Source organism: Sciurus vulgaris (genome assembly GCF_902686455.1).
Source record: "Sciurus vulgaris genome assembly, chromosome: 7".
Lineage (NCBI taxonomy): Eukaryota > Metazoa > Chordata > Mammalia > Rodentia > Sciuridae > Sciurus > Sciurus vulgaris.
In genome coordinates this window covers 56,680,321-56,819,965 of record NC_136467.1, presented here as the reverse complement: position 1 = coordinate 56,819,965, position 139,645 = coordinate 56,680,321, and the positions used below count along the sequence as shown (strand labels likewise).

Sequence of the window (139,645 nt, the reverse complement as noted above, 5' to 3'; positions counted from 1 at the left end):
TTATCAAAAAAAAAAAAAAATCATTATTTGTCACAATTGAAAGGAAGGCTTCTGAACTGGGAATGTGGCTCAGTGGTAGAGTGCTTGCCTGATAGGAAGACTTCTTTTTACTCTCTCTCTCCTCCATGAGCTATTAAAATGCTATCTTCTTGTGATCCCTTCTGCTTTGAATTGTGTTTCTTTGAAACAAATGAGCTTCTCTTCAAGATGCATACAGGTTATTTACAAGTGCTTGTGCTCACGTGTGCAAGTGCATGCACGGAGCACGCATGCACATGTGCAATGCTGGAAATAGACCCCAGGGTCTCGTGCATACCAGGCAAATGCTCTACTGCTGAGCAGCATCCTCAGTCCTCAAAGCACTTTTGACTATTATATCGGTTTTCGTTTTCCTCCCAAGATTTTTTCCCCAAGTTAGACATGTGAAACAAACCCTAGAGTGCTGAGAAACTTCTGGAAGGGGAGAATGAAAGCCTCAGACAAATCTCTACGTGTACTCCGAAGAAGCAGAAAGATTCAAATAAAGTAACGGTATATGTAATTTCAGCTGATAAAAATTACCACTTCTGGGCTGAGTTTCTAAGAAAGGTGATAGGGGCACATGTGTGTGTGTGTGTGTGTGTATTGTGTGTGGAGAGAGAGAGAGAGAGAGAGAGAGAGAGAGAGAGAGAGAGAGCGCGAGCGCAAGACTCTACATTTTTAAATTTTTCATTTAGAAAACTGCCTTTTCGGGTTTCCTGTAGTTTCTAAAATAAAGTCATGGATCACCTGAGGCTCCATTTCTATTTGAGGAACCTCTCCAAGATGGGCCCCTCTGTTACCAAACACACCCTTGTCCTAGGAACAAAGCTTGAACCTGAATGCAGACCATGTAGTCTGAAATTTTTATTCTCTAATAAAAAGCAGCTGGTTGGTGAATGAAAAGCAGCTGATTAATAAATCCCTCTTACAGACAACCAACTTCAGTGTGGACCCTTTCTCTAATAAACCCAATGAGGTAAAAGCGGGGCACAGAGACCGGGTCTGGGGAAAAGAAATGTCCGAGAGAAGAAGGAAGGAAGGTTGCAAGTAAACAAAAACAACTCAGACTGGCTTTTAAAATACAGAGCATTTACCAGCAGGGTAAATGCTGGTGATTTCGGGTGAGGCTGATTCAAGAGTTCAGTGATCCTCTCTGGAGGCTGAGGCAGGAGAATCAAAGGTTCAAGGCCAGCCTCAGCAACTTATTGAGACCCTGTCTCAATATAAAAAAATAAAAAGTGCTGAGGATGTTGCTCAGTGGTTAAGAACCCCTGGGTTCAATCCCCTCGTGCCAAAAAAATTTAAAAATAAATTTAAAAAAAAGAAAAAGAAAAAGAAAGAAAAGAAAAGCTCTCAATGATGTCAGCGAAGATCTGATCCAAATTATCTTGTGCCTGGATACCCACAAGGCCACAAATGGTTGCCAGTAGTTTCCAGGTCTCGTGCTTCCCCATTCCCCATTCCCTCCCATCCACACAGGAGCAAACTAACTTCTTCCTTAGAACATACTCGTGACACCCCTCTCATTTCATTGACTGTAATTGGGCCGCGTCCCATCCCTGAAGTAATGACTGGCACCAGAATATCCTGATCGGCTCCTAACCTCCTTTAAAACGCGGGTTTGGGGTGGGGGTTGCTCTGCTCTCCGCCCGCCCCTACTGGAGCTTCCTGGGGTGGGGGGATGGGAACGTGAATGAGAACTGAGTTGCTCTTCCTTAGCAATTAATGCTAAGGGGCCAAAATCAGCAAGAAGGGACTGACTAGGAGGTGGGGCGGGAGCGACCTGGGAGACGAGGAGCGCACGCAGCGGGAGAATGTTGGGGTGCCCTGCGCCGCACTCGTGACCCCGGCTCCTGCCGCCTTCTCAGACACCGATCTTCAGGAAAGACCACAGAAATGATGAAATGCTTGATGTGGTTGAATTTCTTGGTAGAAACTGATGAAGACTCTGAGTTTTGCATCCTGGGTCACCGCAGGTGAAACCAAGATAACTCGTGAGAATCCGGAGGCCCGTCCCGGGATTGTGAAACGTCAGCCTGGGGAAGCAGGCTGCCCTGCAGGGAGGACCCTGCGAAACCCAGAATGTATGGGGCAGAAGGGCCGCCACTGCCAAAGGAGCCACAGGCCGCTAAGCGGCAGTGTTGAGTTGAACGGCAGCTTTATTTTCTCCGGTGCTGGGAATCGAACCCGGTCCGAACATGCTGGAATGGGAAGATGAAAGCCTCAGACAAATCTCAGACAAAAAAAAAAAGATTTCAAGTCAGGTAAGAGCGCATGCAATTTCAGCTGATTGAAAAAACCACCGCCAGGCAAGCCCTGACCACTGCGCCGCATCCCCAGCCCTGAACCAAGGCTTTTAACAGACTGGCCTGGTCTTCGGAAGAGGAGGGCTGGACTGTACTCTCCAGCGGGTTGAGTCTCAATCTTACGCTTTGGGATAAGTGCTGTGGCTGCTGGGATTGCCTGGCATGTGAGTTTGGGGGCGGAGGCTAAGAGCAGCCCCCGTAGGAAGGGAATTGGTGAAGAGCTGATCTGTCCTCTTGAACCTAGTGGAAGCACCAGCAGCTTGGGAACCCGGCAGCGGGAGCAGAGGAGCTGGTGAGCAGCCTCCCTCCAGCTTGGGGGCTGAGAGGATGCCGTGAAGGGCATGAACTGCTGGATTTGGACTGTAACAGAACGTGGCAGCCTCTGGGAAGGTGCCCTCTGACTGACCTTCCAGCGATCAAAACCAGCATCACCTTTGGACCAAGTAGGAAACCCAGAAAGTTAGGAGGATTCTGGAGAGAGATGCCAGGCTTCCCCCATTTTGTGAGAAAAGAGTCCAGTCCACAGTTACATCCCTATGAACCCTAAAAGAGAAGTGAATAACCAAACCTGAAGATAAAAAGAAATTTTAACAGGAATGTCCCAGTTTTATGGGAAGCTCAGTGGCCAAGTGCAGGAATTCTGACTGTGACCCCAGCCAAGAAGCTCAAGCCCTATCCTGTGTGCTTTAGCTTCTCACGCATTCAAGAGGGATTCACAGTTAGGACAGAGATCATATACATAATTGGCACATACACATTAGATGCTCTGATAAGGAAAGAGGAATTTTAGCAGTGTAAACACACCGAGGCGAGCAGAAGAGAATGGGGTAAGAGCACAAAATTATAGAAGCTGTGAGTCAGATGGGCATTGTAACAGGCCTGAGAGATCTGAGGAATATGACCATTTAATCTGAAATGGGGCATCCGAGAAGCATACTGGTCATGTCATGGGGCCCAGATAGGCTCTGAAACTGGGGTCCCAGGGATCTATAAACGTTGAAGGGAGGGAACTAAGAACAAGGCGGGATCTCCTTCACAGCCCTGTACTGCTGATAACGGCCCCTCAGCCCTGGCAGAATACAGGTTTACTCTGATCTTGAGGGCCAGGCATAGTCCAAGGGAGAGGTGCTATACCAAAAGAAAATTGAGAGAAAGTTCCCATCCTTAGAAGTGAGACCAACAGTCCCTGCCCACTCACTTGTTCAACTGTGCACAGGGAGGCTTATACCCCCAGGAGGGACTTCAGAGGAGGCTTCCTTGGGGAAACCGACCTGCTCCCAACACTGACAATTGGGACTCCTATGCAAGACATGGAGCCAGCAGATGCCCCTCCAGTGAAGGCCACTGGCGACAGCACATGAACAGCTTCTGATCACAATTTAAGGGCTGAACTAAGAGTGAGCCTCTGGCATGAAAGAGATCAAAACCAACAAACAGGGAGAAAAGGAACCTGGAGAAAACAAACAGAATTCAAGGAGGAAAAAAATTAAGTTATGACTAATATCCTGGAAGACAAAATATAACATTTATATCAATAACATCCCGGAAGACAAAATATATTTCATGGATAACACGAGAATGGATTGCTATATTTCATAAAGACATTAAAAGATGGGAAAATTTAAAATATGAGAACAGAAATGGAAAATTTACTTGAAGGATCAGAAGATAGTACTGAGAAAACTTCCAAGGTAGCAGAAAAAAAAGTTGAAGAGGTAAAACAGAAGATACAGAAAGATGGGTGCGGGAGGTGTATGGCAGACCAGGGCCAGGGAAGGGGTCTGCGGATGTGAGACTCTTATTCCCCCGAATGTCCCCTCTTATAGGTTTATTTTAGCCAGTTTTTTTTTGTTGTTGTTGTTGTATTTTGATATCCCCTTGGAGGAACAATGGGCTTGGACACACTAGTCCGGCATTTTGCTGACATGAATAATCTTAAGTGAATTTCAACTGCAGCATTAGGAAACCATGCTATATTGAAAAACTATGTTAATTGGAACACGGTTGCTCTCTCATTTGAAAATACTTGGGCAGGGAAACACGCTGAAGACCTACTGATAGGCATAGGTGCCAGCACAGGATGTGTCCTGCAGGTCAGAGAGGCAGCGAGTCTCTACTCTGGGAGCTTTATCCCTTGACCTCCCGAGGCCACATCATGAACATGTTAACTAACAGGACTACACTGCAGGTACCCCATCATCCAGGCCCAGCATCCAAGTTCCAGAATGGAATCTGTCACCACATGACACGACTTCTGGACTTTCCAACCCAGGGCTACCCACGATGGGGGCCTCCCAAGCAGCACCCTGGCCTCTGCATAAGGAATCATCTGCCTCCTCCCATGGGATGAGGGTAGCTCTCCCTCTGAACACCTTTGACTTCCCAGACAGGTGTGGTGACTCCTCAAACAGGTGATGACATCTATTAATCAGCATTTCAATTCATGCAAAACAAAACAAATACATATTATCTTAATATAATTTCTCATTTTCTCAAAAGAAATGAGAATCAGGATAACATGTTCCAGAGCTCAGTTAGAATCTATTGAAATGTAGCTATTTCCTATGGATGTGTCTTGTTAAACCCTGCATATTTGGGAAGTTGTCCAGGCTAGAAACGCCACAATTGTTCTTGTTCAACTGGGATACCACCTAAGGCTGTGACGTTTGGAGTACTACATTTCTCAGAGCCATTATTCTTACAGTGATGTATTTCCAATCTCTCATGTGACCTTTACCCCTTCAAACATTGTAAATTTTACATGCATCCTGTTCTGAAGCTCACCCTGGGGAGTTTTTGACTCCCAGTCTTAACTGCACCCCATGGCCCTATTTCTCAGGAGACATCATATAACCATCATGGCTCACAGATTATCTTCAGCCCAGTTGAGCCAGGGCAGTGGGGTAGGTTTCAGAAAGGCCAAAGAAAGTGCCCAGAGACAGCTTGGGAGACACGTGGTTGATTGAGGGCCAGCTCACAAGAGATCAATGACTGCTCTAAGAAGAGTCCAGTGGCGACAGGCTGAACAGATAGCACCTCTATCCATCAAGATACTTTGCCAAGTGGCACTTTCTCTCCCTTATGGTGTTTTGTCCAGTGGCAGTTTGTTGAACAAGAAGTATGTACCCTTTCCACAGTGCCTTCAGTTCCATGCCAGTCACCACTGGCATGAGAGAGAGTTTTGTATGTTAGGCTGCAGAGTGATGACATCATCAGCATTGGCTTGCTTAGTCTGCTTGTATGACACGTATCTCATTATTGCCTTAACTTGGCTGGGTTTATGGGAACAGAAAGGGGGCACTCGGGGACATGGTGTTTCACTGTTTCCTTTTCTTTAAGGATGATACACATATCCAGTAAGTGAAATTGGGAGCACGCTGTCATTCTTAGTGGATTTTCAGAGTGTACTTTGGACCACAGCAGCATCTGCAGCCAGCTCTGTCGGATGCGTTGTCCACCCCAGCCATCAGTCTGGCCCTCGTGTCCTCTAGTTCAAATGTCTCAAGATGAACAACTTCATCCTCACCATCGCAGGACAGCAAGTAGGAGTGATTTGTTCCAGAATAATGGGGAACGACATTCCAGAATGACAGGTGCCAAATGGACCTAGACAGTTGCCCACCCTGGAGGGAGGTCCCTAAAGGAAAATGCAAAACTGGGAGGGAGGCAGCTTGAATGTGGTGAGAGAATTAAAGTTCACGAGGATAGTTTGGGTATACATTTGAGATGGATACTTGGAAAACCAAGCAAACAAGCAAAAAAGAGAGACACAGAGAAACAATTATTAACTTGAAAAGGGAAGGAAAGAAGGAGAAAGAAAAAGAAAATGAAGTTAAAAATACCAATAATACACTATATGGCTCAGTTCCAAATAATATATACACAAAACAATATAATCACTAAGTACTGATTTTACTAAAATCATGATATAACTTCATTGGGGAGGGGGGAAGGAGAGGTGAAAGGAGCTAAACTCATCTTTCAAAGTAGGCATTTAATAGGCTAAGTTTTAAACAACAAAGAATCAAGAAATAGCAGCATATGCAGGTTAATTAGCCAGATGTGGTGGCACCTGCCTGTAATCCCAGTGACTTGGGAAACTGAGGCAGGAGGATTGAGAGTTCAAAGCCAACCTCAGCAAAAGCGAGGTGCTAAGCAACTCAGTGAGACCCTGTTTCTAAATAAAATTCAAAATTAGGGCAGGGAAAGTGGCTCAGTGGTCGAGTGCCCCTGAGTTCAATCCCCCATACTGCCTCCCACCAAAAAAACAGATTAATTAGATATTTAGTGGCAAATACCACAAGAACTTGCTAAAAACATAACTGCCATTAGAAAAAAGGAATGGGGAATAGGGAAATGCTATTTTTGATATCAATCTTGTAGAATTATTTGCCTTCTTAATTTCCTTCTTGATAGATGTCACATAATTTAAAGCATTAAATTAAAAATGGTAAGCATTTTCTTTAAAAATGTCAGAAGATACAGAAAAAAGGAGACAAAGAAAGCCATTATTCTTCTATTTCTGAGGGTGGAGGAGCTCATAAGTAATATGAACATGACTTCATTTTAACCTAAGAAAAACTGTAATTTCAAAAATGATAAAATTAAGTTATAAATTAAAATAAAAATTATAAACTCAATTTAAAAATTTAAGCCTAATATGACTGCTTTTCTTGATAAACAATTTCCATATTATTACACATGCCTTATGAAAATACTTAATCTTTGCTCTTCTGGTGGACACTGGAATTTTTTTTCTTGAAGCATTTCTATTATAGAGGGAACTGTGAAGAGCCCAGAACAGTGCCTGCCACATACTAGGCACTCAATAAATGTTTGTGAAATGATAAACAAATGTGAAATAGCAATTCATTAAGCACTTGTATCTAGTGTCCTAGGTTCACAGAACTCTGAATCCAGTGGAAGAGTTCCAGCCTGTGCCCTCTTTACTAATGGGTCCTGGTCTGAGATAAATGTGACCAGGAAACACCTGTAATAGACAGATTCTACGATCACTAGGGCAGTTTTGCCCTATCTAGCATGTTAGATGCTCGCAGATCCCTGAGCACCAAGCATCCTTCTAACTGACACTAGCTTGAAACCACAGGGAATCTGCATGGTAATAGGTAACAGGTAACAGATGGCCTCTGAGTGCCAGGCAGTACTTCAGGCTTAGTTTATCAAATAGATCAAACGCTTTACCATCAAGGGAACTTATTTTCCACTGCAGGGAAACAGATGATAAGAAAGATAAATAAGTAAAATGTGTATATGTTAACTGGCAATGAGTGTTAAGAAGGAAAAGTAAGGAGGGAAGGTGGATGGGGAGGGTCAGCAATGCTATGAGGGGGAGAGGGCTGTAATTAAAATTAGAGTTCCCCAGAAAGTCTCAGGGATGGGGAGTAGAGGGGTTAGGACCCGAAGGTGCTGAGGAGGGAGGGACCTCTCCTAGCCCCAGCTGCCCAGCTGCAATGCAGGGTGGAAGGGGGGTATCCCACAGTATCAGCCTGCTCCTGTGAACCCCTTGCCCACCACACCACATTTTGGCCTGGTGACCTCGGTCAAGTTTCCTAACCTCTTCCTGGGCCCTTCAGAGTGAGAGTGATGTTAACTCATAATAGATATGAAGATCTGGAAGACTAAATTCTTTGCTCTCCCCTATGACTTTTGTGATGTCACCAGAGAAGCATCACACCCCCATCTGTCTGCTCAATCCCCAAACACTGTCTCCCTCCTGCCCCCCATTAGATTGCATCAGAGGATGTAAAGTGAAGGGTCATCAGCACTGAGTCACAGCAGTAATTGACGAATAGTTAAAGAGGTAGAGTTACAGTTATCACCTTTCTAATAGGTAAAGATTCTTTCCCTTTTTATTCTAAAATGGTCTCCTGCTATAAATCAGCAAGCTAACACTTGCCCGGAGCTATTGCGTGCCAGACGCTTTGCTGGCGCAGGGGAAACCAGAGCAGACTTCTGCACAGTGGATCTCATGGTCGCAGACAGCAGCAAAAATACTGTTTTCCATCTGAGCCGCCTGGATTCAAATTCTGACCCTGACATGTGTTGGGTGAGTAACTTTTGGCAGAGTACCTAACCTAACCTGTATATGCTTCAGGCTCCACATCTGCAAAAGAAGAGCACAAATAAATGAGTCGTACGTATTACATGAATGAACACATTCAAAATGCTGAGACAAGACCTGGCATGTCAAAGGCACTCAATAAATGTCAGCTTGAAAAATGATATAAATAGTATATAAAATTTTAGGAACATTTACAACATCTAGTTTTCACAGAGGTCCTGGGTGGAGAGAGCTCACGCCCACAGGCCTGACCTGTGCAAGTAGAGATGGGTTCCTGCTCCACACAACCCCATTTGCATCAAATGATTTATACAGAGATGAAGGGCCCGCCTATGAGTGGTCAGAAATATCATCCCAGTGCCCCTTTAGAAGGTCTTCACTCGAAAATGTAAAACAAATCTAGAACTGGCTTCATCAAACTTAGAGCAACATATTTTGCAGCCATCTTGAAACTCAGCAAAGTGCCCCTGACCACTATATATTCCAAAGTACAGAGAAGTGCCTTTCCCAAGTGCCTTGTTGAAAATACCCCCAGGAAAACAACCCCCTCCAATTGCCACTTGCCCACACCTTTATCCAACTGTCTGCTGTGCCACTGACCTGCTGGTGACTTCTGTGATGTGGTCACCTACAGAGGAGGACTGAAGAAGAGCAGTACACCAGAGGCACATTTGGCTTTGGGAGAGAACAAACATGTTTCCAGGTGGGGAAAGTATGCCCAAGCTCCCAAAACCTGACTGGAGGGGAAGGGAAAGAAGCATTGCACACCGTGGGGTTCATAAGAATTAGGGCAATCACAAATCAAGAGAGTGGAAGTTTCAGGGCCAGGGCTGCTGGAAATATCCCATGGGCTAGCCTGGGCATCTGTACCCTCCACTCCCTCCACCTTGAAGTGAGAGAAAATAAAACAAGGAAAACATTTAAAAACCAAAGAAAAGAGTAATAATGGTACATTGAATAGGGGAAATAGCCATCAGAATGCAAATGATTATGTGTTTGCTAAAGAAGAGGTAGATGGAAGATGGAAGATAGAAAAGAGTTTAAAACATAATGTTAACCATGACACAAAGCAGTTAAGTGATGGGAAACAGACACAAATGTGTGTAAGGAGGAGTAAAGAAAATGATGAGTCCGACGTAGAAAGCACAATGGACAGATGAGCATATGTGGCAAGAGGGCATCAGTAGGAAGAGAGGCAGGAGAAAGAGTGTCGCTGGCCAGGTACAGAGGCCATTATGTAAAATAATGTTCTATGTGAAATCTTTTTACCTTACACATATTGAGGGGGAAAAAAACTATGTGCTCTCAATGTATCAAGAAGCTGTTGGTGGTGCATGCCTGTAATCCCAATGACTTGGGAGGCCGAGTCAGGAAGATTTCAAGTTCAAGGCTAACCCCAGCAACTTAGCAAGACCCTGTCTCAAAATTTAAAATTAGTAGGGCTGGAGATGTTTCTCAGTGTAGAGTGCCTTTGGGTTCCATCTCCAGGACCAGAAGAAGAATTGAAAAAAAAAGGTGGAGGAAGCAGCAGCAGCAGCTAAGGACTGAAATGAGTTGCAGGTACCCATAAGCAGTCACCACCCTCAGACATTCTAAAAGATGTGCCACCGAGATAGGTGGTAAGCCCCAGCTCCAGCTGGATGGAGGCTTCCTTACTTTGTCAAATGACTTTATTTTGAAAGACAGGATCCAATTTTTTTTCCCAAGCATCCACCTCTGGAGACCCAAATTGCACTGACAGTCACGGTGTGTGGGGGGGGGGGCGGGGGGGGGGTGGAGAAGGTCCTTCACTACAGTCAATTCTCCATGTCACTTGTCCACATGCTAAATTATGCATCTCTAACACTCACTGTATATTTGAGGGATACTAAGAAAATCCTATTCTCACAGAGTGACACAGGGATCTCACTTTAAGTCAAAGGGACTATCTCAAATTAGACTTAAATGTCAAAAAAATACATACTGATGCAGCAGGAGATGGTGGCCCTAACTTCCAAGTTAGCATCGCTGGAGCCTGAAGACACTGCCAAGGATCAGAAATGGAGGAGATGGGACGTGCCATTGGCTTGTTTGCACCATGGCTTCCTGCCTTGCAGAAATTGCAGAATGATCGACAGGATTCCTTTGTCTCTGCGAACCAATGGAGGAACAGGGATTTTTCTCACTTACTTGCATAATTTCCTATTACTAATTAGAATATTAAAATCTTATGAGGATGATAAGTTGCATGTGGAACTCTTCAGAGACTATGCTCCCTTAGAAAGAAACAGGCAAAGGGTATTTTGTGTGTGTGTGTGAGTTCCCAGCTTTCAATTGTGTGTGACAGAACATGAAATTGCATTAGCTTTATTGTCTGAGTAAGGGGATACAGTGTGGGGAGGCAGTTTCGCGAGACTCAAATTACTATGAACATTTACTATGTGTCATTAAATTTTTACTTCAGATCCTTCAAATGCCCAGCCTCTGTTTTTCTTTCCTGGACCAGTGCCTAGCTACCCACTGAACTTGACTGCTTCAGATATTGGGCAAATCTATGGAGAAAATTCTGCATAAGGTCCTGGACCCACCAGCAGTGAGAGAAGACAAGCAAGCTCCTGCTCTAGGAAGGAGGAGCCCCAAGGCAAGCACCTCACGGACAGGCCCACCGTGGAGGGGAAAGCCCCTCTTCTGCCAGGAGTTCGACAGGCCTCCCCCTGCTGTTGAGGACTGGTTTCAGACCCAGCTCAAGTGTCCTAGGGACACTCAGCTGTCCCATGAAGCTAGCACTTAAAAAGTTCTAGGAGTTTCCTGACCAAAGCCCCAGCCTGGAAGCCAAGGCTCTGTCTATTGAGGGCCTAAGGGAACTCCACAAAAGTCATCTCTCAGGCACCAATGAATTGCTCCTTCATTCATGAGGAGGTCTCCTTCGTGTTAGGAGTTGAATTGTGTCCATCCCAAGAAAAATAATGTTGGAATTCTAACCCCCAGTACTTTAGAATATGACCGTTTGGAGATAGTGTCTTTATAGAGCAGAGTAAGTTAAAGTGAAATCATTAGAGTGGACTTTAATCCAATAAGGCTGATGTCCTTATGAAAAAAAAAAATTTGGACATGACACACAGAAGACAATGCAAAGAGATACACAGAGGGAGGCCTGGAACAGAACCTTCCCTCATGGCCTTTAGAAGGAATCAACCCTAACAGTAGATTTTGGACATCTAGCTTCCAGAACTGTGAGACAATGAACTCCTATAGTTTAAGCCCTGCAGTTTGTGGTACATCATTATAGAAGTCCTGGCATACTTATAATTCTTGGCCTCCTCTTCCTGAAGACCCAGGCAAGTCAGGACCAAGGAGGAGCATGTCCGCTTCGATCATGTCCTGTCTTGGAAAGATTCCTAATAAGGTGAGGGAAATGAGCTCAACAGAGACCAGTGTTATTAGGAATATTAGAAGGGATTTGGTCCCATATGAGGGGTTGAATCTTTGGTCCAAACTCCAATTATAATGGAAATAGATTCTGCATGCACAGAAGCCCACTGTGCATGAAATACCCAGATATGAGGTCCCCAGAAGGTTCTTCATTGAGGGTAGTTAAAAAATATCCCGCATTTTCCCTATTCAGCTTAGATCCAGTCAGAAAGCAATTCTCCATCCCAAATTGCAAAATACAGATTTATCCATAAAAAATAATGTAAAAATAATAGGCTCCTCAGAAGGAAAGGTGCCACAGACATAAAGGGCAGCAGCATTAGCGGAATGCCAGGCTTAAAATAATCAGTTGCTTCTTTAAAAAAAACTTGTTAAGGAAACTGATGGTTTGGGACAAAAGTGTCACAGACAAGATAGTACTTGAGTTTATCTGAAACAAAAAACTTTAGGAGTTCTTCATACATTGTTTTTCTCCCCAAAACCTTTCCCTACTCCCTCCACCTAAATTCATTGCTGGATAAGTTTCCAGGAAGGGAAAAAAAAAAGGAAACCCAGTCAAATTCTAATTTCAGATAAACAAGGAACATTTTTATTTTTGTAGTAGTGTAAGTATATACCAAATATATCATGGCTCATATTTACACAAAAAATAATAATAATTTGTTGTTTATCTGAAATGTAAACGTAGCTCGACATCCCTTTACACACTCGCTTGATCCAGCAGCCCTAAAACTGACCCCAGACTGAACTCTTATGGACGTGTGATGGCTTGTCCTAATGAAAACTAAATTTCCTGCAACGATAGGTTACATTTGCCTCTGCTCTAGCGAGAGACCCTGAAAAGTGAACCCTTTCGTGGTAGAAATGGGAAGTTGTCCCCCTTTTTCCAGGGTCAGGGGACAGTGGGAAAGGAGTCAAGTGGCAGCCTTATCCACCCGAGACCATTCTGGGTTCTATCTTTTCAGTGTCATAAATCAGGAAATTAACAGGTGTCTGACTGGCCTTTGCCATAGACAAAGACAACGGGATATTGTCTTTCTCGCCGGTGGCCAGCACTTAACGTCATCGATGGAGAGAGAGTAGCGGTGACCCTCTTTTATACTTAGGGGTCCAGGGAGCGGCAGCTCCGTCCGGGAGGGAGAGCTAAGGGGAGATGGTCTGGACTCTTCCTTGAAAACAGGAAGGGCCAAGGCCGCCCTGAGCTCTGGAGTCGTGGGACGTGGCTGAGAGGGGTCGGGGGACATGGGGGAGACCGCAGCAATCCAGCCCCACCCGCTCGGCCGCGGCGCTCTAGGAACCCGGACCAGAAACCCCGGTCCCGGCCAGCGGGGCCAGCCCTCCCGGGCACCTCACGCCCCCTGGTGGCCACCGCTGGAGAAGACGCTCACTCATTCCTCTGCTGCCACCCGCAACCGGAGGTCTGGGACTGCCTAGCCTGGGGAAGGGGAGGAAGGGCAACAGGGTCCCTGGAGGAGCGGTGCGAACTGAGACAGGGGACAAGAAAGTGACTCTTCTCACGGAAGGCACCACTTTCAGTATCTTCACGAACCCAGCGATCATAACTATGAGTCGCCCGCAGCATCTCCTACCTGGTCACTCAGTTCTGGAGGCAGACCTGAACCTCTGGTTGAATGTCCCTGGGGGAGACACCCACTGCCCCTGAGAGCATGTTTGCCAACTCACTGCTGCAAGTACAGAGCATTAGGTAGCCCAGCGCTTTGCTGACCCCACCAGCTAGCCACCTGGGGAGACAGGGAAACTCCCTGCTCTCAAATAGTAGACCTGTAAGAAAAGTGCATGTAAAATGCCCTCAAAATAACATTCTCAGGCTCTGCCTCCTAACTCAAAAGAAAAGGACGAGGTCTTAGACCTTAGTCTACTTATTCCCACCGTGATTCCAGCCTCTTTCCCTCCCTCTGACGCTGTAAGAAGGTTCTCTAGCCTGGGCAAGAATCCGGAGGCAGGTGTTCTGGGTGAAAATCAAGGGCAAGAGTTGTCCTAACACCCATGGGCCACTCTCTTCCTCTCCACCCTAAGCATGCTAAGGGACCGTCAACACCAATGTTTTTTCCACGATGACAAATTTTACCTGTCAATTTGCCTAGACTAAGATACATTTTTTTTTTTAATCAAACACTGGTCTAGATGTTAAAGATACTTTTAAAGATGAGAATAAAAGGATGTGAGGGCGATCTGGCTGTGACATCTGTCATCCCATTGATTGCCAGGGTTGGTTTGTCTGATCCGGCTGGCTAGGCAGGTGTCCCCTTCCTCCCTCACTGGCCCATGTGCACCCCTTCCGAAGCTGCTTGCCCAGTGGAAGAGGAAGACCTTCCCCCATTGAGGAGGACCATTCTTCAGTCAAGGGTATATGGGAACCTCCAAACAGGCTTTCGAGGTGAAAATAATATGTAAACCAGTAGACTTTGAATAAAGCAGATTACCCTCCATAATGTGGGTGAGCCTCATCCAATCAGACTAAAGTCTTAAAAAGAACAATATTGATCTCTCCCAAGCAAAAAGGAATCTGCTTCTAGATGACCTAGACATCACTTCTGTCCTGGGTCTCCAGTCTGCTGGCCTATTCTGGAGATGTCTGCCTAGCCAGCCTCCACAGTCCTGAGAGCCAATACCTACCTCTCTCTCTCTCTCTCTCTCTCTCTCTCTCTCTCTCTCTCTCTCTCTCTCTATCTCTATCTCTCTCTCTCTCTCTCTCTCTCCCCCCTTCTCTCTCTCCCTCCCATCCAAATGTGTACAATATATATACAAATATAGACAGATATTGGTAAATCATATACTATATATAAACTAAATACATATATTATACAGATATTGGTAGATCTTTATGGAGACATCTACATATATAGATAGATAGATAGATATTAGTAGATATACACAGATATATATATATATACACACACAGATATAATAAGTACAAAATATATACAGATATTGGTAGATCTGTATATGTACCCAAATATATACAGATATTGGTAGAGAGGGGTGGGGAGAGAGAGAGAGAGAGAGATCTATCCATATACTATTTAGAGAGGGAAAAAAAAGAATTTTAATAGAATACATACATACACACAAGTGTGTATCTTATTGTGCATGTGTATATAAAGTAGATAGATGGATGACTGATAGATAGACAGGTAGAGATATCGCTTCCCTTGGCTCTGTTTCTGGAGAAGCCTGACTAGAACCACAGGGGCCTAGCATCTGGCTCAGCCCAAACCCCCCCCCTCACCTGCTCTAGATCAAGCCTCCAGCGATCCCCCTCTCCTGTGTTGTCAGTTTTTTCTCTCCAGTGGATCATTTCCTCTTACATAAAACATACCTCATCATTTAAAAAAAAATTTTATCCCTCTTTTCCTCCAGTTACTGTTTTTTTTTTTTATCCTTTTTGTAACAAAATTCCTCTTAAGAGTCCCCTCCTCCCATTCTCCTTGTGCACGAGGCGTGTATGTGAAATACAGCATACATAGAGAAAAGGTGTAAAAATAGAAACATACAGCTTAATGGAATTTTTCTAAAACAAATATTCTTGCTACCACCAACCAGACCAGGAACCAGATCAGGAACACTGGCAAGAGATGGGAAGCCTTCCCCACATCCCTTGCCAGCACCTCTCTGCTTCTCTGAAGGTAACCGTCCTGACTGCCTCGGTGATCACTCCCTTGTCTTATTGTGTTTTACCCTCTAGTCATGCATTCCCCAACCACTGTGGACCTTTGCCTGTTCTTTGAACATTAGGTCATGGAGTAACAGTATACATGGTCTATGGATGGTTTCTTTCATTCTGCTTTGTTGGTAAAATTCACCCGTGTTGACAGTTACAACTGCACTTCATTTATTTTTATGATAGAAAACCACTGTGTTCCTTATCTATTGCTGCATTAACAGATTACCCAAACACTGAGCCTCTTAAAGATAACATTTACTGTAATCACATGTGTTTTGAGTCAGGAACCCAAGAGTGGCTTAGCTGGTGTTCTGGCATAGGGTCCCTCACATAGCTGTAGCCAAACTACCCCTCAGGCTGTTAGCTTCAAAGATAAAATGAGGGCTGCAGAATGCATTGCCAAACTCGCTCCCCTGACTGTTGACAGGAGACTGGTTCCTCAAGTGGGCCTTGCCATGGGGCCTGGTCTTCACACAGATTCCCCAGAGTGAAGGAGCAGAGGCAGCACATGGGCGAGAGCTCCCCAGGTGGAGTCTGCAGTGTCACTCATAACCTAACCCAAGAAGGAGCACAACAGCCCTGCTGCTGATCACAGCCTGACCCTGTCCGTGCAGGAGAGGAATCACACAGAGAAAGCACTGGTGCCAGGCATTGTTGGGGGACCATCTTGGAAGTTGCCTACTGCCATTTTTGTATAAACAAAAAAAAGTATCTGTCTGTTCTATTACTGATGGACATTTGGGCTGGTTCTAGTTTGGGACTGTTAGGTACAATAGCGTGTCTGTGAACATTCTCATACATATATGAATGAGAATATATGTGTGTGTTTCTGTCCAATAAATACCTACAAGTGCAATTGCTAGGCCATGGCCTATGCATAACTGCAAATTAGTAATGAATGACAAACGGTTTCACAAAGGGATCTACAAATCTATGCTCCCACCAGGAGTACATCAGATTTACAGTTGTTGCATGGCCTCAAACCCCCCTCCCCCATTCAATCACCTTCTTCAGCTTCGCCCTCCTGGTGATCTTGTGGTGGTTTCTCATTGCGGTTCATTCGCCTTAACAGCTTTTGGGGTATTTATTGGCCATTAGGCTATCCAGTTTTGTGAATCAGAGTAACTGTGGAGAGAAGGCACTCAGATCCCCCTTCAGGGCGGGACTCGCTGCCCAGCTGTTGGGAGTGTGGTCAGGTTGGCACTCCTCGGAGTCTGCCTCAGGAGTCTGCCTCAACTGCGCAGAACCACCTTGGCCAAGGTCATGCTCTTCCTGGGAGCCCTGCCTTTGACTCAACAAGGAGGGTAAAGGCATTTTTTTGGTGGTGCTGGGGATTGAACCCAGGGCCTTGTGCATGCAAGGCAAGCGCTCTACCAACTGAGCTATATCCCTAGCCTGGCATAGCTGCTTTTGCCCAATGGATGGGCTCCCCACTAGGTTGCTCCAGGCTTCAAGAGACCTGCATGGAGTCCAGCTCCTTTCTCTCTGCCCAATCCCTCTCTCTCTCCCTTTTGTTCACGATAAGCATCTTGGTTCCTGAACATCTTGCACTACGACTCCTTCTCAGAGTCTGCTTCTGAACACCCAACCTGGATTGTGAAGCACCTTTTCTTTTTAAGTCTATTGCCCAATTTCCTATTGAGTATTCCATCTTTTTTTTTTCTTAGCAATTTATAGGGTGTTTTATTTTTTATTTTTGTTTAGTATGGAGGCAAGCTCTCCGTCGTCAATTACGTGGGTGGCAAACGTCTTCTCCCACTCTGTGGCTTGCCTCTTACATTTTTCTTTGTTGTGTCTTTGAAGAACAGAAGGTCTTCATTTGAATATAATTCAATTTATCAATTTTTTTTTCCGTTTTGGAAATACTCTTTGTATCCTGTTTAAAAAATCTTTTCCTACCCTAAGGTCATGAATATATTCTCCTATATTTATATTCTAAAAGCTTTTATTGTTTTGCCTTTCAAATTTAGATTTACAAGCCACCTGGAATCAATTGTTGTGTGAGCCATGAGTCGGGGGCCAAGTATCATTCTTTTCCCCAAATGGATATGCTATTGTCCCTGCACCATATTTTGGAAGTGCCTGTTTTCCCCACTGTTCTGCAGAACCAGCTTGTCTGTGAGTTCAGCCACAGACGTGGCTGTTTCTGGATTCCTTTTCTGTATCATTGCCCTGTGTGTCAGCTCTAGTCCCAATACCACATGGTCTGATCCCCAGTCCCCTGTTTACCCTAATTTTTTTATTGCGGTAAAATACTTGTAACATCAAGTTTACCACCGTAACCCTTTTTGTTAAGGTGGCATTAAGTCCATTCATGAGACTGTAGAACTATCACCAGCATCCATTTCCAGAACTCTTTTCATCTTGTAAAACCAAAACTGGGTACCCATTAATAATTCCCTATTGCTAGCTCTTCCCAGTCCCAGCAAACCACCACTTTCTGTTCTGTCTCTATGCTTTTGACTCCTCTAAGTACTTCACATAAGCAGAAGCATATAGTCTCTGTCTCTTTTGCAACTGGTTTATATCATTTAGCATGATGTTTAGCATAATGTCCTCAAAGTTCATCTGTGTTTTAGCATCTGCCAGAATTGCTTTCCTTTTCAAGGCAGCATAATATTTCATATGCCACATTTTGTCTTATCCATTCATTCATGGATGGACACTTGGGATGCTTCCACATTTAGCTATTATGCTGCTGTGAATATGGGTGCACAAATATCTTTTTGAGACCCTACTTCCAATTCTTTCATATATATATATATTTGGAAGTAGAATTCTGGATCAGATAATAATTCTATTTTTAATTTTTTGGAGGACTTTCCCTACCGTTTTCCACAGCAGCTGCACCATTTGATGATCCTATCAACAGTGCACAGGGTCCCAAAATCTCCACATCAACAACTCTTATTATTTTTTAAAAATTCTTTATAGTAGTCATCCCATTAAGACTGATAAAGCATCTAATTTTAGTTTTAGTTTTTGTATTTTCATGATTATTAGTGATATTGAGCATCTTTGTATATGTTTATTGGCCATTGGTCTATTTTTTTTTGGAGGCATGTCGGTTCAAGTTTTTTGCCACTTTTGAATGAGGTGGTTTGTTTTTGGTGAGTTTTAAGAGGTCTCTAGTCCCAATATTCTGAATATTAACCTCTTATCAGATCTATAATTTGCAGGTATTTTCTCCCATTTTGTGGGTCATCTTTTTACTCTGTTGATAGCATCTTTTGATGCACAGAGTTTTAATTTTCATGAAGTCCAGTATGTCTATTTTTATTTTGTGGCCTATGCTTTTGGCACCATAGCCAAGAAATAATCACTAAATCTGATACCATGAAGCTTTGTCCCGTGTTTCCTTCTAAGAGTTTTTACAGTTTTTAGGTCTTACATTTAGGTCTTTGATCCTCTGAGTGAATTCTTGTCTGTGATGTTAAGTAGGACTCCAGCTTCATTTCTTTTTCACTATGTATGTCCAGCATTATTGTTGAAGATATTAACCCTTCTCCACTGAGTGGTCTTTGAACCCTTGTGGTCTTAAGTTTTCTCTCATATGTGGAAACTAGAGAAGAAAAAGGAAAAGAAAGGTGTGTGGAATTTCATGAAAATCGAAAGGAGAGGAAAGGAACCAGCAGGAGGGAGAAAAGGAGGCAAAGGAGAAGTGCTGGGGATGGATATTGGCCAAATGATATGGTTATAATGTGTGCATGCATGAGTATGTAACAACAAATCCCATCATTACATACAACTACATGCACTGATGCAAAATGTGGAAGGCTGGGGCTATAGCTCGGTTGGTATAGCACTTGCCTTACCTGTGCAAGGTCCTGGGTTCAATCCCCAGCACCACAAAGGAAAAAAAAAAAAAAAAATGGAAAAAAATCATGTTACCACATGTGCAAGGGATTGTTTCTGGGCTACTTTATTCCATTTGTCTATATGTCTGTCTTCATACCAGTTCCACACTGTTTTGATTACAGTGGCTTTGTATAAAGTTTTGACTACAGGGATCCCTTGAAATTCCATATGAATTTTAAAATGGGTTTTCCATCCCTACAAAAAAAAAAAAATGTTTGGAGATTTTTATAGGGATTGCATTGAATCTGCAGATAACTTTGGGTAGTACTGACATCTTACTAGTTTTAAGTCTTTCAGTTCATGAATATGGATGTATTTCCATTTATACACGACCTCTCTAATTTCTTTCATCAATGTTATCCCCCCGCCCTCAGTGCTGGGGATTGAGCCCAGGGCCCTAGTGCTTGCAAGGCAAGCACTCTACCAACTGAGCTATACCCCCAGCCCAGCAATGTTTTATAGTTTTCATTATATAAGTCTTTCATCTCCATGACTAAGTTAATTCCTAAGTATTTTATTCCTTTTGCTACTACTATAAATAGAATTGTTTTTGTAACTTCCTTTTAAAATTGTTCATTGTTAGTATGTAGAAATGCAACTGATTTTTGTGTGTTGACTTTGTATTCTGCTACTTGGTAGGAAATTATTTATGCGTTCTAGTGTGATCTTTCAGGTTGTCTCCATATAAGATGATATCATCTGTAATGATAATTTTAATTCCTTTCCAACTTGGATGACTTTTATTTCTTTTTCTTGCCTAATTACTCTGGCAAGAACCTCTAGTCCTATGCTGAGCAGAAGTGAACATGGGCATTCTTGCTGTGTTCCTTAACTCAAGGGAAAAGCTTTCAGGTTGGTTGGTTGGTTGGTTTTGCCACTAAGTATTATGTTCACTGTGAAATTTTCATGTGGTTTTTATGAATTCCCCTCCTCTTCCAATCCCCACTTGGAGTGGGTGTTTTGTTCCCCAGTTGCTCCACGAAATCAGCTTTTAGGAAAATCAGCCACATCTCCTCCTTGATAAATCCAACAGTCAATTCCCAGTTCTCACCCTTTGTGACTTCACAGTAACAGCTGACACCAAGCACACTCCCTTCTTCCTGGCAGCTTCTTCCCTTGGCTTCCAGTACAGCACCCTCTTGCCTTCCACCTCACTGCTCTTTCTCAGTCTCTCTATCATTTCCTTCTCCTCACCTCAAACTCACAATGATGCTCCTCCCTGGACTCAGCCCTCTTTACACCCATCTCTGTGGTGATCTCCTTCAGCATGCAAATGCCACTTATTTCCAAATTTATATCTCAAGCCAGACCTTGTCCTCAAAATCAGAAATCCAGCCGCCTCCCTAACATTTTTGTTTGGAGAATCTCATATTAATGTGTCCATGACTGAACTTCTAATCTTTTTACCCTAACCTGCTCCACACCTTGCCTCTACCTTCTCAACTAATGGCAGCTCCATCCTTCCAGTTGCTCAGGCTCCAAAAGCTGAGGCACACAGCCTCAGCTGGGAAGGAAGGAACTCTTATGCTACACAACCACACTGTTTCACCAGCTCCACTTCTCCAGTTCAGCCAGCCTTATAGTAACTTTAAACAATGGACTTTCTTGAGAGCTACACAGAGCTCCAAACATTGCACTTTGCAATCGTGGATTGCAACTGAGGAAAAGCTACATAGGATGTCCCAGTTTCTGTAACTTTCCTGAATACAAAGAATAATGGTTGCATAGTTATTAACCTATGATAATAAGATGTATATATATATATATGTATATATATATATATATATATATATAAAGATAGCTGGCGTAACTCTAGTTCTGCATCTCCATCAGAGAGCAGGCTCCACCTGATCCTAGCTTAATCTTCAAGATCTGTGTCTGTGAATTTTTATTTCCAATCCTCCTTTGCCCCTTGCCAGATTGGACAGTTTGGTTGCGCTGGTCTCAACACTCCATGCAGATACACAGATAGCTACATAGTAGTACTGGAGGCCTTAACACACATGGAAAATTCCAGAGAGATCCCTGCTCCAACCCAACTGGTCTTCTTGCTTCAACTCCTCAATATTTATAGTCTATTTTTTAAATCCAACAGCCAGAGGATCCTCTTGGGACATAAGCCAGATCCTGTCCTGCTCAAAATCCTGCAGTGGCTCCCACTTTGCTCAGAAGAAAAGTCAAAGTCCTTTCAATGACCTACAAGGTCCTGCCCAATATGACTCCTGATCCGCCTCCTGACTCCGTTCTGTCTGATTCTTGTCCCACTGCTGTCCCTTTGCTTCTCTGCCCCTGCCACTGGCTTCTTCAGTGTTCCTCAAAGGCCAGCCACTCCTCTTTCCCTAAATAGCCACTTTTTCAAGCCCTGGCTTAAATGTCAACTTCAAGATGGAACCCTCCCTCACTGTCACAATTGGGACTTGTCCCCACTTCCTTACCTTGCTCTACTTTTCTCCAGAGCATTTATTACCTTCAAATATGGCATTTAAATTAATAAGTAGTTATACTGATGGGTCACCCCTCCTCTCCCCTGACCCCAGCCTTCTTGAATGTATGGAAAGGATCTTTGTCTGCTTCTTTTCTGCTTTGTTCTCTCTGTATCCCAAGCACCTGGAACAGCACCACATGTTGGCTTTGTCCTCAGCCCTTCCCATAACCCGTGGGCTGTAGGCCTGGAGCCCCGTGGGGAGCCCCAGCTCCCTGTTGTAGCTGTGCTGCAGGAAGCGAAGCCATGCAAAGGGGGACACTGAGCGTTGAGGAGACTTTTGTTCCAGCCCAGCTCTGGTCCCAAATGGCACGACTCCTGCCTGTGGCACTTGATCCTTTCACCTTCACATTTGCTGGTCTATGGAATGATGATACCTTCTCATTCATTTGGCTTCCTAGAACTTCTGGAAGCCAAATGAGAGGATGTGTTCAAAGATGTCCTGCAAAATATTGAGGGACAAATACGAGCTAGCATCATTTTAATATGGCACCTTCTTCCCTTGGCCTCTAAGGATGGACTATCATGTACAGGGACTCTATGCTCAGGCTCTGCACTGCAGACATGACTTCATTCCAGAAGAAGTAGATTAAAAAGCAGTGTCTAAAGGAGGAAACTGGGGTGATGGGTGTGCCTGATGAGCTGGGTTCTGAAGATGGGCACATAAATAGGCCAAAGAATATTCACCTCAGCCTGAATGCAATAAGTGGACAACAAATTCATACTAGAGTGGGTCTGTGAACTCACCAAAAAAAGAAGAAAAAGGAAAAAAAATTCATCTCTGTAAATAGTTCTATTTTGAGAAATCTGAAAAAGACCATCAGTTCTTTTATCAACAACCGCAAAATCGGCTGTGATATGTTCACTAATGTGGCCGTGATCCTTCCCCTGCACCACAGGGTCTTCCCCGCTCCTGCCCCACCTCTATCCTCCTTGACTGCTCAGCAGCCCTGACAAGTTGGTTCCCAGGAGGCAGGGATCTCAGCTTCAGAGGTGACGTGCACAACCCAGGCTCACTGGGCTGGGTAGCCTTACCCATGCAGAAAGGCACGGGTTACCCCCAGGCCACTGGGCAACTATATAGTTGCCCTTTCAAGCAAAAATCCTCCCTGCTTCAAGGCCAGGAGCACTTCCCAGCAAGCTTCTCTCTCCAGAGATGAAATTCAAGAAGCAATTTTGATGAGGTCCTCGGCCACCATCTCTTCCACAGTGAAGGGACATGTTAATACATATTAGATGCTTGTGCTGGATGGGAAAGGCTTATTGGCAGCCATGTGAAGAATCCAGCCTTCAAATATTTATTCTGCTCGTTCAGAACATCGGCTCAGATATCAGTTCAATAAAATATGTTCCACACAGAGAGTTAGACTCCAGCTACTCTCAGATCTCATGCTGGTGGGGAAAGAGACATGTGCAAGAAACTCTTGCAGCAGGTGACCAGTACCCTGGAGAGATCCAAAGTGTTTTTAATCTTATTTTATGTTGCTAAATTGCTGCAGTGCATTTTAGTAACTGGATGGCGACAAAAAGAATCCACAAGAAAAAATTTTAGTGTGCTTGAATTTAAGCCTTCCCACCATTTCTTGGATGCCATTTTTCATAGAGCCGTTATCTTCGTCTTCCTTCAGCTTCAGTTCTCAGCCCTAATGTAGACAGCATTATTTATGTGCAATCAAAGTAACTTTCCAAGAAATAAGTACTTGGCCTGGTAAGAAGGTTATGATGTTTTAGGATTAGAACCTCAAGCAGATCCTTTAGAATACTCCTGGTAGAGATGGTAAGGGAAGGGCTAGTGACCCACTCCCTAGAAAAAGAGCATAGAGGTGGGAGGCCAGCCTGGGCTGCTGGTGCCACCATCCTGGGCTCCTGAGTCAAGGCAGTCACTCAGGGCTGGAAGAGAACTTTCTGCTTCTCTCAGGGCAAGTTACCTGGACTGTTTGTTATACTTTTGAATCTCTAAATAGGAAAGGATCTTAAAAGTCCCTTCATGCTTTTAGTAACATGGATTCACCCAACCCAGAACTTCACATATCTGGAAATAATAGGGTTTCATTTTAATATAGTGTGGGAACTCTGAGATAGCTGGAGGATCTGACTGAAGCATAAGCCCAGGCCCATTTATGGCTGTGGTAGGCTGTATAGGCACCAGTCACCTCGACCTTATCCTGACAGCATCCATTTCAGTCAGAGCTGTGTGTGTGTGTGTGTGTGTGTGTGTGTGTGTGTGTGTGTTGGAAAGATGGAGAGTGAGGGTTGTGTGGCACAGCGCCCTGCATGGGAAGGTGCCCGGGTACCAGCTCCAGTTCCACAGCTGTGACAACGCCCCCTCTTGTCACTGGCTCTTTGTTTCTGTGTCCCTCCCATGTATCTGACCCTCTGTAGTGCAACAGGGAGGGGTACCACTGGCTCCAAACCACAGCTACAGAGACAGCGCCTCCTGAGCACTGGGCCCTCCGACACACGAGCGCCCTTGACTTCTGCCAGCAGGCTGTCCCCGTATTCTAGCTCTGCTTCTATTAGGCTGTAGAGGGGATTGCGGAGAGGCTGGCTCAAGTGCCCTAGTACTAAATGCAAAGGAAACTTTGGAAATTATACTGAATGCTGGTCCTGGCGGGGCAGCCTGTAATCCCAGCTACCGAGGAAGCTGAGGCAGGAGGATCACAAGTTCTAGGTCAGCCTGGGCAGCTTAGCAAGACCCTGTCTCAAAATAAAAGAAAAAGGGCAGGGGATATAGCTCAGTGATAGAGTGCCCCCAGGTCCCATCCCCGATACAAAAACAAAAAGGAGGAGGAGGAGGAAGAGTAGGGGAAGGAAGAGAGGAGGAAGGGAAAGTGGAAGGGGAAGAAGAAGGAGGAGGAGGAGAGGAAAAGAGAAAGGGTAGAGAAGGGAGGGAAGGAAGGACACTGAATGATATAGAAGAAGCATTTAAAAAATTTTTTTCTCACTCTAAAAAAATTATCCCTTTTAATACACTGAAACATTCAGAATTCTACTCAAAACTCAGTATTGCCAAACTTAAACTCTGTCTTGAAATGTGCTGTTCCTGAAGGTGTCACTCCTGACATTTAGTGAGACACCCTGTCATTAAGTCAGCAGACTTGGAACGATGTGGGGGTTTGCAGTGTATAAAGGAATAATGCTGTGGATCATAACACCACAGTTTCATCCCCCATTCTCACTCTGCTCATAATCACATTAATCCTTATAATTTCCATGATAATAGACCTAGATCAGCATTTTGTGAGTGGGGGTGGATAGGTGGGGCAAGAGCTCCTAGGATCGTGGGAAAAAGTAACTGCTGGTTCTGAACCAGAAGCTGGCTGTCTAGAAGCAACTAGAATGAGGCACTTTGTCTCCTTCAATTCTGCTCCTCTCCTGGTTCTCCACAGCCTGGTGCGCGCGCTCTCTCTCTCTCTCTCTCTCTCTCTCTCTCTCTCTCTCTCTCTCTCTCTCTCTCTCTCTCTCTCTCTCTCTTCCTCTCTCTCTCTCTCTCTCTCTCTCTCTCTCTCTCTCTCTCTCTCTCTCTCTCTCTCTCTCTCATTGTCATGCTAAGAAAACAGTAAGTTTTTGGAGGACTTTGGAAAGTGACATAGAGCATACCCAGTGACGGTAATCCCAAGAACACACCAGAGAATCAATACATTAAACAGCTGGAGAAATTCTGGATGTGATTATCAAGTAGGCTGATTTAACTGAGAGAGATGCAGACTGAGGCATACAAACGAGGGAGGCTGTGGTTACTCCTGCACTCTAACTGGATGTCTCCTTAGGAATCTTCAGGGCCAAAGGAGCAAAATCAACTGAGTCAAAGATTAGGATTTTTAAAGTCTCTCATTGAATTTTTGTCAAAATGATCAAAATGCCTATCAGCAAATTGGGTCACCCTCTGTATTCATCTGCATCATCTCCAGATGACTTTGCAGTTAAAAGCACATCTTCCTTAGAGAATATTCCTTCCAATAAGCCTGTCCAGAAAATTATTTCAGAGATTCCTCAATTATTTCAACCAAAGGAGGTCTAGTGGCTCCCTGGGCTCAGGTAGCATATTTGGAAAAAGGCAAATCATTCTTTAAAAAAAAAAATGGCAACTATTCTACGAAGAGCCAGACTCACTTGGAGGCAAATGTTCAGTTTGTCTGGAAGGGAAGGGTATGGGGAAAGGCAGGGGTGGGGCTATGTTTGGCTAAATGTGCAGAGACCAATTATCAAAGTCTTTTAGGGTTACAATATATAATAGCACAGTGCTCAATTTTTAGACACCCCTTTTCCATTATAACAACTGACTGGATTCAGTTTTGAAAATTCTGAATCATTTTTAGTTGGTGCACAGTAAGCAAACTGTCTTTAGTTGTAAGAAAACTATCCATTATGGTTTAGATTTGAAGTGTCCCCCAAAGGCTTCTGCATTAATGCAGGAATATTTGGCAATAAATGATTAGATTATGAGAGTTGTAACCTGATCAGTCAACCTAGTTTGAATGGACTGACTGGGTGGGTAACTGAAGGCAGGTGAGGTGAGGCTGAAGGTGGGTCACTGGAAATGTGGTCTGGAAAGATGCATCTTCTCTGTGGCCCCTTCCTCCCTCTCTCTCTCTCTGATTCCTGGCTGCCTTGAATGAAGCAGTACTCCTCTAGCACACTAGTCCACCATGATGTTCTGCCTGACATGGGGCCAGAAAAATGCAGTTGGCCCTCTATGGACTTAAGACTTCTGAAACTGTAAGCCCCAAATAAACTTTTCCTCCTCTAAGTCATCCTTGTCAGATATTTTATTCACAAGTGACACAAAGCTGACTAAAACACTATCTCTGACAATAAAACATTGGCAAGAGGTTTACATGTACATTATTCTCAAGGAGGATGGCCTCACTGGTCCTAATTTTCACTAAGTAGAATTCATTCCCTTGGACAATAAATGCTCTAAGCCTCTTTGTAAATAGAGGTGCACTATCTGCATATTGAATTCCAGCTGCTGGGAGGCCATTTCCCATGGGTTTCTCACCTTTTAGCACACCTGTGAGCAGAGATACACAGCTTTTTTCTGGACTATCTTCTCAAGGATGTTTGTATAGAAAGCAGTTTTGGAAGGTAGTGGTCTCTTCCAGGAAGAGAGCAAAATAGCTGTCAGGATGATAAAGATTGAACAGGTTTGCTGCAAACCCTTTAAACTTGGTTTCCCAAGTTCAGTGTCTCAGCTGTGATGTGAACCTGCTGTATGTGAAGCACCCGGCTGGGCCACTCCACAGCACCTGCATGGAATTTGGATGAGGACATGAAGGTGGGGACATGAAGTTCGTGGAACTGGCTATGTCCCTGAGCTAGGAGTCTCTAGCTAGGGACTAGCTAGGAAGGGTAGGATGCTGGCCTTCTGTCAGCATCCATGACACTGGCAGATTACCTTGTTAGCTTGCACATAGTGTGAAATAAAAATAGTTCATACTAACCATAAAAAAAAAAATGTGTCCTTCCTGACCACCCACTCCTCTCAATCTAATATAGTCATAGCACGGGAAAACATTGAGTGTCTTTTGGAGTTCACTGCAAAGGAATTTAATATTTTCAGACAAAAGCCTAGATGTAAATTTAATGTATTAAAGGATATATGTAAGAAACATGAAGGTTAGGGAGGAATGTAAAAGATTAGAAACAGGTAATCCTAGAAGAAATTAGAAACCATTTCTTCAGTTTTGGTTCCTAGTCCCACAAACCAAACCATTGATAAAGAAAATTGTAGTCCTATCGCCCTCTACTGGAGCCAATTGGAAAATACAGGGAAATCTTTGAAGTTACCGCTTCATACACGCCACCCAATCCTAAACCGTGTTCACTGCTGTGTTATCCAGGTTTTAAAGTGTAAATCTGTGGTGTTCAGGAAGGTAAGAGGAACACAGCTCCCTTTGTGCACACAGGCTGATAATACCAAACAACTCAGTGCCAGAGTGGATGGTCTTTGCAGCAGCTGATTGTCCAGCCCACCAAGTTGCAGGTTTTGCTCAAAGTACTAGCAAGCAGCCACTGGCACACTCAAGTTGCAGGTTTTGCTCAAAGTACTAGCAAGCAGCCACTGGCACACTCAGCACCTCACCTGCCCCACTTCCATTCCATAGACAATGGTTGATTAGAAACCTCCCCTAGTCTTTTTTTTTTTTTGTATCAGGGATTGAAATCAGGGACACTTGACCACTGAACCACATCCCCAACCCTTTTTCTGTATTTTATTTAGAGAAAGGATCTCGCTGAGTTGCTTAGCACCTCGGAGTTATTGAGGCTGGCTTTGAACTCGTGATCTTCCTGCCTCAGTCCTGGCCCCCCACCCTCAGCTACAGGCATATGCCACCCCGCCCAGCCTTCCCTTGTCTATTAACCCCACCACCAAACCTACTGAACTCCATCTCAAAAGTATCACTCTGCTCTTGGGGCCACAGTAGAGCTGGACACAGTGAATGTCAACTTGGCCACCACAGAGTACATCACTTTGTGATCTCAAATGGTTGAGTGAAAGGCTCAAACCTCCAGTTTAGTTAAATGTCACCCTATCAATACCACCAAGTATTGGTGTCCAATTGTTTTGGTCATGCACGTGAATCAGGAAGAATATATATAATGCACCAATAAATGTAGTATTTATTTATAAATTATATGTGTACAATTGTACAATATAATATGTACATTATAAAACACACAAAAATAGAAATTTTAAAGGATGGATTAAATACAAATAATCATTTTAACATTTTCTCAATGGATTGATCATCTGCATACCCTGGGATGTACACACCCCCACCTGAAATCACAGCCCTAAAGCATGCCAATCATTGCTGTTATTTGGGTTTTTAGCTCAGTTACAGGAAAATGTACAAGATCATATCTTTTTTTTTTTTTCTTCTTTAAAGTTTTGCAAAATAGCCCTAGCTTCAAGTTTAAATGTGTGAAGCTGCTTGGTGATAACTTCTTGAACATATCTGGAATAATCACTGCACAGCTGGTAAAATGTAATGTTATGGTTCACTGACCGTTTGTTTCACTTTAAGGCAGACTAAATAGGGGATTTCATGGAGCTGAGTCAGAATGTGAGAGGAAAATGCTTTAAAGAAGCATTTAAAAACAAAGGGTGATGTTTGCCTATCTGAAAAAAATGTAATAAATATCTCTTAAAAAAAAAACCAACAACAAAAAAACTCCTTCTGACTGTAATGAAAAAACAAACAAAAAAGGCATTCCAAACAGCTACCAGCCAAGGCAAATGAATTGAGATGGCTCACGACACATCTGCCTGAGTGAATACCAGTGAGTTCCTAACACGGATTTTATTTTTATAGCCCAGAACCCAATCACAGAGCCAGGTATGAAGAAACTCGGTCAACACCTGATGAACAATGAACAATCACTCAAAAATATGTAAGGTATTGAATTACATTTGAAATAGGAATTGCTACTAAAGAACATTATGGTTTGGATTGACTGAAACAACTGAAAAAACGTCATGGCAAGAATAACGTGCCGCTCCCCATTTCCGTATAAGATGTTGGTATCCCTGGTCCCCTGCCTCCCAACACAAAGTGGCTGGTACAGCTGACAGCCTGTCCTTCTCCAACCCCTCAGCGCCGAAGTAGAGCAGAGCACAAGTATTGTTCTTTATAGAGAAACTAATTCAATGTGCTCAATTTAAAAATTCACAAATATTTTTTAAAAATTTAGATGTGAGTATCTGAGTAACTTTGAGATTGAGCTCTTCAAATGGAAAACACATTGGGGCCTACATCAAGTTTTATAATGCTAACATTGACAACTGATACACTTTCAATAGTGGCAATAAAGTCTCCTCATGGAAGGATGCATTTGGTTTTAACAGGTACTTAACCAGTTTAAAGAGATTAAAATACTACATGATTTAAATAATTTCATAACCAATTTCATCCTGTTCACAGTATGTTTTCATCTATATGCTCATTTGTTGACAAAATGTCACTGTTTTTTGATAGAAAAATGAAACTTCACTTATTATGGAGTTTGGTAACTTAGTGGAGAGATGAGAACCACAAAAGTTCTTTCATTACTGCAATATGGAAAGAGGTACCTAAGGTATGTACTAGAGTAAATTTGTTTTATTTGGTTAGGATGTTCATACACAAAGGAAACAAACCAGTGGGCCTTTCTGATGTGGAGGTGATACTGTTTTTGCATTATGGTGAGTTTTTAGGGTGGGAAAGCCCCCTCACCAAAGAAGTCAGTTTTTTCAATGAACTTTGCTAAACCTCCTTAAGGCAAAATCACCACTAAAAAAGAAATTCTTTTCTTGAAAGTATGTTTCAATAAGTCTAGGAAATGTGAATCCTAACATTGGCTTGTTTGTTCAGTGTCCTTGACCTTATGCCACTTGCTTTCTCTGACATCTCTCTCCTTTCACTTACATAAGTTGGCTCACTCCCTACCTCATTTGCATGACTAGCAGCTGCCTCAACCCACACTGCAGCTTCATTGCAAAACCTGATTTAAAAGTAAACCCACCCTCTTACTTGTAAAGTGAAACAAATCTTCAGTGGCACAGCCTCCTGCCTCCCAATTAGAGGACTGACTAAACTGGTGAACAAGGTTCTAATGACAAACTTCTCTGACCATTTGATAGCAATTATTGCATTCTAAATTTAGAACCAAAAAAATCATTTGTGTTTTGGTAATTTCCAAATTTTATTTCTAACTACTACAGTAACAAAATATCAACGGTAATTCTGCATGTAGAGTAGCGACCCTTTAAACAAGGTCACAGTCAATATTCCAACAGTACTTAGGTCTGTGGAAATTTTGATAGGAGAGGATTATCAATTATCAATCTTATAATATTACAGATTTGTTTCCTCCCTGTCTAATATAATAAAAATTCTCCTCTCACCCCAATGGTTCATTGCATACACATTTCTACTTTTTATTAAGCACAACCCTTTTGGTTGTACTGTGTGAGGGGAAATCCCTCTCACTCAGGGGTTTTCCTATGGTATACCAAGATAGCAGTCACTTAGTCTTATTACATTTTTAGTTGGGGAAAAAAAATGGATTACCCTATTTATGTCCTTTCTCTGAAAATAAAAAGACAAAGACAATTTCAAACATAAAATGAGTCAAACTTCTATTTTATTAACAGGAGTCCAAAATGAATACAAAAAGATACCTCCTTTGCATGTTATATTTATTTTCCTTAAAAGGTTTCTGATAGGTAGATTAAAAGCTAAGAATGTAGTTCAGCTTTTATAGTGAACCTTTTAAAAAAGGTCTAATAACATAAACCACCAACATCAGAGAACATATGGTCCCACAATTACTTTTCGACCTATAGCTAGCTTATCAAAAGAATTAGATCCTGCACTGATCTGCTAAGATAGAGGCTTAAAAATGTTTTAAGCCATTAAAAGTCATCTTTATAATCTCTCAAATAACTCTGGGCAATTAAGAAAGCAAAATCCCAAAATGTAGCCCTCTATATTATGTGGAATGTGAGAGAATGTCAACTTATGACCAAGATAGGTGAAAATAAAAGGCTTAAATCCATGTATGGAGCTGTTAGAGTCTCATCACCTGCAAAACAGCAATACATGAGTAACATAGTTTATCAAGGCATTTAAAATTTGAGCAGATGTTACTTAAAACATTTGTGATGTTTACAATATTTTAATGTTTACTAAAACTAAAGCTGAACAAAGAAAAGTTGCTCATTTATAAATTTTCATGTACCTTCACTTTTACTGGGACCATAAATTGATCAGATAATACATAGCCCACACTTTGGACAGTTATAACAAAGGATTTATTATAATTTGCAGATGAAATAAATGCACCATCCCATACTTGAAAGACTTTAATAAGCCCTAAACATCCTAAATGTTTTTTTCAGATTGTACCAAGGCACCGCCAATTGCCTAGTTATTTTATGCACCCATTTCTAGTAAAGAAACTAACACTTCCTTCAATATCGGTTCTGCACTGTTTCTGGTTTATTATACACTTCCAAAACAGCAAAAGTTTGCAAATATGTGCAAACACTGTGGTCCACTGATAGTACTGATTAGTCATCATCTTCCTCTTCCTCTTCTTCTTCCTCAAAGCTATCTTCAAAGCCCTCGCTGTCCTCCTGGTCTTCATCCCCCTCTATTGCTGTATCCCACTGAGGGTGATTTTCTGGCACAGGCTTAGCCTCATGAACTTCCAACTATGAAGAAGTAATGTAGATGTTAGAAAATTTGGGAGGAATAATGGAAGAAATATCTGGTAAAGAATAGTTTTTCTTTTAACACAGCAAAATATAGATTTTTATAGATGCAACTCTAAATTCAACACATTTAGAGAAGGCACTTTATCCTAGAAATAAGTAAATCTACTAACATGTAAATTAGTTTTATTTCTACGTTTGATATTCTGATTTTACAGAACTATTTATGAATGTATTTCTATGGAACAAAAGACTAATGATCATGATTCCTGAGCAGGAATGCTGAGTGATATCTTAAAATTCTGCTGAAAGAAGAAAACTAGGGAGCCAGACATAGTGGCACACACCTGTAATCCCAGGGACTCAGGAGGCTGAGGCAGGAGGATTTGGAGATCAAAACCAGCCTCAGCAACTCAGCAAGATCCTGTCTCTAAAACATTTGAAAGGGCTGGGAATGTGACTCAGTGATTAAGTACCCCTGGGTTCAATACCTGATACCCAGCCCACCCCACTCCACCCCCCAAAAAACTAAAGTATGACCTTCAAAAAGATATTTTGTAGCCTCTAACAGAACTCTCATGGGAAAAGAAAAGCTTATTTTACTCTTTTCCTGGCAACAATGCTTAAGCACAATCTCTCTAACAGAATGCTTTTTATAAAAAGGTCAAGTGAAACGGTAAACACTGATAAAAGTGTGCTTCAAATGATAAAAAAAAATGTGTTCTAAGATGATCTTAAAAATGGTTTCATAGATTAATAAACATTCCAATAGAATGTGCAGTAAAAATCTATATGCTTTTAAAAGAAAACAACCGTTTGGTGAGGTCCTTTAAGTTACAGCATATAAATATGGACATACTCATCACACCTCTTAAAAATCTAACTCAACAATTTAAGTTTATTATTGGAAAAGTATGGAAGGATTTCCTTTTCCTTCCATTGCTCTGCATTTCAAAACTAGAAATGCTTCCCTTGCACTCAAATACTTACTCCTATAGTCTACTATATTTATTGAAGAAACACTATTCTTACCTTCAATGGTTTAATTTGATCCAAACCCATATAGGAGTCTGACCTCAGAAACACTGTGTACTGATAATTCCCAGGTTTTCCTGGTGCAGGAAACTTCAATTCTACCTAGAAGATAAAATTAACACTTAAAAACCTCCATTTTGAGGGCTGCAGTTGTGGTTCAGTGGTAGAAGAGGGCTTGCCTACCATGTGTGAGGCACTGGGTTTGATTCTCAGTACCACATATAAATAAAAGAATAAAATAAAGGTCTATCAACAGCTAAAAAAAGAAAAAAAAATTCTCCATTTTGAGGAGGAAACAACAGTACACCCTTAAAATTCCTAGACCAGAGTACTTAACAGACAGGTTTTACTCAGATGATACAGCAAGTCCTAACTAGTGTTACAAAAGGCCCAACAACAATAACATACATATGTGAAATATATTTATCTATTACATACTCTATACAAAAAGGAAATCAAATTAGGCAGAATCGATGGTGTTAATCTTTAATCTGTACCTTCACAATTCAAGAAAGCACATTTAAAGTAACCAACCATGTTCTTTCTTTGTTGACCATCCTCTTGGTATAGTGAAGAAATTAAGAAGAGTAAAAAAGTATAAATAAATGAAATGTTTGGAGTTAATAAATAAAACAGACTTCACTACACAGGAGATAATTATGGCCAAAGTTTTTTATTACTAGTATAAGTGACCAAAAAAAAACCAAATAGGTATTTTACTATCCATCAATCATAGACTTTAAAGACAAGCAGTAATATACTCAGATGTCTCAATTCCACTTGGGTGAAGGAAGAATACATTTTTTAAAATGACATTTGGATGCTCTAGTGATCTAAATCTCCAGAATCCAGATTTTTGCAGCCAAGATTATATATATTTTATACAGGACATCATAAAAAAAAATAAAACTAGAAAAACAAAATCATGGGAGAATCTTTAGGAAAAAAAAAAAAAAAACAAAAAAACAACTCAGGGTTGGGGTGTACCCCAGTGGTACAGCACTCACCTAGCATGCACAAGGCAATCACAATAAGTTTATTTCTTAACATTTAAAAAAGTAAAAAAATTCAAACCCATTTAAAAGACCCAACAAAAATGAGTAATAGTCATAAACAAACACAAAAATAAATATGTCTGGAACACACTGAAGGTGCTCAGTTCCACTCTAAAAATGAAACTGAAAATTCAAACTACACTGAATACAAAGAGCAGCATAAAAACTGATTTAGATAAGATTCATCAATGTATGCTAAAATGGGTAAAAGACTGCGAGAATAGGATATTCACACAGGGCCCAGATATTGCCACATAGAGTGGGGAGAACACCTTCACAATAATAGCAAAGAGCCTTAACTAACCAAGCAACCTTAATATCATTAATGTAGGGCACACTGGCATAATATGCCCCTGATGTGATGCACCAAGTACGTACACCATCAGTGTTGTATACTTGCCAGAAATATTTAAGATGCACATGAGAAGTAACCAGTGAGACAAATTCACATTAAGTGATATTCTACAAAACACTTTGCTTGGACTCGAGAAATGTCAATGTCATGAAAGATTCAAAATGAAAAAGGACAAGAAAGTGTTCCAGACAAAAGAGGCACAACAACCAAATGCAAAGTGTGATCCTGAACTTAGGGAAAAAAACGACGAAAAATAAAAAACTAATAGACATTAGTGAAAAATTAGAGAAAATTTGAATATGGACTATATATTAGATAATATCACACCAATTTTAAATTCTTGAGTATAGTAATTGTATTGTGCTTATGAAGTCAAAGGCTCCCCTGTTCTTAGGAGATACATGTATAAGTTATATTACTGAGAGAAAAAGGGAAGGTGTAAAACAGATATGCCACCTTTTATATAAAATCTGAGGGGGAATTAACAATGTGTACATTTGCTTACAATTTACCTATAATATTACATGAAGAATACATAAAAATTTGATAATACTGATGGTATCCAGGAAAAGGAAAAGGCGATGGAAAAACAGATGCAAGATGTTTCACTTTATGCACTTTTGTATCTTCTGAAATTTTTAGGTGAATGCATTACTGATTCAAAAACAGGTAATTTTTTTAAAAAAGTCAAATAAATGCCCTTAAGCTGGTTCTATATTTAAGTGTCAAACAATAAACTATTTCACACATTACTGCATGGTTATAATTTTTTAAAAAATTTTTGTACTAAAAATCAACATCTAGAACTATCTTGAAATTCAAAACTTTTGCTCTTATCTGCCAAGTTCAGACAGACAGAACCTTCTTCCAAGAAAAGGTAACAACCAAAAACATCACGGAGAAAAATAAAAAAACAAACAAACAAAAAAAAACTCAGAACACAGTTCCCAAGGGTAAATGACATTCACCACAAGGCTACTTTTGTGATGTCATAACAGTAGGCAATGCCATATAGTCAAAAATTTCATTCTAAAAATTTAAATCCACCAATTCTTACATTTGTTTTTTAAAGACAAAAAAATACTTCGCACAAATCCAATGAGAACAAAAAAATCATAAATTTTCATAAAATGTTAAGTTGTGGAGAGGAGGAGGAAAGAAAAATGCTCTTGAACACTAACAGTAAAAACTGCCAAACTGTACTGACAAGTTTTTAAAAGAGTGACCAAGTTGTCTACCTTTAACAATTCTTTATAAATTTCCAATGAGCTCACCCCCAAAACATCAGAGAATAGTAAGAAAATGGTTGCAAGAGAATGCAATAAGCTATGATAAACTGATATTTTAAACAGATTTTATAAAGCAGCACGAAGATGCTGTACATTGTTAAAAATGGAAAGTATTATTATTGTTGAGTGATTACCTCTTCTGTATCTTTTAGAGTACACACGTGATATGGCATAGATATTAATGTCTGCTCCTTCCTATCTGCAATATAAAGCCACCACCATTCTTGTTTTTCCTGCAAAGGAAAAAATAAAAATAAAAAATAAGAACAGTACAAGTATAATTAGAAAGAATTAGAGAAGCATTTTTGGCTTGTCTTATTTTTGAATACTGCCCTTGTTTTTTGTTCACTGCATATCTTCAGCACTTACACAGTGCCTGGTTCAATAATTTACCAAATAAATAAACTCTTCTTAACTATTTATAGATCCATTCCTTACTCTTCAAAAATAACTTTGTATACAATATTGGGGGTTTCTTATAAGTCTTTAGATGGATTCCACATTAAAAAACCCTGATTCACCTTAAATGACAAAAGGTATTCTCAAAAAATATATTAAAGGCTATCTATGCTAAAGCCCAAAGCCAACATCATGCTTACTAGAGAAAAACTGAAAGCATTCCCTACTAAAAACTGGAACAAGACAGGGATGCCATCTTTACCACTTCTATTCAATATCATCCTTGAAACTCTAGCCAGAGCCATTAGATAAACCAAAGAAATTAAAGGGATAAGAATAGGAAAAGAAGAACTCAAACCATCACTATTTGCCAACGACATGATTCTGTATTTAGAAGATCAAAAAAATTTCAGCAGAAAACTTTTAGAACTAATAAATGAATTTGGCAAAGTAGCAGGATATAAAATCAACACTCATAAATCTAATGCATTTTTCATCATAAGTGATGAATCCTCTGAAAGAGAAATTAGGAAAACTACCCCATTTACAATAGCCTCAAAAAAAAAAAAAACCTTGGTAATCAATCTAACAAAAGAGGTGAAAGTTCTCTACAGTGAAAACTATATAACACTAAAGAAAGAAATTAAAGACCTTAGAAGATGGAAAGATCTCCCATGTTCTTGGATAGGCATAATTAATATTGTCAAAATGGCCATACTATCAAAAGCACTATACAGATTCAATGAAATTCCAATTAAAATCCCAATGACATTTCTCATCGAAATAGAGAAAGCAATCATGAAATTCATTTGGAAAAATAAAAGACCCAGGATAGCCAAAGCAATCCTTAGCAGGGAAGAATAAAGCAGCAGGTATCACAATACCACACCTTAAACTATACTGCAGAGCAACAGTAACAAAAACAGCATGGTACTGGCACCAAAACAGACAGGTAGACCCAATGGTACCGAACAGAGGACACAGAGATAAACCCACAAAAATACAGTTATCTCATATTAGACAAAGGTGCCAAAAACATACAATGGAGAAAAGATAGCCTCTTCAACTGGAAATCCATATGTAGCAAAATTAAATTAAACCACTATTTCTCACCCTGCACAAAACTCAAAATGGATCAAGAACCTAGAAATTAGATCATAGACCCTGCACCAAATACAAGAAAAAGCAGGCTCAAATCTTCATCATGTTGGCTTAGGATCAGACTTCCTTAACAAGACCCCCAAAGTATAAGGAATAAAAACAAGAATCAATAAGTGGGATGGATTCAAACTAAAAAGCTTTTACTCAGCAAAGGAAAACAATCAATAATGTGAAGAGAGAGCCTAAAGAGTAGGAGAAAATCTTTACCACACGCACTTCAGATACAGCACTAATCTCCAGAATTTACAAAGAACCCAAAAAAAATTTAACCCAAAAATAAACAACCCAATCAATAAATGGGCTAAGGAATGAGCAGACACGTCACAGAAGAAGATATACAATCAATCAACAAATATATGAAAAAATGTTCAACATCTCTAGTAATTAGAGAAATGCAAATCAAAACTACCCTAAGATTTCATCTCACTCCAATTAGAATGGCGATTATCAAGAATACAAGCAACAATAGGTGTTGACAAGGATGTGGGGAAAAAGGTACACTCACACACTGCCGGTGGGACTGCAAATTGGTGCAGCCACTCTGGAAAGCAGTATGGAGGTTCCTTAGAAAACTTGGAATGGAATCACCATTTGACCCAGTTATCCCACTCCTTGGCCTATACCCAAAGGACTTAAAATCAGCATACTACAGTGATGCAGCCTCTTCAATGTTTATAGCATCTCAATTCACAACAGCTAACTGTAGAACCAACAAATGCCCTTCAATAGATGAATAAAGAAACTGTGGTATACACACACAATGGACTATTACTCAGGCATAAATAAGAATAAAATTATGGCCTTTGCAGGTAAATGGATGGAGTTGGAGAATATTATGCTAAGTGAGATAAGCCAATCCCAAAAAACCAAAGGCCAAATGTTTTCTCTGGTAAGTAGATACTGATTCATAACGGGGCAAACGGGTTGGGTAAGGGAAGAATGGAGAACTTTGGATTGTGTAGAGGGAAATGAGGGGGGGGGGGAGGAAAGAGGAGAGGGGGAAGAAAAGATGGTGGAATGAGACAAACATTATTACACTATGTACATGTATGATTATACGAATGGTGTGACTACATCGTGTAAAACCAAAGACATGAAAAATTGTACCCCATTTGTGTACAATGAATCAAACAATAATAATAAAATAAAAAAAATTAACTATTACGATTTCATATAACAAATAATCTTAGCAAGTAATAAGAAAAAGCTACAAAGTAGGAGTGGAAAGAACTTAGTCAAATCAAATATCAATACATTAAAGCACTTTACTCTCAAGAGTATAAGAGAACATCTTAGGGCCTATGTATTTTTAGTCATTGTGCATTATTTTCTTGGCATTTCTAGTTCAATTTCAAAAAAATCAGGAACGCTAAAAGACTTGGGTAAAGAAACTGCCACCAGAGTGCACAAAGACATCAAGAACAAACAGAAAACTATTTTCTTAAAAAATTTAGAAAGACAAGGAAGCACCAAACCTCAGTGTGCTCAACAACCAGTGCTCTATTACAGCTCCTGCCAATACTGTTTAGTCATCTGCCTAACCAGAGGGTTAGAACAATCACAATAGGGATAGTTGTATATATAATGTTTGCCTATATGTTTTCTGCACACACAAAGTATATAAAAACATAACGATCTCAAGATGGAATATTAGTACCTAGACTTTGGGGGTCACACAGTCTCTGTTGTAGCTACTCAGATCTGCCATTGCAACATGAAAAAAAGAAGTATATTTTAGTAAAACTTTATTTACAATAAAGTCTTGTTTACGAAAATAAACAGGGAGCTAGATTTGGCCTGCAGACTATATTTTGCAAATACTTGCTTTAAAGCTACACATACCTGGGTTACTTCACCTCTCTAAATCTAGTTTTTCTTCTCTGTTATATGATGAGTGCCTACTGCTGTCATGTTGTAGATGAACTAATACAAGTAAAATATATGTTAGATTTCTATTAGTATACAGTGTACAATAAATGACAGTTATGATTATTAGTGAAATGAGCAACAATCTCAATCTCTCATTTAAGTAGTTCTGACATGTCAGAAACATCATTAGCACATCATGTATGTAGTATAAGCAGTATAAGGATATGTTCAAGAGTGTGCATTTCTTCTTTTCCTCCCTATTTAGAGACTGCCTTTCCCTTCACTCTCTCAAATTGTTTACAATGAGATGCACTTGAGCATATTTACAAAAGCTGATGAATGTCAATTAGTGACACTGAACCTGTGATTCTGATGTCCCTGTTAAAAAAGTGAAACTAATATTCTGTCGAGTTATTTGCACTTTTTTAAAAAAATGATCTTTCTGTTGCATGAGATTCCAAACCATTCTTAACATACTAAATATAATAAATTAATTTCAAAAAAATGTAAGTCAAGGGCTGGGGATATAGCTCAGTTGGTAGAGTGCTTGCTTTGCAAGCACAAGGCCCTGGGTTCAATCCCCAGCACTGCAAAAAAAAAAAAAAAGAAAAAAAGAAAGTACAGGACAAAAAAAAATGTAAGTCAATTATTACTAAGTGGGTAGTTAGGCACGTGGTAAAATAGACAAGGAAATGTCAGGAAGATCCTACATAAATTATAAGTGATAAATGACATTTTGAGATATTTATCATGTACAAGCAGATTATACTAGGAAAAAGGTATTTTCACTGATAAAATGTTCTAAGGGAATGAAGGAATGTTTCATTTATCAAGTAAATATGGTCTAAAATGAAACTGGGTACAAATTATGCAGTATACACATCCCACAGCACTTTTTAAACCAATCGAATGAGTGGAATTCATTCACTTGATTCTGGGATGCTTGATGTTGGCAGACTACCTCTGCAGTGGGCATTTTGCCTCAACAGATGGGTTAAAGCTCAGGACATGCCAGAAGATCAGTGTGTGCATTAAGATGGAATCCTGGGAAGACTTCTCTCCAAGTCAAAAGAAAAGTCTGTGCAGAGCCACTCAATTATTACTAAGAGAGCCAAATTACTTAGGAATTGGCCTTAAGCAGTCCCAGCATCTCTGGATTGACATTTTCAAGCAGAAAGCAGATTTATATATGAGATCACAGTCAAACATGAGTAGAGAGCAAAGCTGTAAGGCAGTCTGTGAAACAGTTTCCCTGAACTGGGGGGAAACCAGTTCTTGACCTCTGCTCCACAGTCAGAATCATCCTCAAAAGCAAAATGTTAAGAGAATCCCAAAGTACTTTGAAAGACAGACAACAGAGGCTAGCAAGGACATCAGGAGTTGAACAAGGGGCTGGGGTTGTGGCTCAGTGGTAGAGCGCTTGTCTCATGTGTGTGAGGCACTGGGTTTGAACCTCAGCACCACATAAAATTAATAAAGGTACTGTGACCATCTATGACCAAAAAAAAGAAAAGAAATTTAAAAAAGAAAGTTGAACAGGCATAATAACAAAGTAAACAAGAGAACAAATAGCATTATAATGCTCTGTCCTAAGCTTAAGACTCAGTCATGCCTAGCTCATACTGAGCTGCTCAGGGTTCAAAACACAGCTGATCCCACAGCCACAGCCTCACCCATTCCCAAGGACTGGGGTAATTACTGGGATCAGAGCAAGTTCTAATGGCTCCAGGTGACAATTACAGAATCCTCAGAAAGAAAATTTAAGAATTTTTCATCCTATTTAGAACTAGACAGGGGTGAGATTCACAACTGTCAAGCAGTCAAAGGCAACATATTCATTTGTCAGATAAAGACTAATGACTGTTAATAAGAAATAATCATTAAGCACAACAATAATGTGAGCACAGAAAAGCACAGAAATATTTTAAAAGTTAACAATCCTCCTTTCAAATAACATATTCACTAAAAATAATTCATATTGCAATATATCCTTTAAAAACACAATCTATCAGGAATAGACCACATTTAGGGTATTTGAGCAAGTATACTCTGAAGAGTAATAAAATCCAAATGAGAAATATTTGAGGAGAGGAGAAAGTGAATGGAATAAGGAAAACTAGGCTAAGTGTAACTCACCTCAGGAAAGTAAAGACTATACACAGGATGTGTTATCTTTGATTTGGTTTCCAGTAGAGCTCTTTCCTTTCGTTGTATACTCTGTTGTAATTCTTGCCACTCCTAGCAAATAATAATAAATAATACCATCTGAAATCTGGTATAGATTGACCATTTTGAGGAGTTTCTATTATTCTTGACAATGCTAATTAACTAATTAGGGTTAGAACAAGTCCAGTCCCACAAATCAAATCATCTCCCAGCTCAAACTTACAATCCCTCTAACCTCCACAGCACCACACAACCACTTACAATCTTTATTTTGGGGGGAGCTGGGGAGGTACCAGGAATTGAACCCAGGGGCACTAACACTGGGTCACATTCCCAGTCCTTTTTTAATATTTTATTAGAGACAGGGTCTCGCTAATATTAGGGTCTCTCTAAATTGCTAAGGCTGGGTTTGAACTCATGATCCTCCTGCCTCAACGGCCCAAATCGCTGGGATTACAGGCATGGGCCACCTCATCCACCTAGTAATCTGACCATGGCCTATTGCTGGACTCCTGCCATTGCTTTTCTCCTTGTGCTTTTAATTCTCATTATTTCAAACTACCTATACTTTGCTGAAGTTACCAAACTAATTCACTCCTCTTAAACCCTGTTTGGATTTTTGTCCTTCCCTTTCTCTGTCAAATTCCTATTCATTCTTCTTTTAGGGCCAATTTAGTACAAACTCCTGAATAAAGCCTTCTACAAACTTCCTTCTGCCTCAGAACGGAGTTGATCATTCCTTCCTTTGTGCTATCACTATACCTTGCATAAAATGTATGTTAATCTCACATATGCACTGTTTATTTACAGGTCTGCCTACACCACTAGCCCGCATATCATTCAAGAACAGAAACTGTTTCCTATTTGGCTTGCATTGTCATCTAAGACAGTGCTTGGGGTGGGACAGATCATGAATAATTATTTGTTGGCTGTATGAATGTATTTTTGGTCATCTGAAGAAACTAGTCTGTCAAAACTTTAAGATAATCTCTATTAACACTAAGACACTCAGGAAAGACTGTCAACTTTCTAAAGGCTGGGGAAATAATTTCTTTGATAGATTTTTATTTCTTAGCAATCATTTTAATTCTCAAAATACAAAAACAGCCAAGGCCTAGCAACTAGTGAAAGTAGTCATCCATATTGTTTTCCACCATTCCCAAGGATGGGTGCATTCACTCCTTATACTTCTATTATTTTGTCCTGTACCTTTTCCGGCCTTTCCTTTTGCCTCAGAGGCTACTCAGGGTTTCCCTCCCAAATAAGTAGAGTTACTTTTAGATCAATGGCTCAGTCAAAAAGACCACAAAAAATAGCTCGTCAGTTTGCAGTGAGCCTCTAAGGACCATTCTTTGTCGACCACATTCTTTCTTTTATAGTTTTTCCATAAATCATGCACAACTTAATGCTATGAGATTTTTGCCCCTATACATCATACCTCATCATCTTAAATGTCTTATATAACCCATGAAACAAGGTGACATTCCATAATGTTAGCTTTCCCTTAACTAACCTCTTGACATTAAAAGTCCACAGTAATGTTTCTTCACCGAAACATTACCTGGAACCTGTGACAGGACCTTCAAAGTAACTGCCACCCATTTTATAACCCACCTTCCCTTATTCAAATTTCCAGAGAGACCCTAATACTGAAAATTTCCTAAAGAGGAAAAACTGACTTCATCTCAGGCCTAGGTTCTATTCTACCTACCGACTTAAGGCTTAAGAAAATTAGGATTTCCAATCCTTGTTTGAAACAATTTTCCTTTATAAACCCTGACTGACATTCCTTAAAAAAAAAAAAAAAAAAAAAACTTGCAAAGTAATGAAATTATAAAATACATGGGTTCTAAGATAAACAGAAAGCAAGCAAGCAAACAAATGAACACTAACAAAACCCAAAACAATCATCAGAGTATGTATAATCTCAATTGTTTAAATCTGTTAGTAGTAAACTTACTGCTTCATCATCTTTGTTTTGTTTTTCATCTTGCTCTCTATCAGATTCTCTGTCACTACCATCATCTTTCTCACTCTGGGAATCTCTGTTGGTTTCTTCTTCTTCAGAATCACTGCCTTTGTCAGAAACTTCTTCTTCATCTTCCTTCATGCCAGCTTCCTAAAGGGAAAAAGCAAGCACAAAGTTCTGAACATCTTAATTAAGATTTATCATTCTAAGTCCCTAAAGCTAACTACTTGTCAACATAAGCAAACTGGCTTAAGATTAAAATTCCACTACTCCAATCAGAATTTTAGAAAATTGTAAATATATTTATTTATAGAGATGGGGGAGAAAGACTGAAGATTTTAACATCAGGCTTACCTGGTTTATTAATTTAAGGTTTGTTATTTTATCCATTCTTCATAGTTTGTAAGACAAAAATATTTCTATTTTCAAAGTACACTACCACAATGGCTAAGATGATTCAGCTTTTAAAAACATCAATTATACAATATTTTTTATTTGAGGAGAGGAAACGGACAGTTTACTGAAAAGTATTGTCATCGGAGTATAGGGTCATCTTCTATAACTGGCAGGGTATAATGCATTAAGGAAAGTCAATATCCCGGGCAAAATATTTACTAGTGTTAATTCAAGAAGCAAGAAAAGGAACAGCAAATTAAATGCAAAAAAAGTTGAAGTAAATACTTGACTAGAAATCAGGAAATCAAAGCAGAAAAACCAAAAGACAGTTCTTTGAAAAGATTAGTAAAACTGGTAAGTCCCTAAACAAGAATATTTAAGAAGAGAACACAAATTAATATTGGAAACAAAAAAGATTAACTAGATCCAAAATATATAGATTTGTGCCAATAAACTTCATAATTTAGAAGAAATAGACAAATCCCCTGAAAAACAAAATTAACATAAATTAAGAACAAAACATATGGTAAAGAAACAGTTTATGTTTGAATGCTTTTCCATTAGAAAATTCTTCAAAAGAAAAAAAAAAAGAAAAAAGAAAATGCTTTCAGGAAAAAAGAGAGAGAATACTTCCTGGCTTGATTAATGAGGCCAGATACAATAGCAGACAAGGATATTATAAGAAAAAAAAGAAAACACATGCCAATATTTTCTTCTCAAAAGAGAAAAAAAAGAGACACATCAATATTCTCTCATAAAAACAGCTGTAAGAGTCCAAACAAGATATATATTTGAAAAAGGATCCTATGTCAATGATCAAATGAGATTTGACTTAGGAATGCAAGGATGATTCAAAAATTTTAAATTCATCAATATAATTCACGACATTAACAAAAGGAAAAAAATAAATAAAATGATCATTAAATACATGCAGAAAAAGCATTTAATAAAATTCACTATCTGCTCATGATAAACAATTCTCAGCAAATAGAAAATAGAAGGAAATACTTCCTTAACCTGATGAATGATACAAAACCCTGCAGCTAACATCATACTTGGGGGTAAAATATGCTTTCTTCCTAAGATAAAAAGTAAAGCAAAGGGTGTCCACTATCATCACTTCCATTCATATCACACTGAAAATTCCAACCAACAGAGAAAGGCAAGAAGGGTATTAGGCTTAAAAAGAAAAAGGCAAAACTGCCTCCTGTCACACAAAGCATGACTGAGTATGTGGAAAATCTTCATTAAAACATTTACAAATGGCTAAGAGTCTTTAATAAAGGATCAATTTTTAGAAAGCAACCAGATTTCTATATGCCAGCAACAAACTTGGAAGAATAATTTTTTTAAATGTCATAACACCAAAAAAAGGCAACAAATAGAGCAGTAAATCTATATAAGATGTGTCATACCTCTGCCACTAAAAATTATAAAGCACTGCTGAGAAAATTAAGGAAGTTCCAAATTAATGAAGATAAACCATGATCATGAATAAAAATACTCAGTATTGTTAACTTGTCAATTCTTCCATGATGATCCTCAGATTCAATGTAATACTAATCCAACTTCTGTAGCTTACACTTATTCTAAATATTTAGTTGGAAATGCAAGGGATCTAAAATAGCTAAGATGACTCTGAATGAGTAAAATAAGTCTTATTTCAAGATTTAGCATAAAGCTATAATTAAGACAGTATGGTACTGGCACACAAATAAATAAGTGAAATGGACTAGAAATCCCATAGACCAACACATCATGAAAAATATTTATGACAAAGTGCCACTGAAATTCACTGAGGAAAAGATCTTTTCAAAAATAGTGCTAGAATAGGTGGCCCGTATTCCATACCTCACACCATGCATGAAAATGAATTCAAGACAGATCATAGAGCTAAATGTACCAAGTAAAAAAATAATGTTTCTAGAAGAAAACAGAAAAATATGTCAAAGTCCTTGGGTTAGACTAAGATATCTTAAATAGGACACACAAGCACTAACCATAAGACAAAAGACTGATGAAATGAACTTTGTTAAAATTAAGAACCATTAAAAAGCTACCATTAAGAGGGGGAAAAAGTAAGAATGCTTATCCAAAATATAAAAGGGACTCCAACAAATCTGTAAGACAAACAAGCCAGCAGAAAAAAAGGATCAAGTATATGATAAGGTGTTCAACATTAAGTCATCAAGTAAACACAAATAAAAACTACACTATTACTACCACAGAACAACTGAAAAGCTACAAGACTGGGAAAGGCAAGTATTGGTGAGGATGTAGAACATACTCTTGATGACAGTTCATAAAATGGCAAAACTTTGGAAAATAGGCTCTTTCTGTGAGTTAAAATACATCTTATGACCCTGTAATTTATTCACAGAATGCCGTGCACAAGAATAAGCACAGAGCCTTTATTCATATTGAGTAAAAACTGCAAATAATCCAAATGTCCAAAAAGCATAGACAGATAAATTATAGTATATTCATACAATAAAATATTATGTGTACACACACACACACACACACACACACACACACACACACACGGACTACTGCTACAAACAACACAAAAAGATGAGCACCATGGACATTATGTTTAATGAAACCAACCAGACATAACCAATTCCACTTACATGAAATTTTAGACAAAACTAATTTTTGGTGATTACAGTCAGAAAAATGAGGTGTGAAGAGTTGAGGTAAATGAAGGGGTCACTGACTGAGAAGGAGTAAAAGGGAGCTTTCTAGGATGTTAGTAAGGTCTTTAAATTTTGATTTGGGTTTAATGGTTACATATACATGTAAAACTTCAGAAGCTATACACATAATATTTAAACATTTCAGTATATTTTTACCTCAATAAAGATAATTACAATGATAATAAATAAACTCACACTCCCAATGACTCCATTTGCCTGTTTTTGTTTCTGTTGTTTTGTCTGTGATAATGGAACAGGTGTAGTTTTTTTTTTTAAAGGTTTCTTTTTTTTTGATTTAGTCATTTTCTTGGGTCCTTTAGTCTTTTGCTGCCATCCTCCTTTTGTCTTATTCTTGTTAGTATCACCCTGCTGTAAATCACAACACATATCATGCTTTGTAAATCACAGCAACAGTTTCATTTAAAGTCATAGTAATTTTTAGATGGGAATGGCTAAACTAAATGTATGTTTTCATAAGTTAAATTACCCCCCCACAGTAATATAAGCCAATCAAGAAGTAAATAAAATATTTCTTTCCAAGAAAGATAAGAAAATTCCAGCTTTTACCCCATCTTCTGCAGGCTGTTCCTCTGCAGCACAGATGGACTGCTCCTTTTCAAATACTTCCTAGGGGTAGCAAGAAGAAAAAGATAAACTATGTCAGCCTATATTTACCCTTCAGATAAACAAAGATATCTTTCAAACTGTGTATCAGATAAGTTTTTTTTAAGCTGGTTACAACCAAGGAAGGGACAGTAGATTTAGCAGTTGTAAGATATGCAAATTCATTATAAAATAAAAAATACTTCAGTTTAAAATTTTATTTAACAGCAGTCAAATGTGAATATTTTAACATTATAAGAATTTAAACATCATATTATTTTCTAAGACCTTCGTAAAACTAGTATTAGTTTATTCATTATTGTCAGAGATACTGTTTATTGTATCTGCAATTAAAAAGTGGATCACAGAGAATATCTACATATACTAAATAATTCTTTTAAAATCAATAAAGAAGCTGTAAAATAAGGTTTTACATGCTAGTGTGACTCTACTAGAAAATAACAAGTGATACGGGTTGTGTTTAATAAACTCTCTGGAAGCATTGTAATGATCAGGTTCGAAAACAGAAACTTTGAGGCAGCAAACTATGGCATGCCACCAATTTTAAAACAATGTTTTTATAGGAACACAACCACGCTACTATGAATTCAGGTGTTGCTACAAAAGCTGTATAGCTTATAAAACCTAAAATATTTACTATCTAGATCTTTATATCAGCACTTCCCACTTCCTCATTTACTCATTCATTAGCTGAATTCTACAACACTACTTGATTTCTTAAGTACAGTTCATACTAGAATAGAAGGGGAAAAGAAATGTGATTCTTTTCCCTAGTCGAGGTAAGTTTCCCCCATTTCCCCTAACCCCAATAAACACACAACTCCCCCAGAAATGTCAACAGCCCAAGACCAGTTTTTTTGCTCATTTCTTAGTCTGGGAATTCCAAAGCATGTTAGTATCATAATTTTAGGTTCTAAACTTAATTTTGGCACTGGCTTAGTTTCCTTTTCTCCCAGGAGGCACCATCCATCCCTGAGTCCAAGACACTAAATGCTTCCTTACTACTTGCTATCATAAAATTAACATTTTTGATTTGATATATTTAACATGGGGTTTATGTGTAGCATATATTTCCTGCAGATGGTCAAAAATACCAGAGCAGAGTAGGACTGACCACTAGTTGAATAAGCTGAAATACTACAGGTCCATAAAAACAATGAGTTACAATATACCACTTGACTTGGATGATAATATAAACATGTAATAGAAAAGGAGAAAAACAAGATGCAGGAAACACATACAATATGACTATATTTAGCAACAACAACAAAAAAAGCAAAGCATATGCACTATGAAAGTCCAGCGGTAAATACAAAAAGGAGAAAAATATGAAAGGATACACATAAACTGAATTCTGGTCATCTGAGGCTGACAATAGGTCTTCCTCAGGGAGATGGGTAAGCGAAGGGAATCCATGATAAAAATATTTAATTTTACAGGTAAAAATGCATTAGGGTATTTTAAACATGGAGTTTCAAAACCTGTCATCTAAAAATTGTGGGATTTTAGGTTATTTAAATTTTTCTGGTCATGTAAAGTGGCACAGGCCAGTAATCCTAGCAGCCCAGCAGCCTTGACAGTCTCAAAATAAAAAATAAAAATACCTGCAGATGTGACTCAGTGGTTAAGTGCCCCTGGGTTCAATCTCTAGTACCTAAATAAATAAAATTTTCCCTATACTTTTCTGAATTGCTTGAATTTTTTTCTCAGAGAGCATAAACTTTTCACACCATCAGAAAAAGTTATTTTCATTGTAATTTTTAATTCTTTTAATAAAAATCCTCTAAAAATTTTACAGAGGTAAGCACTCTAAAAATTTGACTATAAAGGATTAAGTAATTAAATTCTCAACAATCAGTAATTACCTTTACTGTTTAATATAGCACTTCACTGTTCAAGTAACTTCACTGCTCACATAACCTCACTTTTATAATAACGTTTTACAGAAAATTATAAAGAATCTATTTTCTAAGATTTTTTTGGTGTGTATAAAAATTAATTTAGAATTTTAAAAAAGCTAACAGAACTTGCAAAGATAGTTATTACATCAGTTTCAACTTTGAGAAATTACTACTTAAATTGAGAAAATAAATGGAGAAAACTAAATATAAAAATCTTGAGACATAACTCTTAAAGCATAAAAATACAAATAGACTACTTACTGCCATTGTTTGTCTTGTCAATTTAACCAACACTGTAACTAGGGATCCTACTGTGATGTTGTTGCTATCTTCATCATCCAATACTGTAAGATGAAAGGGAAAAAAAAAAAGGAAAAAACAAAAGTCAAGTTCTAAGTCAATGCAAACAGCAAAATCTAACTTATACATAACAATTTGGTAATTCACTATTTTCAGCATATTACATTTTAAGCTTATTTAAAAATACTGTGACTATCTTATAAATACTTCAGCAATTTAGTAAATGCACTTTAAAGGTTCAATGGTAAATATGACCTTAATCCCTAAAATAATTCTGCAGAGTGCTATCACTTATTATCATTTCCACTTTAAAGAAGAAACTGAGGTTCAGAAATAAATAAAATACCCATATTCACACAATTGCTGCCTTGGCACTGCCAAGTTTCAAACTCAGGACTCCGAAAACACAATATGATACTAGAACTACCAAAATAGCTCACTTCCTTGCTTGCAGTAATATAAAAATTAAAGTGTCACTCTTGTGCAAAGCTTATATTCACAAGATTTTTTACCTGTGTGATCAATGCCTATCAGAATAAAAAAATGAAAACATACTAAGTCACCATAAACAGACAATTTTTTTAAAGGCAAGAACTTCAATATATTATCTTTATATTAAAAGTAACTTTGAAATTTTTTTTGCCATTAATAGTACCAAACAATAAAATTTTGCCAATTATTCAATATCTTCAAACCACATACATCCCCAGATGATACATACATCCCCAAAATGTCTACATATAAAACAAAATTAAATAAAACATTGACCTTCTATTCAGATAATGTGTGTGTGTGTGTGCACGCACGCGTTACGTGCACGCACGTAAGAGAGACATTCTATGTGTATGTGTGTAAGAGAAACAGACAGACCCTGGGGATCCACCCAGGGCGTCATCACACATGCTAGGCAAGTACTTTATGATTGAGCCACATCCCTAGGTCTTAATTCTTTTTTGTTTGTTTGTTTTGTTTTCGCGGTGCTAAGGATTAAATCCAGGGCCTTGGGCTTGCTAGACAAGCAGTCTACCAGCTGAGTTATATCCCTAGTCCCTTAATTCATTTTTATTACTGATTTTTATCTATAAGATTTCTTCTCTGTATTTATGACTACAGTTTTTCTAAGTTATACTTGTTATACAGATTAATCTAATCTAAGCTTATACTCTGTTCTGGTTTTTACTGAAAACAATGGAAAACAATGGCCTATAACTGCTAACTGGAAAACAATGACCTATAACTGCTAACTCCACTACTGGCTGTGAGGTGTGATGAGTGGGCATCAATAAAGAGTATAGTATCCCTTCTTCGGCCTGGAAGACTCCATTCTCAAAAATCAACTCTGGGTCACATATCCGTCCACATTTTTCATTTGCAAAGCTTTACACATATGAGCAATACATGTGAAACAATTGCTGTATCAATGTATACATGCCATTTGATGTTTTAATGTGAAGAAAAAGCCTACCATGAGATTCTACACAGCCCCTAGTGTGAGCAGAAGGAGAAATTCATCATCTCTACTACTATATTAATCAGTGCCTTTTTCTTGCTTCTATAATTCTATTCTTCCTTCAAATTATACCACTCATATTACATGTTTAGACAGCACTGTAAAAACACAAAATAAACTGTCTATACAAGATGCTATGAAGTAGAAGAGTGAAAATGAATACTCTTACCTTATTTCTTGTAAGAAAATCTTTTAACATTCATTTTTTAAGAAGCAAGTACTTTTTGCAATCCTCAATTATATCAAAAATTATCTCTGAGTCCTAAACTAGACTTTTATTTGAACAGTTTCTGGTTAAAGCAATACAATCCTAAATGTACTTTTTTTTTAGGTAAAATGGGGAGTGATTATTAATGGTTATGGGATTTCTTTTGGGGGTGAAAAAAAATGTACTTTTTATATTATTGTTTTTAAAGTCTGAAAACTCATGGACCCAAAGTAATCCCAAATTCCTGCCAAAGTGATCCAAGATTTTATTACTTATGTCGTATAACTCGAGGCAAATGGAAACCAGATTGCATTGTTTGCCTTCCTGTCCCAAACACTCCAATCTTGGAAAATCATTTAAGCATGCTCAATGCCTATTAAAAGACAAATTCAATAAGGCGGAGACTGTCTTACCTCCCCTTCTCCAGCATTCAAGAGAGTAGATAGCAGTCAATATTTGTTGCAAGAACACAGGTACAATGTCTGTCACTCACTTTACACTTAGCCAATGTTCTCTTGTTTTTAATCCTATTTCCTCAACTAGATAAGCCCTTTAAAGACAGGAAGCCCTCCTAATACGTCCCTGCATTCTTGGTACCTAGAAGAATGCTCTCACGACAGTGACTCAGTTAAATGTTACAGCAGAGTAGAACACCACCATAAAGAAGGAATGGAGCAGATGATCTCTAATTCTCAGTGTTCTAAGATATTATTATTCAGTTATTAACATGATCATCAGGGCAGTTATATAAATAGAAAAATATTCAATTTTTCTTCACTTGAAATGAAGACAATGTGAGAAAAACACATGAAAGGTGGCAGAAACATGGCAATTTTCAAGGTTTAATATAAATAAATTGGGGCTTTGAAAATTAATGTTGGTACTAAGTAGCTATTTCTTTTACAGCTACTTCCTTTGATGTATTTCACATAGCTCTCATTCTTTTCACTACACGTGAAAATCTGAAAAGTTAAGAAATTCTTGAAAACTGAACTGTAAAATAGTCCTTGTTCTTAATCTTACTGTAACAAAAATAAAGCGGGGCTATATTAGTTTTCTCAAAAAGATTTAAGTATTCATCAATTTCCAACATGGTAAATCTGACAAGAAAATCACAGTTCTGCAAAGTCTCACTGCAAGTTATGTTATTAAATTAAGTGTTCTAAGAATCCTGAATTCAAATGAATGAGAACAAATCTATCTAACAGGAAGCAATGTTCAATATGGAAACCTATCACTTACCCTGTGATTTTATATCCATAGTCACATAGGGAAAACTCCCAAGGACAGCCATAACCTCTTCATACTTTTCATCTTCAAGAAAGTGTAGTAGACTGTGACGATCTGATTCTTTTAAACTCACCAAATCCTGTATAGTTTTAATTTTGTACTGAAAAAGAAAAATAAAAAAGAAAATAAATCCCTAATTCATAAAACTTTTTATAAAAGAAAATTATTAGCATGTTGACTAAAATAAAATCCAGCAACTTTAAGAAAAATGTTAAGATTGTATGTATTTCAAAGCAGAAAATAAAACTAACTTTTCTCCAATGCCACTTAAATTAGGATCAATTAAGAGGAAAATGACATTCATACAGAATCTTCCCCCAAGCAAGAACTATTGTCTTCGATTTGTTTATTTTCAACCTTAATAAAAATCTTTAAAAATAAACTTTTAAGACTAAGTACCTCATAAGTACAGCTATACCCTCAAGGTTTTAACTATGCAATATTCTCATTTTCGTTATTTTCTAAATATGATTCTTATTGTAATGATATACACCATGGCAAAATGATTACTTGTAAGAATGTTCTTTAATTTTCAGATGTTTGGTGTTAATTTGCACTTTCACAGAAATTAGATTATGAGACAAGTGAAGTTCTGTTTTTGAATTTTGAGATTTTTATAATTATGACTTAAAATGACCAAATTTATAAGGGCAACACAATTACTTAGTAATACAGCAAACTATCTTTTTAATATAAATTTCTAATATACATTTATTAATTTTATCTTAATAATATCAAATCCAATGTCTATCTTCTCCCTTCATCTACTACATGCAAAGTAAAGTTTAAAATCTTTTACTAGACTTGTAATTTTTGTTTCAAGCTTTCCATTTATACATATTTTTGCTATACCTAACCTAAAAATTCATTATATTTTTACTATAGATTATATTTTCTAAATAAGAATTATCTGTACTTCATGTATTTTTTCAAATGTTTAACTTTTTTTTTAATTCATACTCCACCAACAGACCATTGCTTAACCTTTTAAGCTAAGAATGAAATGAATAAAAAGTATACTATAAAATTATTTTTGGCAACATATGCAGCAAAGTATCAAATGCACTGACCCCCAAGTCATGCAACCTTACAATAGTAAAATATTATAAAAAACTACCTGATCAAGAAAATGTTAACAGAACCACTTGAAAAGACAGTTTCAGAATGCATAAGATATTCTAAATCTAAGAAATTCACAGGAATCATTTCTAGAGAATTTTCTTTCATATTACTTTTAAGAGATATGACAAATTGCAAAAAAACAGAAAAGGATTACCTTTTTATGATTAGAAACTCTTCTAAGATTATCCTCTTCAATGTGGGGGAGCTGCAGAAGAGGAGATTTAAATTGTTGAAGGCCTTGAACAGCCATCTGGGAAAGCTTCATGCAGTTTTCTAGGGATGCCAAAGTTGGAGCACGAAACTCCCTTTCTTAGAAAGAACAGGAGGAAAAAAAAGAAACGACAGGGCTGGACTTTTACATGTTCAGGAGTACACAATTCATCATAAAACCAAAATTCACACTAACATCTTTAACACAAATATTAAGATCATGGTATTGATTTTCCTTTAAAAATTACTGGAGAAGATATTAAAAATACACAAACAGTAAAATGTGTATTATGCAGCAATTAAGCATTGATTTAACACAAAAACTTTCATCAACTCAGGTAACAATAAATTATCAGTTATTATCAGTATCATGAATATACTGATACCATGCAAGAACTAACATCCCACAACAACTCATAAGCACTGTATTATTTTTTAAGGTTCTCCTTTTCCATTACTGAGCAACAATTCCCTGATTCTTTTCCTTTCATACAAAAAATTTTACATGTCAGGTGAATCATTATTACGTTTGTTAAAGAATTATTTTTCAAACTCACTGTTAAAGTACAGAATAAACCAACTCTAAGAATAATCAGAAGGAGGAAAAGGAAATATTAAATCTGCAGAGCAAACAATAAAACAATGAAATAATGAGAAAAATCATGAGCAAAACTGAGAAAGTTGATTGAACTGGTAGAGAGAAATATAATCAGTTCCACATAAATCTTAAAACTATGAAGTATCTGCATATGCTTGTGAGAAAAAGTAAAACAATTAATTACATTTCCTCCTCACCTTCACGGCTCCGGGCCATTATTATTAGTTGGCAGATTACATTAACCATTTCTTGAAGCAAAGCAGGGCATTTTTTCAGCATAAATTGCTGATCTGCAAAACAAAAAAAAACCTGAAACAATTCTAATTTCATAGTAAAGCGTCTTTATCATCATTGGCCAACACTAATACTAATTTGTCCCACAAACATTTTCACAGAATTTCACAATGTTGAAGGGAAAAGTTTCTCCTCTGCATCACTGTCAATGGTCAGAAAACCCTCACTTGGATGTGGAAAATTAAAAGGGAAATTTTAATATTATGTTGTTAAGCGTAAGAAGTGAATTGTGGAAAATTAAAATTAAAAGGGAAATTTTAATATTATGTTGTTAAGTGCAAGAAGTTGATTCCTATTTTAAAAGTCAATCATAAATTTAATCTTAATCTTGCTGTATTTGAGAACTTAAAGAATTTTTTTTTGTGCTCGTAAGTTCCTATAATTAATTCCAAAGACTAAGAATGAGAATAAATGTCAATTAAATAGAGATGAGAAAGAAGAGGGAGAAGAGGGAAACTGAGGCAGGCAGACTTGTTTCTACTGCATATAAAAGTCTTAACTACTAAAGTATGAACTACTATTGGGTTTGGTATCCAACCCCAAAAAAAAAAGTGTTCACTGTTTCTTAAAGATGACTAGTAAAAATGAAGACGGCTGCATATCTGTACAAAACATTAGCAACAGAATAACTAAAATTTCAAAGCAACTTTAGTGACAATGCCTAAATAGTACTCCTTCATTCTATCAAAAGCATCTTTCTTATGATAGAATAAGCATGAGATTACTGAGCTCAAGTAGTCTTGCTTTCAGAAGCATTTGAATACATTATTAGCTTAAAGGAGGTGGGGGAATGGTAAGATTTCATTTAAACACATTTATTGCTAGGAAAGGAAAAATGGGGAGAAAGAGAGAGAGACAATATGAAGTTTAAATAAAGATCAAACAGATACTATTCAGAACACTGGTAGGAGGGATGGTGTGTGGGTGGGGTTAATGTTTAGTGGAGATACTAGTTGTGAAATCCATTCCTGTTCCTCTAAAAAGCTTACAAAGTTCTTGTTATAACATCATTAGGAACTTCGTATAATCCGAAATTAACTAAACATTTTTCCTTCAAAATATCCTCTCACCGTGAAATACTAAATTTTAATATTTGCCAAAATGTCCAACTTAGACCTTCAAACTATGTCAAGTAATTATGTAGCATATAGATTTAAAGGGGGGTGGGGTCCTTGAGCAATTATTTGAGAAAAAGAACAGTGACAAAACCACCGCACCATGAGGTCTAATTAAATCTGTTACTTTGGTTCTATTAAAACCCTGTAGATATTAGAATCACAAATACCTTCTTCAAGGGTCTCAGGAATTTTCATTCTAGCAAGATGAGACAGTAAAAGAACTCTGGCCTTCAGGCTATATGGGCAGGTAAGTGGAGGCTCATTCTTCTTTAAATTAATGCTGCCAATCTCTCTGATCAGCTAAAGTAAATAAAATAATTATTCAAAAATATATACTTAAAAAAAGCATCCACTTTAGTACTTAACTAGTCATCAAGGAATATGGGAGATAGGCCTAACCTGTGGTATTAGAATATTATCTGTTGGTCTGCTTGTGGCATCTTTGTTATACTGGGGATCAAATTCAGAAGCTCCAGCCAAAACCATGATAAGACCTGTGAAAACAAAACAGAAAAAAGAACAACAAAAAAAAGAAGGTAAATAAATGTTTATCAATTTTTCTTCCTGAGATACTTTCTTAACACTAAGGTACTTTTCTAATTCCACACCATGCTGAAAATCATCTGAACTCTACTACTGAAAAATATTAATTTCTCCCATAAAAAAGAAACATTTTATTTCATAACATGTGGACAATATTGCCTATTCCAAAGTAAACAGAAATGTATTATAAACTAAAGGCACCAAAGCAACTGGATACATTAAAATCACTTATAATAGCATCTGTTTCTAGACTTAGCCAGCTGTTTCACAGGAATTTTCTACAGAGCATTAGCATTCTGTGTGATGTTAATAACTGTTATGTGAAAAAAGGGGGCCCTGTGGTTAAATACACTGGAAATAGTGGGTTAAAAAGAGTTGAAGATTTCTTCATTGCATGATTTCTCAGACCTTTGAGTAAACGTAAATACACTGCAATTTCCAGAAAAGGACGGAACCCTAGAGGGTTTTGTGGAAAAACAACTGAAATACACATGATTCCCAGCTATATATATTAGCATCGCAGTGTAATGCCTGTAAGCTCTTTAAGGACCGGCACTATAGTCACCAATCTTACCTTATGGCAGAAAATACATTTAAAATACACACAAAAAGCAGAACTATACAGATGTTAATGTGCCTAGACCCTGAAGTTATATCACTTCCTAGTTAAAAGAGCCACAGCAATATTCTTCTCTCTGAACTTGAGTTTCTTTACATGTGCCTGACATACAGCAAACACAATGTATGTGTGAACAGTTACCATTCCTATCTTTCATGAAAACAAATACAAACAAATCCACCAGCTAAATAATGCTTTTCTGACAGAATTAACTATGTAAGGTTAAGAACCAGTCTCAGAAATCAAGATCATGAAGGCAAAAAAACAAAACAAACAAACAAAAAAAAACATTAAAACATTATAAACATGAAACATTTTCAGTAAGGAAAAAAGTTTCTATAGCAATATTTTAATATAACGTAAGAGTAATATGTATGCACAAGAAGTAATATCTACTCATTCCTAAAAAATTTTATCTGTGCACACACTGTCATAGGATCCACTGTTATAGGATCTCATTATCAAGAAAATTAGTAGGGCTGGGGTTATGGTTCAATGGTAGAGCATTTGCCTAGCATGTGTGAGGCACTGGGTTTGATCCCCAGCAGGACATGAAACTAAAAAAAAAAAAAAAAAAACAAAACAAATAAATGTACTGTGTCCACCTACAACTAAGGAAGAAGGAAGAAGGAAGAAGGAAGAAGGAAGAAGGAAGAAGAAGAAGAAGAAGAAGAAGAAGAAGAAGAAAATTAGTAAATTTGGCAAATCCCAAATATAGAAGTTCATTTCAGTTTTGGAACAAAAATGCATTCTCCAGTGGGATAAACTTTAGAAAGTTAGCTTTATGGATCAAAGAAAATATTTAGTATGGTGTTTTCTTCTTCCCCAAGAAGAAATTTTTTAATTTTTTAAATAAGACCCTGGGAATGAAATATTCTGGCAGTTTTCTTTCAACACACCCAAGACCCCTATTTTTACCATTTAATATGGTTTAATGTAGTGCTTGAAGGCTCAGGGACCAAACTGCCTTGGTACAACCCCAGTTCTGTCACTATGTACCCTTGTACATGTTAAACTTTTCTGTGCCTGGGAGTCCTCAGCTTAAAAATAGCACTACTGATGGGGGCGCAGTACAGATTAATTGAGGTAATAAATGGACTGTTCTTAACAGTACCTAAGACAGACAACAAAAAATGTTGGCTAGTAATAATAGAAAATGTATACATTTGAAGTTTTATCATAAAATTTCTGATAAAATATATAACTGAGTAAATGGGAATACTGTAAATACAAGTCAAAAACTGTGATAAAGGGTGAACAGCACTTTCCTCTGACTTTAGTTATATGAACTGATGTATAAAAATATAAAATGCAATTTCTCCAGTACAGAGTTAAAGAATATGTATCAAATCCACATAAATGACTCAGAAAGTCATGTAACTAATTTCATAGTTACTTAATTTTACTTACGCTTCATATCCATATTTCGAGTTTTATAAACAAAGTATGTATAAATCTGTGTTGTGCGTATTAGAATTTGATCTCCACTATAGCGTATTGAGCGATACCACCAAGAACCCTAAATCACAAACAATAAAGCAAGAATTAGAGATAACATTAATAAATGTTAAGTTTGATGCAAAATGAACAAATCTTTTTTACCATTTCAATTCAACATAAAAAATTCATAACCAATAAGATTTACAAACCAATAAAAACACTTGAGCTTTAGAACAAACTTATATTGCCAAAAGCCTAAGTACAATTCTAAGTTACTACATGTGTATGATTAAAGAACTTAGGTTTTAGATAAAAACTGTTTAAAAACAAAACATGAAAAAGACCACTCGGTGCTATAAACAGTAAGTTGATTCCCAATACACAGCACATATTTAATAAATTTTCAATAAGTGATTTCACAGCAAACATGAAACTTTCATTCATAATAATTCATATGATTGGCTCTCATACAACAATCCTATGAAGGCAAGACAGATTAATTACTAGCCTCACTATGGGACCCAGATGAACTCCAGGATCAGAAAGCACACAGGTCACAAAAGTAAGTGGTAAAAATCTTAAAACTTTATGGTATCTCTGTATTATGGTACTCTGCAGTTATGTTTTTTCAAAATGAGGCTGCTCTATATGCTGTGCCCCAAATGTAAAGAAAATAAGGTCACAGAACAATACACACAATAAAATTACATAAAATTTTTTTTAAAAAAAGTATGTGTGTATTTGTGTGTATGTACATAAATGCATAGAAAAAAATATGAAAAAGGAAACAAAGTTAGGAGTGATTATTAACCCTGACGGAAATGAAGTTGAGGACATAATGAAAACAGACTTTTATATTAAACTCTAAATATATCTGTATTATCTCAGGTATGTTTAACTTATGGATTACAAAGATGGGCACTTAAATAACTCAAGCAATTTCACTTTTAGAAGATCTTTAAAAATAAGCTAAGTATATAATTCTTAAGTTCAAGGATTAATGAAGTACACTGTAATACAATTTAAAATATTAGACTCCAAAACATGCCTTCGAAACAAGAAAAAGAAATGTCAATAAAAAGAGCTAGAATTTACCACAACAACAGGAAGGATAACCATAAATGCCAATCCATACACAAGTAAAACCTAGAAATGAAGAAAAAAAAATTATGACCTTTATCAGGTAAATTATAACAATGTCCATGAACAGTTCTTTTGAGGTTTACAATAGGGAAGCACTGTTAAAAGCACTCTTCATGTATTATCTCATTTTTATCCTTATTATCAAACTCTATGAGAAAGGAACCATTATGATTTTTCTCTTGTAGATGGGTACATGCAGTACACACAGGTTGTCCTAGGCACAGCTAATGGTGGATCTAGTAAATTCCAGAGCCTATGCTCTTATCCACCATAATAAATTACCTTTTAATTTGCTATTTGCTGACAAAATATAGATAACAGCAAAATGTTTTTATAAATTGTTTTCCTTCCAGTCAAGTATTTCATATACCCACACCTTACAAGTAGTTAGTGCCCTGGAAATAAATGACATAAGAAGCCCCTGAAAAAACTGCCTATGAAGATACACTTCATAATTTTCTGCTTGCTAACAAAAATCTACTGATTTTTTCCCCTACTGCTTGATCCTAAATCTTGTAGCTTCCTCAGGTCTATTATTCCCACAAAGTAACCCTAAGCATGACAAACACACTTATATGGCAGCAACTATCTACCCCATAATCAATATCTATATGCCATAAGATGGCCTTTTTTCAATATACTGCTTCAAAAATAGTTCCTAGACAATTATTTTCAAGACAAGTGCAGTAAGGAATCATCTATTCTTGAACAATTCCCAAATTTTTAGCCCTATACCAACTATCACTGATTGAAGCCTGATGTCCTACTGCCTTCTGAAGTACCATATGGAATAAATATTATTTAACAACATACATTAAAATTAGTTAGCCTGAGTAAAGGTGAAAGAAAGGATAATTTCAATTTTGAATAGTCCTTAAGATAAACATGTTCCATAAAAACCAGTAATTCTCCAAACCAAAAATAGGACCTGATATGAAAATACTTTTTAGAACATATTATCCCAAACCAGCAGTCCAATAATGGGAACCAATTCTTTTCTCCATTATGTTAAATATAGAATATAAAGTTAAATTAAGAACAGTACACCAGTATTTTCTTTGCCGTTCCTTAGATTATACCAAAACACACAGTATACAACAAAAATTACCACAAACACATCATGATATGTTTAAGTGTACTCACCAAAATTGAATTTTTCTGGTCAACTATCCAAGCTGGCAGGGCAATTCCAAAGCTTGTGGCTAAAACAGGAAGAACATCATAGTTTCTGAAGAACCTATTTTTACTTTCATTTTTTTATATCTCAAAATTCTACATCCTTTCCCCTTCCCAAAAATACCTAGAGAAAGATTACATTGTGTGGGTCTTCATTAGACAAAAGTTAAGGGATATTTTATATCTAAAAATGCAAATTTTTTTAAAAAGAAAATAAAACCCATTTAGGTACACAAGTTTTTCAAAAACAAGAAAAAACTTATTTATGTATAAAAGTTTCTAGAAAACCTAAATTCTTTTATATGTCAAGTTTATATAAACACTGAATATATGAGAAAGTCTGTTATTAGTAAAAACTAGAGTTTTTCACCTAATTTTTATCTAGTAACTGGAAATGACTAACAATGACAGTTACTGCTCTTCTCTCTGAATCAATCTAAGTTTTATCTTTCAAACTAGTCTTCAGAAAGAAAATTTAAAATAAAAGGGAACTCAATTTATATGTGTAACTAATGTGACTATAATTTTCCTATTCATAAACTAGGAAAATCAAAATGCTCCTTCAATCTAGTCAGCCTTTTCATATTATGCACCATATCACCAATATTTTACAATCATCATATACTGTACCTTGAGGTCCATCTGGATTTCCAAATTCTTCCCAATTTTTCCGGGACTCTTCATCTGTTAAACTAGCAATAAAAAAAACAAAACTGCAGCATTAGAAAGCCACATCTGAAAAATATATACTCATATAGACAAACTCCATTAACCAACAAACTCAATTCTTAGAAGATAGTAATTGAGAAAATCAAGATAAAAGTCTCTCTGATATCAGGAAAAAAGGGGGTAGGCAAAGACTGCTAACTACTAAGTCTTGATATGTAGTCCTTGCTGACTCCTGAGTTCTCATGTTGAGCCTCTACATTTTCTGAAAAAGCAAGGACTATAAGTGATTTTTATTTTTCCCTTATACTCTCACATTTTCCAAAATTTCTTCAATAAGCATATTTATAACTTATAATGATAAATACATGTCTTTAAAAATATAAATAATGCATAATGGTAGGTCCCTCCAAAACACTGAGAGCATGTTCTCAAAGACCACCACCTGTAAAAACTCCAGTGATATGGAAAAAGTCATTTGAATTTTGATGAGATCAAAATTTTCTTCCAAGCCGATTGCCAACAGAACAAGAGGAACAGAATACCTCCTAACCAACAGATTCCCAGTCTAGGCAAGATAAACGCGACACAGTGATATTTGAACACCTAGCTATAAATGCAGGTCATTAGGCAGAGTCATTAGACACAAAGCTCAAGACACAGTCAAGATGGTATTATCCCAGATTCCAGTGTAGATATTTTAAAAAGCATTCAAATACATTCCCAATTTCTTCAAAAAACTTCACAATGGCTAGGCATGGTGGCACACACCCATAACCCCAGCTACTCAAGAGGCTGAGGCAGGGGAAGTTCAAGGCCAGGCTGTGTACCTTAGTGAGCCCAAGCCTCAAACTAAAAATAATGTCCCTGGGTTCAATCCCCACAACCTTAAACAAAACAAAACAAAACTTTACAGTGTAGTCAAGGAAGATATGGCCAACCCATTAAAAAACAGATCAATTATAAGGAAGGCATTCTGGCAAAGACTGTTTACTTTCAAATCTATTTCTTTCCCCAGAACTTAGGAGGCAACATCATTTTTGTTCCACAAATCTCCAAGTTGAGAGGCAATGAAATATTTTTACAAGATAGCAAAAAAGTACACTAAGTTTTCAATGATTTGTGCCTTGACATTTTTTGTTCTTCTTTAATAGTAACTCACTTATTTGACCCAATGCCACAGCAAAATACAGAAGCCAGTGAAAAGTATCTGCTTGCAAACTGATAAAGAGTAACGCTAAGACTTCTTTTCTACAGACAGAGGGATGTTTCTCAAAATATTTTGCTTTGGTTTCCCTATACAACTGTCCACCACACCTCAAGCTTTAGCTATTGTTTCTCTCACTATTCTGCCTCCTAAACTGACCATTTTCACCAAAACATCTGTCCCCTTCTGCCTTGCTAAAGATGGTAGCAATGGACTGCTGTTTTCTGTACAATGCCCGAAAAGCTTGTAATTATAAAGCACAGCTCATATCATAGAAGTAATTCTGATTCTGCAAACTGTACACACCTGGTTAAAATGACATTAACTCATTCATCAAACTGTGGTTCAGCACTGTGACAGGCACCATGTCAGACACTCAAAGCAAATTCAAGTAAATGATTCAAGCAAATCAGCAACTTTATTTAAAGTCACTTTAAGAAAGCAAATAATTTTTTTACTACCTATGAGTGCTTCAGTATAAGCATTCCTAAGAGTAAATGTTAACTTTCCACACCACGATTAGAGTGTTCACAAATGTCCTAGCTAAAGCTCTCAAGAGCTTCAACAAGTCAAAAAAAGAGATAAACCCCAAGTTCTCATTAAACCTTGATCCAAAGTCATCACTGAGTTTCTGTGATGATGAAGCATGGTTACAATGGTAAATTTAAATCACTGATGATCATAGAGTTGAGAAAGTTGTTGTGAACTTCACAAGCAGGTAAGACAAGTATGGCATGACCAGCCTCAGATTTGATGTGCAATTCAAAGATCTAGAAAAATGGCAAAATAATCTGCTTCTATCCCACGGGTTTGCTTTCACTGTTCTCACAATTAGAGCTGGTAAATCTTCCAACAATTTCTTCTGAAGAAGAAAAACGAAAACACACACGAAGGAAAATCGTGGGATTTTTTCTCCAGGGATGTCATGCATACACACAAATAAAATGTTTCAATGTTAAAAAATAGAGTTGCCAGGTGTGGTAACAATAGCTCAGGAGGCTGAGGCAGAAGGACTGCAAGTTCAAAGCTAGCCTCAACAAAGAGAGGTCTCTAAACAACTTAGCAAGACCCCATCTCAAAAATTTTTTTCTAAATTTAAAAAGGCAGCTAGGGATGTGGCTCAGTAGTTAACATCCCTGGGGGTTTAATTCCCAATACCAAAAAAAAAGAAGAAAAAAAAAAAAAGAGTTGCAGTACTTAAATAAGCCATGTGATTTCAGCATGAATTATATATAATAAGCTTAAACAAGACCAATGATGCTATTATAATTTTTTAAAAGCATGAGTGTAGTTTCTTAAACATGATTATATCCCTTAACTTTTGGAAAGAGGCAACATAAATCCTATTAAGAATCTAATAAACTCTATGACCCCATGTCCCTAGGGAAAATGCATGTTACAAATTCATATAAATTGTGAATATTGCGGGCATTATAACAGAATATTCAGTGGCACACATCTTCTACACACCTCCAAGTTAAGAGGCAATGAAGAAATATTTTCACAAGATAGCAAAAAAGTACACTTAGTTTTCAAATGACTTGGGAGTCTAAAGCAGGAGGATGGCAAATTTTAGGTCAGTCTCAGCAACATTTTGAGACCATCTCAAAAACTAAAAAAGGGATGGAGATGTGGCTCAGTGGTATTGTGGCCCTGGGTTCAATTCCCAGTACTATTAAAAAAATAAAATAAATTGTGTAAATAATTTCGGAGACCCAGATTATTATAAATCCTAATGTAGAGAATGCTTTCATTAAATTATATGTAAGCAACCCTGAGTTGGCTCTAGACAGTTAAGTTACACAATCAAGTGTTGGAGCACATGAACACATGCTTTTTTAAAAACTAAAATATCAACTCTAGCCAGAGCAAGTAAACAGACTAAAGAAATTAAAGGGATACGAATAGGAGAAGAGGAAATTAAGCTGTCTCTATTTGCTGATGACATGATTCTATATTTAGAGGATCCAAAAACCTCCTCCAGAAAACTTCTAGACCTAATCAATGAATTCAGCAAAATAGCAGGCTATAAAATCAACACACATAATATAAAGCATTTTTATACACAAGCGATGAAACATCTGAAAGGGAAATGAGGAAAACAACTGCATTTGCAATAGCCTCAAAAAAAAAATAAAATACTTGGGAATCAATCTAACCAAAGAGGTAAAAGATCTCTACAATGAAAACTAAAAAACACTGAAGAAAGAAACTGAGGAAGATGGAAAGATCTCAGAAGATGGAAAGATCTCCCATGTTCTTGGATAGGCAGAATTAATATTGTCAAAATGGCCATACTACCTAAAGTGCTATACAGATTCAATGCAATTCCAATTAAAATCCCAATGATGTTCCTTACAGAAATAGAGCAAGCAATCATGAAATTCATCTGGAAGAATAAGAAACCCAGAATAGCTAAAGCAATCCTTAACAGGAAGAGTGAAATAGGGGGTATCACAATACCAGAACTTCAACTATACTATAAAGCAATAGTAACAAAAACGGCATGGTATTGGTACCAAAATAGACAAGTACAGTGGTACAGAATAGAGGACACAGACACAAACCTAAATAAATACAATTTTCTCGTATTAGACAAAGGTGCCAAAAATATGCAATGGAGAAAAGATAGCCTCTTCAACAAATGGTGCTGGGAAAACTGAAAATCCATATGCAGCAGAATGAAACTACACTCCTATCTCTCATCCTGCACAAAACTCAACTCAAAATGGATCAAGGACCTCAGAATCAGACCAGCCACTCTTCATCTTACAGAAGAAAAAGTAGGTCCAAATCTTCAACATGTCGGCTTAGGATCAGACTTCCTTAACAGAACTCCCATAGCACAAGAAATAAAAGCAAGAATCAATAACTGGGATAGATTCAAACTAAAAAGCTTTCTTTCAGCAAAGGAAACTATCAGCAATACGAAGAGAGAGCCTACAGAGTGGGAGAAAATCTTTGCCACTCATACTTCAGATAGAGCACTAATTTCCAGAATCTATAAAGAACTCAAAAAACTCTACACCAAGAATACAAATAATCCAATCAACAAATGGGCTAAGGAAATGAACAGACACTTCACAGAAGAAGATCTACAAGCAATCAACAGATATATGAAAAAATGTTCAATATCTCTAGTAATAAGAGAAATGCAAATCAAAACTACCCTAAGATTCCATCTCACCCCAATTAGAATGGCGATTATCAAGAATACAAGCAACAACAGGTGTTGGAGAGGATGTGGGGAAAAAAGTACACTCATACATTGCTGGTGGGGTTGCAAATTAGTACAGCCACTCAGGAAAGCAGTGTGGAGATTCCTCAGAAAGCTTGGAATGGAAACACCATTTGGCCCAGTTATCCCACTCCTCGGCCTATACCCAAAGGACTTAAAATCAGCATACTACAGAGATACAGCCACATCAATGTTCATAGTGGCTCAATTCATAACAGCCAGATTGTGGAACCAACCTAGATGTCCTTCGATTGATGAATGGATAAAGAAAATGTGGTGTATATATATATATATACAGCTATAAAGAATAATGAAATTATGGCATTTGCAGGCAAATGGATGAAATTGGAGAATATCATGCTAAGTGAGATAAGCCAATCTCAAAAAACCAAAGGATGAATGATCTCGCTGATAAGCGGATGATGCTACATAATGGAGGGTGGGAGGGGGACAAGAATGGAGGAAGGAGGGACCGTATAGAAGGATAAGAGGGGTGGGAGGGGTGGGGGGGAGGAAAAAATAACAGAAATGAATCCAACACTTACTCTATGTAGATGTATGATTACACAAATGGTATGCCTTTACTTCATGTACGAACAGAAACAACATGTATCCTATTTGTTTACAATAAAAAAAAAACTAAAATATCTTCAAAGTAACACCTATGTTGTCCATTTACTACACAGCAGTTAAAGACAGGTTTTACACCTGAAAGTCAAATCTCAACTATGTTCAGAAGAATGAACCAGAGAATTCAATGGTCTAACTCCTTAAAAATAACAAGACTACTTAAAGCTACTATCTGGCATGGAAAATAAGAAAAACTGTTTATTGTAATAGGCAAGGAAAAGAAATTATAACGAATCATCAAAGCAAATTCTAAAACAAACTGAAGATATATGCATTAGGCTGCCTAAGTTAAACTGGGGTTACGAGACTTCAATTATTCAGAACTTACATTTAATAAAATACACACCTTGTCTAATCTAATTGGACTCATACAAGTTATAAAAATCTCAAAGTTCTGGGTCCCACTATCATTTTACTTCTTCATTGGTTTGATAAGCAAAATATTCTCTAGTTTTATTACATAACTGAGTTAAAACTAAAAGCCTTATATTAAGTTTTCTGAACTTTTAAAACAGGTACTGAACATCATAAAGTCAAGGCCAGCAACCTGAGAGCAAAAGCATAAACTTGTTATAATACTTGAAGACTGAGAGGGAGGAAAAACCCCTGCACCAAAAGCACTAAAATTAAAGCTACTAATTAAATAATCTTGGCTACCCAAGGTCCTTTGGAAAACTTCAGTTCTTAAATTACCTGACGACAGCAATCAAGGTACAGCAATAATTAAGGAAAAAGAATAAATGCTTGAAGGAGACATGTTGAAACGGGGGAAAAGGGAGACAACTGAAAACACAGCAATCTGGAGAAAACTCACTTCAGAAGCTCCTAGATGCTGTTACTGTATTACAGAATCATACAGTTATTTCACAGAGATAACCAGCAAGCCACAACAAAACACAGGGAACAGGGACAAAGTCAATGTTTCACTAAGCACAAAAATAACATATTTCCAAAACTTTTGTCATTCACATTACCTTCACAGTTTGCTATTAAATCTGAGTCTCCTGTTGTTTATTTATAGTCTTTAAATTAGTTCACAAAAGTATACATCACAATTCCTCATATATCTAAATCTTTAGTTCAACAAAAGAACTAGGTGGGGATGTACCCATCACAAGTCCTAAAGATTCTAGCTAACTTTAATCTCTTGTAATACTAACACCCAAGGAATAACAACAACTTAATTTTATATACTCTATTCTGTCTTCCACAAAGTGTGCACAAAATGTTTCTCAAAGGCTGGGGATCTATCGCAGTGTTAGAGTGTTTGCCTAGCATGTTAGGCACTGGGTTCAATCCCCAGCACCACAAAAATGACAGCAAAAATGTTCCTCAAAGTTTATAAATACATAAATAAACGCCTGTGCACATAATGCACTTTTGAATAGCATGTTTCTTAACAATAACAAAACACCACATCAATGACAACAAGGAAAATATGATTAGCAATTCTGAAAACTTTTTAAAAGAAAACATTTCTTAGGAGGGAAAAAGAAACCAAAACCTTAAAAATAATTCACATCTTAACCAGTATTTAACAATAAACTAGGAGTAATATACTACAATGAATTTGTAAAAAATACCAAAAACGAAGAGTTTACTAAAAGTAAATATTAAACTTACGTTTAAGTAGTTTACATGAGGGAACTACACTGCCCAAAATAAGAGAAACAGAACTAGTCTAATAAAAGTCTCAAAATGAAAACAAGAAAAAAAAAAAATTACTTTAAAATGTCTGTTTGAAAGAATGAATATAGGAACACGTTTTGTGTATAAACCTATTATTGATATTTTGATACATTGTGATAAATCAATAAAGCTAAAGTGATATTATGAAAAAGAAAGGAAAAAAGGTATGAGTATACTCTCTTCCACCTGGGATGCTTATAAAGAAGGTCAATGAACTCATCACTTATTACTTAATTTAACTAAGTTCACATGGCATGAGCACTACGTTCAGTGGCAATTCAGTTACTTAAAATTAAGGTTTCATTAAATTACAATTTTAGGGCTGCTGCACAGTTCCATAAATGACACAGCATGTGAGGTCAGCATTTAATAAAAGGTATGACACCTATTTTAATTAGTATTTTATTAAGCAGAAAACTATCTTTACCCCTCTACAAAATGCATAATAGGTCCTATGGTACTTACGCTGCATAAGCTTTTGCTATCCTCATGAACATGACTTCATCACCTCCTTTATCTGGATGATACTTAAGTGATAGCAAACGATACTGTTTCTTTATTTCTGCAACTGTTGCTCCCTAAAAGGAAAAGCTTTGTGTTAGTAAATGCAAGCACAATGTGGTAAAGAAATAATCCAACCTATTTTGAACATGAACTACTCAATATTCTGACAAAAGAAACTGACATTTCATCCAACGTATTTTGCACCATAAACTTCACCCCACACAGTTAAAAATAAAAATACACTTATTTTGTCCAATATATTTATTTTACTGAGACTAATGTGTCCTACAGTACTAGGCACTGATGATTTTAGAATAAAACCAAAGAATGCCACATTTAAATAAAAGTACACTGACATCTATCAAAAAATGACGATAGTCAATTAAGACTAGCTCAAAAATGCTCAAATCAAAGATTTACTTTCCTTATAATCTGAGAAGTACTGGAAACCATCTCATCTTAAACTCCTGATTGCCATAACAACAGCTGTTACAGTAAGAAAAATCAGATTATATGAAAACTTTTTTCTACAAAGCAGAAAGCTAGAATATGGAACTCGCTCCCTACTCTGTATTACATAAATCTCTGGATCAAGCCATCTGTTGAGCAAATTAGAAGTTAAAAAAAAAAAAAAAGTGGTTTGGGGAAAAATGGAAAGAGCACTAGATTTAGTTTGGCTACTAAGAAGATATGGAACACCAGAGAAGACACAAATTTTCCAAGCCTCATTTTCTCTATTTGGAAAAAAAAAAGGCTAAATAAATGATCTCTGTAATTTCAGTTCTAACATTCTAACAATACACCCAAAAGACAAATTTTCAATGAGATCCCCCAACCTAGACTTAACAAATTGTCTATGTGTCAATCAACACAAAGGCACAAGATTTTTATCGTTCACAACATAAATGCCCTCCCATTTTCTTTTTAACTTTGCATTAAATCAATCTTACCGATGTCTATTAAAAATATGCTAACTTCTATTCTTCAAATATTCTTACATTTTAGCAATTATAAACCATCCTTAATAATATGGAAATTAATAGCTTCAGCTTAAAAAATACATATACATATACATATATATACATACACATGTTAGAATGACAATGAATTCATATCTTATTTTAATAAAAAAATTTAGCTGACTGAAGTCTGATTTCTTTAGGTATGATCCAATTTCTTTTAGATGTAGACCGATGGTATTTTAATGAAATCTTTAAATTAATGTACATTACATAAAAATACAACTTACAGGATCCAAATTTAATACTTCATAAGGATTGTATTCTTGATATTCTCGGTCTGTTTTGGACACTTTGTATGTAAGGAATAAGAACAATGCCCATCCTGCAAGTAGAACTATTTTCCTGTTAAGAAAAAAGACGCATGAAGTATAAATAAATACATATAAATAGCTTTCCTTTATGAAGAATCTAATGACATTACAGCAAGGTCAAGGCATAAAACAATAAAACTAGTTTCATATCACTATGCTACAGACTCAAATTCTACAGCTGCGGAACTATAAACTACTGTTACAGCAAGGATGGTATTTTTCTCATTTTTGAATTCTCTAGAATTGAGTATAGTGCCTCCCAAGTAATATATTTTCTGTTTACTATTTGTAGAATTTCAAGTCCAGAAGTTAATTCAAGTTATTAACTTACTTGATTCTTTAAGTTAGATCAAAATATATATTCAGTAACCAAAATATGTAAATTTTAAGTATTCAATAAGCCACTTAATGTAAAAAAAAAAAAAAATTGCTCTTGACCTAGCAATTATATTTTTAGTAAGATAAGCTAAAACAAGTAATTGGTTACTACTGTCTATAGTAGTAAATCTTTGGAAATAACCTAATGCCCATTTATAGGAAACTAAATGAATAAACCACTTATAGAGAATTAAGTAAACTATGATGCAGCCATACAAGGTAACATTTTGTAGCCAATACAGATAAAAATGTGCATTAGTTAAAATTTTTTAAAAATATAAAACAACATATAATTTGACAAAGAACTTATTTCTTCTCCCTCCAGATGTTTGCAGGGTATCTGGAAATAAGGTATTAAAAGCCTAAAGAAAAACATACTTTCAATCTACCAATCCATTTCACTTCAAGAAATTTAGAAGGGAATAAACGAAGTACGAAGTATGTAGAGTATAAAAGGGTAGTTATGAATATATGTAGTAACAAAACAACAAACATCTCAAATATCCATCCAAAAATTACTGAATGTTACAACTATATACAGAAATACTCCTCGCCACTAAAGTTAAAATTTCCTGTGAAAGATTGTCTCCCTTGTATTTAAAAGACAAAACAGTTTTCAAAATAATTAAAATATAATCCAATTTCTATAAATAAAAAAATTAGAAACATATAAAGTAAACATTGTAGTGATGGCTATCTTTTGCTGAGGCCATTGAATTATTTTTACTTTTTTATGCTCTTTGGATAACAACTTGTTATACCAAACAGGATTTGTTAGCAAAAACATCAAAAGAATCACAGAAGGACAAATCAAGTAAATTTGGAGGGACTTATTTTTAGAACTACAAAGAAAACTTGCCATGTGTCTAAATTCTTGGAGTGGGAACAGTTTAATCATGTTCATCATTTGGAATAAGCCATTCAACCTAGAATCATCTAAAATGATCTCGTTTCAACCTATCCACTTACCTTTATCACCCTGATTTTCCAAACAATACAAGTTCCATCTCCCTAAGCTTTCCTCATCATCATGCTTTTGTTCTCTCATATTCTTCTACGGAAAATTCCCATTCCCTATAAATGCCCACCCAAACTCTATTCTTCCTTCAATATTAAAGTAAAATGATCTATCCTCCAAAGAGCAATCCTTAACCATTGCCAAAATGATCAAAGGGTGACTATAATTACTGACACAAAGAAGCACAAAATATGACTTTTCTCTTCTGACTCACTCCAAAGTTCCTTGGACATCTGGACAGAACACTATTCAATCTTGACCAATCCCGGGATAGCTTAAACACAGCTAGCTACCAGATACAAATTTATTTTCATTTGGTCAAAACAATACTCTAAACCTTAATAAAGGCAACTCACTTCAAACTATTTTCCCTATCATTTCTATATGTCCACCTATGCCCAGAGAGGAGAGGGAAACTCATGTGGAAAATCCCCTCACTTTTACCTGGCTATCTAGGGATAGGGAAATCGAGAACACAAACTTCAGTTAAAGCTCCCTCAGCTCAACTCCCAGCTTCCTCACTTATTAACTAAGAACAGTTGGCAAGTTGCTTAGCCTTTTACATCTCAGTTTCCTCAGAGTGAGTTTGAGAATTAAATGAGATTCAGTGTATAAAGAATTTAGAAGGTACCTGACAGGTAGTTAAAAAAAAAAAAAAATCAATTCATATAAGCCATGGGTCATTATTAATAACTCTTCCAAATCTCAGTTGTGAACTTACATCTGTCAGGGAAGCCTTTGTCTTGAGTCAGAATTAGGACTTCTTTTACTCTTTCATGACATCATGCCCCCCTCCCAGTCCTTACTGCTATCATTTAGATGTGCTTTGACCTCCAAGGGTTCATTGTACTAGAAGTTTGGTTTCCAATGTGGCAATATTTAGAGGTGGTTGAACTTTATAGTCTCTAAACTATAAGAAGACTGAGATATATATATATATATATATATATATATTAGCCTTGCTGCTTCATAAAAGTTTAATTTAAAACTTTAAGAGGTATGGCCTAGCAGAAGGTGGTCATCAGAGGTATCACCCTCAGATAAATTAATGCTGTTCTCATGTTTGGTACAATTAGTTGTTACAAAAGAGCAAGACTGGCCCCTAAATAACTCTGATTTCCTATCTCGCCACATGACTTCTCTTCCTCTTGCTACCTGTTCCCACCATGATGCCATCCATCATTTTGTGATGTAGCCAGGAAGTTCTCACCAGAAAACAAACAGGGTTGCCTGATCTTTGACTTTCAGCCTCTAAAGCCGTAAGCCAAAAATCCTCTCTTCTTTATAAAGTATCCAGCTATTGTTATTTTGTTATGGCAACAGAAAACAGGCTAAGACACTTATTAATTCTAATATAATTATTTGTTTATTTGCAGTATCTCCTAAGATATCAGTCTTTGGCTGCATGACCTTAGTCAAGTTATCACATCTTTCTTTACCTTTGTCTGAGGAAAAGCACAAACATTTTCCATGAGGTTAATACAGAAGCAAATAACACAAAAAGCACCTAGTATACAATATGTACTCAATAAACTTCTAATTATCACCATGAATCAAACTTGACCATGTCACCTCCCTGCCTTTGAAATCTTTTCACAATTCCTCTATAGCTTTAACATAAAACTCATATTATAGCACAAGGTGCAGACATCTTCATTCAAGACTTAAACTTCATTTTCCTCCTCATCCTCCCTCCCCCTGGACTTCTAAACCATTCTATTCAGATAGCTCCCAAATTTACAAATTATATCTTACCTCTACTACAGGCTACAATTTCTTTTCAAACGCATGTCTTTCAACCCCTATTTTGTATGATCCCAAAGATTAAGCACTAAAGCATAATTTTTACTAAAATCCATTACTTACTTTACTGTAGGAATAACATTTGGCTGGGGTTTTAACAACCGTAAACGATACCACATACATCTTCCATATACTTTTCTGATATTCTTTAATCGAATTTGCTCTGTCAAGAAAGAAAAATGAGTTAAACCATTTCTCATAGTGAAAGCAAAACCACAGTTAATACCATACTCACCTTTGTTACCATGCTAATATTTTATTGGAACATGAAAGTGTTGCTGTTCAAATAACCTCTATAAAAATTTGCAAGGTAGGTTAAATTTTCTGCCATTTAGAAAAAAATGCTCTATTTGGAAAACTTTTACCTACCAGGGAACTATTTTTCATGTGAGACTTGACTTTTCTCTGTAAACATTAAAACCAACTTGAACCCAAAATATTTAGTCACATAATCATTACTTCTGAGAAATTCTCTCCTCTAATCTCTTCTTCAATAAAAGAAACAGGAGTTATCAAATAGTTAAAATGATTTATTAAGGAGCTAAGCAGAAATTATATTCTTCAAACATGAAAATAACTGCCTACCAAAATATCTTCCCATAAGAACTTAGGATAGGTTTATATAAGATTGTTGACAAAAGCTATTATTTTAGTCACCAAGAAATATTTGTAATTCAATAAAAGAAGGAATTAAAGCTAAAACATAATGTGGTGTTTACTAAACTAACCACACTTAGACTGAGTAACTCACCCAAGATTTAAAACATCTTTTCAATAAGTTTTAAAATAAAAATCTACCTTTTCAAGAAGATGGTACAGAAAGCAAAGAAGTGTGTGCCCATTCCAGAAACAAATTAGAAGTAAGGGCTTTGAAGGCAAGAAAGCACTGCTGAAAGGTATCCACAATCACAAATAAATAAAAATAAAAACAAAAAAGAAGATCTACATGTCACCCACCTTCCAGTGGCCTCAATACACTGTGGCTCTGAAGGCAACCTAAATATCCTTAGAAGAGTTACCTCACAAGAAACAAGCTCAATCATTATACCATTGAGTTCTCCCTCATCCTGATCAGACAAGAAGACTTAGACTCATGTGGATGTCAAGATCAAACAGACAGTGAAGAAACTCTATGATACTAGTGTGGCTAGGGAAAAGAATGACTTTACAGTGGGCAAGTGAGCCCCCAAAGATATCCTAATATCAGGAACCATTAAATACATTATCTTAAATGACAAAATGAACTTTATATAAGTCTTAATTAAGGATCTTGAAATGGGGAGATTATCCTAATGGGACTAATAAAATCACTGGAATACTTCTAAGGCAGAGGCAGAAGACAGAAAAGGTGATATAAAGGAAACAGAGATTGGAGTAGTTTTGAAGATGAGGAAGATGACACAAGTCCAGGAATACAGGCTGTTTCTAAAAGAGGAAAAGTCAAGGAAACAAACTACCTCAAATTCTCCAGATGGAACCAGCCCTAACAACACCATAAGTTAAGCCCTCCAAAACTGACTCTGGACTCCTGATATTAAGAACTGTAAGAACAAACTTGTTTTAAGTCACTAAGTTTGTAGTAATCTGTTATAGCAGCAACAGGAAATTAAGACAGAAAACCTGACAGACACCATCTTAAGTGATCAGTGAACTATGCCAATGAAAGGACAAATTGAAATCCTATACCATCTGACAGAATGCAATGAAAACATAGACTGTTTTTTGAAATTCTGGCCTAACATAAAAATCTGAATCTAATCGTGAAAAAGCACCAAACAACCCAAATTAAAGTTCTTTCTACTAAGTAACTAACCTTTAACATTTAAATTTCAAGGAAAGACTGAAGGACTATTTCAGACTAAAGGAGACTAAAGAAACAGGTCAACTAAAGGTTACATGTGATTTTGAACTGGACCTCTTGCTACAAAGAACATCACTAATGTGTCAAAACTGAATAAGGTCTAACAATAAGATCACAGTAATATTAAATTTTCTGACTTTTTATGGTTAATTATGAATATTTTTGAAAATACCACTGGTGATTTTTTAATTATATTTCATTAAATTAAGCCTCTACAGTCTTACATTTTCAAGTATAAAATCAAGGAAACATTTGGTAAGGTTTTACAAGAATCAAGCTGAAGTTTCCTTATGAACCAGACAGTTTGATCTATTCAAAGGAATGATGTGCTCCTAATGTCCCTAACCAAGAAAAAATGACACATAACTTCCAGCCCCCATATTCTTGCATAATGCATACTTGCACCTTATATGCCACACTCTTTCAACACAAAAACTAACTCTTAATCTTTCAGGAGAATATTTAATTCAATTAACAAGCACTACAGGCCAGGTACAATGGCACACACCTGTACCTGTGAGACTGAGGCAGGAGGACCGTAAGTTTGAAGCCAGCCTCAGGCTTTGAAACCCTATCTCAAAGTAAGAGTGAGGGATGTAGTTCGGTAGCAGTGTCCCTGGATTCAATCCCCAGCACTAAAATACAAAATTACAAAAATCTACTACAGGTTATGGCTTACATATTATCATCTAGATTTTCAAGACAACTAAATATTCACAATACACATACCAAATCTTTGTTTGATGACCTCAAGTCAAAGGAACTATCACAACTATCACAAGTAAATTCCCTCCTGAAGGCTTTTAAATGAGATACTTGGAAGTATAAAAATAATTTATCAACTTCTAGTTTATAAAAATTACTAGTTTCAGAGCAACTCAAAATTATGTTAGGAATATTTTTGGGTTTCTTTTTTTTTTTTTTTTTTTTTAGTTACAGATGGACACAACACCTTTATTTTATTTATTTATTTTTATGCAGTGCTGAGGATCGAACCCAGTGCCTCACATGCTAGGCAAGCTCTCTACCACTGAACAACAACCCTAGTCCCTCATTAAGGTTTGATACAGTTTAAACTATCCACATATAGAAAAGGTAAATTCCAAAGTCATAAATCAATTTTGTGACTCAAAAAACAACATAAAATATATAGCATGACTGCTGTCAGCAGTATAACTTCAGTAAAGTTACAGGGATAGTAAAGGTTGGGAGAGGTGTTTGCAACTATACTTGAAAAGCCCTATAGTGCCTTGCTAAGAGTCACATCTGCCAATGCAATCATGCCAAGGCAATCTGCCAATCTGCAGTAAAACTGAGTGAACTCTTAGCACCATATTCATAGAACCCAAAGAGTTTAAAGAACATTAGCCAAATCTGAGGTCTTCACACCCGTCTGCCTGATTACCACACAGGAAAAATTTTTACTTTCTTTTAGATTTCTAATTTGACATCTAAAATTTTTCATCCTAAATTTAAAAGTTGCAAAGGATGTTGTTCTCATAGTTATTTTTAAATAAAAAGTAGTTCTATCACTTTTAAATGTATCCAATGAATCTAAAAGCCATACCAATGTCATAGCTTCTATCATCATCTACTTACAAAAATTCATAAACAAGTCCTTCATTTCACTTCCCCCACATAATTTTATCCTAATGTAATGTATTTTTAACCTGGTAAGTCAATTCTCAAAATACTAAAACATACTTCTTAAATTTGCTTTTTTGTTCCCCGTGAGTATAAAGTTTTTTTTCCAACTTTGCTTTGAAAATGTTCAAGTCATCAGAAAATTTTGGAAAACCTTACAATGAACAATTCCCTTCACCCAAATTCACCAACAGAGTTACATCTTGTAACTCTACACTCCTCTGTTTCTTTCCTCCCTGATTTCCTCCTCTTTACCTGAACAATTTTAGAATAAGTTGCAGACATTAATACACTTTACCTCTAAATGTTTTGTCATATGTCACCAAAGAACACTGGTAAATTCTATCATACTCAAGTTTAACATGTTAAACTTTCTGACATCATATTTTTGGTGTTATCATACAATACAAATATTGTAAATTGATAGATTATTAAAATAAAATGTAAAATGTCATGCTTTCACTTACAAACAACTTTACCCCAAATTCTCAAAGGAGTTAAAAACTTTAAATACTAAAATTTATTTTAAATAAAAAGTACACTTTTGTCAATATGGCATAATGTTTGGCTAAACAGCTTTAATGTACTTTAAGTTTATTTTGTTAAAACCTGAAGTTGAAAATTAGTTGTATAACCTAACTGGCAAAGTCAGTCCACATCATTAAATCAATCACCAAAATCAAACTATCAAAACAAAAATGTTTACTTCTTTATTCAGTTAAAACAAGTATATCAATATATATTTTAATATTGATGATTATAAACTCTTGAGAATTTTTAGAACAAATCTTATATATAGGTTACTAAACTTAATAAAGCCAATGATAGATGACACAATTTATTTCACTACAAACTATTTGAAAGAAAATGATGTGCCACTTCTTCCGAAATACACTAATTTCTAAAACTATTCCTAAATCCCTAAGATGTACACAAGAGATGGGTTGGGGATATAGCTCAGTGATAGAATGCTTGCCTAGCATGTGCAAGGTTCTGGGTTTAATCCCCAGCACCAAAAAAAAAAAAAAAATCAAGAGAGTTACCATTTCAAAAAGACTAAAAAACATCAGTTTTCTAGGTACCCTGTGCATCTAGTCAAGCCTATATCAACTTCACTGTGGTAATACTGACTCACTCAGTGGAAAATTTTAGCTTTTTATTAATTTAGTAAGAAAACAAGTTTTACTACAATCGTGATTTGTTTTTTAGAATGTTCAAAAATAGGAAGGCCTGAGAATGATAACATGAAAAGAAAAATTGAGAATCACTGCTCTAGACCACCAAAAATCTAACAGTCATCATCCCAACCCATAAAACAGAATAAGAGAAATAAAGCTTCTATTATCCCTTTACTTGAATCCGAAATGTTAAGCCATGATGTGTCAAGGCCAGGTCAGAACCATCTGGATTTGAGAAAGACAGAAACCAGACTAAATACTACTTACCTTCACCACCATTCAGTACACACTATCTCAGTTTATCCAAATTGCAAAGATTACAGAAATGTGAATATCTATCACCTATGCCCTGTCAACTCTGACAATAGAAAAGGGAACTCAAAAGGCAACCGAGTTCTTGAACTTTAAAAAAAAAAAAAGAGCAAACCATCCCACCATCACTGAAGTTCATAATCCTCAACGTGGACTACGGAAGTACGAACCAATATGAGTCTAAAGGAGTTGTTCTACGTTCCTAAAACTGGTACCTGACGGGGCAGTGGTATGAAACTACATCATATGCTTATACATAATTTGTTTTTCCTTTTATTGTTCTAAAACAAATACTAGAAAGCAGGACTTTTCAACCCCAGTATTATCGATAAGTAATTCTTCGATGTTGAGGGCCATCCTATGTATCAAGGTCCTAGATGCTTAAGGCACCTCCTCAGTGGAAACAATTAAAAAATAAACCTCCAGAAAATTGCCTCCAATTTAATTTCTATCTATCTCCCCCTCTCTCTCATAGAGGGGTCATCAAGAGCAACTTCAATAATATGTCCTACAAGTCAGGGACATAGGGAGAAGACAGACAAGAAAGGCTGGGAGAATAAGCAGAGGTAAAAAGAAAAACATAATCTTTCCCCACTCCTCTGAAAACACCCTTCAGAAAAAAAGGGAATCACTATTTGAGTACTTTCAGAAAAGAGGGACAGCAGGAAGGGCTCATTATTTATTTTAACAGATTAAAGAAGCCAGCCAGGCATACCTATAATCCCAGCAGCTCACTGGGGAAGCTGAGGCAGGATGATTGCAAGTTCAAAGCCAGCCTCTGCAACTTGGCAAGGACCTAAGCAACTCAGCAAGATCCTGTCTCTAAATAAAATATAAAAAAGGGCTGGGAATGTGGCTCAGTGGTTAAGTGCCCCTCAGTTCAATCCCTGATACCAAAAAAAACTTAAAAGAAATCAAGCTACAACAAACTTGAGGAAGACAAAACAATCTCAATTAATGCCTTGCTTATTCAAAATTCTTAGTGTCATCTGAAGGTAGAATAATCAATTAATAACCCATTAATTATTCTAGAAGTAGAACTCAAATTTATCAGTGTTAACTGTCATTATAAGCAACTTTTGTAAAAACCACTTTAAAAACACAGTAAGTGATTACCTAATAAGTGAATACCTAATGTTATATAAAGTCATATGTTTGCCTTGGAAGAAAATCTCCAGTGAGAATATCACAGTCAAACTCAAAAGTGCTATAATCCCAAACAAATGAAAATAAAAGATTATCTGACTTACTGTTAGATGACTCAAAAATAGCTTTAATGAGCCAAGTGTGGTAGCATGTGTCTGTAGTCCCACCTAATCAGGAGGCTGAACCAGAATCACTGAGCCCAGGAGTTCAAGACCAGCCTGGGCAGTATACCAAGTAGCATCTCAGAGGGAAAAAACAAAAAAACTACTGATGACAATGACACAAAAGTTCAAAACATGAGGAATTTTAAAATCATTTCTTCCAGAAATGTAAGGGAATTAAACTGTATTTTTCAAGTAATATACTTTATAGCATATGATTTTAAAATATATAACTAAATTTATAAATTAAACATTTTAAGAAGATATGGGGTTGGGATTGTAGCTCAGTGATAGAGTGCTTGCCTCACACATGTGAGGCATTAGGTTCAATCCTATGCATTGCAAAACAATAAATAAAATAAAGGTATTATGTCCATATACAACTAAAAAAATATTTTTTTAAAAAAGATATAACTTCATCACTGAAGGGATATATATTGAAGCTGGCCAAAACATATTTTATTTTAATCTCGTTAAGACATGAGAGAATAGTAAATCAGATCATGTCACTTCCCTGATTGAAACCCTCCAATTGTTTTCCATTGTTCCTAAAATGAAATCCAAGCTTCTTATCCTGGCTTACAGACATGAACTGGGACCCAATTCTCTGACTTTATCTCAGACTATATTCCCCACCTGCCACTTTAATCTTTTCTGTTTCTAGAACATGCCAAACTCTTTCCTGCCTTAAAGGATTCTATAGACAACTACTCCCCCAGCCTAAAGCAGGCTTTTCCTTACTCAATTCAGAACTTTCATAGGCCAACTCCTTTTTATCACTCAGCTCTCAATTTGAAGTCATCCTTTCAGGAAGACTTTCTATGAATTCTCTACTTCTTTACATAGCATTTATCACTATGTGATGTTTTTGATTGTTCATCTGTAATAAGTCAATCACCATCTTCCCCAACCCCCCAAAATGTAAGCATCATGAGAACACTGATCCTATTTATATTGTTCACCCCTATATTCCACTGCCTAGAACAATGGACTAAACATCAAATGGTAGGTACCAGAACCCAGTCCCATAAGAGGAATTACTAGATTTAAGAATTTTTATACATTTTTATAGCTCCTTTCTTAAAAAGACAGCACTATATATCAACTATATAGTCATCCCTTAGTATTGGCAGGAGACCGTTTCCAGGACATCCCCTGCCAAAATCAAACTCTTGAGAATGCTCAAGTGCCTTATATAAAATGGCAAAGTGCATAGGTTAAAATGGCAAATGTGCATAGGTTATATGATTACCTAATAAGTGAATACCTAATGTTATATAAAGTCATGTTTACCTATGCACATCCTCATGTGTACTTTAAATCATCTCTTGATTACTTAGCATACCTAATACAATGCAAATGTTATGTAAATAATTGTTGTACTGTACTGTTTAGGGAATAATGACGAGAAAATTCTATGCAATTTTTAAAAATATCTTCAAACTATGGTTGACTGAATCCATAGATGCAGATAGATACACAGGGCCAACGAGCATATATGGCACTACTATTCTTCAGCAGCCAGTATTAAAGCCAGCTGACTTCTCTACACCAAACTCTTGAGGGCAGAGATTGTATCTTACCCATGAATGATCAGTTGTTCTCTTCAGTTGCCAGAAATATAGTAGGAACCATGTAAATATTTATGGAGAATGATAAAACTCTTTTATTCAACAAATATTTGGCAAGTATCTACTATGTACCAGAAGCTTTCTGGAAACTGAGGACAGAGCAGAAAAACAAAATAAAAATTCCTGTTCCCACAAGCCATACAATCTAATGGAGGAAATAGCAATGACAAAATAAGTGAATCATATTGAATATTAGAATATTTGGAGCAAAATAATGCAGAGAAAAGGAAGAGTAGGAGTAAGGAGAAAAACACTGAATGAGATACTCAAAGAAGGTATTACTGAGAAGATGGCATTTGAGCAAAGACCATAGAGATGAGGGAGAAGGTAAAATGGCTACCTAAAAGAAAACCACTGTAGGCAAAGGGAGCAGCAACACTGAGGGTCTGAAAGGAAGGAGAGTACCTCACTATGCTCTAAGAGCAGCAAAGAGGCTGGCATGGCAAGAGTTAGAAAAGGCAAGGAGATCAAAGAGATCATGAAGGACTCTACAGGATACTCTAAAGACTTGATTTTCTATGTGAATTGAGATGGAGGGCCTTGAATTGAGAAAAACTGGTTTCTGTTCTAAAAGGAATGCTTAAGTTTAAGAATAGATAGCAATGAGCAAGAATATGTACAAGGAGAAAATTCAGAGGCGAACAATTTAGACCATAAATCAGGATGTTAGATGGTAGTAAAGACATGAGAAATAGACTAGATATAGCATTTTGAAGATAAAGTCAACACAACATGCTAACAGTTTGAAAGTGAAGTATGAGACAAAGAGATGAGTCAAAAGTAACTCCAAGGCTTTTGCCTAAACACCTAAAACCAGTTCTTATTAATTGACAGGAAGACTATGAATCAAGAAGACTGGAGGGTAGTGAGAGGCAGAAATTGTCAGTTTTGTGTATATCAAAATTGAGATGTCTGGGGCTGGATTTTTAGCTCAGTGGTAGAGTTCTTGCCTAGTACATGTGAGGTGCTGAGTTTGATCCCCAGCACCAGATAAAAATAAAGTAAAGGCATTGTGTCCATATACAACTAAAAAAAAAAACCTGAAAAAAACTGAGATGTCTATCAGATATCCAAATGGAAATATATACAATATATATTGCATATATATTTATATATACATAAGTCTTGAATTCAAGGAAAGAGGTATAGACTGGAAATGAAAATTTGTAGTCCTCATGAGATGATCGTTAAAGTGATTAGACTAGGTAAGTTCACCAAAGGATTAAGAATAGAAAGAAAAGTAAAGAACTCAGCCTTAAGAGGCCTTCACTGCTAAAATATGTTCAGTATGTTACCCCATAAAAATAGATTCCACCCTAGTCTTGGGGCAACTGACATTTTTTTTGTTGTTGCTGTTGTCGTTTTTTGGTACTGGGGATTTAACTCAGAGGTGCTTTACCAATGAGCCCAGCCTTTTTTATTTCTTATTTTGATACAGGGGTTTAGTTGCTGAGGCTGGTCTCTAACTTGTGATCATCTGCCCTCAGTTTACCAAGTTACTGAAAATACATGCATGTGCCATTGCACCCAGCTTCCAGCTGACTTTTGACAAGGACACCAAGTCATTCAATGGGAAAAGAACAGTTTCTTCAATAGACTGTGCAAGTAGACTTTCACATGGAAAAGAACAAAGTTGGACCCCTACCCCACTCTGTACAGAAAAATTAGCTCCAAAAGGATCAAAGGTTTAAATTATTAAAAATCATAAATCTCTTAGAAAAAAAAAACATATAGGTAAATTTCATGACCTTGAAGTTGGTAACAGATTCTTAGACATGATCCCAAATGCTTAAAAGCAGTAAAATAAAATAAAATGAACTTCATCAAAATTAAAAATGTTTGGCTTTTGGCTATCAAAGGACATTATCAAGAAAGTAATGCTGGGTACCATGGCATGTTCCTATAATCCCAACAACTCAGGAGGCGAAGGCAGGAGGATTCCAAGTTCATGGCAAGTCTGGGCAATTTAACAAGCTCCTGTTTCAAAATAAAATTAAAAAGGGCTGGGGATGTACATCAGTGGTAAAGTATTCCTGGGTTCAACTTTTAGTACTTTAAAAAAAAAGTAAAAAGATAATCTATAGAATGGGAAAAAAACACTTGCACATCATTTACCTAATATGGGATTCATATCCAGAATACATCAAGAATTCCTACAACTGACCAAGAAAAAGATAAAACAATTCAAATGGAAAATGGGCAAAGGAATTAAACAGAGTATCCTTGAAAAAGATGCTCAGAGTGTACTCAGAGTATCCACGGAGACTGAGGTGTGAGTTCCCAGCAGCTAGAGGAACAGCCCCCAGAAGGGGAAGGAAACGGGAGTAAGGACTTTGTGGAATGATGAGATACCCTAAAGGAAATTCCTCTTCCTTCCCTTCAGCCACTCAGGCAACTGCCAAATCACAGTAGTGACCGCTATCAAAAGGACAAATGTTCACCTGCGTGTGTTATCTCCTTCTGTGGGCCGACATGGTGATGGGGCAATATGAAAGAAAGCTTCCTCTGGAAATTACAGTGCTCCTGAGAGTACTCCACCCAGAGTTCTCTTTTTCTTTCCCTATTCAATGCCCTTAGAATGCAACCACCCTAAATCAGGAAAGAGAACTAAGATCTGAGCCACAATGCACGGTCTTGCCTGTTTCCCCTGGGTGGTTGTATCTGACTGGGTGCAGGGGATCTGTTGGTAATCGTTTAACTGGGCATTTGTGTTCTATCAGGCACTGTAGTAAGGCTGGGATATAAATATGAATAAAACATAATTCCTGCTCTCAAAGAGCTTTCATTTTTTAAAGAAAAATACATGTAAACATAATGTACATAAAGCAACACTTGTACTGCAATAAATTGTTATGTAAGTCCAGAGAAATAATATTTTTAGTTGTATTTCGGAAGAACGGCCCTTTCTTGGTGCTTAAAAAGGATGATACCGCTACAAACCTATTAGGATAGCTATAATTATTTGTTTTGTTGGTTTCTGTTTGTTTTTCAAGGAAAATAGGTGTTAGGAGAGGATTGTAGAAATTGGAAGCCTGTACACTGTTGGTAGGAATGAAAAATGAGTTGGCGCATTCCTCAAAAAGTTAAATATAGAATTACCATATTATCCTGCAGTTCTACCTCTAAGAACATACTCATAAGAACTGACAAAAAGGAGTAAACCAGACAAATAGCACTGTTGTCGCAGCATTATTCACAATAAACTAAGGGTGGAAAGAATTCAGACTTATTATAGATAAATAAATAAAACTGAGATATCCTACAACAGATTATTACTCAGACATAAAAAAAAAAAAAATTAGGTTTTCTGATACACACAACAACATGGATGAACTTTGGAAACGTTGTTAAATGAAACAGGCCAGACACAAGCAGGATAAATACTGTATGATTCTACTTATATGAAATATCTAAAATAAGCAAATGCATGGAAACAAAGTAGCAGCTACTAAGGGCTGAGGAAGGAGATACTGGGGTGATTAAAAAGTTTTGGGAACAAAGGTAATGGTTTCACAACTCTGAATATTAAGTAATGCCACTGAACTGTACACTTAAGAATAGTTTAAATCACAAATTTTATGTTTTATGTATTCTAACATAAAAAAGAAAAAGATTCCTTTACATTCCTACTGCCACCACCATCGTTCAGGCCCACATTTATTATTCTGTCTGCTTCTTAATCTGTAAGAAGTTATTAAATTAACTTGCACCTAGTATAGCTACAAAAATATGTTCTAAAATGCTCAAATATGATACAATGTCAGCAAAACTATACACAGACACTCTTCAGCTGGGCATTCTAGGGTCTCTGTGATTTCAGTCTACCTTTCTTCTCACATTTTTTTTCACTCTGAACCTGCCTCTCACTGATCAGCTCACCTGTCCAGCCTCTATACTTTTATGTATTTCTTCCTTATACTGATCCCCTCTTTCACTCATTAAAATGTTCCTATCCTTAAAAGTCTAGTCAAAATCGACCTACTCTTTCAAACCTTCATCAACTATAGACCCCCAATTAGATGCAAATACTTCATCCAGCTAACCTCCAGAGCACTTGTTCTCACTTCTCTTACATTCTCTTTGTGGTGTTCCAGATATAATTCAAGCATTATTCTAATCCGAATCCTTTCTCACCCCAAAAGATTACAAACTCAAAACAAAACTGTTTATATCACATATATCTTTGTATCATCTGTTGTACCTAGAACAAACTGAATACTCAATAACTACCAGATTTAATTACATAAGCAAAAATCTAAAGTTGAGTTGTCTAGATAAGAAAACTCCTTCATCCCCACTGACACAAACAGAATTCAAAAAAATAAGGAACTTTTTTTTTTTTTTTTTTTTGAGAGAATGAACAAGGCATTTCAAAGAAACAATGTAATGGCAACATGGTATAACAACATTTCTCATCAGCACTATGTTAATAATAGAAAATGTTTTAAAAGGAAAACCAATATGGATATATGGTCTTCTTTTTTGTCTGAATGAAAAGTATGATTAAGAGAACAAACCTCTGAAAAAAGGAAAATAAATTATCGTTTTTCAGATACTTCTAAGACCAAGCAAGTATGCAACAGGATCTTTAAAAGCAATTTTACAGAATCCATTTAACCAATCCAATGTTTGTCACCACAGCTATAAAGCCAAAACATTACATTCTTAATTTCCTCTGCCGCCAAGTTCCCAGGTAGTTTTCTCTATGTAAGACTCAAGTAAATATATAATTACATAACTGATACCCCTCAGGATAAAACACAGGTGTATTGTTTTTTTCTTAAACATGTCTTAGATTTCTAATATCCATTCAAGATCTAAGGTTTTGAGCTGGGGAGCACAGATTAGCAATAGAATGCCTGCCTCGCATGCATGAGGCCTTAGGTTTGATAGCCAGCACAGCAAATAACAACACACACACACACACACACACACACACACACACACACACACCCCAACAGGTGAAATCTGAAGTCTCAGACCATTAAATATGAATATTCATAAAATGAACGCCTTTGAACACAAACCTGTTATCAGCCAGTTTCTTCCAATGTAAACAACAGCCATTCAACGAGACTGATATAATAAAATCTACTATTGAAAAAAAAGTCATCCTCATTCTTTCACTGTACTTAATCCCAAACTGACAGTTGGGTCAATCACCAAACAAAGGGATAAGATGGAAGTGAATAAATAAATAAATAGCCCAGCTATCACAGATTTCTCTTATCTAACCATTCCTCTACATCCTAACATCTCAATGGAATGAGTTATAAAATGGACTAACCCTCCATGTTTCTCCTCACCCAGCTACACTACCTCCCATCCCACTCACCAAGCCATTCTCCCTCCACACAATGCTCCGCAAAAGTGAAACTGACCATGTCATTACCTACTTTAAAACCTCCACTGTTTACCAAATGATTTACAGGGTAAAGTATAAACTTCTTAAAATGGCTCACTTGGTCCAAATTGCCAATCACATTTTAAAGCTTTACCATTTACAGAAGACTCCACTTTTTGGCACATACCTTCCCATACTTGTGTAATGCCCTCCTCCCACTTACCTTTCTAGACCACTCAATCACATCCTCTGAATGAAAACACCCAAATCCCAAAACAGAATTATTCACTCCTTCCTCTGTGCTCCCACAGAACTTTCCACTTACCATTTTAATATTTATCATAACATTTAATATCTATTTAATTACAAGATGCAGTATAGAGTAGCAGCGCACAAGAGAAGCTTTGGCATAAAATAGATTTGAGTCCAACATCCAATCTTCTAACAGCTTTAAACAAGTTGGTTAACTATTCTAGTGCAGTTTTCTCATAGAGATAATACATGAATTTACCTCAAAGTACTGATGAAAGTGCAAGATGCCACATCTTAAAACTAGTAAACATTCAATAAATCACAGCTGAGTTGAGAAGAGATTACAAAGACCATAGTTATCAGTCTCAGACTGGGGCAGGAGATGGGACCTTTCCCCACAAGAGGGACTATGTCTAAAGTTATCCCCCAAGGGGATTCTGGGAAGATGGTAAAACAGAACACCAAGGATCTGTCTCCCACCTAGACAACTGCACTGACAGTCGGTTTTATGCAACTGTTTTCAAACTCCAGATTCTAATAAAGGCTTACAACTTCTGGGGGAAGTCTTAGACCTAAACTGTGACTGTTTCTGTCCATTCTAGCCCTCAGCATAGTAGCAGCTACCTAACCCCACTCCAGCCCCCTGGCAGGCAGCTGGGCAGGTAGGTGTTCCTGGAGCAGCTTGCACTCAGCTCACAACAGAGTGGGTAAAAGGACTTTACCCTCCAAATATTAGCTCTGATCTTGCTGCTTCTGATCACAAAAGATTCAAAGAGGTGGGCAGCTACTGTTGTTCCCCCAACTGTTATCCCCCACCCCTCCACCCCTCTAGAGAAGTGACTTTCAGAAATTTAAAGGGTCAGCACTCTTTCCTCCACCTCCTTCATTTATCTCTTTGTTCCCTTTTGGGAGCCAGACATTAAAGACTCAAACATTAAAAGTAATCACACATATGGAAAAAAAATCTGAAAGTGATTGCACATGCCCAGGGAAATGTTCATACTCTGAAAATATTTTAGACCTTAAGTTTACATTTCAAATTGATTCTTTGCACAAAGATAGCCTAAAACAATTAAAATAAGAATAACGTGCGCATACACACACACACACACACACACACACACACACACACACCACAAAGGGAGAGGTGCAAAACAAGGGAAGAGAATTTGAATTCCAGAGTTACCACATTATTAGCTTCAAAGGTCCAGTTTTCAACAAAAAAAATCACATATGAAGAATCTATGGGCCACTGAAAAGAACAAATAAATAAAAAGAAACAAATCAAAAGATCTAATGGCAGATGTAGCAAAGACTTTAAAATAGTGTCTTAAAGATGTGCAAAGAACTAAAGGAAGAAATGGGCAAAGTCAAGTAAACAACGTATGAGCAAAACAGAAATATCAATAAAAAAGGAAACCAACAGGAAATTCTGGAACGACAATCACAACAACTAAGATGCAAATTTCACTAGATAAATTCAAAGCAGATTTGAGCAGACAGAAGAAAAAGTCATTAACTTTAAGGTAGGACAATGGAAACTGTCAAGTCTGAGGAACAGAAAGAAAAAAGATTGAAGAAAATTATACAGGGACTGTGGGACATCATCAAGCAGACCATATACAAGAATAGTTGATGAAATAATGGCTGAAAACTGCCCAAATTTGATGAAAGACATGAAAACAAACATCCAAGAAGTTCAATGAACACCAAGAATGATGTCAGAGAAACCCACAATGAGACAATTATAATTAACCTTTCAAAAACAGAGACTCTTAAAAGCAACAAGATAGAAGCAATTTATCTCATAGGGGATCTTCAATAAGATTATCAAATTTCTCATCACAAACTCTGGAAATCAAAAGACAGTGAACCAATATATTCAAAGTGCTAAAAGAAAAAAAAAACTGACAATAAAGCATCATATTTGAGGGACTGGAGTTGTGGCTCAGTAGTAGAGCGCTTGCCTGGCATGTGGGAGGCACTGGGTTCAATTCTCAGCACCACATATAAATAAATAAAATACAAGTCCCGTTGACAACTAAAAAGTTAAAAAAAAAAAAAAAGAATAAATAGATTAATTTTTTTAAAAAGAATCATATATTTAACAAAATTATCTTTTAAAAGTGAATGAGAACAGAGGAATGGATAAAGAAAATGTGGTACTTATACAGAATGGAATATTACTCAGCCTTAAAGAAGAATGAATTTGTGGCATTTGCAGGTAAATGGATGGAGTTGGAGAATATCATCCTAAGTGAGATAAGCCAATCCCAAAAAAACAAGAGCCAAATGTTTTCTCTGAAAAGCAGATGCTGATCCACAGTGGTGGGTGGGTACGGAAATATGAAGGAACTCGGGTTGTATGGAGGGGAGCAAGGGGAGGGGTGAGGTAGGGGGGATGGGAAGGATGGTAGACTGAGACAGACATTATTACCCTATTTACAAGTATGGAAGGAATTTAAAAAATATTTATCACTGTCAAAAAAAAAGTTAATGAAAAAAAAATGTTTTAAAAAGTGAGTGAGAAATTAAGACATCCTTAGTTAAAAGCTGAAGCAGTTCATTACCACCAGACCTTGCTTGCAGGAAATACTTAAAAGTAGTCCTGCAAGGTCAAAGGAAAGAACACTTGACAGAAACTCAAAGTCAAATGAGTAAACAAAGATCTCAATAAAAGTAATGATATGAGTAATTATAAAAGCTAATGTTATTGTAAATGGCTTGTAACACTGTTTCCTACAGATGGAGGAGACTAATACACAAATAGAATGTATAAAAAAGGAAAATGAGAAGGAAGGTAAACACTTCACTATGAATAAAAGAACATGAAATAATAGTAATGAAGGAAATAAAGACAAAAAAGCTATAAGGCACACAAAAACAAATGGAAAAATGACCAAAGTGCTAAGTCCTCCCTTTTCAGTACTTTAATGTAAATGGATTAAGCACTCCAATCAAGAGAGATTAACAGAATGGACTGGAAAAAAAAAAAAATGATCCAACTCTATACTATCTACAAGAAACTCATTTTAGATTCAAAGACACAGATTGAAAGTGAAAGGATAGGAAAAGCAATGCAAATAAGTAAGCAAAAGAAAGCAGGGGTAGCTATACTAACACCAGACAAAACAGAATCAAAAGAGATTACAAGAGACAAAGGATATTATATATTACAAAAAGATCTGATACAACCAGGTGTACAACATGCCTATAATCCCAGCTACTCAGGAGCCTGACCAGAGCACCACAAATTCCCCACCAGCCTGGGCAACTTAGTGATGAATAAAAATGAAACACAACATATTAAAACTTATGGGACAGAAAAAGCAGTGCTCAGAGGAAAATTAATATCCATAAATACATTAAGATCATTCCTACGGGTGGAAAAAGGGGATGCAGGGGCAGGGGATGTCACTCAGTGATAGAGCACTTTCCTAGCAAGAATAAAATCCTAGGGCTGGGAATATAGCTCAGTTGGTAGAGTGCTTGCCTCGCATGCGTGAGAAAGACCCTGGGTTCAATCCCCAGCACCACAAAAAAAGAGTAAGATCCTGGGTTCAATACCCAGTACAAAAAAAGTGGGGGGGTGCAAACCATATTTCACCATATAATCATTACCAATTCATAATCGTTGCACCATTTTTTTTTTTTTTTCAGTTCAAAAACTGGTTTATAACCTTTCATCACAAAATTGGGCCGTGGTATAATTCTATTCTTCACATGGCTTAATAAATACTATAAGTAAAACCAATAATTATATAAATAAAGATAGAAAGCTTTTTTTCAGACCTGGAGATGGAGCCCAAGGCCCCGTGCATGCTAGACACACACTCTTCCACTGAATTACACCCACAGTCCTCAACCAAAAAAAAAAAAAAAAAAAAGTAAACAGCAGCAAAGTATTCACCAGAGGTATTTGGATGCACATTTGCCTTCTCATGCACTGTGAGCCAAGAGACTAGTGCTCTCAGCACACATGCAGTCAATATATTTCTGAAAGCTAACTTTTGTGGTTTGTTTAAAGTATTACAGCATTATAGATAAACACCTTATTAGGGGGCACTGAGGTCAGCATGTCAGATGATGTAAACAATGATAGGCACAGATTAAAATTTGAAGGTGCATACTTTGTAACACTATAGTAAATTAAGTGTAATATTTCAATTATAATGCAAAAATCAAAAACAACTAATGTGTTCATTTTTTCAGACAGGAAAAAAGCTAAATTATCACAAAGAAATGGTATGTGTCAATTTAAACTATTCAGTTTTAAGTTATATTCATGAGTATCCCATGCATCCTGCTCTTACACCAGTTTAGTAATAAATGATTTTTAATACTGGCAAACTTAAAAAAAAAAGTTTCACATAATGGTCACAGTCCACATTTTTGCAAAAATATTTGGTATAAAATCTGTACAAATAATGTAGTAAAACCCAGTAAACCAAAATGTGTAATTTTCTTAGAGTAATTTGGATGATGGAATTACAGGCAACTTCTGTTCCTTTGTTCTTTTCTGCACTGGGTATATGCAGCTCAAGAAAAAAGTTACACATGTTAAAAATCTGATCCCTCCACCACCTATAAGCAGGATCTAGCACAAAGTTAAAGCTCTAAAAATATCTGCTAAATGATATTTCTACAGCATATTTAGCAACTGAGTTTATACACATTTTTTTCATTGCTTCTTATAACTACTTCTGGATGGGTAACGTAGGTTATTATGATGACCCCTAGAAAATGAGGCTCAGAGTTAGAGATAACTAAGTGAGGACTAGGTTGGAACTTAAGAGCCTTTCAAATTCCAGTTTTCTTATTATACTACCAAGAACAAGCACCATGATGGACTCCTATTCACATGCCTAAGTAAGGGAGGAGATTCACTTAACACTATTTGAAAGAAAGGAAAGAATAAAGAATATAAGTTTTTTAAAGTTTCATTAATCCTTTCAAATAATGAAAACTAGCCTGGCATGGTGGCACACTTCTGTAATCCCAACAACTGAGGAGGCTGAGGCAGGAGAATCAAAAGCTCAAAGCCAGACTCTGCAATTTAGCAAGATCCTGTTTCAAAAAAAATTTTAAAAGGGGCTGGGGATGTGACTCAGTGGTTAAGCAGCCCTGGGTTCAAAAAGAAAAGAAAAACCTAATCTGAGTACCCAAATACCAAATTAAAACAGTAGGGAATAACAGCATCACTATGTATCAGACACTATTCTAAACACATATATCTCATTGGTTAATTCTCACTTTAATTCTATGAAAGATTGCTATCTATTTAAACAAATGACTATACTGAAACAATAGAGGTAAATAACTTGCCTAAAATCACAGTTGGTAAGCTGCAGAGCCAGATTTCAAAACCGGTTTGAAAAGGTAAGGTCAAGAAGAATAAGTTTCAAAAAACAAGGTTAAGGACTCAAAAAAAAAAAAAAAAATCTGGAAAAGATACTGATTTATTTTATCTTAATTCAAAAGATCTAAAATCCTTAACCTATGGAAAGAATAAAAGCATGCTTCAATTACTTGAAATTCTACAAATAATTATAAGCAGTAGGTTAATTTCTCTAGTCAAATATATTAATGTGAAGGTACAGTATTGTGGGCAACACCAAAGGTAGACAGTGGCTAAGGTAACTGCAATTATTTCAATATCTTAATATCCAAAATATATGACGCCAGTCACAGTACCGCAGTAAATACTTTGGAAGCAATTAATAAATACAAAAAAGTGACTGTAAATCCATGTTATTAAAATTGTTTTACCACAAATATTTGGCTTTTAACTACCAGAACTTTACAACACAGTTTTGCAATAAGTGCTTCTAAGCTTTCCAAAAAGGTTAAGACACTGATTTAATTTGTTTGTTTTGTAAAGAGCACATACAAAAACAAATATACCACCACCCAAAGGCTCTTCTAAGGAAACCTCTCCTCTAAGCAGCACTTCTCAAACATACTACAATTTAGAATAATATAGAGACCTTTTAATATACTAAAACACAGCACCCACTACAGACCAATTAAATCAGAATATATGAAGATGCATACTGTTGTTAAAAGTTCCTGGAGTGGTAGGGCTGGGGATATAGATCAGTTGGTAGAGTGCTTGCCTTGCAAGCACAAGGCCCTGGGTTTAATCCCCAGCACTGGAGGGGAAAGAAAAAAATTCCTGGAGTGATTCTAATGTGTACCCATAGTGGAGAACCAATGTTGTAAGGAAATCTAAACCCTCCATGTATTCTTCAGAAACTAGTTTTGGTCCATAATTGTCTGAAAAGAATATTCATTTTATTCAGCCAATCTGCAAACACCAAGAGAGACAAACAGGACACTTCACTACTAAAAAGGGCATAAGTTGTAAGTACGCTTAGCCCAATATATTAGACAAAAATCAAGGAAAAAGAATTCCATTAATAATGTTTTGGGGGCCGGAATGTAGCTTGGTGGTAAAGTTCTTGCACAGTGTGTAAGAAGCCCTGAGTTCAAACCCCAGTACCACAAAAAACAAAATAATGTTTTGGATAACAGGATAAGTTCAATTAACATGTCAAATATGCCAATGACCAAGCTATTTCTATTTTTCAAACCCCAGGTTTTTACAATCTGTGAAATAGTATAATGCTTTCCAAATGTTCAAGCCCAATAATTCCAAGTCACACTGAAACAACTGTTAACTTTAAACCTTAAATCCCCAAGTGTGTCATTTTTTTAAAAAGACAAAGACTGCTTAAATACAAACTTAAGGTTGTATAACTGTTAGCAAAACAAATCTTTTCATGCAAAAGATATGCCTGACAAGTCAAGATCATCAAAAGAACTCTGAAATTCAAACTTAAGCCTACATATTTTAGTTTGGCTACTTAACAGTTTTGCAAGAAAACTAAGCTTCAAAAGGCAAGTATTAAAATATGCAGTTGTGTTATTCAAAAACACTACTACAGGTTCACATCTTATATTCAGAATCCTTAAGAATTGTGCTTCACATATTTTTCAGATTGTAGAAAGACAGTACAGTGTTTACACCCTAACATGCCCTAGAGGATCAATATAGCACCAATAACCAAATAAATTAATATTCCAAAAGAAAAACATGATGATTTTCTAAGTGAGATAAATAAAAATTATTAAGAAGCCCCCTGGCAGTGCAAGTCATCAACTTTGCTGCAACCATCTGACAGGCTTTAATTTTTACAGAGTTCGGGATGAGCCCATAATGCAAGATTTCTCTTTGAAGTTCAAGATATTGTAAATGGACTGTGGGAAAAAACACACTATGATGAAAATATCCTTTTAATACCACTAATTCTAAAGAAACAACTCAAGTTATGGTGAACTCATGGTGTCCGACAATTTCCACAATGATTAGAATAGCATTTAAGTGTTCACCTTAATTTCCATAATGACATTTTAGACAAGATCAAACAAATACATCAGCATGTGCAAGTTGATGTATCTAAGACAAGTCTGAAACAGTCAGATGTAAAAAAGGAACAAATGTACACCCATAGCTCACCTGACTTTCTATCTAGCAGTAGAAAAACACAGGGCACTTTGAAGCTAAAGCAGACCAACATTTTTATCTAGGCTCCACCAGAAAGGAAAGTTATTTACCCCCTCCACCTTCCAGTTTCTTTATCTGTAAAGTAGAAATAATAGTACCTATCACTCCACATCTTTAAAAGAATTATATAAAGTAACATTTGATGTCCATGACTTCATCAATATTAATTCCCTCCACCCAAACTACTATCATCACTTCCCCAAAGACCACTTATTAAGCTAAAGGGGCTGAAGTACAACTTGCCTATGGTACATTATTAGGCAATTTTGTAATTAATACTAATTTGTAATGCAAAACCTGCCAGAAAAATTACTTCCAAATTTGAAAAATCCAGTTATTTTGAAGTGATGTCTAAATGAAATCAGGGCAGCTTCTCAAAACACATTCTAACTAATCGTACTACCCACTCTCCTGATACCCTTTTGTCTTCTACACAACCAACTGGAACACAAAAAAGGATAAATGAAGATAAACTACTATAACAAGTGAACCCTTTTAACTCAAAATGCTAGAATGGCCTCGGTTTTCAGACAAGAGAAACCATTACAGTATTAAGACTTCATCACACAACCACTGTCCAAGAACCCACACAATTTAAATGCATTTTAGGAAAAGAAGAAACAGCAGTCCAAAATCCAAACTGCATAAACTAGCTACTAAATGAGAACTTTAGTAAGACTGGTAACTTTGGGCAGATTTTTGCATTTAATGGACATTTAAACTTACTGTCATATGTACAAAGAGATGCAAACCTTTGTTGCTCTTTATCCTAAATTCATTTGTAGTTCCATTATGTAACTCAAGAATTTTACAGGGTATTGAATCAGTCTTAAAGCATAACAAGTTCTGAGCTGACTCAATGCTTCACTGTTAACAATTTTCCCAAAGTATTATACATAACCTGACAACCTAGATCCCCACCACACCCAGCTTAAGATATTTAGGCAACTTAGTATAGCTCTTGTGTAGAAGAAAGCTTTCCCTAAATGATGTTAATACTCAAAACCTATTGGTTACTGTTAACACTACCATTCATTAGGCCCTTGCAGTTCCATCAGCTTTAGGAATATCACCTGCCAAATGTCCTAGCAGAATGCAACAAATGGAATCCAAACATTACCCAAAAATAAAATGCTTTGAAATCCGTACTATTCTATGTTCTGATATGTTGTCTGATGTGAAAAGATTTAGAACTAAAAGCAAACAGACCAGAGTTACCTCATAACTCCCTACAAGATGAATTAAATGAGACTTGATCCTTCATACTTGCACTTTTTCCTTCATAAACAGGAAACTCCAACGGAAAGGAAATAAAGAAAAGCCTATTTTTGCTAAGAAGAATAACGGCATTGCTTCCAACCCCCACAGTGTGAGTGAACAAAATGAAAAAGGCAATGGGAGGAAGTGACGGGGGCGGGAGGCTGGTGAGCTCACTTGGGAGTCCTAAACATGCTACCCAGCTCAGAGGGTGCCCCAAACATCTGTAACAGCTGGAGCAGGGACAAGGGAATGTTAGAATAGGAGGACGGGAGGGCGGGGGGTCTCAGAGTCGAGCCTGCACCTCTGGTTTCCTGCTTTGCCAACTCTTCTCTTACCTCCCAATTCCCATCCTCCCCAGACCATCCCGCTCCCTCCATAAAGAATACCCAATAAAAGCAGAGGCAGAGAAGACAAAGAGGCAGGAGGAGGCTGCAAGGAGCATCCAGAACAATGGGGAGAGGGTGAAAAGAGAAACTCCCGAGAACGACGACGGGGTGGAGGGCAGTGAGGAGGTACCGGAGAAACGCCACCGAGCCCAGGCCCCGCCGGCGGCGGGCGTCTGGACGCGAGGCCCGGCCGCCGGCCGCGCGGGCGGTGTCACCCGGGACGCGGCGGGCTGGGCTGGGTTGTGTTGGGCTGGGGCGGGCCGGGCGGCGAGTGCTGAGGGCCCGGGGTGGGGGGGGTGTTGGGCCTGCGCAGGTTCGCCCGCAAGACTCACCGGCATTCTGGTCTCGGGGCCAGAGGTAGTATGTGGCTGGGATCACGATGAGCCCCACGAAGGAGGTAAGGAAGTAGAAGAAGGTGTTCCCACTGTCATCGTACTGGAACTGCTGCCCCGCCATGGCTCCCCCTCCTCCTCCTCCTCCTCGCTCTTCTCACCACCGGCGCCACGACCCCGCTCTGCGCCCCGGCTCCCAGCGCCCCGGCCCGGTGTGGCGTAGCTGGGACGCCACCGCCGCCGCCGCCGCCGCCTCTCCTCCCCGCCCCCACGCTACTCTCACGGACACGCTGCCGCTGCCGTCGCTAGCTCTCGCGAGATGTTCCTGCCCCGCTCGGTTTTTCTCTCCCCCTCCAGTTCCCAGCACGCTCGCTGAGGGAGACGTGGCGCGCGCAGCGGAGAAATTCTGCGAGGCCCCTCCCTTCTCCCGCCCCCAAGTCACAGCCCCGCCCCAATCTCCTGTAGGCCCATCCCCGGGGGCCCCGCCCCTAGTTCCGAGTCTCTCGCCCTTTCTCCTCTGCTTGTTTTCTTGGGGCCCCACGCGGGATCCCCAGAGTGTACCCGAGGGGTCCCAATGAAGGCTTCCCTGGCCGAGCAAAACACAGGCGGTTCTCCGAGGTGCGCTGAGGTCCCAACTATTCGGAGCAATCTTGCCTCCCCTCTCTCCTATCCTTCCCCCTCTTGCTTTTTAATTGCCCTGGTAATGTTTCCCTAGGTTCTTATCCACTCCTCCAGCTCCCACGTTTTGGAAACAAGTGTCCTTCAGAACAGGCGAAGTGGAGGTTGTTGTAGTTCTGTTTATAAAGTGAAGGTTGTTCCCAAAAACTGGGACCTGGTCTGCGCCCATTTTGCAGATGGATACTCCTCAATCCTACACAGGTAGTGTCCTACCTGGCCCAGAGCTGCTAATATTTATAGCCACCAGTTCAATAACGCTTTCTACGACCCAAGCAGTAGGCTAAGACTTTGATTCTTCCTATCACTTAGGCGTCAGTGAACCTTATGGACTAAAGCAAAACATGCCCACTCTACAGATGAGGAAATGGAGGCTCAAAGCGTTTGCCCAAGGTCGATCTGGGGATTCAAACACAAATCTCTCTGACGCCACAAAGCCAGTGCCCTTGTGCACCACATCGCATTTCCTTGAGAGCGTCTGGAACTCTGCTATGCAGGAGGTGGGCAGGAATCTGCGCTTAGAAGGACGTCTGAGCCTGCAGTAACTCTCGGGAGCTTCTCCCCTTCCCTGCGGTGGGATCCCCAAGAGGCTGGTTGTTAGCAGAGCTGGCGCGGGACTGAACGACCCCTGCAGTCCAGCTGCAGCCTTGGTTGCGTCTGTCCCAGCACCTTCATCGCCCCCGCTGTGTTTCAAAAGGGTAACCCACCCGACCCACCTCAAAGAGTGGTGGGGAAAGTTAAAGGGGATAATTGTGAAAATGCCTTTCAAAGGCAAGATGATGTATTTTGCAAGTACCAAGTATTACACACACTACACTTTAAAGGCTCATATTAAGACTTTATAGTCTGTTAATTAAACGCCTTTTCACTATGTCTTCCATTGTCGGAGGAGAACTCTGGTTGTACATCCTCTTTTATTTCCTGTCCTCAAAACTAAAATTTATCATAATTAGTTATACTTTCCTTCAGAATAGATATGTTCACCTGTATTCTCTCTTCCCCTTCAAATTTCCCACCTCCTTACTTTGAAAGGAAATTTCTGAAAATTATTTTCTCTGCATTCCCCCCTCCCTTTTTCCTGTATAAAGTTTCCAAAGACTATATTGGAGGGGGAAAAAAATAAAACAGAAGTGAAAGGGAAGATTGTACTACGAAGTCCACACAGCATCGTGATTACCCTAATGTGACATATCCAGAATGAACAATTTGCCCTGCTTGCAGAAACAAATTAGTCACAAACTTGGGTCAACTGAACTGGCTAAAACCCTGAAATTCCTTTTGTTTATGTTGAATCTGTTAAGTCTTCCCAGGTTTTAATAATGTTGAACTGATTATTTTTTATTACCCCAATTATGTTTTACTCAGCATTTGTGCAAAGATAATACATCAGTTTTATAACCTTGTGGCAATATAAATTATTAATGATAAATACTCCCCTTCTGACTTTCTGCAGGAGTAATCTTTTCACTGCAGCTCTGGGATCATGCATAAATTGGCTTGAACCAACTAAACCATGAAATAACAATTTGAACAAATCACATTAACTTCCCAAACCCCAGAACAATCTAAAATACAAATGTTTTAACCAAAGCATATTAAAAAATTTGAAAATATGTCCTCTATTTTTAAAACCATAAATATATTTTATCCTAGAACTTCTCATTACTGGACTACCCAAACAGTGTCCAAAGCAAATCTAAATCATACCTTTAATTAATTTCATCACAATTTGATTCATAGTGATTTTAACCTATACAATTTTATCTTTTTAAGAGATGGCTTTAGTGAAATATTTAACAATAGTAAATGAAGATGGAAGAAGCAGAGTTACAAACACATCTTGTCCTTAGTCTAACTACTCACATTAAAAAGCATTTTAGAATTATCTATGAATGTGTCTGTTTGTGAATATTTTAATCAATTTTATTTTAGTTGCTAGGTAGATCATTTCCTCTTAGGTGCAGAAGGTCTATTTTAAGTTTCCTTTTAATAATTTGCTTTTTTTCTTAGAACAAATCTTTCCTTCATTTTAAGTCATTTTTGTATTATTGGTGTTGACTTACATCTATACAGATCAAAGTACATTTATATAGCTATAAGTGACATTATTCAGTTTTCGACTTAATAGAGTTAGCTTCAAAGAGACTGGAAGGAACCAAATTACTAAATGAGTACATGTAATTATTTCCAGCCTTCTTCCTGTTTCCCCGCACCCATAAACACAATGCAGTATTTTTCTCTTACTCTGCAAAGGATATGTTCTGAGATCCCAAGTGGATGCCTGAAACCACAGTTAGTACCAAACCCTACATCCATTATGTTTTTTCTATACATACATACATATACAATGTCTTTTCCATATTAACCAAGTGCTTACACATTGTGGCTATGAATTTTGCAGTTTGAGGTATCATAGCAAAACTAGCATGAATTCATTTTCTTTTCCACAATTCCACTAAGACTTGTTCTTACCAAACTCAGCAAATTTTTTTCTTTCCATATTAAGTAGAAAATTTTCATCTTTTCATTTTAAAGAAGCACTTTATAACTTCTCTTTGGCATATGCATTTTGACAGCAGCATCACTACTTTTGCATTTGGGGGTTATTATAAGTAAAATAAGGGTTACTTGACCACAGGTACTATGATACCATGACAATTGATCTAATAACTAAGTAACTGAAGGTTATGTAGTGCATACACTGGACAAAGGGATAATTCACATCCTGGAAGGACATAGCACGAGGACACAAAATTTCATCAAACTTAATCAGAACATCACATAAAAATTGTTTATTTCTGAAATTTTCCATTTAATATTTTCTGTGGTAGAATGTGGTGGACCCCAGATAACTGAAACCATGCAAAGTAAAACCACTGATAAGGAGGGATTAAACTCCTTATTACCTTGTTTCAGAGTCAGAATTTTATTCATTAAGAGGCTAAATCTCGGGGCTGGGGTTGTGGCTCAGTGGTAGAGCACTAGCCTAGCATGTGTGAGGCACTGGATTTGATTCTCGGCACCACATATAAATAAATGAATAAAATATAGGTCCATCGACATCTAAAAAATTATTTTTAAAAAGAGGCTAAATCTCTTCTAAAACAAATTAATCAATTATTTTTATTTGTCTTTATCAGTGAAAAGTTCTCCCCATCATAATGGCAATACTAATAACAACAAAGTATTGTGTGTAGAAGTACAGTTTTAAAAAATCTTCCAGGTGAAATTCTAAATCATTTCCTATATATTGGAAATTTGACAAAGCAATGGTACTGAACCATTGCAGTTTTTTTCATTCCCTAACTCCCTAAGGCTCCCCTCATTTTTAGAGAAAGTATAAAAAGAGGTGTGAGGGCTGGGGAAATAGCTCAGTCAGTAGAGTGCTTGCTTTGCAAGCACAAGGCCCTGGGTTCGATCCCCAGCACCGCAAAAAAAAAAAAAAAAAAAAAAAAAAAAAAAAAAGGTGTGAGTTGGGAAGACTAGTTTATACTCAACTATAAAACCACGAAACGAACTTGCAAGTGGTGGGGGTTGGGTACAGGGGATTGAACTCAGGGATGCTTTACCACTAAACTACATACTCAACCCTTTTTATTTTTTTATTTTGAAATAGGGTCTCACTAAGTTTATTAGGGTCTCACTAAATTGCTGAGGCTGGCCTTCAACTTGAGATCCTCCTTCCTCAGCCTCTGAGGTCACTGGGATTACACGTATGTGCCATCATACCCACAGCATGAAACAATTTTAAAAGAGGAATTGAGGGCTGTGATTTTCCTTTAGTATTGTGAGCAAGTTATTCTGACCTCTTTCTTTTCATGGAAATATTGAACTTGTTAATATTGTTCTTTTCCTATCCCATTTTTGTAACTACAAAGTTCAGAATTTATTGTACTAAAGTCAGTGGTCAATGATGCATCAACAAACTCAGGTCATTCCTTATGAATTACTTTTATACTTTATTAACTGCTGCAATTTGAATATGTGCCTTCAAGATTCAAGTGTTAAAATTGAATTGCCAAATATCTTAGTATTGAAAGATAAGGTCTCTAAGAGGTATTTAGCCCATGAGAGAGCCTCCCTCATGAATGGAATCAAGGCCTTTATGAAAGAGGCTTCATGTGTTTGGCTCTCTTGCCTCTATCCTGTGAAAACACAGGGTTCCTCCCTCTAGAAGATGCAGCAGCAGGGTGCCATCTGAAACATGGAGATTATACTCCTCACCAGACAACAAACCTTGATCTTGGACTTGCCAGCCTCCATCCAGAACTGTGAGAAATGAGTCTCTGTTCTTCATACATTACTGAGTTTCAGGCATTTTGGTATAGCAGCACAAGCAGAGTAAGACACTAACATATGTAAACAGCTTACTGAGGAAATAATGATCTACATTGTACCTTAAGCCATAAACTAGCCCTTAATAAAATTTCCTACCCAGATAAAAATGTAACTTGGCAAAGTGCACAAAAATAAATGGAAGAGTTCACCTAGACCATTTCAAATATATGTATTTGAATACAAAAAAGAAAAAAGAAAAGAATTCTTGCTCAGTCTGGAGGCACAAATCTGTAATCCCAGCAACTGAGACAGGAGGATCGTCAGTTCAAGACCAGCCTTAACAACTTAGAGAGACCCCATCCCAAAATAAGAAATAAAAAAGAGCTGGGGATGTAGTTCAGTGGTAAAGTACCCCTGTACCAAAAAAAAAAAAAAAAAAAAAAAAAAAAAAAAAAAAAAAATTCTAAGTAAAGATTAAAACTTAAATTCAGAAAAGCATCAGTTATCTTATTGAAAAGTAAATATTTGTAGGTCTTGAGGCTTATAAAATTGGGGGACTCTCATTAAGAAAAAGAATAGAATTGTGATTATAAAATTAGGTTTAAGTTAATATTATGTTATAACTATAGGTTATAGGTTTGTGTTCTACAAACAGAAGACTTCTGGTAACTTCTATTTTGTGTGATTTCCATCAAAAATGTGGGGGTAGGGGTCCTGGGTTATGTGCAGGGTCTAGTCTAGTGCATGCTATGAAAATAAGTGCTCTACCACTAAGCTATACCTCCAGCCCAGATAAAATTTTTAATGCCATTTATTATTGTATACACTGCATATCCTTCTAAGAGAGATTTTTCCTTTTTGACAAAGTTCAACCAAGGGAAGCAAATCTTCTACTTACAATTTATTTACCTAGTAAGAAGAAGAAATTTCCAGAGTCATTTCTGACTTCAGACACTTAAAACAATGTTTCTCCCCAACTACCTGCTTATTTCATGGGATATATTCATATAGTGAATCAAGGTGTATCACCCTTTTATGTTGCAAGGCTAGGTGAATTTGCCCCTTGAGTGTAAGGTTTGTTCCTGGAAATAGTAAAAACTATACATGGAAATAACTGTCAACCACATAAATATGTCCCCCTAACTCCAGAGGAGTGAGTAGCTGAAGCCACTACGAACTTTCCAGCTGTCATGGACAACATTAGAGTAACACAAACTTTGAGCACCCACCCTAGAACTGTTTGTTAACCAACCAAGAAGTTTCAGCATCAGCCATCATTTCCAGTCCTCCAAAAGCATATTGATATGGGCAGGCCTGCCAACACTAACTAATCTGATAAGGGGAAGGAAACTTTGACCTACAGATTAAATAGATTTAGCCTTCATTTTAATTTCTGACTCACTGGCCAAGTTGGCAAGAGACCATAGTGTTAAATAAATGAATAAACTTGCCCAGTAACCAGTCCAGGAAGCCAGCTCACAAGCTCTGCAACAATTGGCATAGACTTGGTCAATGACTATCAGTTTCTCAATTTTTGGCCCCCACTTCTGAATCAGGATCAACCAGCCAAATATGCTCCCTAAACCAATTACATGGAATTGGTTTTAGTTAGCCACTTGTAGTGAGCCTCCCTCCAGCTTTTGCATGCCAATGACCTACATTCGGAGAACACCTAAAGCCTTCCCTTTTTTGTTTCTAAAACGTTCACGCTTTCCTGCCTGGCTTTGAGTCTCTGCCATACACAAGAGATGGTTAAACCCCTTGCTATAGCAAGCTCTGAATAAATAGCATCTGAATGAATAGCATCTATTTGTTCCTAATTGGTTGATGGTCATTTATTTCTTTGATAGGTAAATGGTAAATAAATTCTTCTTTTTTTTTTTTTTTTTTTTTTTGGTGTCAGGGATTGAGCCCAGTGCCTTGTGCGTATGAAGCAAGCACTCTACCAACTGAGCTATATTCCCAGCCCCCAATGAATTACTCTTAACTGTTTTTAAGTATAGTATTACACGCATATTCATAATCTAGCATAGATGTCTAAATGGTTTGTCAAGTGTCTGCATCTCCTCTCACAAAACCCAGACAAAACGGACAACACCCAACCTGAGACTGTACCATAGTGAAGCCAGAGTCAGGGACAGGCAGTCAGTGTAGAAATAGGGGATCAGGTCAAATGGAGGAAATGGAGGCCATGAAAGCCATCTGCCTCTGGAAGTTGGAGACTGCCCTGGGAGAATGGAATGTCACCTTAACCTATAAAAGAAGTAGGGTACGCTCACTTCTTGGGACTTTAGAACATCAGCCATGACCCCCCTTCTCCCTCCCTGGAGAAGTCTGTATTATTGCCTTTGTGTAAAACCTGCTTAATATGCTAAATCCTACTATAATGTTAGGATTGGCCTGTATACTCTTCCTTATAATACTTGCAGTTCTTAAATGTTTGTGGCCCATTTTCAACAAAAGAATCACATGGGTTCAGGTCAGTCAAGTCCTCCTGAAGGAATCCCTTGTCCAAATTAATAAAAATGGAGGAAATGTTGGGAGAAATCCTAGTTCTTGGCTGGCAGCAGTGAATGTCTCAAGTGTGTAAACCTGCGGGGAGGAGCGTTCCGCTTCGGCCACCTAGGAAAGTACACAACTCCCCAAATTGGCTCAGTGTTACCAAGGGAACCCGTATAGGAACCTGGTGGTCTGATCCCCTGTGGCACACTGTGATTGGGCAAGAAACCTGTAAAATGTATAGCTGTTCCCACAATAAACGAGTTTGCAGGCTGCTCGCCACAAAACTGCTTCCACCCAACTCCCGGAGTCTGGGTCTTGACTCCGCACCCTTATCCCACATATGAGCTAGCCCAACACAAGAGAAACTACACCATAGAAATAAAAAGACTTTTTAGAATCTACAAAATGCCTCTTCTTTACCAAGAATTGCTGATTTGAGCTTTGTAAATAACCCTTCTGTAGGTCTATTTATATGGCATTACCTGTTCTCATGGATGAGAAACAATCACCAAACCTACTACCCTATACAATTGGACTTTTCAAATGCTTTTGACTATGATTCCTAATAAGAAGTATATTTTACATTCTGTCTCAGTATACTACTGAAAAAATGTTACAGAAGAATATTCAAACTTCATCATGTCCAATGCACTGTGATGTTTTTCTATCTTATTCTATATATTTATCTAAATTACATAGAAATAAATTATATTTATAAATATATAAAATTATTTATAAAAATGCTCAATTACAGCCTGGAAGCCTTCTGAAAGTGCACAGAGCTACACACTATCATAAAATACGCATAAGTTCATCTTAGTGTGTTCTTGAACATTCTAGGTATTATCAGAGCATGAGATCTCATTTAAAGAATTCTCTGACACAGTTCTCAAACACTAGTTGTATAAAACTCACTTGTGTGGCTTGTTAAAATACAAATTGCTGGGCCTCACACCCAGTTTCCGATTCAGGCTGTCAAAATCAGCATTTCTAATAGGTTTCCAGGTACTGCTGTTGCTGCCAGTCTGGGAACCACACCACTCTTATGAGTAATTTTCACAAATCAAATAATCCTTTTGCACAGTCGATAATCACTTCTAAATTTATGTGCTTGTCATATGTCAAGTTCACTGAAGCATAGAACATTGTACTGATTGGATATGTACAAATGTAATTTGGTTTGTCCAGGAGGTCAAAAGTAAGAACTCCAGGGAGGCAGCTTGCTTGCTGCTTCTTTCCTCCACCCACTCTGGTATTCCTCTTCAGAGTTATTTAACCATTCTTCCATTTACTTAAATACTGAGGCCATGTGCCAAGAGCCATGCTAGGCTCAGACTCCAGCATTTGATAAGAAAATGTTTCCTTTCCAAAAGCTACAGAACAGTGCGGAGACAATTTCTCTGTCCCTTTAAATCCATTTAGTTCCCTATGAGTGAAGATTAGGTGCCCTTCCAGAAACAGGAAAATAACAAACGCAGGCAACTGCTGCAAGTTTTAGAGCTACCAATCCTCTGGTCTCTGAAAGCAGTATTTCCCAAACTCTCTCAGGAGAAGTAGAGCACCTGGGTGTTTGTTAAAATGACTGCTCCCAAACCCTTGGTGACTCTGAGGATCAAGTCGAGGATAAAGCCCAGGAGTTGTATTTTCAGCAAATATATCCTAGATAAGTCTCAAAATCAAAGGAGTATGGGAAACTGTTTAAACTATCTTTTGACTACAGCATAGTTCCCAAAATTGCATTAACCAAAATTAGGAAGCTTTCAGTCATCCTCAAACCTTGCTACATGTAAGAATCACTTGGGAGAACTTTTTCTATTCTTTTCTTTTCTTTTTTTGGGGGGAGGCAGTATGCGGGGGGATATTTTGTCTTTTTATTTTCATTTGGAGAACTTAAAAATTTGGCAATGCCTAGGGTACCCCCACAGCAATTATATCGGAATCTCCCCCAGTAGATTCCAACTGGCAGCCAAATTTTAGAATCAGCACAGTCATTTATGTAGGTTAAGTCTTTCATCACGTTGAAGCATCTTTCACAGTCTCATCCCATTGTAGAGGCCTCCCATCACCATGACAACCTATATCCTGCTTAAGTGCCAGAGTCAGTATTGAAGAGACAGAGGAAGTCTCATCAAGGCAAGGGTCCCTCCCACCCGGGGGATTGAACCTAGGAGCACTCGACCACTAACCTAAATCCTCAGTCCTTTTTTATTTTTGAAAGACAATCTTGCTAAATTTCCTAGGCCAGCCTAGAATTGGTTATTTTCCTGCCTCAGAACCCCCAACCCCAGCAGCTTAAATTATGGGTGTGTGCCACCATACCCAACTTGAGAGCTCTTAATCTTCTCATATTAGTTGCCTAACAGCATTCAAAATCTCTGAAAAATATCAGGAACTACCCCCAAAGTTTGTTGGCTTCAGGATTCTGTTCAAAGTTATAAGCCTGTGCCTCTCAAATTTTAATGTGTTTGAAACCCTTGGGGAATTTATTAAAATGAAAGTTCAGATATAGAATGAGATCGGTGATTTTTGCATTTCTAACAAGCTCCAGATGATGCTCATGCTGCCGAACCAGGAAGTACACTTGGAGAGAGGCAAAGCTGTTGTTCCTCTCCCAAGTCCAGTGTCAACAGATAAAAGCAGCAAGTGTATATTGCTGTTTAAAATATGCTAAGATTAAAGGGAATAGTGACTGCCATGTAGGCAAGATGCTCTAAAGCTTACTGAACAGCATAGAAGACAGTATTTGAAAAAACAAAAGTGGAAAGAACAGTAGACCAAACTGATAAGATGAATTTGAGATAGTCAAAGTTAAAATAAAGAGTATGTCCACAACAGTGAAAGATATGGTTAGAATAACTGAAGGAGCAAAAGTGTGTAGCATGGGCTTCCAAGTCACTTTAAAATTCAAAACCTGGCTTTCATGGGAGGTACTGGGAAATGAAATTGATCAAATTATGTTATGTGCTGGTCTAAATATATCACAATAAATTCACTATTATGTAAGATCATAATGCACCAATAAAAACTTATTTTTAAAAACTTGTCTCAGGGCTGAGGTTGTGGCTCAGTGGTAGAGCACTTGCCTCCCATGTGTGAGGCACTGGGTTTGATTCTCAGCACCACATACAAAGAAATGAATAAAATAAAGGTCTGTCGACAACTAAAAAAAAAAAAACAAAACCTTTCTCTATTACTTACTACCTAAATTACCCTAAGGAAATGACTCAATTTCATCTGTAAAATGAGAGTAACTTTTCATACTTTGTAAAGTTTTATATCTTAGTAAATGAATTATTATATGAAAGGTGCCAGACCAGGTCATGGCAACAGTAACCAATAAATGGTTGCTGCTACTACTACATAAAGGTAACCCAGGTAGCTAGGGTTTCATCAGATGTAGGTTCATTCATCCAGACTTGGTGACTTCCTGTCCCCACTCGGCAGGCTGCAGAAATCCAACCTCATGCAGCAGTTGTGCCACTAACCCAGGGAGCTCTCTGTGTGTCCACATTGGACTTTCTCATTGCTCTCTGTGATGGCTAATTAAGTTATAACCCTACAAGCTCAGACTACAATAGGAGTTGAAAGTAGGTCATTGCCTTTTACCTCTCCACTGCTGCTGCCACTACCTAAATGCTAGAGCCTTTGCATCTTGATTGTTGAAATCCATGACCTTATTCTTACAAAAACAATGTACTTAAGTTTTAACTATCTTGTTTGTCTAGACAATTGTAATGATTAAGTAAAATTGTCAACTTGATTGAATTAAGAGATGCCAAAGATTAAGAGGTTTTTGGGTGTGCCAGTGAGGGTGTGTCTAGGAATGATTGGCATGTGGGATAGCAAACTGGAGTGGAAACTGGCCCTAAGGGTGGGCAGCATGATCCAATAGGTGGAAGGCTTGGATGGAATAAAAGTTGGAAGAACAAGGAAGCAGCAGCAGATGCAAGTTCAATTCTTCTTAAAGAAGTTCTCAATTGCTGCTTCAATCATATGAGGACATCAAACTCTCTCTTCTTCACTCTTCCAAAGTAGATTCTGCCAGTAATTCTCCAGGGAGTTTCTGGAAGCCTTAGTTCTCAAAATGGGGTAGCATTATTGATTCGCCTTGTTCTAAGGCTTCTGTCTCTCAAACTGTGCAGCTTCTGGTTCTTCCAACTCTCCAGCCTACGGATGGCCATTGTAGACTATCCACCTTCTGGCTGTGTAAGTCAGTCCCTTTCTATAATCATACCTCCTATTGGTTCTGTCCCTCTAGAGAACCCTGACTAATACAGTAATAGTAGGAAATCTCTGAAGTTGGGGTAAGGATAGAGGGTCCAGTAGAGAAGTCTACAGAAAGGATTCTTGAGCATCATCAGTAACCAAACCTTCAGCTCACACACATAGGCAATTTCTCCCCTGCACACACAAATGAAATGAGAGTTCTAGGGCCAGCTTTCTCTGTATCCAGAACTGCTCACCACCTACTGTTGATGTTAAATCCATGTTGCTAATAACACAGACATTGCTGTTCACTTACATACTTCAGCCCAACTCATTTCATCCTCAAACAGCTCTATAAAATAGGGACTATAACTGCTCCCATTTCCCAAATGTGGAAAAAAAAACTTAGAAAGATGAAGAAATATGCCCATCATAATAAGCATCACACAGGTGATGGGCTTAGGGGAAGGTTTTGAATCCTGGCACTCTGGCTCCAGTACAGAGATGTGCATGTTTGGGTCCATTACCCAGATTTCTCTTAGTTACCAATGTGTTCTCCTAGAAACCTGGCTTCCACTTAGAACCCCAGTCAATCAGACTGTCTTAGCCAGTTATTTTCACTGCTGCAACTAAAGGCCCTGACCAGAACAATATTAGAAGAGGAAAAGTTTATTTGGGGGCTCAGTTTATTTGGGGGACAGCTTCAGAGGTCTCAATCCATAGACAGCAGGCTCCATTCCTCAGGGCTCAAAGTGAGGCAGAACATCATGGCACATCATGATCAGGAAAAAGAGAGAGAGAGACACTCCATTCACCAAATACAAATATATACCCCAAAGCCACAGCCCCAATGCCCCACCTCCTCCAGTCATACTCCATCTACCTTCAGTTACCACTCAATTAATCCCATCAGGTGATTAATTCACTGATTGGGTGAAGGCTCTTGTAACCCAATCATTTCTTCTCTGAACTTTCTTGCATTGTTTTACACATGAGCTTTTGAGGGACACCTCATATCCAAACCATAACTCAGATATGCCTATATATCTCTTAATTCCTGCTGTGTACAGGATTCAAGTATTTTACCCAGAGGGTTCTCAGTTCTGATGAAGCCCCAGTGAATATTAATAGCTACAAGGTGTAAAGGGGCACCACGTTCCACTCTGCAGAGGATCTGAGTTTCAGCTCCAGTCTGGCAAAGTCACCCAGTTACAGGATTAATATAATAATAAAAAAGTCAGTTTGTAAAGATCTTTAAAGCTCAGATGACATTATCTGGACTACATAGGCAAATTCTATGATTATACCATTTGTAAGACAGGCAAGAGTAAGGAACATTAAAAAGGAAAAAAAATCTAATTTCAGGTTTGTGCTACCAGTGCCTGCAGAAAATGAGTTTCAACACTAAAGATGAGGGTGGTCCCAGTGTCTTCAGCTATGAAAGCCTAAGAAGTGAGGGAGCAAGTGAAGCTGTTGTCTCTACAGTGCTGCAGCCACTGTGACCCAGTCATCACCTGTAGGTGTGGCATGATGGAGTCCTAAACTGGAACCAGGCAGAGAGAGAGAATGAGGAAAAGAGAGGGAATTGAAATGCACACCAAAAATGCTTAACAGCTAACAGGCATGTAAATATTTAAGATGAAACATGAAGGATCCCAAATGATTTGATCATTGTTCCCTTTTTTGAAAAGAAACATAAGCAGGACATAGTTTTTTTTGCCAAAACATACTTTGAGAAGCATTGGTCTAGTGATATATGCCACCAATGGGTGATATTATCAGAAGTAGCTGTAATGCAGTAGTTGGGATGGGGAGAAACGTTTGCAGGAATTTGAAGGGGAAAATGGTAGTGCTAGACATCTGGAATGCTTTGCCAGGGAGAGAAGGAATGGAAAGAAGAACTTGAAGAAGGGACAGGATAGGGACACAGAGGGAAAATTGATTGCTAGAAGTTTTCCTTTATAAATGTGGATGGCTTTGCTCTCCACCCCTCTGTTTTCTATTCTTCACAAGATGCTTCTAGATGCTTTCCTGAGTGATACATTATAAAAATCACCCTGCTACTCCACTCTGAGGATGGGCCCTCCTGATCACATTCAAGGTTCCCCTACCAATTACTAAGAGGCTGGAGTCTTGTCTTGTCTTGTCTTTCCTTTTCTTTTCCTTTCTTTTCTTTTCTTCTGTTACAATCTTAACTCTAATCCCTACAGAAGATTTAAGCAGTAATTTATTCAAACGTTCAGGGAACAAGTCCAGAGCCAAGCTTTACTGAGAATGGGAATTGGTAGGATAAGAAGTTGGGGGTGAGGGGGGGTTTAGGGTCAGTGTCCTCAAGTCCCTAACCAATCACTTTGCCACCAGAACATCATTCACACCAAATTCCCCCCATGGGGTTTTCTGAAAACTTCCAGTCTCATAGCCTCTGGCATTGGCCCCCAATGGCTAGTGAAGGGCTAACCTCAAGTCCCATGGATGCAGGGAAGAATAAATGCTACCATTTGTTCTGAATAAGTCTGACATTTGGGAATGTGGCTAGATCCCTCTGACTTGGAGCATCTAAAATCAAGCACATGTAATCCCTTAATGGATGATTTGTAAACCCTGTCAAGTCACCCTAAGAAATCCTGATTCCTCCTCTAACTGTGCTCTGACTCACTTGAGAGTTAATGATGGGAAAACCTTCTGTTGGGAAAACAAATGCCTCTTCCTTGGGTTAACCAAGAGGAACAGCTCTCTACCTCCTGCAGTGTGTGCATAGGGTGTGTCAGTGTCTTTGAGAGTTGGGGACCGTGGGAAGGAGCAAGAAGGAGCCACGGAGTGAGTGGAATCAAAGATACAGAAGGAGGGATAATTGGAAGACTTATTCATGAATGCTAAACTGTTTTTAACTCTAATGATTAATGTAGTTATAAATAAGGTTGGCAAGAAAAATATTTAGTATAATTTATCATCTCAAGAGATGAAAGTACAAAACTTTAAAATAACACTCCTGAGAAACATAGTTCGTGTTCAGAATGTGCCATTAACTGCCTTTGTAACCTTGGCCGAGTCACTTCACGGTGCACTACACAATGGTGTGTGTTTGTTTTTGTCTACAGAATGATATAATATTACACACCTTATCTCCCTTACAGGAATGCCATGAAGGTCAAATCAGATTACATTAAAATAGTTATAATTTTAATTACTTGCATTTGCATAGTATTTTATCATCCCCGAAGCAATTGTGCATATATTATTTCATTTGCATGAAAGAGCTATGAAAAGTTATGACGTTGAATGAAAGGACAATACCTAAGTTTGGATATGAGTTCCATTTCTCTGTTTCAATGTGCTGATTAGTAAAACCGGGGTGCTGTAAGTAATACCTACCTCATAGGTGTCAAGAGGATTATGTGATATGCTACATAGAAAGCTACTCTCAGTGGCTCCAGGGAGAAATACTCAACAAAATTCACAACTGCAAATGTCACTTCCTAAAGGTCTTTCCAGACCTCTCTGTTTAAAATAGTACACTCTCTCCACCATTATTTCCAAGTTCACTGTCTTGTTTGATCTTGCTGGATATCACTTAGCACTACCAGATATCATATTAACTAATTTGCCTACTGTCTGTCTCCTGCATTAGAATCAAATCTCTATGAAGATAGATTTCATCTCTCCTGTTTATCTCTAAACCCTGGGCATCCAGACCATAGTAGATACTCAATAAATATTTCTTGAGTGAATGAAGTTAGTGGTTATAATTGCTATTATCATTACCTCAGTTCCCCCCTCACTTTGTCTTAGACTCTGTTGCATCATCCTGAGTGTGAAAAATGTCATTCTCAGCCTAGCAGAGTGGTATGTAACCCCAGCTACTTGGGAGACTGAGGCAGGACAATTGCTTGAACCCATGAGTTGGAGGTCAGTCTGGGCAATAGAACAAGACCCTGTCTCAAAAAAAGAGAGAGAGAAAGAGAAAAGAAAAAAGAAAAGGAGAAAGGAGGGAAAGAAGGAAACAAAACATGTTCTCTGAGGTTGCAAGAACTACTTAAATGAAAGCATTAACCAGGCCATTGCAGTCTTCCAGGGAATTTGTTTTCTAGTATGGAGGACCACCAGCAGATGGCAATCAAAGAATACAAAACTGGAGCTTAAACTATTGAGGATTTTGGCAAATAGAATTAAGGATAAGGAGACAAATTCCAAGTAAACAGAGCACTGTATTCTGCCTCTTGAACACCAGTTCTTCACAAAGTCATGACTTCTTATGCTCCAAATATGTTCTTCCATGAGGACTAGAAAAAATGTCCAGCCTCAAAAAAACAAAAACAAAAACAAAACCACCAGAGACAAATTTTAGATTATTTGGGTAGTGACACTTCTTTTAGTCTATGTGAAAATAAATTAGTAGACTATGTTGTTTTATTTAGACATCCTTTATATTTTCTGCTCACATTGTAAACAGAAATGATCAAAGGTATATAAAAATGAACACTGGTGTAAATGCTTTTTCCAATGACAGAAAATGTACAGTTGTGATGGAATAAAGCTGTAAAATCAGAGGTGAAGAATTTGTTCAAATCAGGTAAGTCTCTATACATGGGGAAGGGAGGAGGGGGTTCCTACCAAACAGAAACTTTTACAACTAGTTTTACAAAAATAAGAATTTATTCTTTTCTCTTTTTGGCTGTTTGTTCTGGAGATATAGTAGCAAGTGATTCTTAATAAATCAAATACTCTCCTAAATAATGTGACTATTAAGCACACAGAGTAATGGAAGATTTTTCCTATTGGTAAATACTGGCATTTATCTGCTCCATAAATTCCATATCTAAAAACTACTCTGAATCCACAGAGAGAGTTACAGTGTGATAGAGCCTGCAGAATGCCGGGACTGCTGATTTTCATTAGGTTGAAACAGAGAACTTCAGCTTAAAGTTTACAGTTTGGGTATATTTGATGGCTCAAAAAAAAAAAAAAAAAAAAAAAAACCTCTTCATATGTGGCTAATGAGTCATTGTAGAAAATGATTTTTTTCTGGACATTATCTTTTTCTGGGGGAGGTACTGGGGACTTGAACTCAGGGGCGCTGCTCAACCACTGAGTCACATCCCCAGCCTTATTTTATATTTTATGTAGAGGCAGGGTCTCACTGAGTTGCTTAGCACCTTGTTTTTGCTGAGACTGACTTTGAACTTGCTATCCTCCTGCCTCAGCCTCCTGAGCCACTGAGATTACAGGCGTGTGTCACCACACCCAACTTGGACATTTCTTTATAGGGGAAAAAAATCTCATAAAGCAGTTCTTAAAATAGCAATGAATCTGAAGAGTTTAGAGGGATATTCAGCATTTAAGAGAATTTATGAATGAACTGGGCATGGTGGCACACACCTATAATTCCAGCAACTTGGGAGGCTGAGATAAGAGGATTGCAAGTTTGAGGCCAGTTTCAGGAACTTAGTAAGACTCTGTCTCAAATCAAAAAATAAAAAGGACTGGGGATGTAGCTCAGTGGTAAAGTGCCACTGTGTAAAATCCTCAGTACAAAAAGAAAAAGAAAGAGGGAGAAAAAGAGAAAAAGATGACTTGGTAAGTTGCAAAAGGTAAATAATATATCTTAGACTCCTGCTACGTAATAGGCAATATTATCTCAAGACAGAGACCTTATTTAGCCACATATTTACAGATGCAGGAATTAGGGATCAGTGAGATTTATTATTTGCCAAGGTTATATAGCTGGAAACTAGTAGCTGAACTGGGATTTCAACCCAGGCTATTGGAGTAAATGTAAGCACTTCCCTATTCTATAATTGTTGATCTTGTTTTAACAGATGATATTAAACATTTGGAACCTCTAGTGAATTCAAAATTTTAACCAAATCACTCAGGGAAGTTGTTAAAAATACAGATTCTCAATCCAAACCCCTAGAGATTCTAATTTTGAAGATCTTGTGTGGGGTTCAGGACTCTGAGTTTTGAAGCTCCTTTGATGATTCTACTGTGGGTAATTTCCAACCTCAAACACTTTGAGAAAACACAGGCCCAACTATTAGTCTTTCATAAGAAACTGATAAAAGCTCTGGAGCATTCTCTCAGAAAAATGAACATCTTCCAACCCCAAATTTTGCCTACAACTTTAGAGGGTTCATAGACCCTCTGACAGGATGCTCCTGTCACAGTTAAATCTGGCCTTACAAGGAGCCCCTTCCATCTCTCCACCAAGAGATGTCACTCGTTAGCCTCAAAAGGCACTCTTTCCCCCCACCTTTCCAGAAAGACTACAGGTTTTTCTTTTTTTTTTTTTTCCTTTCTCCTCAACCACAAGGGGAAGAGTTTCCCAGGAAAATGAGCCTAGCATTTGAAAGGAGGTTCACCTTTTAAAAAGAGAGACTCTGGTATGCTACTTCAAAAAGTTAAGCTGAAACACAATAACAGTGTTATCCATAATCACCATGAAAGCAGATCTGGAAGTAGAGGTGTTATGTTTAAACCAACAGCAAGGACCAAAGATTTATAGAAACACAAGTAGAAGGAATGATCATTACATTTATTTATCAAATGAATTTTCTCAAAAGTCCCTTTGCTAAGCTCTCTTTTTCAGTCTCTAGGTTTTCTCTTAGGTCTTCATTGTAGGCTTTGCTCATCTAAACAACTCCAGACTTAATACAGCCCATCATCTGAAACATGCATATAACTAACATTGACAGAGTTCACAAAAATTTACTGATAAAAGTCTCTGGATTCTGTAAAATAAGAAAGATGTAAAAACACATTCTCTGTAAATGGGGGTTCTAGACCTGGGGTTTAGGGAAGGCAAGGGATAGAAGGAAAGGGAGAAGTGTCTGCAAACCTGGTGAGGTTGTATGTAAATTTCATGTGCTTACATACTTTTCTGAGAGAGACTCTAAGGCTTTCATCAAATTTTTGAAGGAATTGTCAACTTAAATTTTAAAAATTTTAAAAATTTCCTATTGTTTTTGGAAGACTTGTCTCACAAAACTAAACCAGCAGAGCCATGTGGTAGAAACAAAGTGACCATGGTCTTGAGACTTCAAGTGGTGGTGGCATCATTGTCAGAGCATGTGTCCTAGATTGGGCTGAGATATAGGATACTGCCAGAAAGTTCTCTTGTTCAGAAATGTCTTCCTTTATATGAGAATAGAAGCACATTTGGGGGAAATCTGAAAAACCTATATCAGTGACAAGGGCAGATTAACAAATTCTCTGAGATTACTAATAAACTTGTAAATCAAGAATAATAACTCCTAATTCATCACATGGTTAGGAGGTAGCAATAAAATAACATACATAAAGCTTCTAATACAGTGTTTGGCATAGGGTGGGTGCTCAAAAATTTTTTGTTGTTGGTGTTTCGTTTTATTTTGTGGTGCTGGGGATCGAACCCAGGGCCTTACACTTGCTAAGCATATGCTCTACCACTGAGCTACACTCCAGTCCAGAAATGTTTGTTTCCATCCTTCTCCCTCACTACCACCTAAGATTCCCCCACCTTACGGAGTCTGACAACAAACTACTGCGTGGCCCAGGCTGCACCTGGTCACACTGATCCAGATTCTGGGCTTGGAAACTTGAAGCAAATCAGGTTTCTTTGAGAAATTATCACTTTTCAGGTCTCCCTTCCATCTCTGTTACAAAGATAAACAAGGACCTTAAGCACAGAGCATGCCTGAGAACCAATCACAGGGAGTCACAGGCAATGAAAAGACATCATCTTAGTCCTTGGAATTTCTGGGCCCTAATAGGGACAGACAGTACCAAAAATAAGTGAGCAGAAGCCACAGGGCATGAGACACTAACCACACACATACAAGCACAAATAATCCTACACACTTGAAAACAGGTTGTGATAGGAAGGACAAAGCCACGTAGAGGTGGTTTAGGAAGAATTCGTGGCGGACATGATTATTGAGCCATATTTTTTAAAGTAAGAGAAGAAAGAAAGCTAAAAAAAGGAGAGTGCCATGCGGCAGGCTTAGGAGGAAAGTTGGACATGGAGCAGATTTGCAGGGACAGCAGGGAAGCCACGCTTAAGGAACTGTAAAAAGACGACAGCAGTTAGGTGTTGGGGGAAGGGGGGCAGCTAATTGGTAGAGACCCTTGAAGCCCATGATTAGGAGTTTTAATTTAATTCAAGAGGCAATTGGAGCTATTGCAGCCTTCTAAGAAGGGGAGTGATATGATCAAAATGGTGCTTGAGGACAATGGTTCTTGTGACTGTGAGCAGGGTGGATTAGATGAAGGGCACCCTTAGGCAGGGAAGCTGAGCTGAGGCTGTTTCAGGAAAACAGGTGTGAGAAGGACATGGCCTAAGATAGGACTTTGGGCATGGAATAGAAGGAGCAGAGCTGGAATATATTATGAAAAATAAACATTGGTTCATTCTTCTTGGAATCAGTCACTGGTTAGGCCCCAGGGTGCCTTGGGTAACAGGCACAGAGGTTGGCATGGACAGGGACAGTTAAGCAATTTCAATAATTGCAAGATTAGTGATGTAACCCTTGGATCAGAGGAATTTGAGAGCACATAGCAGGAGCAGCACCTGAGTCAAGGGAAGGGTCACAGGTGGTCAAGGAAATCTTCCCCTGAGTAGGTGGTATTTAAACTGGAAAATTGACAAGGAACATATATTAACTGAATGAAAATCATTGAGAGAAATGTCCCAGGAAGGAAGCATCAAAATGGAAGGATAGAGGCAGAGTTGGGAGGGAAAGGAAGAATGGTTCCTGAAGAGGCTCAAGGAGGAAGCAGGTGGGACTGGATCAAGAAGGGCCTTTAGTCTATGGTACAGACTGTGGAGTTTACCCTAGGGGCAGTGACATGCCATAAGACAGGCATGAATCATTTTTCATTTGAGAAAAATCCCTCTGACTATGTTATGGGGAAAGTAGATTGGAGTGGTGGCAGTTAGGGTGGGAATCTGAGAGACTTGTTGCCATCTAGGGGAGAGAAGGTTGGGAGTAGAGACATGAGGATGGATTTGAGAGATATTTTAGGAAATAGAACTTATGGGATGAGAAAGAGACTGGAGAAGGAAGGAGAGAGTATAAAGGATGATATCATTAGCCCAGGGAGGAGAGAAGTATTGCCTAGGAATCAAACAGCCAAATCTGTGCAAATACCAGTGCTAGAATCTAAGTCTCCAGGCCTTTTTAAAAATACAGCCCTATGAACATGTATGATTACACAAAGGATATGATGTACATCATGTACAACCAAAGAAACGAAATAATGAACCCAAATGTGTACAATGAATCAAAATGCAGTCTGTAAAAAGTAAAAAAATAAATAATTTAAAAAAATGATTGGCATTCATAAAAATTAACATAAAAGTTGTGATTTTAAAAAAATACATGTTTCTCTTTCTATCTGCCCTAGTTTGGATCTGGGATGTTTCCCAAGGGTTCATGGGTTGAAAGTTTGGTCACCAACTGTTGCATTGTTGGGAGGCAGTGGAATCTTGAAGAGATGGGGCCCACTTGGAGGAAGTTAGGTCTTTGGGAATGTGCACTTGAAAGGGATATTGAGAACCTGTCCCCTCCTCTCTCTGTCTCTGTCTCTGTCTCTGTCTCTGTCTCTCTCTCTCTCTCTCTCTGCATCCCACCTGCTCTGAGAGAACAGACCTTCACTCCCATACACTCCACCATGATGTACTGTGCTGCCACAGGCCCAAAACAATAGGTGACCGTGCACTGAAATCTCTGAAACCCTAAACTAAAATAAACCTTTCCTCCTTTTAAGTTATTTATCTCAGGCATTCACAGCACCAGAAAGTGGACTAACATAATATTGTTGAAAATATTTAAAAGATGTATAATACCTGCTGTATTACACTACCTCTGCTAATTCCACTACCTCTGTTATTTATGAATCTGCTTCTGTTGATTGATTTTTTTCTTGGGCATGGCTCATTTTTTTTTTTTTTCTTCTTCTGCATGCTGGTAACTTATATTAGATGCCAGACACTGAATTTTATATTGTTGGGTGTTAGATTTTGTTGTAAATTGGAAAGTTTGGGATGTTGTTCTGACATTCTGTATTGTGTTTTTGATCTGGAATGTTCCCCAGAGTCTCATGTTGAAAACATGGTCCTTAATGCAGCAAGGTTCAAATGTGGGACTTTTACACAATGATTAGATCATGAGGGTTCTGACCTCATCAGATAGCTGAATGGACTACTGGGAGTGGACTTTGTTGGAGAAAGTAGGTCACTGTGAGTGTGCCCTATAAAGGTTTATCTTCTCCCCAGCCCCCTTCTCTCTCTCTCTCTCTCTCTCTCTCTCTCTCTCTCTTTCTCTCTCTCTCTCTCTCTCTCTCTCTCTCTCTTTCTGTCTCACCCCCTTCCAGCTGCCATGAGCTAAGCAGTTCTCCTTCACCATGCCTTTCCACCATGATGCTCTGCCTCACCTCAGGCCCCAAGGAATGGTGCCAGCCAACCATGGACTGAATCCTCTGAAATCATGAGCCAAAAATAAATCTCCCTCCTCTAAGTTGATCTTATCAGGTCAAAGCAACAAAAAACTGACTAACACATACTGTTATTTAGAGATGAATTTGATCCTTTCAATGTTTTCTTTTGAACTTTGTCAGGAAAAAAAAACCTAGAGAAGACTTTAGGACTTTGGCTTATAGTCATGATGGAGTAACAAGGACTAGATTTACCGTCCTGCCTGAAACAACAATGACAAAAATGATCAGAGTAAATTATGAAATAGCAGTTTTCAATACACGGGACATCAGTCAATGAAGGACAGTGATCTCTGAGAGACAAGTAACAAATACAGTGAGTCCTAGGATTGCCTTAGCTTACTGTCTTAAGAGAGCTCCCAGGCCTCAGCAAAGAAAAGTGTAACCCCAGTGGATCCTGACGGGAATCCCTGAGTTGGGAGGCAAAGTTGAGATTCTGGGGAGACCCAGAGAGCTAGAGTTCACAGGACAGAACACCAAATAGCTGTACTTGGAGAGAAACCCAGAGATCTACAGAGAATCACCTTCAAATATTCAAGAGTACCTATCAGTACGAGCATGCGGAAAAAAAACAACAATTCAAGGTTGGAGTGAGAACTATCTGAAAAGGTCAGAGGAATGGCCCCTTGCATAGGTCTGAGAATTTTGTCTATTTCCATCAGTCACAGAAACACTCATATTTCAAGGAGCATTGATAGACTCCTCTTGAATTCTTGGAAGGGCCTTTCTTCAATAGGGAGGAATAATTATTATCCTAGACTAAATTTTGCTCTAGTTAATTCTAAAACATCTTAAAAGTAAGGCCAAAAAGAACCAGATGATTTCCAAGTAACTTAATTGCATTTATATCAGAACAATGCCCAATAATATTTATAAATATTCAAAACCATCCATCACCCAAAAAGGTAAACTTTACAATGCCTGTCATCAAATATTACAGGTATACGAAAAACAAGAACATATGACATTATGAGAAAAAAATCAACTGAAATTAATCCAAAACTAACACAGATGTTAGAATTAGCTGACAAGGATATTTAAACAATTATTAAAATGATATTTTCCATATATTCAAAAATTAAGTATGGAAGGCTAAGAAAAGAAGCTTGTGACCCTTCCCATAACTCAGGGGCTGTTCCTGCTATGTGCTTTCAAATTCTGAAATGGTGTAAGGATATTTACTGGGAAATACCCTTGTAATCACTATGTATGAAAGGTGAGCTAGAAGGGTTAAGTTGAACGACCACACAGTAATAAAAAATGTCTCAGGCAATCTTGCAGATTGTGGTGAAGCTGCAGTGACCCTTCAGAGATGTCTCAACTTGAAGCCAAGGGACATTATGGATCGGTCATTAGATACAGGAAGCCCCTTAGGAGGAGTCATCACCCTGGAGCTCCTACTGACAGAGAAACTCTTGGAAGGACTTGGCTATGAACTGTTAACAGATAATTCTATTGTCAGCTGTAGGAATGATTGTCTTGATCTTGCAGGAAGATTTTGGTGGCATACCCCTGCCTTCACTATACCCATCCAAAATGTAACTCTAAGGAGGTTTTTTAAGTGAGATTAAGAAAAGCACAAACAAACATTTAAATCTTGCCTTTTGTAACCAATTTTAGTGTAAACACACAGTTTACTAATCATGTGATTTTCAGTTTTGTCTGCCCTTTCAAGTGTTCACAGCATTTAAGAGATTCTGATGGGCTGGACTTGGAATTTGCATTAAATATTTACAAGAGTTTGGTTAAATAAACTTTGAGTCAATATTTAAATATTTGGAGAAATATAAATTATTTAAATCTATCAAGGGCTGGAGATGTAGCTCAGTGGAAGAACATTTACCTATTATGTGGAAGACCCTGAGTTCAATCCTCAGTACTGCAAAAAAATGAATAAGATAAATCCATCAAGTTTGGGTTGAGTCATTTGTGTATGAATATTTAAAGAATTATTGATTATTTATGTAAATGGTAATAATTTTAAAAATTCATAAGATGGATAAATTTGGCCTTAAATAAAACACAAAGAGTAGTGAGTATTTCTCTAAAACACAAAAACTATCAGGCACTAAATAAGATAATGATACATTTTGTGATGGAGGACTTAGGTTTTTTCATCTTATATGCCAACTTCAGTCTCTGGTGGTGTTTGCTATGTTGAAATCTTTGTCCTGGATCACCAGGAAATACTGCTGTGATTGAATAGTAACGTCTGCCACAGATGTAACAGCTCAGCGTATCAGCATGTACACAATCTATTCGTCAACTTCAGGTCATTAGATAATCAGACAGAAACTGCATCCAGACTGACTATATTATCTTCGCTGCCCTCAGGAAGGCCTTCCCTGAATTAAAGTGGAATATTATTCCATAGGTTTTTGTAAGAGTGATAAAGAATGTCCATCTAAATAATGTTTCTCTGTATTTTCAGATCTGAGATTGATAACATTGTCATGAAAACAAGTGTCCCCAGGTAAGGTTTCTTGTAGTGAATTTTACCTAGAATTCAGTTTTAGGGAATGGATGAGAGTGTGCCCTCTTTTATTTATTTATTTATTTAATGTTTAACTGTTCATTTAAAGTTTGTCATCCCCTAAATATCTAGGTATAGATAGTATCATGAGGGTAGGTATATATATGCCTAGGTATATTACTTTTATCTTCAATACTTAACACAGATGCCTGGTAAACAGTAGGTGTCTTAACTAGTAATTATTTCTTTTTTTAATTTGTTCTTTTTTAGATATGCATGATAGTAGAGTGTATGTTGACATATTTTACACCCATGGAGTATAACTTATTCTAATTAGGATCCCATTCAGTGGTTGAACATGATGAGGAGTTACACTGATCATGTATGCACATATGAACATAGGAAAGTTATATACAATTCATTCTACTGTCTTTCCTATTTCCTCTCCCCTCCCTTCCCTTCATACCCCTTTTTCTAATCCAATGAACTTCTGTTCTTCCCTCCCCCCCCCCCCACCTTTCTGTGTGTTAGTATCCACACATCAGAGAGAACATTGGTGTCCATTTTTTATTGGGCAACAAAATTGTAGTGAATTTTCCCACCCCGCTACTTTCTGCCCTTTTTTATTTTTAATTTTTTTGCACTGGTACTAAAATCTGCATTGCTTGTTAGTGGTTTGGTGTGGATAGATTCTTTGAAGGACCTCAAAAGGATGGATATCTGTATTAGTGAGGTAGAGCACGCAGGACACACACTAAGCCATTACGCAGGGATACAGCTGGTGAGAGGGGTCAGCTGAAACAAGAGTTAACTACTTCAGATGTTCTCTAGGAGTCCATTCATTCAGCCACTGAGTGATGATGCCAGAAACTACTAAGCATGGGGCACAGAAGAGAAATATGAAAAAAGAGAAATAAGAAAAATGTCCACAGGGAGCTGACAGTCCTTGTAGGGAAAAGCATGAGGAGAAAAATAATTATAATGCAAAGGCTAACTGCTGCAATAGCATTGGGTACCAGGTACCAAAGTGCTATAGAAGAGTGAACAACCTTAGCCAAGAAAATTACACAGGCAGTAACATTTACAAACTGTTTCTTGAAAAATAAGAGCTTGCAAGAGGAGGCTCTGTGACTAGAGAATATCATGGGTAATGGTTACCATGGTTGGATCATGGGGTAGGTAGAAGGCACTTGAAGGAAATAAAGATAAAAAGTTAGCTAGCCCCTTACAAGTCACGCTAAGGGATTTAGACTTTGTCCTATGTGGCTATGTGGACTGCCATTGAAGGTTTCAAGTAGGGGATTGGAATAATCAGTTTTGTGTTTTGGAAATAGAATTCAGGTTTCTATTTAGAGGATGAAATGAGTTGGAAGTCAAAAAGGCAGAGATTATTCTCTGGAAAATATTAGGTGAAAAAAGCAAGTGCAAATCAGTATGAATAACTTGATCCCAGGTCAATACTATCTTGCTGTGTATATATATGTGTACATACTCACACATCTACATAAACATCCTGAAGAATATATACAACTAATAACAGAGTTCACCTCCTAAGGAAGAGGAAAGGAGGAGCTATAGACTTGGCGGGAAAAAAAAATGTTCTGCAGATCTTAATTTTGAAAGCAGAATTAGGATAAATATCCAATTACCAGTCATGAGTCACAGAGTGATTTAAATGTATCATACTCGGAAGACAACTAGTCTATACAAACTGAAGCTGGGTGAAATTGTCACCACCATTCCCACCACAGGTTTCAATGTAGAGACCATTGAATACAAGAACATCAGCTTCACTGTATGAGATGTGGGTGACCAGGACAAGATCTGGCTGCTATGGTGTCACTACTTCCAGAAAACCCAAGGCTTGATCTTTGTGGTGGACTATAATGACAGAGTGTGTGAACGAGACCTGTGAGGAGCTCATGAGGATGCTAGCCAAAGATGAGCCCTGAGACAGTGTCCTCCTTATGTTTGCCAACAAGCAGCACCTCCCAGATGCCATGAACATGGCCAAAAAATCACACACAAGCTGGGGCTATACTCACTACATCACAGGAACTGGTACATTCAGGCCACCAGTGGGGACAGGCTCTATGAAAGACTGGACTAGCTGTCCAATCAGCTCTGGAACCAGAAGTGAACCAGAACTCTTGACCTCCTCACTTCTTCCTCTCTACCCTCATTTTCCTTTCATGTGGCAAACGTGCAACTCTGCTGTCCTGAGTAGCAGAAGTTGTCTCCATGGGTTGGTCTATCTGCATTGCACAATGCTGTATATATGTAGACACAGCCTGCAACCAGGTTTTTGTGTAATGTAAATAGTTTCTGTTTCCACTGAGGAAACTGTTTCCTTCAGTATTGAAAAGGAATTTAGGCATGTGGGCATTTGGCCTCCTGGGCTTCAGGTTGGTGTTGGGATCCATTTTTTGGTTGGTTTTTAACCCAAACTCAGTGCATTTTTTAACATAGTTAAAAATACAAGATAAGGAGAGAAACTTGAACACACAGAAGGGTGACTATGCCTGGTGTACAGCCTGAATGCTAGTCCCATCAGCCATTCCCCTCTGGGAACACAAGATGGTGACACAAACTGCCATCCACTCCATGGTCCCAATAGAGACCCTGTGATTCGCCTGTCTTTGGGTCATCTACATTCCAGAGCATTGTGTTGTACTTGTGCTCCCATGGTCACCTGGGGGTGAGCTGGGAGGGCCATTGTGGAGGACACAGGGCCCAGATGCACCTTTGGTTGGCATGTGGCCAGAGCAGCAGCCCATGTCCCCAGCATCCGCTCACTCATGCACCCTCTCAGCATGCTGGCAGATCTGGGTCTCCCCAGCACGAGTGCATACAAGCTGGGAGTGTTGGCCCACTTTAGATCCACAGACCCGGAGCACCCCCATCTCCATGTGTGAAGTAGCTTTTTCTCTCAGCATGCAAGGGTCTGATTTGCCATTGAAAAAAATGACCTCTACTTTTTCCTTTTGTATTTGATAAACACTGAAGAAGCTGAAGCTGTTAAAATTATCTTGGGGAAACCTCAGAACTGGTTTATTTGGTGTCATAGAACCTCTTAATGCTTTTGATACACAATTAATAATCAGCTACTTTGTATACTTGTTTTCAGTTTTCATTTTGACAAACACTGTAATTAAAAAAAAAATAAAATAAAATAAATGTATCATACTCTTCCAGGAACTTCCCACATTTGGTTCATCAGACACTGCTGGGGTAAGGGGAGACCCCTGCCCTTGAAGAGCTCACAGCCCCGTGGTAGAGACAGACACCCAGGGGACACTACACTGGCAATGCTAACGAGGTATGTTGGGCAATACCACATACAACATTCTGGAGAAAGGGGGATGTCCAAAAGTTTAGTTGGTTGAAAAAGGCATCTGAGAGACAGAGGGATTGAGCTGGTTTCTGGAGGAAGGGTTTCCCAGGCTAGGACTTCGCATGAGAAAATGTGTTGATGTTGCATTGTTTTGGGTATTTAATGTGGTATATTTAAGGAGCAGTTAAGTCTCTCCTGAACCTGGCTGAGGGTCCAGAAGTAGGAAGAATCAACATTGGGCCATCTCTCAATATGAGGACAGAAAGCAAGCCTGGGGCTTTTAATTGGCACCAATATCTAAAATATGTCAAAAGAGCATTGTACAGGGCCCATGGGAAAGAAACTATTAGGTATCTTCTACAAAGTCATATCAATTTTCTTACAGAGGCAAGAGTTATATTTAAGGAAAGTAAAATCCTTTTACAGTGGAAACATTGGAATATTTTCCTTTTGTCTCAAATTTTTGATGGGGAATGAAGAAATTTAGGGGGACAATGGAAATGCTCTGTCTTGATTGTGGTAGTGTTCATATGGATGCATTTATTAAACCCTGTCAAATGGGTACATTTTTTTGTATGCAAATTAGACCTTGGGAGTTTCTTTTCAAAAAGAAATTTGCAATAGAAAATATCAGAATGAATCTTTTTATAATATTTTTTTAGTTGTCCACAGACCTTTATTTTTGTTTATTTATTTATTTATATGCAGTGTTGAGAATCGAACCCAGTGCCTCACACGTACTAGGCTAGCACTGTACCACTGAGCCACAACCCCAGCCCCAGAATGAATCTTGAAAATGAATAATAATAACTGTTCCTGGAACTCCTTTCCTTCAACTGAATAATATTATTTTGCAAATTGTTTAGGACTATTTTTTTCTCCAGTACTGGGATTGAACCCAGTGGTGCTTTACCACTGAACTATATCCCCGACCCTTTTTATTTTTTATTTTGAAACATGGTCTTGCTAACTTTCCCAGGTTATCCTCAAATTTGCAACCTTCCTGCCTCAGCCTCCTGAGTCACGTGGACTATGATCACATGCCATTGTACCTGGATATAGTTTAGGATTTTCAGTAGGCATGAAAAAATTAAAAAGTGTGTGAGGGGGGTCTGAATTACTAAAGTAACTGAGAATAAAAATTTCCAATTACCTATCAAGATTATTAACCAGCAGCATGGGTTTACATAATTAATGATTCCAGGATGTTTTATGACTTTCATTTTTCTTTTGCCTTTAAATATGTTCTTCAATAAACCAATCAGGAATTCAGTGTAGGTGATGAGAGGCATAGATTTGGAGATGTAACCACCTCCCAGACACTGTATTAGGGAATACACACATTTCGACTAACATTGAAAAAGAAAGGAAAACCTCTCTTTTTTCAGTCACTAAGGTATAGTTTGCTGTGTTAAGAATAGGCAATTCTGCTATAGAAGAAAGAAAAACACATCAGAGAGATAAAACTCACTGTAGTCAGCTCAGGCTACTATAACAAAATACCACAGACCTGGCAGTTTAAACAGCATATATTTATCACATCACAGTTCAGAAGTCCAGAAAGTCCTAGATCGAGGTGCTGGCAGATTTGATTCCTAGTAGGGGTCCCCATCCTGGCTTATAGCCTTCTCGCCGTACCCTCACATGGTCAAGAGAAAGAGAATTCTGGTCAGTTCTTATTTATTTATTTATTTATTATTTATTTATTTATTTATACCAGGAATTGAACCCAAGGGTGCTTACCCACTGAGCCACATCCCCAGCCCTTTATCATATTTTATTTTGAGACAGTTGCTTAGGGCTTCACCAAGTTGCTGAGGCTGGCTTTGAACTCGAGATCCTTCTGCCTCAGCCTCCCAAGCTTCTGAGGGCTCTACCCTCATGACCTCTTCTCATTCCTACCACATTCCACCTATTGTGGTAGAGTTCGAGTGTTAAATAAAGTCCCACTCTCAGGGGCCTAGATGCATGAGACCTAAACAAATGAGTGAGTTAAGTGCAGGAGAGGAGTTATAAAGGGTCATGGGAAAGAGAGTTGGATGTGAGTGTATGTGCTTGGGTGTGGTCTTGGGAGAAGGGACAGACTGCCCAGGGGGTTGTGATCAGGAGAGCAGAAAGCTGGAAGAGAAGATGGTGCCCGTGCTGGGAGAGAAGGGGAGGAAAATACCTGATTTCCATAGGTGTGGGAGAAGGTGTCATGGAGGAGGGAGTCTTGAAGCTGAGTCTTTAAAACTGGGTAGAATTTCAAGAGCAAAGATTGGAAAATGTGGTGTGTGACAGGACAGGTTTTCAAGTTTGTCCTTTCTCCCATCACTTTACACCACTTTCCATGAAGTTGCTGAGGATGTTGTTCTTTCTACCTCTCATGAAAGAAGAGAAAAAATTTAAAAGAGGGTGAAAGACACAGAAAAGCAGAAAGGAAGAGTTAGGATAATCCACCATCCGAACCATTTGGTCCAGAATAAGCGAATGACTCCAGTAAGATTTCAAGGAAACCCAGGCAAAAATCACTTCCTTACTCAGATGCATTGCTAAACTCCTCCAAGCCAGTAACTCTGCTGACTCCCAGACTTCAACCTGGGAGAGCGGTTTTCTGGCAGAGGGATATTGTTTTACAGGCAAGTTATGAGCCTTGATAAGCAGGATTCCTACATAAAGGCTGACAGTCATGCCTGCTGCAGAGCTTGCTTGCATTCTTAATCAAACTGTCAGATTAAGCCATGCTTGGCTGCAGGATATTATTAATACAAATTCTTAACTGTCAATTAGTTAACAGGCTAGTAAAAAGAACCTGGCTTATAAGATTGTTGCTAATGAATATAATGCTTTGTGTTCTAGCAAAACATATGCTTAGGTTGTGTAATTAGAAGCAGGACCCCCTCCTTCCCTCCCCATAGGGAGAACATGTGCAGCTGAATAAAGGAGCTTATTATACCTGTGAGGGGTCAAAGTCTGTGGATCTGTGGCTTATGGTATTATGACAGATTACAAAATCACTCCATTATGTTAGTCAGTCTGTTTCCAAGCACCTAGCAGGGAGCGAACGAGGCACTCTAAGCTCAGAAACAAGATTCCCATTGGTTTTCTTCCTAAGGTCTCAGGATGGGTCAGCTGTTGTTGACATCCGTTCACTGCTCACATGTCAGTCAGGGCCTTTCTGTCTGACTTATGCCTCTCTTACTGCCAAGCACTCCTCTGAGAGGCGGCCAGTGAGTGCCCCAGGCCATAACCAGCTCCCAACAAGAGTGCAAATGAATTTGAAATTCTCTGGTGCTCCCATCATTTGTACTAATGGAAGGGAAAGGAGACAGAACACTTAGACCCCTGCATTCCTTGTTTCTGCTTCTCCCTCTCTCCTGCCCTCCCTGCCTCCCCTCTTTCTTCCACTGTCTCCCTAATTCCTTCTCCCTCCTTCCCACCACAGACACATGCCTTCTTATAAAACACGTGTAGAGAGGAGAGCAGCCTATGGAGACCCATCTTCTCCAAAAGCTTTTTTTTCTTTTCTTTTTTTAATACTAAAGATTGAACCCAGGGGCACTTAACCACTGAGCCGCATTCCCAGCCCTTTTTTGTATTTTATTTAGAGACAGGGTCTCACTGAGTTGCTTAGGGCCTCACTAAGTTGCTGAGGCTAGCTTTGAACTCACAATCCTTCTGCCTCAGCCTCCCGAGCAGCTGGGATTATAGATGTGTGCCACCGAGCCTGGCTTGTTTTGAAGTCAATAGCCATGTATACCTTCAAAACATTTCACACTAGAGAAGTCAATATAGTCAAAATGGTTGGGTGCAGTGACGTAAACCTGTAATCCCAAAGTCTCAGAAGGTTGAGGCAGGAGGATCACAAGTTGAGGCCAGCCTCAACATCTTAATGAGACTCTTTCAATACAAAAAAAAAAAAAAAAAAAAATGGGCTTGGGATGTAGCTCAGTGGTTTAATCCCCAGTACTGAAAAAAGAAAATGTCAAAATATATTTGCCTCATATGCCAAAGAAGTGGCTTTAAGGAAAGTCAACTTTATTACTTCAGAATAATACTTACTCTTCTCAGTTTACCTCTTACACTTGTCCTTCGCTGGCAGAGTCCTGCCCCTGGCGGACTGTGTATATGAGAAGTAAGGTGGGTGACTACCTGCATTCCCTCTGCCTCCAGCCTCCTTACCTAGTTTCTTTATCTGTCAAATAGCATGGAGTTTATGAAGAGGAAACTCCTTGGGGAAAGTGACTTGTCAAATTATAACATTTATAAGATTTAATGAATAGAAATAAAATCACATTTTCCAAGTACTGTAGTAATATATGAAGGAAAAAATATGAAAACCATGTCCACAAGAGCTTCGAGCTGCAGCGTTGCTTCCCTGAGGTGAAGAGAGAGTCCAGCTCCATTGAGAACCCAGGGCTCATGGCTGCCCACGCATTTGGGAAGTCACTGCTAGGGAGACACAGCCATTTTTCATCAATGACTACTTGATAGGGGACCATTAAGGACCAAAAATATCTATGGTAAGGCAAAAGAAAAACCTGGACAGACCTATGGGATGAATATTGTCATGCATAATGGCTCTGCAGTTATAAATGAGGAAGGCACAGCTGAGTCCATTAAGGGTCTTGTGTCAGTCACCTCTCCTTTTTATGATTTGTCATAAACAAAAGCCTATGACTGTGACGTACTGCCAAACACAGGGGCTCTGTTATCAGAAACACTTGGATTTGCCAGATGCGGTGGTACATGTCTTTAATCCCAGCTACTTGGGAGGCTGGGGCAGGTGGATCCCAAGTTCAAGGGCAGCCTCAGCAACCTAGACCTTCAGCAACTTGGCAAGATCTTGTCTCAAAATAAAAATTAACAAGGACTGGGAATGTAGCTTAGTGACAGCATGTCCCTGGGTTTAATCCCCAAGACCAGAAGAAAAAAAAAAAAAAAAACAAAAAAAACACCTGTATTTGATTCATGGCTTGCACTTACTAGTTATGTGACCTTGGACAAGTGGCTGAACTTTTCTGAGTCTTGGTTTTGTCACATATAAAAGTGAGTATGATATAATTGGAACTACCAGGGGGAAAAGTCAATGTAAAAATGCCCAGGGAGAATCTGGCACGTAGCAAGAGCTCAGCAATGGGTAGTTTTTGCCATTATTAGTTTTGAAACACTGGGCACTTTAGTGAAGTTCAAAGTTCCTAGCTTCTAAAGGTGAAGAATTTGAGGACCATTTCAACATCCTTCATTGCAGAACAGCACTGCAGTAATGGCTTCACCTGCTAATGAAAAGCCTGTGTTCTGGACCATTTACAAAAACTGAAGGACCCTGTGTCTTCCCTATTAGGTGACAAGAACCTTAAAGAAGGGAATAGTGACTTTCTCATTCCTACATCCCTAGCACCTACCCCATGCTGCTTGGGCATTCTCTCATCTAGACCTCAGGCTGATGTGTGGAAAAGTCCTAATAATGAGCAGCATTTCAAGGTAACAGAAATCATAACATGGGTCTGTCGGGGTGCCTGCCAGGCTTACTAATAGTTCCTATTAGAAGCAACTGCCTTGGGTTAAGCGTATGTGTCGTACCTCCCACAAGGATGTTCTGGGGACTTCGTTCTTAACAAACAATTCCAAATCCAGTTGACATTGTAACTACATAACTCATTGCTATTTGAACAATAGTCCACAATCCTTCAGCTTATTTTAGTTATTAATTCAGGTAGCCAACAAATACTTAGCAAGCATCTCCCACATGCCAGGTACTAAGATGCTGGGGATAAGTATGATGAATAGGATGAGCAAAATCTTGCAGAGCTTACCTTCTTGAGGGAGCAGAGAGGCTCAAACAACAAACAGGAAAAAATAAACTCAATGACGTCATTTCAGGTGCCATGAGGGAAGCAAATTGGATGATGGGCAGGAGACTGAGTGGAGAGAGGCGGCGCCTCCTTCAGGTGAAGTGCCTCTGAAAGGCTTCCCTGGGGAGGAGAAGGAGCCAGCCCCGAGGTGGAAGGGTGTTCCAGCTCAAAGGAACAGGTGATACCAGGGGCAGAGCCTCGAAGCCTGGACCAGCAGGTGGAATTTGAGGAATAGGAAGACAGCTGAGCTGGAGCATGGCAGATAAGGAGAGGGCTCTGAGATGAGCTTGGGAGACAAAGGTGGGGTCAGTCCACAGGGTCATGCAGGCTAAATAGGCCAGGGGTCCAGCCTGACCACAAGGTTCTTAGGGTTCTCTCATATAAAGCTCAGTGGATGCGTCCCACTTGTGTATGCACTGGTCCGTCTGTGGAGTACCAAGAGGGTAATCTGGGCCATAAAAGTACTATTATCTCAGAGAAGCAAAGCTTCATTACACAGTGAAAGAATTTGAGCCCATGAGTCAAAGGACTTGATTTCCAACTGCCAGAGGCAAATCATTTCCATGTCTGAGTCTGTTTCCTCCTCAGCATCCAAATGATAGAAAGTTACTAATGAGTTGCGCACGTGCGCACACACATACACATATACATACACACAAAGTCCTTTGCTTTACAAATCACATTTACCATGAGCTACAGCTCAGTCTGTTTCTTCTAGTGAATCACAGGCTTTATTTACAGATCCATATTTCAAGACTGATTTGGAAGCAGCCTCCTAGGAACTCTGTCAAAAGCAATCTCTTTGATATTTCACTTTTGTTGCAACTTTAATTTTTATGGTATGCTTGAATAAAGAGATATGGGATCGATACCTTTCAAATATCTGAGAAAGTAGAAGGAAAACACTCAAACAAATCCATGAAAAAAAAAAAAAGTGAAGAAACCAGTAAGGTACACAAGTGAGTTCTAAGCCTCTTGAATTCATCTAGGGCTGAGTGCCCATTGCTCAGTGGAGTATGAATAGGACATTTTCAGAGTTTTGTACTTGAAAAATACTGAGACTGGGGGTGGTGGTCACACCTGTAATTCCAGCAACCTGGGAGGTTGGGGCAGGAGAAGTTTAAGGCCAGCCTCAGCAACCTAGCAAGACTCTGTCTCAAAATAAAAAGGGCTGAGAATGTATCTCAGTGATAAAGCACCCTGGGTTTAATCCTCAGTAGAAAGAAGGAAGGACGGGAGGAAGGACGGGAGGAAGGACGGAAGGAAGGACGGAAGGAAGGAAGGAAGGAAGGAAGGAAGGAAGGAAGGAAGGAAGGAAGGAAGGAAGGAAGGAGGGAGGGAGGAAAATACTGGGCAGTTGACAAGTTGACTGGAGAAACAAATCAGAAATCTAAGGATTAAACTGACTTTGAACACATTTTTATTTTTTTATTTAATTGGGATTTCTTTTTTATTCTCTTACGTGGGTTTAGCTAGCTCTTTAACTCAGAAAACACGCTGAAGGCACAAATAAATGTATGCTATTGCTATTATTTTTTCCAATAAAAGAAATGTTTTTCTATAATGACTAGAATTTTCTTTCTCTCTCCTATATCTTTAGAGAAGCAAAGTGACATTACACAGTGAAAGAATTTGAGACGGTGAGTCAAAGGACTTGGTTTCCAATCATCAGAAGAAAATAATTTCATATCTCTGAGCCTCAGTTTCCTCCTCAGGAAACCAGTTGGAACTGTTCTCATTCTTAGAGTGAGTCTGTATAGGGAGAAGATGTGTCTAAGGAAGGATAAAGGAAATAGAATAAAAAATGAGGAAGGCAAGAAGAGACAGAATCTAAGAAAAAGAAAGATTCAAAGGACAAGTTCTCAACCTTGTGCTGTAAAGTCAACCTGCTCCCAATTAAATTTTTAAAGCAATGCTACATTAACTTTCCTAGCCTTTCATCTTGTTCCCTGTGCACCTGCTGGCAGAAGGGCTAATGATGCTACCTTGGAGGGAGGCAGGGAGCTAGAGCAACAAGGACAAGAAATGAAATGATAGAATATTCATGCATTGCATAGTCAGCCTTCGAGTTACTCAGATGTAAAGGTGGCTGATCTTCCTCCCTGACAATTTGGCCCTGAAGTCCAAAAAGTTTAAAAGAGCTTTTTTCTCTGCATGGACCACTCCCAATAACCTTAATTCAAAAACATCCCAGTTGTTAATTTAACCAGAATCTCCTCTTAAGCCTTTTGCAACGTGCGTCATCAGGGATTTCAACAACGGATGGTGTAAAAATTTCTTGCATCTAAATCCAGTCTCATCTTTTACTGTCGAAACTGATTTGGATTTACTTCAGGCCAAGTTATCCTTAGAAAAACATCTGGAGTTTCCTTTAAGTGTCCAGAGGCCAGATCTAAGGGAAGACTATTCTCATTGAGCATACTAACTGGAATTCACAACCTGTCTCCAGCAGCGGTTCAGAAAAGAGTCTTACTCAGGTTCATTCATTGATTCAACAAGCCAGGCCCTGAGCTGGTGCTGGAGAGGTGGTCAAATAAAATCCAATCACAGTGCAGGGGGTGGTAGAGGGTGCTGAGGAGCTCAGGGGAGGGCATTGCAAGTGAGCTAAACAGATGGCTTGGACTAGGATGGTGGCAACTAAGAAGAAGCAGATAGACTGGTAGGTAGAGAAGGAGACACTTGTTAGAGGAAAAACTGACAAGAAAGGGTGATAGATTGCATAAGGCACATTAGAGAGAGAACATTTTTGTAACTTGAACAACTGGCCACAGGAGGAAGGGACATTGGTATCTATTTAATGAGATGAGAAATCAGAAATCCTGTTTTGGACATACTATCTGATAAGCTATGTCTCCTAAATTAAGATTTAACTCCTCCTGAGGAATATGTGCATTTTAAAGAGACAGCAAGGGTGAAACTAGAGTAACAACAGACAATTGGGCTGTCATTGTAGAATCAGGGATCATCCACCACCTATGGATAAGGCAAGTGGGATGTAACAAACACATTGCAATGAAAATGGGCACAGACTGTGGAAGAAAGCCACTGCCACTCCCTCCTCCAATCTAGAGTCCTCCCCTGCCTGCTGGTTGATGAACCTGATGTTTGGTGAAGGATTTTTTTTTCCTAGTCATTCCTGGCCACATCCTGACCCAAAAGGATGAGAACCTGCTACCCCTGTAGCTTCGTCCACAGGGACCTTAGCCTAGTCCTCAAGCCCACCACCCTTGACTCACAGCATGGCCAAAGCTTCCAAAAGAGTGCCCATCTCTGTCCCTGGGAAAGAAGCTCATTCCTCTCAAACAGTCAGCAAGAGAAAAGAGAAGCTGGACTTAGTGGAATTGCATATTCACAGAGAGAAAGCAGAGAGAAAAAGAGACTCTGTGTTCCTAAGTCAGGCTTCCTGAGCTCAGATCTCAAAACTTCCTCTTCTTCAAAGCTGTCCAAGCCCAGGAGTTCCTCTCAAACCCACCCAGAGCTGCACCTTAAAAAAAACCCAAAAATTGTCAGTTCAAAAGAGTTCGTACCCCCAAATATTCTTTATAATGAAGTCTTGTCTCTTTCTGTATGAATACTTACCATTCACTGGGCATCTGAAAGGTTCATTCATTGATTCAATCAACCAGGCCCTGAGCTAGTGTTGGAGAGGTGGGCAAATAAACTTGAATCACAGTACATGGCAAAAGGGGGTGGTAGAGGGTGCTAAGGAGCTCAGGGGAGGACATTGCAAATGAGCTACACGGGTGGCTTGGACTAGGATGGTGGCAGCTGAAAAGAAGCTGATAAACCCCATTATTTTACTGAAATTATACTATGCAGCCACAAAGTAAACAGTATGGTTATACTAGAAGGGCTCACCTGGAGGGATATCATCATGCTTTTATAATCAACTTTACTCTTCATGGAATGTTAGAATTCTTGATTAAAACAGACCAAGAAACAAGCACTCTGTTTACAGGATATTTAATTTAAATGTTCAAATTAAATTGCCTACCTACAATTAAGTTCCATTCTTATTGATCACTAATAATTAGTAATCCCTTATTTAGGGCCTGGGTCCTGACCTGGGTCCTGTCCTGGGCAGGAGGACACCCAATGGCATTGTCAAGAGATCCCAAGGTCTATGCAGTCAGGTCCACTTCTGTCTGGGTTACTGCTGCAGCCCTGGAGCCTGGCACACTGCCAGCCTCATCTTAGGGACCTGTTATATTTCTTCAATGAATGAATGAGTGGATACAATCCAGCACCAGGGCTTTCGGATAAATTGAATTTGGTTGGATTATTTCTGGAGTAGCTGAAAGGAGATAGAATGTAAGGGGTAAATGAATCAAAGCAGAGAAAAGGAGCCAACACCAAAGAAGTATCAAATGTGCTATTTTAGTTTTTTCCCTTGAGGGATTTTTGTGAGGCCAAAAAATAAGAGATAAGGGGAAAGTTCAGGCAGAAGAGGTCATGAACTTCTCAGGAACTCCTCAGGAGCTTGGGGTGTGAACAAGATAATTGAAATGAGTCACAGGCTCAGCATAAAGCAAGGGTCCTGGGTATCATTCTTGCTGGTGCTGGTCATGTGATATATGAGCAGATCATCCAGCTTAAAGATTAGACTTGGTCCCCATAGGACCTTTCTTGAAATCAGATTCCTCCTGGGATGGCTTAAAACTTAAAACAACATGACAACAAATATCTTTACAATGGGTTGTATTGTAGTTAAGGGAACTTCAGTTCAAGGCCACATTCCCTGAAGCATGCTTTTAATTTTTTCTTAATAACTTACAAGGAAGATTAATAGAGTTTTGTGGAAGCCAAAAAAGGGTGAGTATAACATGTTAAGCAGATTTGTTTATTGTAATTCTCAGAGCCTTTAATATTAACATTATATGTATATTATGAATCTCTTAAGAAAATGAGCATGTGCATATGTACGTATCAATTCTCAGAACCAGAATATTGCAGAAGACTTTATGGGAGATACTGACTTATTGAGTACTTTTACTCTTATGCTAAAGAAATTCCCCTTAAATGTTTAAATGTCAACACTTTTCAAAGATCTATTTCCTTTTTGCAAGGCATGGCAAAAGCCAAATTGAAAGTTTAAAGACTCAAAACATATTTATATTTTTTAAATAAGAAGGAAGTATGTTTCCTCATATATATATATTTATTATTGAAGCCAAGACTTCCATCATTCCTTTTTTTTAAAAAAATAAAACAGTCCTTTAGTGACCATCAGAAAATATACCAAAACTGTTTTTCTGTAAGAACATGAAGTTAGAAAAGCAATTTTACTGAAATTGAATTTTTAAAACTACATTTAAATGAGATTTAACCACAAAAAGAGATAGAATATGATTCTACCACCATACTTTTAGAACTAGAATGAATCATGATTTTCATATTTCCTAAGAGTATTGTCTTATAATTTGCTCAAGGATTTGATTTTACTTTCTAGTGACTCCAAAGGTGTCAATATCTGCTTATAAAACTTTGATTTGGACCAGGTAGGCTGCTGAAAAATTGTCAGACTTTTTCTCATTAAAACAGGATTGTGAGGGGCTGGGGATATAGCTCAGTGGGTACAATGCTTGCCTTGCAAGCACAAGGCCTTGGGTTCAATCCCCAGCACCACAAAAAAAAAAAAAAAAAAAAAAAAAAAAGGATTGTGCTCTGGGTTGACAGTATCACCCCTGCATCCCAGAGACTCATATGATCAGAACTTATCTTTTCCTTTTTTCCTTGCATTAACACATTTTTCATAGTTACTGGGTGTAAAATATTTGGAGAGAAATCTACCAATTTTGAATTTTTTTCCTTCCTAGGAAGTCAAAAGACAATAGATTATCAGTTTCTTTTAGCCTTCATTTCACTCAAAATTGTCCCACAAATTCTCCGCACCTCTCTTCGTTTTTTTAAGCAGATTGAAGGTACTATGAAACACACAGAACTGATAGTAGTGTTATGTGTGGGCCTTGACCCATTGTGGCTTGTCATGTAAGAGATGTCTCCTACAATTTGAAGTCCATGTCACTGAAGAAACTTCTTATATTGGTGTATTATAATTATACATAATAGTGGTATTTGAAGCAACTTCTTATTTGGTCACCATCTATTCCCTTCTGTACAGTGACAGGTGCTTCTCCTCCGGTAGCAATAAAGGCTGAGTTTATGCTAAAGGATGGCTGCAGAGGCAGCATCAAGGCATCCAGGAACAGACAGCAGTAGGGTTGCAGGCTGAGTCGTCTGCTCCACCCAGAAGATTAGAACAGAGGACAGAAGGAGAGGGGGCAGGCTTCATTCTCTGCCCACCTTTGCTTAGGAGCTGAGTCTCCGTGGGTAGCTGTGAGGCTCCAGCCTATTGCTCCCAGCAGGAGGCCCCTCTCTCCAGAGTCTAATGCCACTTCTTTCTCCCTTGCCTATTCAGCCCTAAGGGAAATAATGACCTGCTGGTGCCAGACTTTGGGTGCCTCAAATTTCCTCATTCCTTAACCCTGCCCACACCTCTCAGTACTGTGATTAAAGTCTCTTCACTGAACTATCTGGGGTGAATTCTGTTCTCTACAGGAGCCTCACTGATACACCTACTGACGTTCCATTTCAAAATGAAGCTATTAAAAGAGACCTAGACGGGGGAGGTTCATTGGATTAGACCAAGGGGAGTGAAGGAAAAAGAGGGAGGATGGGATTAGAAAAGACAGTGGAATGAATTGCACAAAACTTTCCTGTGCTCATATATGAATACACAACAAGTGCAATTCATCATGCACAACCACAAGAATGGGATCCTAATTATATTTTGCATAATATGTCAAAATATAGTTTTCTGTCATGTATATCTAAAAAGAACAAATAAAAAATAAAAATAATAATAAAAAAATTTTTTAAATAAAAGAGACCTAGAGTTAATAGGTTTCCTTCTCAACTTCAATCCAAATATTGTTTAGGAATATGATCTTTGGGGTCATGCACATCTGTTCTTAATGCTGTGTTTCTAGACACACTTAAGCATCAGTTTTCTCATTCAGAAAATGGGGGTAAACATAGTATCTAACTTATCTGATGGTTGTGTGGGTTAAATGAGATCATGTTGTTAAGGCACCTGGGACAGCACAGTGCTGAAAAGATACAACTTAGTAAATTAGAGTTCTTATATTAATTATTATTTAAGTATATTTCTATTTGAAACTCTGAGAATGTCTGCTTATTTCTTATTGACTGTTTAGTGTTTCTTACTTGTGAAATTAAAGGCCAAACACATCACAGGACACTTTGTCTTTCACCACTACAGACATGGAGTGTTCTGGGGATTTGCACTGGTGGATTAAGGATCAATGGCAGAGAAAGAAGGAATGCAAAAGCCCTAGCCCAGGTTGCTTTTAAGGAATACCATTGCTCCTGCCACTTCCCCAAACCAGTATCTCACTTTTCACCCTTCTCACACCAGGTTCTCACACACTCATCTATTTTAGACCATTGAATACATTATCTTGTCCCTAGTGCAAAAGCAGACTCTCTCCCCTTCTCATCTGCTCACCTGAATTATATATATATTTGGGGGCAGGTACTGGGGATTGAACTCAGGGGCACTCAGTCACTGAGCTACATCCCCAGCCCTATTTTGTATTTTATTTAGAGACAGGGTCTCACTGAGTTGCTTAGCATCTCACTTTTGCTGAGACTGGCTTTGAACTGGAGATCCTCCTGCCTCAGCCTCCCTAGCCACAGGGATTACAGGCATGTGCCACCATGCCTGGTTTACCTGAATTATATTGAATTGGTTTATACTAAGTTTCATTGTGAATAACCAAAACCCCCAAATAATAGTAGCATAAAAAAGATGGAAGCTATTCCTACATCACATAAAATGTAGGAGAGTAGTCTAGGGCTGGTAGGGAGCTCCGTGCTGTCTTCCACGCAGACTCCTTCTGTCTTGCTCTGCTGTGCGTGGCCTCATCCTTTGTTTAAGATTAAGGCTGGCATCAAAGCCATATTGCAAGCAGCAAGACAGAGTCGGGGAGAAAGGCAAAGAATTACACTAGTTTTCTCTAAAAACAAGAATCCTGGAAGTTGCCCATCAACATTTCTGCTTATGAGCTCATAATCAGAATTCAATCAGATGCCACCCTAGGTATAAGAGAGGCTGAGAAATTTTGTCATTATTCTGTGAAGTCATGGGTCCAGCTAAAACTTTTGTTAACTTGAATGAAATATAGAGAGAATATTGGGAACAGTTAGCAGGCTCTGACACAGATACCTACCTTTCTGCCCTCCCCTTCTTCCTTACAGTTAATAGGAAAGACAGGCATGGGAAATTTTTTTTAAATCTATGTCATTTCAAACAGTTAAGGAGGGCATTTTAAAGTGGTATGGTGTCAAATCAATAGTAAACTGGAAAGCTGTGCTGTGTCCCGCTCTGTCCCCACCTCAGACCCTTCTCAGAGCACAATTTCCAAGTGTGAGCACCAAGGAGGACTTGTCCTAGACTGTCACCAACTCTGAACACACCGAGAAGTCAAGGCATGAATCTGGATGAATGTAACATTAGCCATAACTGGAATTACAGAATATGTGTTCTATCTAAACCTTGGGGACAGCCGGGGGTAATGGTGTATTATCTATCTTTCACCACAAGAGCGTGGAGTCGGCTACAGCCATGGCACCCTCCTGGCTTGTCCATCCTGTTACCTTGTGACCACCTCCATAATTCTTAGGACTGGAGTATTATTAAAGGTTTCATAGTAGAAAAGTAATTAAGATCAGAGTTGTGGTGACAATATTAACCCAGTAGGGTGTTAAGAGATTAGGAAAGGGAGAGACTGGAAATGACACCAGGGAGCAGAGTCCTTGTCAGTGGTAATGACAAGTGGGGTGCATAATGGGAATGGGAAGACTATAGATGGAGACCTACTCCAAAGGACACAGAAGCAGAGACTCTGGTGGGGAGGAAGTGGGAGGACATTCGAAGCAGGAATCTGCCACTTCATCTTTTTGAAACTTCTTTTTGTGGGGAACTGCTCCTATGCCACTCCAATTTTGATGAAGTTGCCAATTGCAGAGCTCTAACTTCTGACTATAGGGGTGTGTGTGTGTGTGTGTGTGTGTGTGTGTGTCTTCCTGTGTCCTGGTAGAAGCAACCAATCACAGTACCTCATTCTCTTGGGCACAGTGATTGCTCTAGGTATAGAATGTGCCCCAATCTAGGCTGATCAGTGTTCTTTTCTGGTACTCTTCCATTCAGAGCTGGAGGGCCTTGGTTTTGGATGTATGTGAAGGGACCACCAGCAGCCATTTTTCTTGCAATATCAATCTGCAGTAGGAAAGAATGAAGCCAACATAGGTGGAGGGTGCAGATGGCCACCTTCTTTGAATTCCTGAGTCTAGTCAAATCAGAAGTTAGGTCAAATTCTAGAATTTCCACTTATGTGACCCAATAAATCTCCTTTTGTGCTTAAGCTGGTTGGGTTTCTGTCACTTATAAATCAAAACAAGTCTGAACTTAAAAGGAGAAGTAAAAGAATATCATGTTCTTCCTATTAGAAATATGCTTAACAAGCTTCTGCAAGTCCACAGTAAATTCAATGGAATGAATCAAGAAAGTTGGTACCTAAGAAATATTTGTTAGCCAACTATGGACAAATCAAAGTTATTTAGGAGAATGTTGGGAAAACTAGTTTTGCTCATTTTTGTTTTGTTTTCCCTCTTATACAGATGGAAGAGGAAGAGGAATAGTAAGGTCATCAGTCAGGGAAGATGGAACAGATTGAGAGACAGGTAAAGGAGGTGGGAACAGAGTGTTGGAGAAGC

At 38.1% G+C, this 139,645-nt stretch overlaps 1 protein-coding gene across 2 annotated transcripts; it reads right to left on the bottom strand.

Moving 5' to 3' along the window:
- Positions 1-28,643: 28,643 nt before the first annotated feature.
- On the bottom strand, positions 28,644-96,340 carry SEC63 (SEC63 homolog, protein translocation regulator). Of its 2 annotated transcripts, XM_079146698.1 has the most exons (21): positions 96,076-96,340; positions 73,065-73,164; positions 69,719-69,833; positions 68,431-68,543; positions 61,166-61,227; positions 60,503-60,561; positions 59,312-59,362; positions 58,187-58,295; positions 56,014-56,108; positions 55,782-55,914; positions 54,400-54,492; positions 53,549-53,703; positions 52,225-52,372; positions 49,226-49,308; positions 47,007-47,066; positions 46,635-46,808; positions 43,336-43,494; positions 41,346-41,447; positions 35,915-36,013; positions 33,079-33,183; positions 28,644-32,046 (listed from the first exon to the last, which is right to left on the bottom strand). In XM_079146698.1, exons 1-21 carry the CDS (start codon positions 96,197-96,199, stop codon positions 31,903-31,905), a joined length of 2,283 nt encoding a protein of 760 aa, XP_079002824.1. In that variant the 5' UTR covers positions 96,200-96,340; the 3' UTR covers positions 28,644-31,902. The 2 variants fall into 2 exon arrangements, with proteins under 2 accessions (XP_079002824.1, XP_079002825.1); XM_079146699.1 differs by lacking the exons at positions 55,782-55,914; positions 56,014-56,108; positions 58,187-58,295; ... (5 more) ...; positions 73,065-73,164; positions 96,076-96,340 and having other exon boundaries at positions 53,549-53,699; positions 54,400-54,471.
- Positions 96,341-139,645: the final 43,305 nt, after the last annotated feature.

What these genes read in the sequence shown, in the direction of transcription:
- SEC63 (XM_079146698.1), bottom strand. Translation starts at nt 96,199, where the DNA reads ATGGCGGGGCAGCAGTTCCAGTACGATGACAGTGGGAACACCTTCTTC. An exon ending in AAGTATTAAATTTGGATCCT is followed by an intron (nt 68,544 to 69,718) that starts GTAAGTTGTATT and finishes TTTTCCTTTTAG; the next exon opens with GGAGCAACAGTTGCAGAAAT. An exon ending in TATGGATATAAAATCACAGG is followed by an intron (nt 49,309 to 52,224) that starts GTAAGTGATAGG and finishes TTCATCTTACAG; the next exon opens with TATTGGATGATGAAGATAGC.